Genomic DNA, 112,951 nt, shown 5'->3' on the forward strand with positions numbered 1-112,951 from the left:
ACTGACGTATTTGCGCGACGTATTTGTCATTTGAACAGCGAAATTGTCATTAGTCCTTTTCACATAGTGACGTATTTTATTTAATATTGTTTTTTTTGCAGAATAAGTTATGCTCTGATAGTAATAAGTGAATTATATTGAAAATATAGTATATTCGCGTTACTGCTAACCTGGTTTTAATCGCCAAATAATGTTTTAATCAAGATTATGAAGCAACTGAAAATCTCTAAATTTTCAAGTTCAATTTTCTCGAAATGCGTATTTTGCAAATACGTCAGTATGTGATGCGGCCGACGAATTATCACCATTAACAAAATTGGTATGCTGCCTTCTTGAGCTATTTAAGCGTTGATCCCTTGTTTGGTAATTCAAAAATAATTCATGTGTAACATGAATTTACCAAAAGCTGAACATGGATTTGGCTGTCTGCCAAACTCATGACAATATGATGCTTTGAATATACTCAGATTGTTGATAAAGTATAATTTCATTGAAACTCACTGCCATTTTGTTATCAAGATATCATTTTGTGTGTTCTTAAGTGACCATATATTATAGTGTATTCTTCTTTATGGTGAATCAGAAACAATTATTTCTTCACACTTATCCCACAACACATATATCAATCATTATAACACAAATCCTGCAGCATTGAGTTTTAAAACATTTTTAGTAAAGCCATCAAATCATTGAAAAGGTCAGTGTAATTGTTAGTCTCCTCACCAGTCCCCAAACCCAATGGTACTTGTTTTTCTTCTCCCAGTTCCCCAACCCAATGGTACTTGTTAGTCTCCTCCCCACCCCCAAACCCAATGGTATTTGTTACTCTCCTCCCCAGTTCCCAACCCAATGGTACTTGTTAGTCTCCTCCCCAGTCCCCAAACCCAATGGTACTCCCAGTCATACTGTTCCCTTCCATTACACACATTAGGGAGGCTAACATTCAGCTATCACTCAAAGGCTTGAAAAAACTAGTACTGTGCGATAAACTCAACAGCTTCCTCTTCCTGTTGGCTATTCCTTGATTTGCAACTCCTCCCACCGTTGACGACTTGGCTTTTTGCAACAGTGGATTTTTAGCTACGTGTTTCTGTGGCATATCTTTTTTTGTGGCTACAGTGGTACTTAAACCCTTCTTTTTAAACCTTGGTCTTTCTTGGTTGACTTCAATCAAGGCTTTCCTCTTTGGCGGTGATATGGGCGATTTAAATAAGACTGGAGTGCCAATGGGTGATGAGTCTGAATGTTCTATAGTGACTGTTGTGTTAAGTAAGTTGCTGGTAGTACTATCAATGGACCTGGAAGACGTGTCCTGGTAAGAGAGAGAAACAATGGTTGAAACACTCATTAATCAACTTATCTTGCCTTGTGGCAAATCTACTTGTCTCAATAAATGCAGAATATGAATTGAAAAAAAAATGCTTAGATTTTAGCACCAAAGAGGTTAGACCTATAAGTCTTTATGCACAAAACAAGTTCAGACCTGGTCTAAAGTTTGTTCAGCTTATATAAGGTGGAAATTATTCGGCTTTTGATAATATGAGCGTCAATCAAGTCCTAACTCACGCTTGTGTAAATTCACACAAGCGTGCACCAGTCACGCATTACGCAACGCACAACTAGCGTAAGCTTTGGGCCCAGCTGCGTGCATGCCATTCTATATCAATACACAGTGTTATGAGTCTTCTATTTTCCGCCTTATATAAATCGAACAAACTTCAGCTATTGAGATTAGTCCTGTGAGAAAGAACTTTTTGTTATTTACATACTTTATTACATATTTTTGTAGATCCTGTTAAGGCCAGAGTAATGGAAGACACATTCGTTCACGCCCGAATTTGAGATTTCTTGATATTTATCAACACTAAGATGTATTCTTTCACTTGAAACTGATAAAATACAACTTGCTAATATTTACTTGTATTTTTGCTTGATTTGTTTCACTCTTTTCAACTCTAAAAAGTCACATGGCTCAAGACAGCTTAGTAAATTGGCGGAAATAATGAGTCAGAAATGCTTGAATCTGAAATATTTTGATTACGCTGCGATTCGCTTAGCGTGACGCCATGGCGCAACTCTCTGCGTATGTCCAACGCAGTCCAGGCGCATTCGGTTTGTTGTTCACGCCAGCAAATGTGGTGTAAACAAAACAAAATTTGCAGTCAAAATGCCACTTAGATTTTTTAATTATTTTGAATTTTGGCGCACTGAAAGCAGACATTATAGATTTATTGGTGCAAAAAGATGCATATTTAGACCATGCACCAGATACAGCTTTTACAAGCGAGAAAGTCTTACCGTTTTAAAATATAAGGACGTTTTGTGCATAATTTTGACATTTTTTACTAAAACGTCGATTTCTCCGAGTTCGCTTTTGACAATATTGCACGATTTTTGTGACAAGATAACTCGAAAAATATGCAAGCAAAAGGTAAACTTTTTGCACTATCGTTTAGAGTACATCAAAGCCTAGGGAAGGTTTTCTCATTTTTTCAAAATATTTGTTTTAAACAAAAATATACACCATTCTGTGCAATTTTTAGCTTAATAGAGTGACAAAATTGCTTTTTTCACATGTTTTTTTCAATATTTCGAAAAAAGAGACGAATTTCAAAAAAATAAAAAAACCTTCCCTAAGTTCATGTCTCTTCTTTATGAAAAGCTAACTGAATTTTTTTTACTCCGAACGGATTTTTTTCTAAGTTGTCACAAAAAAATTGGGGTAAAAAAGTGAATTTTTGTGATTTTTTCAAAAACTCGAGATTTTTGAACAAATCTGACGTCACCATGGGATTCCTTGACTCATTTCCTTTCCAAAAATGTATAGTTTTATATACTTTTGACATACAATTCAGAAATAATGATGCTCGAAAAGGTCCATGTTCTCTCCCATTACACTGGCCTTAAGGGCAAATACCATGTAGCTCAATAATGATGGCTGCAGTTTATTTTTTGGATTTTGAGTAAAGGAGGAAAAGAAAAGAATAAAGGGATCCCTCCTCAAGTCTAGCCTCCATAGACCAGTTCTAAATTTAGATTAACTTGTTTTGTTCATACGGACCAAAAAGTAGACTCAGAATTGCCCCACACTTAACGTAATGGTAAATCCACCTGCCATTTTGGTTTGTCACACATGGAAACCAAAACAGCATACCTCCAGCATATTTCAGCCAAAGTCTGAAATCAAGTTTCAGAATAAAAAGGTTGCTTGTCTAGCACTTAGCATGCATTTGCGGCACAACGTATTACTCGCAATGCAAACAAAGTTTACTATGCGCACAAGAAACTCATTATATCATTTTACTATAGCCAAAATAATAAATTCTCGATCATGAGAGGATGTATCTTCTGCATCAGCGTACTTTTCATAGAATAACACGATCGCGCGACCTGCATGACCGAACCTTGACCCTCGCCTAGCAACGACCGTGTGATTGGTCAATTCTCGACAAAAGTTGGCTTTCATGATCGAGAATTAAATATTTTGGCTATACATGTAACAATGCTGACTTTGTGGTCCTTAAATATTGTTCTCATAAATCACAACTGCAACTATTAAGTATTGGTTAATATTATCACCCACCACTAATTACAACAGAATCCATTTCACATGCGCCCATCTCCCAAAGGCTCACACAAAAACATATAACATGTCCTGAAAATCCAAGCAGGGGAACAGTGCTTAATTTGCATAAATCCAAAATTTCGAAGTTGGTCAAATCTTGTTAAAAAAACCATATCAATGTATTCCTCTCATCATAAGGATTTAGAAAGAGTATAGTGTGGCCTATCTCTGATGTACAGTTCTTGAGATTCTGAATCCTTGATGAGAGCAATATATTGATATGTTTTTTTAACAAGATTTGACCAACTTCTAAATTCAATCCCCTGCATAAGCAGCCATTTTGGATTGATGGAAATTAGGCACTGTTTCACTACTTGGATTTTCAGGGACTTTTGATGTGTTTGTTTTCTGAAAAGAATGGTGATTAAATGAATTCTGTTGCAATTAGTGGTGGCTTAACCCTTATTTTTCTTAATTTAGTATTATGCTTATGTGAAATTAAGACAGACTTACCTCAATAGTGCTGGTGTCCCCTCTTGACCCACACAGCTCTGGGTCACATTTGCAGTTGTCTGTGCAGGTTTTCTTATTTTTACGACATCCGCACATGCCCTTACATTTACTTTTGCATCCGCAACCCTAATAATAGTAGTAATAGATCAAAGAAAACCAATGTTTGAAATATAATGTTAACAAATTATTATATTTGTAACAATTTTTAATAGTAACAACTAAATTGCCAACAGTTTAATTTGACAAATATTTAGAGGCTTCACAGTAATGATTTTTTTTATTGTTTTTCACAGCAAAATTCTGTAATTTCTGACATTTTAATGTTGCCACTAAATTACAATACATTTGTAAGAGGCTTCACAGTAAGGACTCTTTTTTATTGTTTTTCACAGCAAAAATCTGCAATTTCAGACATTTTAATGTTGCCACTAAATATCAGACATTTTAGTTTGAATGTGAATTTTCAAAAAATACCCCAGTAATAATATCAGGACCGGAACTAAAAATTAATTGCAAGCTTTATTTCAATAATCTATTCTACCATGGACCGTGCATGAAGGCACTGGAACACCTTTCACTCATTGTATAATGCGAGTTGCTGGTTTACTAATTATCCTCAGTTGAGCAAGCACACATAATACATTCCTTGGGTCAAAGGCTGTGGCTTAGCTTGTTAGCGCTGAATTGCTTGTGGAAGATGCTTGTTGAGGTGCGAGTGTATAGTGCGCTGTAGAGCGTGATGCAACTTATAGAAATGTTACACAATTTGACCCAACTTTTGAAAATATATAATATTTTGTTGATTCTTCAGTATTTTGAAGAGCAACATGAGTAAATAATAAGAAATCAAACTTTGCATGTAATCAAAAGTCGTAAAAGGTAATCCCATAACAATAGCCATCAGTGAGCCGTTTCCAGTCCCTCCATACATGGTCCCTGATTCCACTCAACAAAAGAACTTGTTTGACCCATCTTTATAATACCATGAAATCTTACCTTCGGTGCTTTCCTCACAATTAAACGTCTTTCACGACGTTGACGCTTCTGTACGGGGGTCATTTGCCAGTCAGAATCGTCCCCCTCCTCTATATCCGATTCCTCGCTAAAAAACTCATCCAGTGTATACCTTTCATCTGTTATCGCTACTGACTTTTTCTGCACAAAGAAAAGTTGGACTTCAATTGTAACTATTTTTCAAAAACTGTTGGCATAAATTGGGCTATTCCAGCTAAAATCCATACACCCCATATGGAAGACATGACCTTAATTTCCCACATAGGGAGTGAGAATTTAAAATGGTGTTACCTGAATGGATGACTCCATTTGTAATCTACTCCCCCTGTGTAAGAGATTAAGGACATGTCTTCCACAGAGGGTGTATGGATTTCAACTGGAATAGCCTTTTTAAACAGACTAGATGGCGATGTTTGGGAATTGGTTACCATGGTTACAACCCACCCTCTGTGAATCGCGTAAGGCACTTCAAGGGTTATAGGTACTATACAGTTTATAGTAAAACAATGTTTAATATCTGTATACGGAACACATGACCATATGAATGTAAATTGTACCCTATATATAATATTTCAATTGTAACTTGCACCCATTTTCCCAGCCCCGTACGCATGGAGGGGGTCGCACACCCCAAATTTGCTAAAGTGTACAAAAAGTCCCAAATTCTCATAATTTTGGAAAGTCCACTTTTCACAAAATCGCCTCCCCCTAAAAAAGTCAACTTTTTCAAAATCACCCCCCCCCCCCAAAAAAAAAATTCTGCGTACGGGCCTGCATTTTCCCATTGGGAAGATGAGTACTGATAACATTTGATGCCATTCATTGGAGTTCATTGAAATGCTGAAATTACCGTACTGACGCGAGTATAGTCCCACCTTCGAGTAAAGTCCCACCCCCAAATTTTCGAAATTAAATTTTTTTTTTTTAAGTTATTTATTTTTTCGGCTTTGGAGTGTTCCAGGACCTAGACCTAAATGTTAGGATCATTCATGGTAGAACAAAAAAAAAAAAAACAATTTCAAGATGTTTTGTATTTTTAATATGAAAATTGATAACTTGTATTCATGTCATACTCTATTAATGATTTCAAAATGCATTCAAATTCAATGCATTTTGAAATCATTAATAGAGTATGACATGAATACAAGTTATCAATTTTCATATTAAAAATACAAAACATCTTGAAATTTTTTTATTTTTTTAGGTCAACCATGAATGATCCTAACATTTAGGTCTAGGTCCAGGGACACTAAAAACGAATTCGAGTATAGTCCCACCCCCAATTTTGAAAAATGTTCACCCAAAAGCGGGGTGGGACTATACTCAGCATCAGTCTGGTACATCCAGTGTGTGTTCCTCTTTGATCATCTCTACTCTAATTTATGAGTTGGGACTTTATTGACAAGCGCAGATCGAAACAAAAAAGAAAATTATTTTTCACCACCTATAAACCGAACAAACTTTATACATCTCTCTCTCTGTTATCCAGCTGTGTGATCTCCAGGAAACACATTTTTAATGATTTGACACATTAATGCAATGCTCTCTATTATTTAGAAGGACATAATGTTGCATACAGAACTCAAATACCATCCTTCAGTGTTATTATCCTATATTTAGTCATCTTTTATGTTGTCCCAAATGTAGCACTTTGTGACATTCAATGCAGAATTGTACACAAATCACTTATCCGGATTACGAGGTTGGACTGTATCCACATCAAATGGCTATGTTTAATTATGATGTTTACTTGTGGCTTTAGTATAGCAGTCTTCCACATCATTATGATAATCACATTGGACTACAACCTATTAATTACCTTTGTGACAGGTTTCTTCTTTGGTTTGGAGTAGTCTGGTGATGTCTCTGGTGACACTATCCTGGGGAGGAGAGCCATTTTCTTCCCCGTTGAATAGGAGCCTGAAGAGTAGCTGGCTAATGTCAGTTGCTGTGTGTGGATAGGTAGGTAAACATAACATTATTACATTAGATAGGGCAGGATTGAAGCCTGAAATACTCCAGTGATCTGACAGCAATACATACATGTATTCATCATTTGGTTTTGAGGTGGTAAAGTGGATTGATCATATTCCTAACAATTATATGAATTGAATATGACAGTCCACCACAAATCCGTTGTAATGTCAGCTTATTCACTCTTTGAGATTTGGACAGGTAATCTTTCTTCAAAATAAGCTTTACAATGATACAATACATGCCCATGTTGTTTGTTTGCAAGGCAGTAAAAATCAGTAAACTGGTTGGGAAATCCTTTGTTTTTTAGGTTCAATGAACCACATCTCGTAACAAGTTCTGCCTACATTACAGCCCATTTGTGGTGGATGGTCACATATGAACTTGATATGTAGAAACGTGGCCACCAAATTGAACAGCCTAATAACTAATCCAGATATCTAAGCCTGTGTGAAATTGCACCAAATTTAGTCCCCATTATGCTTTGCTGCACCATAGCATGTATGCATCAGAACTAATCCAGATCACTAAGTCTGTGTGAAACTGCACCAAATTTAGTCCCCATTATGCTTTCCTGCACCAGCAATCAGTACTGGCTTCACCTGGTGATGATTTGCGAGTCTGGTGTCTTACAAAGTGTCACAAAATGTGGACCATTGTAACATTCATGAGTTGCGACCAGTAAAAATTGACAAGGGCTTATTGAGGCTATAGTTTACAAATCTAAGCTTGAAGATTTTGACTTATTTTGAACAGTGCTCATAGTTCTACCCACCTTCTTCAAGTCTTCATTTTCAGTAACTGTTTCCTGGAGCTGCTCATGCACATTCTTGAGATCACTGATCACTTGTTCCTGAAAACAACATCAAATATTTGCAGTGAGGGTAAGAAATCTTGGAAAAACCCAAAAAATTGTCAAATTTATGTACAAAATTTATGTCCTTATATTTTAAAACATTAAGACTTTCACGCTTGCGAAAACTGTATTTCGTGCATGGACTTAAGATGCATCTTTTTGCACCAACGAATCCAAAATTTATGCTTTTAGTTTACCAAAATCCAAAATAATTAAAAAATCTGGATGGCACTTTGCCTGCAAATGTTTTGTTTAAACATGTTTACTGCGTTAACGACATACTGAATGCACCTAACTGCGTTGGACATATACACAGGTTTGCGCCGTGTCATATATATTGTGATTATTATAACAATATTTCGCATTCGCGCATTCCCAACTCATATTTCCCATCAATTTACTTCAGCTGTCTTGAGCCATGTGACTTTTTAGAGTTGGAAAGAGTGAAATATTGATTTATAAATCAAGAAGAAATGGGAGGAAATATTACAAAGTTGTATTTTATCAGTAATTTCAAGTGAAAGAATACAGCTTGGTGTTAATAAGTATCAAGAAATCTCAAATTCCGACGTGGACGAATGTGTCTCCCCTTATTCTATCCTTATAACAAATTTCCTTCAAATTGTTGAACTATTAAAATTGTACTTTTATTTGCCTGTTAGAACTAACTTAAGAATTAGAATATAGCTGTATTTCATTTGGCAAAATAGGATAATATTTTTGTAATCCAAAAAAAATGGAATCGGGAGTAAATATTCCCAAATCATTCAGAGCCCAGCTTAAGCACATATAAGTTAACATAAAAGTGTGCCAGTCACGCATTATGCAAACTGCAACTAGCGTAGGTGCTGTGTGCACATGAATTCTATATCAATCTACATTGTTACGATTCTTACCATTTACAAGTGAACACAAGAAAAACATCAAGAAATATTTATTTCTTTGAGAAGCCCTAATATGGTTGATCAGATTTACATCTACTGAACCAAAACAAAATAAAACTGCTTTGTAGATAAAACAAACTTACTTGGAAGTGTAACCTAGTGGACAAATCTTGGGTATTTGGAGTACTGGATTTAGCGTCCTTGGCTGCTGCTTTTGGCAATTGAGACAATAAATACAGAATCTGCAACAAAGAAAACACAGAGGAGAATAAAGAATGGAAAACACCTTGTTTACGTACAATGTTAAATATCGTCACTTTTATGCATCCATGTTAAAAAACAAAACAAAAAAAACATGTTCAAAGTAAATGTGATTAATTAGTATGATTAGCCAGTTAATTATGTCATTACGTATGCATTGGAATGCGGTTTCAAGAGCGGAAACAAGCGGAAACTTACGCCATGCTTAATCATTTTTCAACTGTCAGTATTTTGTGCAGGTCTAATGGTTGGAAATCTCATCGAAATCAAACCAACAGTTCCTTAGATACAAATGTGGGTTTTTTTGTACACAACGATAAAATTGGCAAAGATAATAATCGACCAATTGTTTTGGCTATATCTCAAAATACATTTTAGGTGCAAAGAACATAATTTACTTGATGCTATTTGATTCTTTCTCAGCCTGCTTACCTTATCTTCATATGTTCTCTGCATAGATGTCACTTTCTCCTCACACTCCTTCTCAACCTCCATCCTTTCCTCTTTGACTTCATCTATTTCCTTCAAGGCATCACCTAGGCCTGTCTGCACCTCTTGCAGTTCACCTCGGCATGTACTGGTCTCTAACTTGGCGCTCACAGTCTGGGGGAAGACAATTAAGGAGGGTAATGAATATTACCTCTAAAATAATCATGCAGAAGAACATAATACAAACAGGCACACACAAAAAAGAAAAATAGTAACCAATTTGAGTGCTGTGCCTTTATATTGGTCACTTCAAAATGCATTTGGACATGAAATTATTATAACAATTGTGATACGCATGTATATTTTAATGGAATATTTCCAATAGAAAATAACATTCTGATGTCTGTTTTACCCGCCAGTTTGAACATTTTTCAGGGAAGAAGCATCATGTACTCCCAGCATTTATGGTGTATAGGCAAGCATAGCAAACTATTTATATGGCGGTTAATAGCATCCCATTCTGCAAGTTGAAAACAATTGGGGCACTTACTGGGCATGGGCACTGAATGGAACAAATACAGTAGTTCTTACAAAATAATTATAGCTTAATTTTTATTCAAATTCTGCCACTCCTGTTACAAAAGAAAGTGGAACAATTTGTTTGCAATATTCTGGAATTGAGAGTAAAAATTACTCATCATTTGACAGGTTACCTGCTCTAGTAAAAACTGCAGTCCACATTTGGCTTCCATCATTGTTGTCAGTTTGCTCCATCTGCTCTTGTGTTTATCCTCTGAAAAGTCAAAAGAAATCAACATGTCAGTTGCTATTTCATCTTGACTACAAAATTCTTATTTAGTTCTACTATGAAATTGCTGACAATAATACCCTTAGGCATCAAAAATAAAACATGTTCTATGAGCCTGACCAACCCAGATTTTGCATCTTATGGATTATGAGCAATTCATGCCACTTTATTGGTCAATCGCAAATGATACACTCTATTTCACAGTGAGATAATTTCCCCTATCTAAATGACAACCTCATCCTCACAGCCAAAGTCGGTGATTACAAATACTACATGGTTTATATCGGGCAAATAGGGCAACTATTTTCCCCGAAATACTGGCCAAGGGCCTAAACACCCATCACCCTCCAGGTTTGGGGTGATAGGCCAGTACCTTGGGGAAAGTAGTTTGCCCTATTTCCCCTCTAACCATGTAGTATTTGTATACTACTACAATCATCTATAAGGGTAGCAGCCTTAACAAAAAACCTACCTTGATCAGCATCAACTATTTCTTGTTGTAGATCTGCTATCTGCACATTACGTAATTCAAGCTCTTGCTTTAACTCATAGATTCTCTTGTTCATCTTGTGGTCTCCTATGTGAATACTTCTCTCGGGAGTAGCCATTTTCTGTCAAAAGAATACACACTTATTGATTTCAGATTAGAAGTTCAACATAAATGACTAAGGTGGCATGTGGTCATACAAACAACCTTCCAAAAGTATTTGTGTTTTTAAAAGATTTTGATGTATTTTGTTTGACCCCTGGGCACCCCTGAAAAACTTGAAGCCATATTGTAACATATGCTGAGGAGGATGTCTTCAAGTTTCATCAAAATTCTAATTTTTACATGATTGTAATGTACATTAAGAACATACCATGCAAATATCATGCCTTTACAGTTTGTCCACTCTGAAGTACAAACGTGTATCAGCGTGGCCCAAATGAAACATATTCCACACATGAAATTTCACTGGGGTATATTAAAGAAAAACATGAGCTTTCACCTGATACCAATTTTGATGGGGTAAAGTAGCGGATATGAAGCTGTCAATAAATAATGCACATTATAGAACACTTGTTTTTGAGTTGATATTGAGTGCTTGACTTTTAAGCTTACCTTAGAAGGTGGTTCTTCCTTCTGTTTCTGTTCCAAGTTAACTAACTCCTGTGAGATAACCTTCCTGTCAGTTAGTAGTGATGCTAAGTGGTGCTTAGCTTCCCTTATGCTAAACACAATCTCTATTTCGTGGTCTAACCAACTCTGTCAAATAAACAAGATATACATACATGAAGTTAGTGACCTGCCTTGATATACATACACAAATATAGAGCCCATTTCTTGCAATGCAATGTGATTATTTGAAATCTGTTTCACTTTCAGTTAGGCTTGCATTATCCCATATAATTTCTCTTATATGTCCCAGCTCCTTGAATACAGTCATATAAGGTAAACCAGTCTCATTCACTGGGTTATTCACATGTTAAACAAACTAAGTAACTGAGTTTTGGTAAACTTCCTCGGTGTGTACAATCTGAACAGTCTGCTTATTTTCAGCACGGCAAGTGACAAATTGAGTGAGATTCTTACCCGTATCCTCTTGCCAATACCATTAGTCTGGCTCTGTTCCTCCTTCTTACCGGATACTGATTTCTGTTTCAGCAATGCTTCCTTTAGTCTTTTGTTAGCTGCCGAGGCCTGAGATTGAAACAAATATACATGGTTTATATAACTAAGATATCTAATCATTGAAAACAAATTATTGCCATTATCTGCATATGTGATGCGATCAAGCAAAATCAGTCGGAACTCGGAAATTGTGAATTTTCAGCTTTGTAAAACCATTTACAAAGCTGGATTTTGCAGAAAACCCCATTGAAATTGAACACCCAGTTCCAAAGAGCAATTGAAGCATTTCCAAAACAATAGGAAACATTGCCTTTGTTTGGCTCTATCTCCAAATCAATATTTCTGAGTTCCGACTGATTTTGCTTGATCGCATCACATATATTGAAATACAAGTAAACTTTGATATTCTAGGTTAAATACTACATTCCTTGTTGGACAAGATCATGACTTGTGGACTGATAATCAATCAATCCACTTCAGGAGAGCCTTCAACAGCCTTGAGGGCGAGGTGGCCTAGTGGTCTAAGGCGCTGGACCATTAGGGACAGTTGAGTGAGGGGTCTGTGGTTCGAAACCCCATCCTGTTTGATCCTTGTTGCTCACTCTAAATAGTTGCAATAGGTCGGAAATATCATAATCATAAGCTCTTTCAGTCTAGTAGAATATAATTGTGATATTTCTCCTCGCTCCCATCCACCGTATAGAATGTGCAGGTATTCACGGTGGGTGCCCGGCGTCTTGTGGTTCGAATGGTCACGTAAAATGGCGGTTCTGTGTGTCAGATGCCTCATACCTGAGCACGTAAATAGTTGCAGGCCTTATCGAAAAGAGTAGGGGGATCATCCCCGGGCTTGTTTCCTGCACCCTCCCCTAGGTCCCAGGGCAGTAGTAGTTGTGTCTGCAGTGATGGTAGTAGATTGTGTTAGTGTAATGTTGTGAAATGGTGATACAGATATGTACAAAAAAGTACACTGCAAAAAAGTACACTGCTGAGCAGCGGTGCGCCTGAAAATAGGCGGGAATTCCCAAAAAATCCAAAAATCCATAGCAGGCAAGAATCAAAGCCATCATAGGTAATAAGTATAGAGGACTCACTTCTTCCATTTTCCTCTTCATGACCATCTGTTGTTTCTGGTGTTGTCTCTCCATCTTGCTCACCTCACATTGTCTTTTACGCTCCTAGTATTTGTGGAAAAAATAGAACACATTAAATCCCAATAACGATGCGAAAAAATAATGATTCTAGTTTGCAACAAAATCTTTCAGCCAAAGGTGCCTACAAACGTGATAAGCATGTGGATTGTAAGAATTGATAACAACAATTATGTACATTTAACATTTGAAAAGCATGTTCATAAAACTAATACTATATTATAGTCTGTATACCTTCCTCGAGTCAGTAATTTAGATACTGTTTTTTATTGTATCTCTAAATGTAATGATGAGAAGTATATAACAGTACATATTTTCAGAAAAAAAATGATGCAAGGAATCCAACTAGCATAACAGATTTCTACAGTTTTTGAGAAAAACACAAAATTTGATTTGACTTTCTCGAGGAAGGTATACGTACTATAGTGTACCAAGTCTCAAATTTTAAGTCACGCCATGTTTTACAGCATATTCAAATTGTACTAACCTAATCCAAAAGGGCATACACACATGTAGAAGGGTCCTAAATAACAAAAGAAGGCGATTTTCAGAGTTCTAGACTCCCAACAATTTAAAAAATGCCACCTATATTCCCCCAAACAGTTGTCTTACTTTTGCCTTCAGCTGCATAACCTCCTTGTTCTTTTGGGTCTTCCATTGTTGCCATTTGGATGCATCCTCTTTCATCTGCTTCATAAGCCGAACACGGGTTTGCTTCATTGCCTGTCAAAATATCATAGCAAAATAGTGATTTCTTAACCTTTATACAGGAATATAAGCAGTTGAGCAGCACTAATTTCTCTACAGCCATGTAACACTTTCCCTCAAGCAATGAATGAAAGTCAACTATAGACTTGACTATAGTATAGTCATTGTTGCAAATATAAGAGGCAGTCTTGACTCTCAATATGATCAGATGGAGCATTATACTCAGAAATTTTTTGTAATGAACACAATGTGCTATTTTAGATGTGCACATAATTTGAAATCAATCCATGGCATCTATATAGCACCAACACCAAACAATTTCAGTTTGCTCAAGATGATTTGAAGACAACTAAAAATGAGAACGATAAAATATTACTGACAGTATGCTTGCTGAAACATGTGGACTTTGATGTGAGATGGTAATCAATTCCACTGCTTGGATTCGAACCATCAAAAGGATCCGTCTGCAAAACTTGAGCTGAGTTCTGTCAAGCCTGTTGAGGTGATGATGATAAAGATGATCTACGTATCTGTTGAATCCCACAAGCACACCTGTGAGCCCATTGTCATGGTTGAGTGGCAATTACTTACTTTAATATCACTGTTGAGTGTGTTGACTCTCTGATCACTTTTCTCTTTTAGTTTCAGCATCTTGCCCTGTTCATTCATCTTCTTTTTCAGCTGGATAATCTGCTCCTCCAATTCCTTGAGACGCTTTCTACGCTGCTCACTTACTCTGCAAAATGGCAAGAAAATGGAATATAATGTTTTGCAGTAAATCTTTGACCCTAGCGTATTTTATGTGTACATCGCGTATTTACTGCGTTGAAACGCACTTGTCTCTGATTGGCTGCTGAGGCGATCTGCTGTTGCCGAGTGGAAATTTATGAATGAACTTTGCGCCGTACGTGTTGTTAGCTCTGACTTCACAACATCACAGTAGTAAACACTCATCAAAGGTTTACTGCAAAAAATTGTAGTTTAAGTATATGTCTGTATTTAAGCTTACTCTTGCAGCAATGCCCTAATTCAAGATGGATTGACCCGACTTATGTGATAACTAGATGATGTCCTGCTAATTTTTTTCAATCAATATGTTATGGGATATGTTGGAACTTCGGGCATGTTGAATACTGTTGAAGTACATGTTAATTCTGCTGCTTCAGTAAATTGATTTTTTTTTTGTGTGGAACATTAAATGGCGTTCCTTAAACGATAGAAAATAAAAGAAACTGCACACCGTATTCTCTCAGCATTTTCCAAAAAGTGGCGTGTTAATTAGAGGTCTTTAATCAAAGACCGAATTAAAAGACTAGTTTGCGTCTGACGTCAGGTCAAAGGCACAGCGTGATTGGTTGCTGACCTGCACAGTACGGCATTGTTGGTCTGGTTGACAGGACATCATACTCAAACTAAATCTTTTTAACTCGGTCTTGAATTCTATGTACTGTCTGACAGTGCCGCGGTGCCCCACAAATGATACGAAATTTCTACAAATACTGTAACAATGACGTAGAAAAACATAGATCGCTGAGCTCGAACTGGTACATTGCCATTTCATTGACAATCACACACCAAATAAGCCAGTATGAAATGAAGGGACCTAACTAAATCAGCATCAAATGCAACTAAAATGGGAACTGAATTTACTCTAGCATGTATGAATTAATCAAATTAAATAAATTACTTGTTTTAGCATATTCAACTTTACTGTGTATCATTTTTTATCAAAAAATTGCTGAATAACATAGGCAAGCACGCTCCTAAATCTAGTTCATTCGCCCGTTGCCATGCAGCGCTACAGGAACGGCGACTGAAGGCGAAATTTCGAAAAGTGGTAGAGTTGTTTAGTGCGGCAACACTGGTGATATACCAGATTCAGGCGTGCTTGCCTTTATAATTCAGCAATTTTTTGATAAAAACAATGGTATACTGGGAAATTTAATGCATTTTAATACATGATTTGTTCAACTTTGTGTATTTATACAGCACCCAAACCGGGACCCAAACCTGCTTCACAGATTCGGCGAGTAGGGCACTCTATCCTTTCTACCTCATTGTACTGTAAACACTGTTGACAACAATGGCTGCAAATATGGATGTCATGAAATCGACAATCACATCTTTGAAAATGCGGGAACTGTATGATATTTTGGCAGCATTTATGGAACGGTTTGGTTGAAAAAAAAAAAGGTCTTTAGTATAGGATGGCTTTAATTAGAGAAAATACAGTACATAAAGATGGTGGATACTTACTTGTTGCCACTAGTGTTGGTTTTTGCTGCATTGAGTGCACCCATAAGATCCTCCTTTTCCTTCTGTAATGTGTTGATGTCACTCTGCAGTTGATTCACATTGCTCTAAAATATACAAAAAAATATACCGAAGATGTTAGTACCTGGAATTTGGGAATCTGCCATGTTTTTACAGGCCTCTTAAAATACTAGGGTCCAGGGGTAACATACCCATTATCCCCTCCCTTGTCGGCGCCACTGGACATATACTATGCACTTTGTAATTACCATGCTTTAAGATACCATATTTCTTGATCAATTTATCACTTTTTATCACTTTGTTCTGATATTCTAGCAAAAACTGAATGAAATTGGAATGCAGCAATTTGCAATTCCAAGACAATACCGCCTGTCAGTAGAGGGCACCCCAAAAACTGAATGGAATTGGAATCTTACCTCATACTGTATCTTAATGACAGCCATCTGGTCATCGTTATTACTCATCTTCTCCGCCAGCTCTTGCTTCAATGCCAAGGCCTTGTTGAGTTCTTGTAACTCCCTGCCTAGCTGGGCTTGTCGCAGTGTGTGGCTACTCATGGCTGATGGAGAGTCAGCTGATGGGGTGGGGGTGGTGCCTTCTTGGTTTTCAGAGACCATCTGGGGGTAAACAAGGTAAGTTTGTAATATGATAAAGAAGTAATTAATCTATAATAAATTACCGAGTTGCAAAACTTTTCCTGATAAAAACTCGAACGGTGGTGATGCAACTGCAAATTTTACTTTTGCAAACCTGATCATTCACTGAGTTACGCTGCATATTCACCTCATTTTTTTCAATCTTAGTGATTAAAGTCTCAAAATGAGCAAAAATACCATTAAAAAATATCCAGGGACCTAAAAACAGTGAGAATCAGTTACTATATCCGCCTAACAACTACATCGCATCAAACAAGAAAATCTTGTGTCTTCGCGTATCAACACGCCGCGTCAAACAAGAAAACGTGTATCATTTAAATCGCGTCATCTCGCGACATCTCGTATCAACACGCTGCCTCTGAAGCAAGTGGGAATGATAAACACGGGGAAAATCAAAATGAGTGAGGAGAGTGCATGGGTGCCATGGGTTGGCGATATTGGATAAGAGGGAGAAGAGGGATTTGAGCTGAAGGGGGAACAGTGGAAAGAACGGGAGGATAGGGGAAAACACAGGGGGGTAACAAAGAAGTTGATTAAAATTAATTCAATCAAACGACTGATCAATCTGTAATAAATTAGGGAGTTGGTAAATTCGCAATAAAAACTTGGCTGGTGGTGATGCATCTGTAAAATTGCATTTATTTACGAACCGCGAAAGACGGGTGACCGCTAGTGAATTAATATTTCACTGTGATAAGAAGATAAGTATATGTGTCTTTATACTTAATGGTCCAAAAGTAATGTCTATAAGAAGGGTTGTATCTTGTACCTGTTTTTGGCACTTCATCAGTTGGGCAGATAACCAATAAAAGATTACTAGCCAGAGTTGTTTGATACACATATTTAATAACTAAATTAAATTGCTACTACACTAACACCACATAAGTGCAACTCTGGTATACTTTCACCAGTCCGACAGTACCAGGATTTATTGATTTATGAAGTATTTTGTGGTAACTGAAATTTATGTACCGTACAAACATAGTACTACATGTATGTGATAATAATAAATTGCTTGCATTTACACACAAACTGATATCACAGGGCTTCAAAAATGCAGGAAAACATGTTCTTGCATGTTGTGTACACAAAAAAGAACATGTATGAATAATCTGTATGATGGAACTTCTTGCCACCCAAGCCTAGCATACGGACCTTGTTAATTGGTGATTGCACATTCATCTCTCCATATAACTCCTCTTGCTTCATCCCTTTCTTCTCCTCTGCCTGCATATCAATGATCTTCTGCTGAAGGTTCTTCAGGATATTTAACTTGTCAGGGACCTGCTCACCATTCTGCTGTGTGTTGTCTAAACTAACATTGAGGGCGCTTATGCTTAGGTCTGCGTGTGAGCGAAGTTCTTCTAATTTTTGTTTGAGTTTATCACGAGACATCTCAGCCTGCAGAGGGGAAAACAATGAGTGTTATGGTGTATGTGAAATGAACTGGATCAATTGGTCATTTCAAGGACTTAACATTCAACATTTTTGCCATTTTCTCATATAGAAAATGTAAAAAAACATGGATCTTTTCAATCCCCTCCCTCCCTTCAGATACATACACATATGGTGACGCTTTAATTGCATCATGTATGATTGTCAGTTAGATTCCTGGGGGAGTGGGTACACAAACAGGGTAATCTGTTTCAGTGATGTACTAAAATTCTGAACTCTCTATAAAATATGAATGTTGCAAATATGAAACATATTCTTCAGAAAGATGTGGGTCATCATGGTGATACATTTTTATAAACTATGTGTTTTTCAAACCCCTAGTCTTGTCTGCTTTTGTGTTAATGACATCACTATATCAGGCGGTAGACAGCTCATTATGAAAGTAATACAAGTATGGAAGCCGCCATTACCCTGCCATCGCGTAGGCCTGGAACACTACCGCGATTTCTACCGGCTGCATCGCGCCCGTGCTCGCGTTCAAGTCATGAAAAATCGCGGCTTGCTGCATCCACGTTAGACTTTTTCAAGCCTGCTACAGTGCATTTTTTTTCAAATGTTGAACAGCTTTTTTCATACTTTTAATTATATTTTTTAGCGCATCCATGAACTTAATTTATCAAATGCATTAAATCAACCAACAATCCCGCTATCCGGGCCAAGATTTATACAAGAAAAATTCTGTTTCAACCACGAAAATTAACCTAAATTTCACAAGCATACCCGTAAGACTTGGCGATAGCCTATTCAGATATCGTTGTCAAGCTCGAGGTGATTGACCTCCAATGAGTGACAGTTGGGAACGCGTACTGTACGCGATGCTGAACGCGTAGTCATGGAAGCTGGGTGCTAAAGTGGGTGCTAAAACCTCAAATGGCGACTTCCATGCGTGTACAGGGGGTGCTAAAGTAGAACCAAAACAACAGCGGGAACCGTGTGTTAAATCGACATAGAAAAGTACAGGAGGGATCAGCGAAATTTACTGTCAGCCCTCTGACTATATCCCCAGCCTTATTCTCTTCTTCTATTAGATTAAATAAGTGCAAATGTGTTACCCTCCCACTACACCCCTACCCTACTCCACCACCACACATTACCCACAATCCCACTCCTTACCTCACACAAAACCTCCCCCCAGACAAAAAAAAAAATCCCATATTATGATGACTTTGACTTACCAGAATGGCTTTCTCACACATATGCGTAGTCTGACCCAGAGCTGTGTTTAATTCTACGTTCAGTTTCTGGTTTTCTGATTCCAGCCTTTGGTTTCTATCAAGGAGTGTTTTCAGGTCTGCACTACCTTGTAATGTCCTGGAGAATAAGAGTACCAAGTACCATTAAACATCATGTTTTATTATTATAACTGTTTAGTCTACGATATTTGGGCTATTCCAGCTGAAATACATACACCTCCTATGGAAGACATGACCTTAACATCCCAGGCCACACCGGGGGGTGTAGATTTCAAACAAAGTCGTCCATTTAGGTAATCTTATTTAAAATTCACACTCCCTGTATGGAAGATTAAGGCCATGTCTTCCATAGGACAAAATGTAGGAGGTATATGGATTTCAACTGGACTGGCTCATTCCTACCCCATCTTAACCAGTTTCCCTTGTTACGATGTACAAATGTAGCTGCCGGAAATTGTGCTGAAAATTGTGCTTAATTCATACATCAGATGAAAAGTTGTGTAGACCTACTACTATAGCCGTATTTAATTCTTGGACATGACATGTACAATTTGAAGGGGTGCATCCACAGGCATCATTCACACATATAATGCTGTAAACTATGCACGGGATGGAAAAAATAAACCAATCATGCTACGCAAAGTTGTTATTAGGCAGTCGATCACTAAGGCCCGAAGGGGTGCATCCACAGGCATCATTCACTCATATAATGCTGTAAACTATGCACGGGATGGAAAAAATAAACCAATCATGCTACGCAAAGTTGTTACTAGGCAGTCGATCACTAAGGTCTGAGCTTCTGTGAAGTACGAACACGCATTTGACACAACGCTCAGCACGTACACTTTGTCTGAGAATTAACAACAGTAGTACAAGTTTCTTAATCCCATATATTTGATCATCTTTATTTTCAACACCAATGCTGTATGCATTATAGCCCCATAATTCTAGCCTTACCCAATATCACACACTGAGCTACCTCCATTAATAGCCTGATTCTGTAGCAACTGTATTTGCAACTGCTGCACCTGCTGTTTCAACTTGGCCAACTCAGCAGCCTGAGGATCCCGATTGACAACCGGCTTATTCTTGATCCTTCTAGCCCTATCCGCATATCTCAAGGTGTTAAGAGTCTCTTCCATGTTGGAGTCGGCCGGACTCACGCAGGCAATCATCAGTGTCTGGCTGTTACCTCCCAAGGAATCCTGCAACAGTCTTGTTAATTTCGCATCTCTGTAGGGAATGTGTCCCTTCCTGCCATTCTCATCCCCTAGAGCACTGATTACATTGCCCAGAGCCAGCAGACCTCGGTTGATATTAACACCTGTAAGAAAGCATGCAAATGATCAATTGCTTTTCTTATTTACCACACTGCTATGCTTAAAGAAAGAATAAAGGTTTTGTTTTCAGCCGCTGTGGGGCATCTATCGTCTCATAACACGGGCGACATAATATTTCAAGTAACACAACAAGGTGAAGCCGAGTTGTCGATGTTATATGAGACGATAGATGTACGACAGCGGTTACAAACAATACCTTTATTCTTGTTCTTAAACACTTGAATTAAATAAATATACCAAATTTTAATCAAATGAAATCATACATTTTACATCATACATTTTTAGCATTTTTTGGAAAATTAAGGTGCATATTTTGGCCTCTAAAATTATGTATTCCTAAGAGGCCTAACATACCTTCTTTGAACCTGTCTCCCTGAGCTTTTGTCTTCTTGGCCCTCTCAGAACCAGCCAGATCCACAAGATGAAACTTTGCGTGGCAAGAACTGTTGCTAAAATAAACAAAGTAAAAACTGGAGTTATTAATCAAAATATGGTTGGGAAAGCAAAGTTAATGGAATTACAAATAAAAAATAGGGGTACTTTGAAGCAAGACCAAACTATATTGAACTAGAAATAACAATGTGCATGCAGTGTTGGCACAAGAAGGCAATGTGAAAAATGTTTGCCCCAAATACAGAAATTTTTTGTGATTGTTTGGTTCTGACTGGGGGAAAAGCCCAAGTTTTGGGGAAATGCCTTGAGTATACTTGTGTGTATAATCCATGGTTGTAGTGTTTCACACACAGCTATTAGTGCACAAGATTATTGATGAAAATGATAAACCACATATCCATTCATGATACAACCATCAGTTCTACTTGAGCGAGAGGGCTGTTCAGGTGTTTGTGTGTATCCATCATTGTAGTGTGTTTCACTCATGGTTACTGTTGTGTTCATGACTACTGATGTAAATGACAAACCACTCATTAGGTATGGTCCAGTTCCACTTTGGAGGGGAGGGCTGTTCAGGTTTTCATTGATACCTGATCATATCTCTCATTCAACAGGTGCATATAGCAAGTATACTAGATAATAATGCTAGGACCTAAATGTCTTCTTAATATTTGCTTCATTTTAAAGGAGTATTTTGTGATCCTAGCATCCTCTTTTTATGACCATTTTTCAGAAGATATCCATGCAAAAAGCTTATTCCCAAGATTTCAGTTGATTCCGTTTGTGAGTTATACATGATTATGTGTATTAGACTGCTCCATAGACAATGTGTTGTAATTTCGTTCTGGTATTTAACAGAACAAAATTCAAATTCAAATATCTTTGCTAATCAAATTAATCTGCAAGAAATATTTTGTACATAAACATTATGTAGCCAGAGGTTTCCAGTAATATAAAAATCTCAACCTTTTTTGAGAAAAGTGGGGGGATAATGCTGTGGATCACAAAATGCCCTTTTAAGGGAATTCAAACCTCAAATACAAGACCTACCGGTACTTAAAAGGCATAAAAACCCAGACGACAGGTGTACCGGGCCATCAAGCCATGGGGGGGGGCAAAATTTCCCCAATCGTCCTGCTAACCTGATACTAAAATGGGCTAAAATGAGGTAAAACCAGGCCATAAGGCGGTGTACATTTTGGTCAATTTTGTCCCCTGTATTTTGAGCCAGCCCCCTGGTTGGTACGCCTCTGCATAGAACTAACCTGTCATCTTTTTTAACCATATCTATATGTATGGTGAAAATGGCATGCGATCTACTAGATGTTGCATTCATTGCAGTGGATGCAGTAGTCCTTCCAACGGCACCTCTCTCTAAGCATCTCATTGTCTCTTCTGAACTCTGCACCTGGACCTCTGAGAGCCCAGACACCTGTCAAAGGAAAACAACAAGCAAATCCCAAGTTATTAAATGTTAATTACAGAGAGACAGGTGGCCTATCTGCTGTGTCCTAACCGCACATCAGTCAATGTGAGATATTAAAATATAAAAATGTTGCGAGGCTCACAGAGGATACATGCCTGAGAAAATATATAAATAAGAAGTGTTCGCTCAGGCAAAATGTCAGTTACAGAATATGTGCATGGTGCTTTCTGTACACAGGACTTTCAGTTATGTTGCCGATATGAAGTTATTTTATTTACTTTCTCCAAGAAAGTAACCTTTTTTACTACATTATGATATAGTTAAATACAAACAAACCCTAAACAGGGATACCAGTGGCCTCCTGAAGTTGGGAAGGAAAAAAATATTTCATAAAATACTAAATGCGAAAGCCCCTGTTGGGGGTCGAGGGGGCAAAGCCCCCCGAAGCCAGAGGGTAAAAAGAACATTTCAAAGCTCCTGGCTTGTTCTACACTTTTAATAAAAAGTGCTTCCTTCTTCCAGAAAACATGCTTTAAAGTTTTGAGTTTCCTATACTTTTATGCACAAGAGACACTCTTAAAAAATGTTTTTTGGCTTTATTACATGACCAATATGGCTGATGTTGATATGTGAAGAAGAAAAATAAAACAATAATTAACAATTTGTGCTTGGCATCCACTGCCTCCCCCACCCCACCCCACCCACCCCCACCTTTTGGTTAAAATTTCAGGACGACAAACATTTTAGCAGATTTAGCACCCCAAAAGAGACCATTTTTGATTAAAAAAACCTGTGTTAGACTTTTTTTGAAAAAAATGCTTCCTTCATCCTAAAAAAGTGGTTTTAAATGTTCTGTTTCCTATACTTTTGTACATGGGAGACATTCTTCAAAGTGTTTTTTGGCCTAATAACAGGGCACAGTGTCGACTTCCTATTCGATAAATATAAATTTAATACTCCGTTGGTGAGCGACGGGCGACTGGTATTTCACCGAACGCAAGAAAAGGAGTTCTATCTGATTGGCTAGCAATCGATCGCTTAGGTCGCTTAGTAGTCAACTACAAACTCAAAACTGAGCATCGTATTCAATTCGATTGAAATCGATATTCTATTATTGCCGTAGATAAAGAGAGTGATAGTGTGTCAATAATGTACATTGTATTGCAGCTGGATTTTACATGCACTCTTTTATATAAATTTTTTCTCAAAGAGTTGAATATGATCAAAATTTTTACTCAGGATTTCAAATTTTTACCCGCAAATTGCAGTTAAACATATCCACAGCAAAATACCGGTCCTCACTAATTAGTGTATTTAATTTCCAGTTAGTGTATTTAAGATAAAACCTGACAACAAATAAAATTTTCTTGCAATAGAAATATCATATGGGATACTGATATGGTAGGCCGCAACCGCCACAACGTGGAGCTGCTACGCGTAGCTGACTTTTTGCTCCGTGGAGCCAAATTGACCAATCATGATCATGTTAGAGTTTTTCATTACTCGGAGGTAAAACTGACTATAATTAAATCGACTTACTCATTACGTGAAGCGAATTTATTCATTAAGAATTTGCCAGACGAAGCGTCACGTGGTTGCAAGATATCCTCGGTCACGAAAGTTATGATTCAAAAAGTAGTTTATGAAAAGTACGAACTGACTTATTATTAAGATGGACATGCACTCATAAGAAACTCATACAGTATTGTACATAACTATATAGCTAGGCAGAGTGGTGGTAAACTATGCACACAGTTCTGCGATCTGCAGTGTATCGGGAGCTAATTTGTATAACTTATGCGGTGTCCCTGCGAATTCGACCTTCAGCAAACTGCAAACCAGTTCGGATTTACTTTATATACTAGTAGTAGGCCATACATACTGTAGTTACTGTCCGTTTTCCTTTTCACAATACTCAGTGCGCTCACCATTGACGCGTGACCTCTACAAATAGTGTATGTTAGAAGTATAGGCCATTGCCTAGTTGACGCACTACTGTGTAAAAAATAACCGGCCAATATTTAAAGTATTCTCTGAAATTCTAGAAAATATAGTTTTGTAACATGTCCTAAATTTTTAGCTAATTTAGGTGTTTGGAAATATTGGTACTTTTGTACCAAAAAATATGAAGAAATTATTTCTAAACCGTGTTAAGTCATTAAGCTTCTCATTTTCAAGAACGCTGGTTAACAATAAGCAGACTATTGTCTCATTTCGTAAACAAAAGCCCACAGTATTGTTACCTTGCGTTAAGCTTTATAATCGTTCACCCAACTGAAACTATAATACCAGCTCATTGCTCATTGCACAGGTAAAACAGACACAAGTGCAGTGTGTATTTAACCAGAGAAGATCTGATGTAACATAGTTGAGCCGTTTTCATTGAGTGTTATCTTGGTTTAATAGCTTTTAATAGGGTTTAAGTCCTTCAAAGGTCGTGGTGAGTTCTACTGTAGACATGACTGCATCATGATTATTTTTAAGTCAACAACATTCAACAATATGATCACCGTGATAGTATGAGAGTATCAGTACCGTGGGTGTCAGTGATCCTGGCCTGACACAGTAGACAAACAAACAAACAAACACGCCACACACATTACACATGCATGCAAGGTAACATTGACTAAACACTAATCAAACAATGGTATTGATCCTGTACAACTGGTCGTGGTTTATTTACAATCGATTCATTTAAAATCCCCATAGTAAACATTAATTTTGGCAAGAGTTTTCTCTCTGGGAACGAGGATGCATCCACTGGCTCCGCGTAATGAAAAGATCTAACATGATTGGTCAATTTAGCTCCATGAAGCGAAAAGTAAGCTTACGCCGTAGCAGCTCCACGTTAGGCGATTACGCCAGCCATATATTGATCATGCGAAAATCGTAAAACATAGAATAGAAACAGTGTGGCAGGCGCTCAAAATCTCAAATTGTATGCTTAGCCTGAGTTGCACGGCCTATCTCGAATAAAATCACCATGCGTACTTGCGTAGTTGTTGAAAAACGTGAGGATTCATCGTACTATCACAGCAATTTTTAACACAAAGATATAGGGATGATGACGGTGTGCAGGGCCTACATGATTGAAATTGATATATGTAATGCGCAATATAAAAACAATGATTCATCAAAAAAATTTACCCCCCCCCCCTTCGGGTATGTGGAAGGGGGCCCACATGGGGGGGGTACTTATGATTGTGCATGAAGAATACATTGTACCCGGACATTGTATGATAAGAGTAATTTGTAAAATTCGGTATGTTAAACATACGGAGACAGAGTGATGTCACTACAAATTGGGACTAAAATAGTAGGCCTAAAAAGGAAATACATAGGCCTACACACACTCAACCACCCCCACCCAACCTCCCCCCACCCCCATGCTCACAACGACGGCTACACAAAGCCAAAGGATACAGCTAAAAGGTTCATATCAAACCTTTGACCGAAGTTCATTTCCATTTAGACTTAAACATGACTTGATATTAGAGAATACCGCTCATTCTACAAAATCCGGTGCCAATAGCCTTTTTTCCATTCTTTGGTCCACAAAAACTTTGTCGAGCATTTAGGGCATCAAATATGTTGTTTTTCTGGTAGAACTCAACGAGATCTACACGGACATATATAGTTTTCCATACTTTAAATGCTTTCTTCAGCCTGATTAACCCTTCCAAAGGCTCAAAAATCGCTAAAAATGCGTTTCCACAGCTCAAGTGTCACATCTAACCCTGAATATTTTCTTTGAATAAATGCGATTTCTTTACATATTTGTTGTTTTTTAATTAGATAACGCACCATCATATTGTTTATCAACATTATTTTTTTGTTATTAAAATGTCTTTGTGTAATTCTAAAATAAATTGCACTTTCCACCAAAACGCTGTGAGCTACGTTACCCCTTTTTAACACACGTTATTGGAAAGAAGTAAAACAGAGGTATCAATGTTAGTTGGAGTGTTTGAAAGGAAACACTCATAGGTTTTTGAAAATCACAGTAAAAATCGTGATGCTGTAGCATTTTTGGCATAGAAATGTTGTAAACATTGAAATTTCGACCGACCATGTTAAGATTGGTGAGCTACGTTACCAGGATTCTATAGTATGCACTTGTATTACATGTACTTCCTAATAATATGTGAAAGCTACCAGTGGTCGAACCCCATTTATATTAGAATTAACCGACATAACGTTCTAACGTTCGCAAAATCACATTAAAACATTAAAACCAGTGAACTACGTTACTGTGAGCTACGTTACACACTCATTTAAGCATCTTCAAAACTTCTATGAAATGGTGAAATCTGTTTTACATTTCACTCAAGTGATCTTTAATTTGCTTTTTATGACCTTGGATTGAGTAAAACCAGCCCATTTTATAGTCGGTAACGTAGCTCACATTACACTGAGTTTTAGTGTTAAAAAACATCATGACTTCCTGAAAGAAAAATATGCAAGTGGTGTTGGCAATTTTTTACATCTGAAAGTAGTGATACATTTACTTTTAAAAAACACAAAAAGCAGGTCTTTTTAAACAACTTTTATTTTTTCTATTTTTTTAGTGGATTGGCACCGGATTTTGTAGAATGAGCGATACATAGGCCTACGGCATCAGCATCATCAGTCCAGCATCATCTCAAACGTCATCGTTCATTAATACACATTACATGTACATACTTCTTACTTGGGTAATACTTGTTGAGGAAAAAGAGATGAGTTTTTGAACGCAAAAGCCGACACACTCAGTATATTATGCTGGTCCGATAATGGACTAAAATTCATCAATTTTGGGCATGAAAAGGTGTTCTCAATAATATAAAAATTTGACCACATGCATGTTAAGGGCGTACTACACCCATATTTTGGTTTGATTGGTCTAAATAAATATTTTTTCATTTATAGCTAGGCGATATATGCACGGATCATGTGAAATAAAAAAAAATAAGAAAAAAAGAAGAAGAAAAGTGCTTTTAAACAATTGTAGTAAGTCATTTTAGCCCTATATATATTTTGTTTACTGTATCCTAGTTACTCAGATGCGTGTTTCATAACAAACCATGATTTATTCTATTCAGCATGTTCAAGTAGGGTACATGAATAGAATACATTAAATCCTTTGTTATACTCTCTATAGAAAATCTAGTGGTGCATGCAAAATATATAAACACTTACACAATGGATGTATAGTCATTAGTCAATAATATTATAATGTGTTGTTAGGAGAAGAAAAGGCTATTAGGTCACCGTATGTCAGGTTATAGGTCAATTGGTTCAGGTCAAATTTAAGCATCAATTTTGAATACACATGTGAGAGTTTGTGATATCATAATGAGGAATAATTTTGATATTCTGCCTTTAACTGGATATATATCGAGAAGTGCAAGGTAGATATACTAATATACCTTGGGATGTAAATGGTGAGTACAATTTAGAATGCCTAGTTGCGATGGATTTCACAAATAAATATAAAATAGTTACCAAAATCACAAACGTTAAGCTTACGGAAAACTACCCAATATGGCAGACAGGGTCTAATTCTGCATAAAACCGGGCAACGTTATTTCTATAGATCTGCTGCGCATTCAAATTGCATTGTATTGCATCGTAATTTCATTTGTGTCTATGCTAATTATGTTTACACAACATGAACTCACGTGTTTTCAAGCAAATTCGCCGATAATAGGTGATCAAAAGCGATCGGAATGTTACAAAAGTACATATCGCATTCAGCTTGCTTTATATGAGATGATCTTTGGAAAAATACGGCATAATTTGTCTTGGTGTTTGCGGAATGCCATGCAGTAAAATATTAATATGTTGCGGCAATTCATGATTGACAACTAACAATCGGCGTGTCCTTCATATCCTCCACTGTCAATTTCTTATCCACTCACTAATCCTCACAAAAGCTTTGTGTTGATTACGTAATGTGTGGAGGCAAATTGCAATAAGTACAATGAAATAATGAGTAGGGCGGGCTCCGAGGCGGGTTTCTTCTTCATCTTACGTAACAGTATTGTTCTCCAAAAAAAACCGGAAGCTTGTCGTTTGGAGCTCTAGCTGAAATACAGCAAGATAATGTAAGATAGTAAATGTAAACCTGTATTTTAGCTAGAGTATCTCGAGCTACAATATGGTGGTATAGGTGACAAGAAATACAATTTTTTTCAACATTGCTGTAGTATGGTTGTGGTAACCTGTTACCTGTGGCTTAATTAAGTTTCAGTGAAATAATGTCGCAAGTTAAAAATACAAAATATAGCTCAACATTGAAACATAAAGGCGCTGGAACTGACAATAGCGATATTAACACAGAATAGCAACACTGACTGCTAATATGCAATTATCAATGTGAGGCTTTGAAATTAGCGCAATTATGATAAGAATTTGCAATTATCAACCATCTTTTGAAATTAGCGCAATTATGAATTAAACGTTGCAATTATGAAACTTTCAAAATGCTCCATGAAAATAGCGCAATTATGATAACTTTTCCAAATTAGCGCAATTATCAACCCCATTTTGAAATTAGCGCAATTTTGAACTAAACATTGCAATTATGAATCTTTCACAATGCTCAATGAAAATAGCGCAATTATGACAATAACTTCAGCGCAATTTTGCGCTAAATTGCGCAATTTTCAGATTTTCACTTTACCTCTTCATTGAAGTGATAATTGCGCTATTCCGCTATTTTCAAAAAAATTATGCAATTTTGCGCTAAATTGCGCAAATTTTCAAATTTCAACATTTTCACTTTACCTCTTCATTCAAGTGATAATTGCGCTATTCCGCTATTTTCAAAAAATTATGCAATTTCGCTAAATTGCGCAATTTTCAGATTTTCACTTTACCTCTTCATTGAAGTGATAATTGCGCTATTCCGCTATTTTCAACAAAATTATGCAATTTTGCGCTAATTTGCTAATTTTCAAATTTCCAGATTTTCACTTTACCTCTTCATTCAAGTGATAATTGCGCTATTCCGCTATTTTCAAAAAATTGCGCAATTTTAGCGCTTAAATTGCGCAATTTTCAGATTTTCACTTTACCTCTTCATTGAAGTGATAATTGCGCTATTCCACTATTTCAAAAAATTGCGCAATTTTGCGCTAAATTGCGCAATTTTCAAATTTTCACTTTACCTCTTTATTGAAGTGATAATTGCGCTATTCCGCTATTTTCAAAAAAATTGCGCAATTTTGCGCTAAATGACGAACTGTTATTGAGAAATTTTGAGAATTTAACTTTACCTCTTCATTCTACTGTTCAACGTTTACGCATACACGCAGCAGCCCAAACGTTTCGAGAACATACTCCCAGTGGGACCAGAACGGAAGAGCCCCGCAGGGTAAGAAAGAAACTGAACTGCTCATTTCTTTAATAACATACACGCAGCAGCGGAAACGTTTGAGAACGTGCTCCAAGTGGGACCAAACGGAAGAGCCCGCAGGGCAAGTAAGAAAGTGTGAACTCTTAGGTCTGACGTGTTAGGTCTGATGGTTACGCATTTCCTTCACATCTGGGGATTTACGGCCAAAATGTGTTTCTATTTGCTCCAAGTGGGACCAGAACGGAAGGGCCCCGCAGAGCAAGAAATAAACTGTGAACTGCTAATTTTTTTCATAACATACGCAGCAGCCCAAACGTTTCGAGAACATGCTCCAAGTGGGACCAGAACGGAAGAACCCGCAGGGCAAGAAAGAAACTGTGAACTGCTAATTTTTTAATAACATGCACGCAGCAGCCCAAACGTTTGAGAACATGCTCCCAGTGGGACCACAACGGAAGAGCCCGCAGGGCAAGTAAGGAAGTGTGAACTGTTAGGTCTGATGTGTTAGGTCTTTCTTAAGAAATTGATGTTTATGCAGTTTAAGTGCGAACTGTTATTGAGAAATTTTGAGAATTTCACTTTACCTCTTCATTCTACTGTTCAACGTTTACGCATACACGCAGCAGCCCAAACGTTTCGAGAACATACTCCCAGTGGGACCAGAACGGAAGAGCCCGCAGGGTAAGAAAGAAACTGAACTGCTCATTTCTTTAATAACATACACGCAGCAGCGGAAGCGTTTGAGAACGTGCTCCAAGTGGGACCAAACGGAAGAGCCCGCAGGGCAAGTAAGAAAGTGTGAACTCTTAGGTCTGACGTGTTAGGTCTGATGGTTACGCATTTCCTTCACATCTGGGGATTTACGGCCAAAATGTGTTTCTATTTTTCTTAATTTCATACATGCAGCAGCCGAACGGGTTTTTCATCTATTGCATTTACCCACTTGTCACGGTTCTGAAAGGGGACATTGCAAAATCCCTAATGCTTTGTACAGGGCCTTTCAGTTGAAAGTCAATTTTTCAAAACAAAAATACCACTCATTTGCCTTGTCTTTGGTAATTATTCCGTTTAATCCATGACTTGGAGCATGTTCGTTTCGGTCCCACTTGCAGCATGTTCTCGAAATTTTTGGGCTGCTGCGTGTATGTTATTGCAAAATTAGTTCACTGGGAAATCAAGTCAATTTCCTGGTCATAAATACAACTTTTGCATGTTTTGTATCCAAATACCTTTCTTTTATGTCATGTTTTGTGATTTCTCCCATTGAGTGCAATAACAATGGTAAGTGTCCTCTTCGTGTGCGAGGTCGCAAGATGGAACAGCCGAATATCGGCAGCATTTTCGATGATGTACGTCTATAAGTATCATAATAATCATCATCATGGACAGGTAACAAGCGGCACTGTGCAGTACCGCTCTGCTATTCAAATGCGTGGTGCATCGGTTACGTGTATTTTAAATGTCAACCTGCGAAAATAATCATCGTATAGATCGATCCCTGTACTAAAGTCTAAGACAGAGTCGCACCCACCTTAATATTAACATTTGCGACACTCGATATTCCACTCTCTTTATCCTAATTATATTGAAATAACACACACTTGCGATATCGTTTACCAGTCTACCTTCAGACAGATCATCACACTTTTCATGCAAATGGATGCGACTATACAAATCGCGACATGTTTGTCTTCTATGGAAGGGGCCATTAATTCTTATTCCTTTTTAATTAGGAGCACCATCTGATTAACGCCAATGCAGCAGTGGTCGGACGCGATAATCTACCATTTACTTGTTCGCGAAATTGGGTTGACGGGTATTGGCGCCTACTTTCTTAACGTTTTGCTTACAGTATATCTTTATTTATAGCCTAGGGGTGTTTCATTAAATCATGATATCGGAAGTAGGTCAACCAGGGGGGTCTGAAATTTTTGGCAAGACAAATAGGGGGATCATAAATCTTGTATGACCCAAACGTTCCTATTTTGATGTTAAGTCTTTTGGAAAGGGGGGCCACCAGGGGGGCCCTCATATTGTGGGAAGAATAATAGGGGGGCATAAAATTGTGATTGACACACAAAATAAACACACTACCTGTGGTAATCCTTCAATTTTTATATTTTGGTCATCCACAATTTTATGCCAACCCCCCCATTGTCTGCCCAACGTTTTGTTTGTTTGTTTGTTTGTTTTTTGGGGGGGGTGGTCACATGGTATTGGCGTGATTCTCAACCTCCACCCCCCCCCCCGCCCCTTTAACAAAAGAAGGCGAAGGTGTATTCTAGAATTACGACAGCGCCCACTGTCCGTAACTCCTGGAATTCTGACAGTTCCAAGTTTTTGACAAGCTGCGTCAGAAACATGGAACTGTCAGAATTCTTGCATTTCGACAAAGAGCGCTGTCAAAATCTTAATAAAATGGTAAGAAATTACCTCCGTGCTGTTTGTGTAAATAGTGCCCGGTAGAGATGCTGAAGTTCATGATGAATGAACTTTATGACCTCTACACTGAACCCAACGTTAGCGGCTGTGCAATAATTTTGAGCCCCTTCTCCGGGCCCCCCAAAAATCGCTTGCCCCCCTCTCGGACCGCCAAAAATTCTTTGCCCCCCCCCCCTTAAACATGTCAAATTTTTGGGATCCCAATTTGCAAACCTTAAATGGTCTAGATGTATGTTGCGAAAGCGAGCTTGAGCAGGACAATTTGCATATTTAAAAGTTTCCGTTACAGTTTTCCTAAGCCTTTTTAGAGCGTTTTATTAAAAGGCACTTCATGAATGTGTGCCAAAAATCGCTTGCCCCGCCCCTCTCGGCTTGCCAAAATTGCTTGCCCCCTTTTGGGTCGCCAAAATTTCTTGCCCCCCCAATTTTACCCTCCCCAGGGCTCATAGATATTGCACAGCCCCTTACAAATTTATTCCAAATTTTTGAAACCCGTCCAAATTATAGAATTTCCACATTCGAGAGATCCACACACCAAGATTAAACAGTAGGCCTACAGAAACACTGAATAAGGTCTATGCACATTTTCACCCCCCCTTTGCAATATAAATCAAGATCAAGACTATTTGGGCCTCCACTGCTACAATTTGCGAACACTTTATGCATGTGCCGGAGGGGAGGGGGAATTAGAAACACGGTAGAAAACCAAATGACGACACTAAGATAGACTTCTTTACATGCCTTTGGCAACTCCCCCGGAGAGGAACCCTGTCACAATTATTACACAGCCCCTTCAACACTGAAACCAAACCAAAAGGCAATATAGTTTATTTCCATTGCATATAAATTGTACACACACACATTGAAAAAATTTGTACATGACAAAAATAGGCCTACACACCAAGTAACCGCGTAAGTATTCATCAACGACTTTGCAATGGAACAAAATGGAAGGGGCCAAACATAGGGGCAACTATTTTTGAAACGCCATTTACCAATTTTAGCCCTCCCACCACGCCGACTGCCTCATCATTATTGCAGACCACGACGACGGCTTATCCGAAAAAAAGACTACAACATAAACTATAAAACACGACAAAACACACATGTCATGTCCAGCATCGTCTGTTATTATTAAATAAACATAGCGCCCCCACTCTACAAAATGGTGACAGTCCCGTTTAATCACATGATTCATCACATGATCGTAAACAAACAATCATGATAATCGGGACTTGTTCGCGAAATTGGGTTGACGGGTATTGGCGCCTACTTTCTTAACGTTTTGCTTACAGTATATCTTTATTTATAGCCTAGGGGTGTTTCATTAAATCATGATATCGGAAGTAGGTCAACCAGGGGGGTCTGAAATTTTTGGCAAGACAAATAGGGGATCATAAATCTTGTATGACCCAAACGTTCCTATTTTGATGTTAAGTCTTTTGGAAAGGGGGCCACCAGGGGGCCTCATATTGTGGGAAGAATAATAGGGGGGCATAAAATTGTGATTGACACACAAAATAAACACACTACCTGTGGTAATCCTTCAATTTTTATATTTTGGTCATCCACAATTTTATGCCAACCCCCCCCCCCATTGTCTGCCCAACGTTTTGTTTGTTTGTTTTTGGGGGTGGTCACATGGTATTGGCGTGATTCTCAACCTCCACCCCCGCCCCTTTAACAAAAGAAGGCGAAAGGTGTATTCTAGAATTACGACAGCGCCCACTGTCCGTAACTCCTGGAATTCTGACAGTTCCAAGTTTTTGACAAGCTGCGTCAGAAACATGGAACTGTCAGAATTCTTGCATTTCGACAAAGAGCGCTGTCAAAATCTTAATAAAATGGTAAGAAATTACCTCCGTGCTGTTTGTGTAAATAGTGCCCGGTAGAGATGCTGAAGTTCATGATGAATGAACTTTATGACCTCTACACTGAACCCAACGTTAGCGGCTGTGCAATAATTTTGAGCCCCTTCTCCGGGCCCCCCAAAAATCGCTTGCCCCCCTCTCGGACCGCCAAAAATTCTTTGCCCCCCCCCTAAACATGTCAAATTTTTGGGATCCCAATTTGCAAACCTTAAATGGTCTAGATGTATGTTTCGAGCGCAGCGAGCAGGACAATTTGCATATTTAAAAGTTTCCGTACAGTTTTCCTAAGCCTTTTTAGAGCGTTTTTATTAAAAGGCACTTCATGAATGTGTGCCAAAATCGCTTGCCCCGCCTCTCGGCTTGCCAAAAATTGCTTGCCCCCCTTTTGGGGTCGCCAAAAATTTCTTGCCCCCCCCAATTTTACCCTCCCCAGGGCTCATAGATATTGCACAGCCCCTTACAAATTTATTCCAAATTTTTGAAACCCGTCCAAATTATTTAGAATTTCCACATTCGAGAGATCCACACACCAAGATTAAACAGTAGGCCTACAGAAACACCGAATAAGGTCTATGCACATTTTCACCCCCCCCCCCCTTTGCAATATAAATCAAGATCAAGACTATTTGGGCCTCCACTGCTACAATTTGCGAACCCTTTATGCATGTGCCGGAGGGGAGGGGGAATTAGAAACACGGTAGAAAACCAAATGACGACACTAAGATAGACTTCTTTACATGCCTTTGGCAACTCCCCCGGGAGAGGAACCCTGTCACAATTATTACACAGCCCCTTCAACACTGAAACCAAACCAAAAGGCAATATAGTTTATTTCCATTGCATATAAATTGTACACACACACATTGAAAAAAATTTGTACATGACAAAAATAGGCCTACACACCAAGTAACCGCAAAATATTCATCAACGACTTTGCAATGGAACAAAATGGAAGGGGCCAAACATAGGGGCAACTATTTTTGAAACGCCATTTACCAATTTTAGCCCTCCCACCACGCCGACTGCCTCATCATTATTGCAGACCACGACGAAAAAAAAAAAAAAAAAAAGACTACAACATAAACTATAAAACACGACAAAACACACATGTCATGTCCAGCATCGCCTGTTATTATTAAATAAACATAGCGCCCCACTCTACAAAATGGTGACAGTCCCGCTTAATCACATGATTCATCACATGATCGTAAACAAACAATCATGATAATCGGAACCTTTCACATGCAGCTCCACGATGAGTAAACAAACAAAAACATACAAGAATGTAACGGAAGCCTAATGTATTCAAAGCAGGTAACTTCGCTTTGTTTTCATTGACATTGCAGTTAATAACACACATTCCTTACTGTTACCCTTACAAGTGTCTATCACGCTAATCAAAAGATAGCCTGTCTTATTATAATGCACTTTCAGTTTCCCACACGCTCGAATGGGAATTGCATTGCGAACTTTCCCAATGTTTGGTAACCGTATTTCCTGCAATAATGTGACAACTTAACGTGGAAAGTTCTATTCTATATTGTTTGGCAATATTGTATTTTGTCAATACAATAGTATGTTTAAACTTGTAACTTTGTGTTTTTGATCGGAAAGATCGGATATTTTTATTGCCGATTCGAAATTCTGGACCATCGCAAGGGTGCAGAACTGTTACGTCTAATGTATAAGAATTTCGGTTCCGCTACGTGTTAGGTCAGACAGATAGAAAATAGCGGAATAGCGCTATTATCACTTGAGTGGTGCGGTAATGTGAAAAATTCAAAATTGCGCAATTTTGTCTAAAGGCCATTTTTGAAAATAGCGAAATAGCGCTATTATCACTTGAGTGGTGGGGTAAAGTGAAAATTGCATAATTGCGCAATTTTGTCTAAAGGCCATTTTGAAAATAGCGAAATAGCGCTATTATCACTTGAGTGGTGGGGTAAAGTGAAAATTGCAAAATTATAATTTTGTCTAAAGGCCATTTTTGAAAATAGCGCAATAGCGCTATTATCACTTGAGTGGTGGGGTAAAGTGAAAATTGCAAAATTGCGCAATTTTGTCTAAAGGCCATTTTTGAAAATAGCGAAATAGCGCTATTATCACTTGAGTGGTGATGCAAAGTGAAAATTGCAAAATTGCTAATTTTGTCTAAAGGCCATTTTGAAAATAGCTAAATAGCGCTATTATCACTTTAGTGGTGGGGGTAAAGTGAAAATTGCAAAATTGGCGCAATTTTTTGTCTAAAGGCCATTTTTGAAAATAGCGAAATAGCGCTATTATCACTTGAGTGGTGGGGTAAAGTGAAAATTGCAAAATTGCGCAATTTTGTCTAAAGGCCATTTTTGAAAATAGCGAAATAGCGCTATTATCACTTGAGTGGTGGGGTAAAGTGAAAATTGCATAATTGCGCAATTTTGTATTAAAATAGCGAAATAGCGCTATTATCACTCGAGTGGTGGGGTAAAGTGAAAATTGCATAATTGCGCAATTTTGTCTAAAGGCCATTTGATAGAAAATAGCGAAATAGCGCTATTATCAATTGAGTGGTGGGGTAAAGTGAAAATTGCAAAATTGCGCAATTTTGTCTAAAGGCCATTTTTGAAAATAGCGAAATAGCGCTATTATCACTTGAGTGGTGGGGTAAAGTGAAAATTGCATAATTGCGTAATTTTGTCTAAAGGCCATTTTTGAAAATAGCGAAGTAGCGCTACTATCACTTGAGTGGTGGGGTAAAGTGAAAATTGCAAAATAGCGGATTTTGTCTAAAGGCCATTTTTGAAAATAGCGAAATAGCGCTATTATCACTTGAGTGGTGGGGTAAAGTGAAAATTGCAAAATTGCGCAATTTTGTCTAAAGGCCATTTTTGAAAATAGCGAAATAGCGCTATTATCACTTGAGTGGTGGGGTAAAGTGAAAATTGCAAAATTGCGCAAATTTTGTCTAAAGGCCATTTTTGAAAATAGCGAAATAGCTATTATCACTTGAGTGGTGGGGTAAAGTGAAAATTGCAAAATTGCGCAATTTTGTCTAAAGGCCATTTTTGAAAATAGCGAAATAGCGCTATTATCACTTGAGTGGTGGGGTAAAGTAAAAATTGCATAATTGCGCAATTTTGTCTAAGAGCCATTTTCACCAAACTTATTTTCATCTAATTCTAAAAAATACACTGATAATAGCGAAATTAGCACTTTTTGATAATAGCATTGCTATTATCGCAATTATGTGTAGAAACGAATGACAAAATAGCGCAATTGCGTCTAGTATAAAAAAGAGCGCTAATATCGCTATTATCAGTTATAGCGCCTTTCTCCATTGAAAATAGAAGCATTTTAACCAGTTCCTTTTTTGATAGTTGTGGAGCACCAAGTTCATGAAGTCATAAAAGAAATCAGGAACCACTTATTCCCATTTTACATATCAACTTTATTTCCCTAACGTGTTAGCAACACATATCCAAAATTTTAACGAAATCTGTTGATAGTAAGCTTTCCAAAATGAAGTGAATTTAAATCATCAGTGATGTACCACCTTTTGGCTTCTACTTGTAAAAGCATGTAAGCTACGTTGATACCGATGCCACCAATAAAACGAGAAGATTTGCCCCTTCATTTTGCATACCACTTTGACCATTTTTTTTTGTAATTTCTTCACAAAAAAAAAAAAGCAAAAAAAAATCAATGGGTGTAGTACCCCCTTAAATGAGTACCATTATCTAGTTGACTCATCCAGTCAGGGTTCTAAGGAATTTTCATTTTAAAATTGGAGATTTCCTCAGATTTTTTTCCTTCCAACGGGAGATTTTTTTATGCGAATCGGCCGACCGAATTTTTTTTTTTTTTAAACGTGCGGTCCGGATTTCGGAAATATCCGGAAAACTGGCATCCATGCCCTAAACTTAATTGATTTGAATTAATTCAAAAAGGATGGTCTGATTTCATGACATGCCATTTATTCTTTGGTTTATTATTATTATTAATGACCTTTTCCCACTATTAACGACCTCCCCCCAGCGTTCGAAATAGGACCGGTCAGCCGGCCATTGGCTTTTATCTCTTTATGGCCTGGCCGGTAACTTTTCTGACTGGCATCTAGTTGCCGGCCCGGCTGGCCGGTAACTTTTTAAGGTCAAGCCCGGCTGGCATGTAACTTTTTGAGGCATATTTCAACACTGCCTCCCCCCCGATTCCTACCCTTCAAGATCTTTGGAGACAATTTAAAAAGGCACTCCTTTTCTACATCAGTTTTCTAAAATTTGCAACCCATGTAGCTAAACTAGAGCCTGAAGTTCTCCATTTTACGGAAAACAGAGCTATTTCACAGAATTTCAAGTAGAAAACGGAAAATGGACTTTTGCAACAAAATGCAAAATTTAAGCTTATTTCGGTCTAATTTCCCATGTACATTCAACAGAATGCACAAATCGATTAAATATTTCACTGAAATTTATGTCAAATTTATCATTACTTGCCTTAAGGAGGCTTGTACTCTCAGACATGCATGTAGTAAAAGTACAATAACTTTGTAATTATTCGCGCAAGGCATACCGTAAACGTTCGCCTAATGGCGCACATGAGCTCCTTTGCCTTGGAGTAAATTTCAGGTACAAATAGAGACCTCCCTCCTCTGAAAATCCCAACAAGAATTAAGGGCATGTGCCCTCATTTGCTGGTGGGATTTTTATGGGAGGGCACTTTTAGATTGTGCCTAAAATTCCAGTAATGTCAAGGCAGCCCATAGCGCCATTAGGCGAAGGTTTACGGTATAAAAGTATACATTTTTATGAAGGCATTACATCAATAAATCTTAATACAAATACAGATTTGGGGTAAAAACAACAATTATGAAGAAAATCACAAAAAGTGAGTTTTTGGCAATATTTGTTAGGTACATCATAACAAAAAACACTCTTTCCAAAATATTTTATTTTGTTTTAGCTCAATCTTGAGGCTCCATTCCAAAAACGTTTTTTTAAATTTTTTGATATTGGCCTTATTTTTTGAGATATTGACCATATAAGGCATCAAATTGAACTTTTTAAAATTCACAAACGCCTATTTGCACAAAATGATGCCTAAAATCGGAAATAGACCAAAATATAATAGAATGCGGCAGTTTTTAATTTTCTACCTTACATTACATAAACATCGGGTAAATCCACGGCCCCTTGAGAAGTTTGAGCGAAATCCATTCATAACTTGATATTTAAATCGGGGAAAGAACTTGAAAAACCCACATTTTATCAGCTAAAACGGAGCCATTTGACCACTAGGTTTTTGTGCTTCCGTGGTGTTTCCATAAGATGCGCCGCACATGCAGATAAGCGTCGCGTGCGTAGCGTATTTGTGCGTTAACAAATTGCGCGATACGTTAACGCGATACGCAACGCGATGCATTGTTGCGCGCGTGTACCCTGCTGGTACAACAAAGATTTTCTTTCCTTTTTAATTTCAAACACGAGTGGAATAGTGAAATAAAATCGTTAAAATATTGCAGTTGGAGTTTACAAATCTGGATTTTCATTCCTTGTATTTATAAAAAACATAACAAAGTACATGTACAAACATATCAAAAAAACTCAATTTTGCGAAACAAACAATGTCTAGAGTACACAGCTGCCTTAAGGGGTCATACATTGTCATTTTCATTACTTTTTTTTGGCTATGCATCGCTGAGAAACATATTTTCTTCAGTGTTTTTTTAATATGAAAAAAATTGGATTTCCCTAGAGTGGGTGCATTGTTATGGTTATCTTTAGAAAACATTAAAAAAAAACATGGAACTTTACATTTGCAAAACAGAGAATTTCGGACTCTAAGCTAAACCAAAGAGCCTGAAAATGTTACCCAAACCTGCTGCACATCAATATCCCTGTACCCATCTTCCCACTATTAGAGTCCCCTCCCTCCATGCAATACCTTCAGGTAAAACACTTACTACAGGATGATAAAGGGCCATTCTTCGGTCACGTGTGTGACATAACTAGGGCTATTTCACACTAATGCTCTTGTGCCTGCTTTATAAATAAAACAGCTAACACCATATCTTTCGCATGATAGTTGCACCAATGTCTATACTTTTCAGAAATATTTTGATATTTTTTTTATGTTGTGTTATTTTCGTGTCAGGGGTCAACAAAGGGTCGGTCACGTGTGTGACATCAGACAAATGCAAGTTTTTGGATTTTAAAATTCATTTCTAAATTTCTGTGAATGTTAAAGGACCTACATATTCATACCAAATGTAGTAAAGCATTGATATCTTGCAATTACAATGACACCAACATTGACAAGAAACATTCATGCCTAGCTGTGGTAATTGAGGGTTTGATACTAAATGTTTGGTAACGTGTGTGACATTTGGTTTTGTTCGTCTGAATGTCACACACGTTACCAAACTTTTGGGTGAACAATTAAAGTATTTTATAAAAGCAAATTTGTTTCCAAATTTATTTATTATATGCCCTATAACCAACTGAATGCATGTTTAGGGGAAAACAGTGGTGTGATGTCAACAATCACTTCATACAAACCTTCCATTAAAACTGAAATATCCGGATGGTGACACAGAAATCCATATTCTTAGGGGTAGGGGTAAAACATGGGTCAGTTTTTGCTCTTTTAAGAATATTTCATGTGATGTTGAGCTAAAACTTTGTGTTTAGGTTCATTTTGTGATTTACTTTTATATGGCAACTACAAATCAGGTAAAAATTTCATGTTCAGATTTTTTTCTTCCATAAAGTCCATTTTTAGCCTATTTGTGTGTACAATCAAGGTTTTATCACATTTGTGACGACACAACCACAAAATGATACCATAGCAGCAAGGTATCAAGAATGTTGGTACTTATTTTGGTGTCAGTGGATAGAGGAGACCCATAGCTATACATTGATACCAAAATTCAACATCATAAGGTGTTCTTAATGGAATTCCATGTCGGAGTTTGTACGTCACACACGTTACCAAACTTGTCACACACGTGACCCGCCACGTGTGTGACTTGTTAATTATCATGAATTACATCAAAACTAAGAATAATAATTTCCATTTAGGAAGCTGGAATGGAGGGTATAATCAGTCTACCTTTTGACATAAAATATGAAGTTCAGTTAATAAAATCTTTTCTGATGGTAAAAACAATTGCATGTTTTTGGTCACGTGTGTGACATACAAAACCAATTAATTTGTTTCGTTAATTACGGGATAGTCGTGGTTTGAAAATTTTTTTAACAGTTCTGATTTGTTTTATTGGCGTCATAACAGAATATTTTTAAGGAAATTAAAAAAACACAATTATAAAAAGTTAAAACTGCAGTAAGTGTTAAAATGGCCCAAAAACCATACTTTTAGACCCAAAACTAACAATTATGTTAATTTATGCAAATTAGGGTGTTCGGCGATTAATTTTTCATAAAAATTATAGTTCTTAAAACTTTGAACTGTACTTGTCACAAAAAAGTTAAAAAATAAATGATACCTACAATTTGATTTTTTTTCAAATTAGTTTCATTTTCTGAAGAATGGCCCTAAAGCATTGCATAGTTTTTAGCGCTAGATCATGGTTGTACTACATGTGACTTACTCTTATTCCTCCATCCAACTGCTCACGTATAGCTAGTGAATCTCCCTTGCTGGCGGCTGACCCAAGTAAGTCATTGATCTCTTCATTGTAAATCTGCAAATAGTAACATGAAGAATGTTAGCAGGAAATATATCTTATTGTAACCTTTTAAAATTCATTCCAAATACAAAATTTCTAGTATATTTTTGATGTGTACTTGCTTATTACTTCATGGTTGCACATGTGATAATCAGGGTATGACTGCAGTGTGGTCTTTGCGAGAGAGGGGTTTGAACCCCTCTTTGAGTTGGTTTAAAAATTGGTCTGATAAACGCAAAATTTCACCACAATTTTGGTCTTAAATGTACAATTGAAAAAAAAAATTCCTGGCTCGTGCACAATTATCACAGGGCCATCATCATCATCATCATCAGTCGGCTGCGGAGCAGGCGACTACAAGCTTTCTCCAACTAATGCGATCTTGGGCAAGCGAAACAATTTTGTTTGGCTGCAGCATCCCTTCAGTATCTCCCAGGAGGTGCTGGACATACTGTAAGTACAGTGTCGCGGGCCGTCCCGGTTTCCTCTTCCCATGTGGTGGAATATAAAGCGCATATTCTTTCACAGGCTCGCCATCTTCAAGACGCAGTATATGGCGAGAAATTTGAGTTGATGAATCTTGACTCTGGCAACCAGTGGAGTGGTGTTGGTCAGGTTGTAGATGGTTTCGTTTGGAATCCGATCCACACGCTTGATGTTTAACATGACTCTGTAGCAAGATGTTGCAAATGCATTGATCTTGTTTTCCATGTCCTTGGTAATTACCCATGACTACCCGTACAGAAAAGACACAGGGCCAAAATGGGAATATTTAAAAAAAATAGTCTTTCCCCATAGAAAACTTACCATGATACACCACTGAACATGTAAAAAAACCTGGACCCCCAAAAGGATTTTTACAAAGACCACACTGGGCACTAGGCAAGTGTGAAAGAATTACTGCAGGAGTGTAAATATACCGCCAGTGTGCATTTGCCAAAACACCACCATAGCACATGTACAAAACTGTACAGATGGAAACAAACAAATTTCAGTAATGATGCAGATATCATGAACATCTGTAGATTTATCATTAATTTGGTTTTAAACTACATGGATATTTGGACTAGAGACATGCATGTTATTTCTAAAAACTATCCAACATATGAATGTGCTGTCACTGTGGTGCGCAAAGAGAAAATGTTTGCATGCATTCCACCAAATTTCATACATCTTGCATAAGTTTGCACAAAAATGTGAAAAGCACTAAACTTTTATTAGGTTTACATGTAGATAGAAACCTGAAATGAAATATTTGAATAAAATTGTTATGAAAGAAATGAAAATGACCATATTTTATTATAAAATATAAATAGAATTTTCTGTTTTTACCTCAAGATATGAGACTTTAACCAGGAATTCTGTGTCAGTTCTGTCTTGTATGCCATTGAAAAGTCTCTCTATGACTCTGGGGATGATCCCTTTCACTTCAGCATCATTCAAATTGTAAATGTTCCCCATAGAGAATGTCTTCCCTGAGCCAGTCTGTCCGTAGGCCAACACGGTGGCATTCAAACCTGTAAATGGAAGTTCATATAAGTGTAAATTGTATTATTATAATTGATAAATAAATCACTCCTTTATAGGATGGTTACATGCTACTACCATTGTTACAGTATCAAACCATAGTTCAGAGGTCTATGATCAAACTAGAAAAAATGACAATATTCCACAGTAAAGTCTCATTTTGATCTGGTGAATTAAAAAAAAATTAATGCTTCAATTTTCTAATTTGGTGAGCTGTATAGTGAATGCATGCTAATTTAAGAAACAGTTTGTACTATGCAGTCAGTTAACTTTGTTACAATATTTTTGCTAAATATATTAATATGCAAGAATTCTTTTTTAAAACATGTACATGTAGCTAGAGATTCCCTGTGGTATAAAAATCTCAACTTTTTTTGAGAAAAGTGGTGGATGAGGCTGTTGATCACGAAATGCCCCTTTAATTTGTCTCATTATCATTTGTTCTTGCGCAAAGACTGGTGAGTAAATATGTTTAAATGCATGCTTATTTTGTCTGATGTTCTCAAAATTACAAAAAAAAATTACTCTGGAGTCAAACAATGACCAACAATACTATATACTAAATTTTATTTCTTACATTGACTAAATTTTGAATGTCAAGGAACGCCACATTATTAATATTGTTTTGCAATTTGCATGCAATAAAAAAATTCATTAGACTTTACAAATATGTCCACTCTACAGCTCTACGCTCTACTAAACCTTGTGTTTTGTGATTGGAGACTGAGCAAACAGGTAGAGCTGATATGATAATGGCACCATTTAGGAAGGTTCCCTCCTCCACTTACCTTTGAAAATACCATCCACTAGACATTGCACTGCTTTGCTATACACCACCTCCTGTCTTGTGTTAGCGTCAAACACATAGTCATAGGTAAATGCTTTATCCTTGCCCAAGATCACCTGTGGTTCAGTGGGGTTGAAGCTGAAACACTGTTGACATCCTTCAGCTATCTCTTTGGTGATGAGTGGTCTGCAGCGGAGTGCCACACGCACTGGTATGTCTTTACCATCTTCTTCAGGCATCTGTTGATGGAAGATTGGGAAAAATCCATATGTTATTAAAATCAATGTTTTTAGGAGATATGTTTTTAAAATTTGGTTTGAAGTGCAGGGCCGTTCCTAGGGATTTTGCCGCCCTAGGCAAAGCCTTCCCTGCCGCACCACCAAAGCATACCAAAAAGGTGTTAAGGGGAGGGGGCTCGACCGCTTTTCCTGTAAAGTGGCGTAGATTTCTTTTTGATATTGGGGGATGGGGTTGGAGAAAATTTCTTGAAGTATAGTGAATTCAGCACCTTTTGTAGACATAATAAATTTATGGTATAAATGCACTCGAAGCGCGCGAAAATTGTTGCCATTTTGAAGCTAAACTGTTGAAATATAATGTGCAGAAATGGAATAAATCCGTGCGAAGCGCGAAAAAAATTGCACTTTTGGGACTCAAATGGCCAAATATGAGGTAAATTTGTCAGAAATTCACATATAGGCGTCAACATGGGGGGGGGTGATTGTATGGACCATCCCCATCCTCCAGAGATGTAGACTTGAGTCGTGTGACTTGGACTCGAGTCTGACTCAAGTCACTATTTTTGGGACTTGTGACTTGACTTGCAACTTTTGCAAAATGACTTGACTTACTTGTGACTTAGATACAATGACTTGGACTTGGACTTTGACTTGGAAAAAATTGACTTGTTACCAACGCAAGTCTGAGGTTACTTTCCTGTAAATTGAAATTTATGAATAGAATTGATGAATATTAATAGGCCTACAATGACATTAATGAATTATCCGCTGGCGGGCCGCATGTCCGGCATAACCTGAACTGGAAATAAATAAATACATAAATAAATAGTGCCCTCAATCATTGACACGGGCTCGGCGTGGTGTAAAAGTATGTCGGGATGAAAACTCGGAGTCCTGTCCCAGCAAACACAAAACTGGTGAATAGACTATAGGCCTAGTGACTTGTGATAAGTTGTGACTTACTTGCGACTTGACTTGTGATTTGATGACTTGTGACTTTACTTGACTTGCAACTTTTTCAAAATGACTTGACTTACTTGTGACTTGGACAAAAGGACTTGTGACTTGGACTTGACTTGCAAAAAATGACTTGTTGACATCTCTGCCATCCTCCGGGATCTCGCCTATGATGCCAATTCTATGTGATTGCCGATCACCAGCGCGAACCCGGACCACGGAAGTACCCACAAATTTTATGCTTTAGCAACCTGGTTCTTAAGAGAGTTAAACCTATGCCTGCCACTTCCACATACTTGTGCATAATACGGAAGGTCGAGTTGTGCCCATTGAATGTTTAGGCCTATGTTAAACTGTATGTTATACAAATTGTACAGCTATCATTTCTACCCTATGACGAACCGACATACCTGTAAATCAAATAGCCCACAAAAAACTGGTCATCGCTGGTATTTTTCATGAAGAAAAAGCGACACTTTTTATGCCGGAACATGTCCAAAACACGTCAGCTGACGTACAAGCCTCCCCACGCATGTACATAAACAAGCCGTGTTCATTGTTTAATTGTCACCTGCAGCTGTTCGCAAGAAAACTTTCTGCATAAAATTACCTGGGGTCGTTATCAGGCCTGAGACACACTGGCGCTAGTTTGAGGACAGTCACTATGAGTTACTAATGTCGGCACATGCAGAAAATGTGTGATGGGTCGCCAATTTGTGACTCGTGCAAGCTAACACAAACAAATTATTGGACTTAATAATCTTTTCAAGTTTTAATAAAACGTGCATCTATCATGATAATATTACATTTTATTATTTTATTATTTGAATTACATAAGCTATGTCAATTTTGTGTCCATGTTAATTTTTATATGGATTTACCTGTGTTGATTTTAAACTGTTGTGAACATGGAGCTACGCAAACTGGCAGGCGATTACCCACCATGCAATGCGAATACACGGAAACGATCCAGTTTAGGATGCATCGCAGTTCCTATTGTGTAAACCAGGCGTAAACCGCCCATCCAACCTGATCGTGTGCACAGGATTTGTGCTGGAGGCTAGTTAATGCGCACAACCAATGCGCAGAAGAAGACCTTGATACTAGGCGGAGCTTACGTTTCACAAGAATGATTGACAGCTGTGAGTAGGTGAAATTCTGTTCTGTGATTGGTACAAAAATATGGTTCTCGTATTTTTATGAATATATTATCCATGGCTTCAAAATTAGGAACTGTTTCTTCCACAGAGCCCTATATAGGGCTCTATGGTCTCTACTCATCATACACGACCGTAGAAGATCTGGCCAGCGACGCCGCTGCCAATCAGGCTAGCTATTTGTACGGCGTGGCCTCTCATCCTTTATTATCTCTGGTCTTGTCACGCTGGTAGATTCGCCCATCTGTGATTACTGACCTGGATCTGACAGAAGATTGTGGAATTTACTGAAGGATCGGTAATAATTAAAATATTTTTCATGGTGTCGGTAGTGCAAGTTGAAGTTAGTGAATTTGTGGTTTTGTATGTTATGTGCAAGAGTGTTTTCAGGAAGCGTAAATAGCACAATCAAACTTGCACCATTGGCACTGTACAAATAATTAAGAGAACACACCAGGTACCACCACCATGATGATCAATTGCACAGTTGGGAAACCACCAAACAACAGTACACACAGAGCTGCTCACATTACAACCACATGCACTGAACTGACCAATCAGGTGCATGGATTTTCAAGAAAATTTGTTCTGGACTATGAAAAATGCTCATGCATATTACGTTTGTCCATCAACATTTGACTGTCTCCACTTGTACTTCTTACACAAGTAGCTTGAATAAACCTTAAACTTCCGTAGAAAAACTTTGAAAATCTCTGAAAAACTTGTAATTTTTTACAAAAAGGCCTTGAAATTTGAGTAATGTTGGTTCCACTTACATCAGTAACATGTATTTCAATGGGATGTAATTTGAGCTGGTGATGTCATTGGGTTATAATGAGCTGTGGTTGATTCATTTGCAAAAGTTGAATTTGTACAGAAGTTTGCTTGTGAATAGGCAGGCCGTTATGCTAAACTCTCCATCTTATATGAAAGTTCGGCGAAGAACTGGACACATCACACGGTAGTGTGATGTGTCCAGCCTGGATAAGTTAAACCCTTGTGTATACACGCACAACGTCAAGCATGTTACATTACGTTTTTCGAGAAATTCGCCATCTTGAATAAATGCAGAATTGCGTGGCGCAGTAAAACGATGTCAAACATGCAAACGTGCTTGAAAATGCATGATACGCTAGCGTAAATTGCCATCAAAACGAGCGTACATCAAGCGCTTTTGTTACCAGCTCTTTTAGTTTTATGTCAAAAATACTAGCTGTAAAAACATGAATGTTGGAACAAAATAAAGCTTGTTTGATGGAATAAAAGGTATGTTTGTACAGTTGAAAACATGTTTAACCTTGTTGCGAAAGTTTAATATGATAAATTTGCAATTTGTACCCTATATTATCTCGGTGGTCTAAAAGTCAGGATCGCCAATTACATTAAACCTTAAGTTACATCAAAGTGTTTGGTAACTGTTCAATCTTGATTCAAAAGTAAGTCTTGATCCAAAAGTAATAATTTAGTCCATATATGTATACATGTACATGTACAGCGAGGGTGTTCTAAAGGAAAAGATCGCCCGGCGTTACGGTATGAGACTGGCAAGCGAGTCGACGATGGGCATCTTCTTCTCTTCTTCTTCAGGATACTTTTCAACGTCCCGTGAATGGAACCAGGCGAAAAGGGTGTGAGTGCGCAAGTAGGCGCCTTAGTCTCTGGTTAGATTGTCTTCTTCGTTGAAGAAGACTGTAATGTTTTCTTTAAAGTGCTTGTTGTCTTCGATGGTCTGGATGGTGGATGGCAGGTTATTCCAATCCTTTATCGTGCGGGGCACAAATGAGTTTTTGAAAGCTTCTGTTCGAGCTGATATTTGAATATATGAGCTGCTGGACGATCTCCTAGTCTGGCGAATAGCTGGGCGCAGGTAGTCTGACACCGGAAGGGCCAGGTGACCCCCCAAGGCTTTGTGAAGTGTATTGACCCGCGAAATCTTTCTTCTGGTCGATAGCATTTCCCAGTTGAGTTCCCGTATGAGTCCTGAAGCACTAGTAGTTCTGTCATAATCACCCGTCACCATGCGAGCAGCCCTTCTATGTATTTTGCCTATCTCATGTATGTGTTCTTTGGTGTATGGGTCCCATACGCTTGAGCAATACTCAACCGTCGGTCTGACCAATGTGAGATAAGCGGCTGCTTTTGTATTTTTGGTGCATGAGTGAAGATTTCTCTTGATGAAACCAATGATTTTATTTGCGGATGAGGTGATTTTAGCTATGTGTAAGTTCCATTTAAGGTCGTTTGAGATTTCAACGCCGAGGTACGAATGAGATGATGTTTCTTGCAGGATTGTACCCCCTAGACTATAACTGGAGACAATGGGTGTTTTTGAATTAGAAACTCTGAGGACAAAGCATTTCTGCGGGTTGAATCGCATTTGCCATTTCCTTTCCCATTCAGATAATTTGTTTAAGTCGTCCTGTAGTCTGGTGGCGTCCTTGGTCGATGTTATGTTGGAGTATAAAACACAGTCGTCCGCAAATAAACGCACAGTCGAAATGATATTGTCTGGTAGGTCGTTGATGTAAACTAAAAATAAAAGTGGTCCGAGCACTGTACCCTGTGGAACTCCTGATTGAACCTTAACCCATTGTGAATGTTCTCCCCCCACTACGACTCGTTGCTGTCTGTTCTGAAGAAAAGTTGAGATCCATCTATTTGTGTTACCGGTTATACCATGATGCTGTAATTTAAGTAGAAGACGATGGTGGGGTACAGTGTCGAACGCCTTCGCAAAGTCCATTATTATCATGTCCGTCTGTATGCGTTTGTCGAAAGAAAAGAAAAGGTCATGCATAGTTTGTATAAGTTGTGAGTCACAGGAATGGCCTCGTCTGAATCCATGTTGAAATTTATTGAGTATGTTGTAAGTGTCCAAGTGTTTCATTATCTGTGAGTGAAGTACATGTTCTAAAACTTTACAGCACACTGATGTGAGGGAGACTGGTCTATAGTTCTCCGCTTTCGGGTTCTATCACCCTTTTATAAATCGGGAGATGTTGGCATTACGCCAATCTAAAGGAAGTTCACCTGTATCTAGTGATGCTTGGAAAATCTTAGAGAGTATTGGCGCCAGTTCATGAGCTGCTTCTTTAAGAATTCTGGGGGATATGCCATCAACCCCTGCGGCTTTGTTTTGATTTAAGTCTTTCAGAAGCTTCTCAATCCCTGGCGTGTGGATAGTGATGTTTTCAATAGGTGGTGTTGTATTTTGAGCAATATTAGGTGTAGAATGAATGTCCTCCTGTGTGAATACTGAGCAAAATTGGTTATTCAGGATGTCAGCCTTCTGTTTGTTGTCTGACACTAGAGCACCATGGTCTTTTAGTGCTGAAATACCAGTGGAGTCCTTAGAGATGTTTTTAATAAAGGACCAGAATTGCTTTTTGGAATCCAGACAAACATCTCTCACATATTTTCTATATGAGAATTTGGTCACTTTGTGTGTGTCCTTCCTTATTGATGTGAAATTGTCCCAGTCAGAGCTATTACCACTTTTACGGGCCTTGTTATAGGCTCTTTGTTTACGCCTTTGCATACGTTTTATTGTGGGACTTATCCAAGGAGTTTTATTTTGCTTGCTCATGATCTTGGATGGTATGTATTTATCCATTGTGGTATTCAGATGTGATTTGAATTCTGACCACATCTCTTCTACAGAGACATTACCACTAATTGTGTGAGACTTATTGCAAAACTCATTGCTAAACCTGTTGAGCTCGTTTTTAATACCAGGCATATCGGCTTTATTATATAAATAGGCTTTATGCGGTTTCTGTTTGTTACGTTTGGGGGAGGTATTGATGATCAACATTGCAATCCCATCGTGATCACTCATTCCGGGAATCACAATGGACTTCTCAACGAGCGTAGCGTTGGTGGTGAAGAACAGATCCAAAATGTTGTTTTTACGGGTGGGTTCCGTCACCATTTGTTCAAGATTGAAGTCATTAGCAAGATCTATCATCTGCATCTGGTGACAGATATTTTTGACTGGGGAACCTTGACGCACAGATTGAGAATTCCACTGTATATCACCCAAGTTGAAGTCCCCCCTAACCAAATATGATCATTTTTTGATCTTTTGATTTTGGCCAGGGAATCATACAACAAATTTAGATAATTGAGATCCTTTTTATCAGTGAGTAACTTAGTTTTTTCGGCGATCTTTTCCTTTAGACCACCCTCGCTATATAGGGACTAAAATATTACTTTTGTATCAAGGTTTTCTTTTGCATCAAGGTTAAACAGTTGCCAAACACTTTGAAGTCAAGGTTTAATGTTTTTGAAGGAGGGCAGGGCTTCGATAAATGAGGGAAATTATGGGGTAAAAACAAGGTCAAAACAACTTTTTAAAACAAGCAAAAACGGCTATTCTGCTGTGAAGTTTTTGTCTCAAAAAACATTTAAAAAATAATCGGAAATGCAAAAACATACCTTCATAAAATCAGCATCACTTCCGTCACATGAAAAGATGATCAGATGAGTGGAGAGTGGCAAAGAATTCGCGAAATGACAGAATTTTCTTAGAAAAATACAGCACGTTTTTCGAGAAATTCGCCATCTTGAATAAACATGATAAATGCAAAATTGCGTCACGCAGTAAAAAAACTGCCAAATGCGCTTGAAAATGCACGATACGCTAGCGTAAATTACCGTCAAAACAAGCGTTCATCAAGCGCTTGTGCTACGCGAACGTTTCGGAGCTGGCATCACTGGTTTTGCATCTGGCTCTTTTTATGTCAAAAATAGCGATAAAAACATCGATTTTGGAACAAAATAAAGCTTGTTTGATGAAATAAAAGGTATGTTTGTATAGCTAAAAACATTTTTAACCTTGATGCGAAAGTTTAATTTGATAAATAAGTAATTTTGACCTATTATAGCTCGGGTGGTCTAAAAGAAAAGATCGCCGTTTTTTCTTAGGTAAGCTTAAAAATTAAAAACGATGTAATTGATAATCGTAAACTACCATTGATCATAAAGCTATCAATGCATATTTACAGCATGTAATTGCAAAATACAGTTATCATTACTTACCATATATTTGCTGTCAAAACTATAATTTTATAACTCAAATCTGACCAATTTACGCTTTGCAATCATACCTCTTCGTTGTTGTTTTGAGTAAAGTTGGTACCCAATAGTGTAGAGATCTTTGTACAAGTGAAAAAAGATACGCAAAAGATAATCACGGGAACCAGCGTACGCCACAGCTGGCTCCTGTCGCATTTGAAAACACCGCACATGCACGGTCATGGGAAATTGGACCAATCAAATTCGCTGAGGCGGACTGTAGCTCGATGCTGATTGGCCAGAAGATCTTTAAAGGTATAAAATCATTGTTGCATTATGCAGATCACTAAAATGTACATGTGGTGTGTCTGGTGTGTTCAAAGTGGAAGTAAGGGGTGGTGCAATAATTATGTGTACCCCCGGCAAAGATTTTTTTGGCAGGCCAAAAGGGGGGCAAGCATTTTTGGCAGGTCGGGTCAAGCGATTTTTGGCAGGTCGAAAGGGGGGGCAAGCAATTTAAGCAATTTTTGGCACAGATATTTTGGGTAGGCCTACCATTTTATATTACGCCGCCTAAAAAGGCGTAGGAAAACGTTAGGAACACGTTCAAATATGCAAAATTTACTGCTCGCTGCGCTCGCATTTATAAGACAATATAAGGTTTTAAATTCGGGTTCAGCCCCAAAATCTTGCATGTCAAAAGGGGGCGGGGGCAAAGGTTTTTTGGCACGTCGAAAGGGGGGGTAAGCGTTTTTTGGCACGGCCAAAGGGGGGGGCAAGCGATTTTTGGCAGACCATTTTGAGAATTCACCACCCAGGGGTACACATAATTATTGCACCACCCTAAGATATAAATTATATATAGGGCCTAGATATATTTATTTATCAAATAAATATTATTATTATTTATAGGGCCTATTATTAGGCCTATTATTATTAAGATACAGGTCTCTAATTCTGTGGAGTAAGGGACCATTCACAAACACTTGTTGGGGGGCCTGATGCAAAAAAGGGGCCCTGAAAAATTGTGACCCTCCTAAGGGGGGGGGGGCCTGAAATAAAAATCCTGGGAAAATTGAGTTTATATGCATTTTTATGGGGTTGACCCATAATTTTCATGTCGAAAGGGGGGGGGGGCTGAAATGTTTGAGGTCTCTAAAGGGGGTGGATTTTTATGATGAAATTTTTTGCATCAGGCCCCCCTTACAAGTGTTTGTGAATGGTCCCTAAGAGCAGAGCTGAGGAGAGGGGGAGAGCCCGGGGAGGAATTAATGAATTATTTCCTATTGATTTATTTTTTTTTATTTTTTTAATTTATTTATTTATTTATTTATTTATTTATTTATTTATTTATTTATTTATTTATTTATTTATTTATTTATTTATTTATTTATTTATTTATTTATTTATTTATTTATTTATTTATTTATTTATTTATTTATTTATTTATTTATTTATTTATTTATTTATTTATTTATTTTATTTATTGTGCCCCCTCTAAATCCGCCCCTCGTGATATCATACAATCTATCATGATCGACCAATTAAGGTTAAATACAATTGATTTTCAAGGCTTGATTCCAGAGGGGCGTAAGTTAATAATGGAAACAGCCATGCAGAAAAGAATGAACTCACGCGTACAATAGTGTATCAATCTGAAATAGGGCCACGGACAAACCGCGGTCGTGAGTCATCCTATATGTTGCAGGGATAGGGAAGGGGCGACCATGATAGGACCATATGGGCTGATGGGGGGGGGGGGTGTGATTGTGGGCAGCCGTTTTGGCAATTTTCCTTTGGATTTTCTAAATTTTCAATTTTTAAAATTATCCGGGATGATATCTGTCGTGAAATAAATCAATGCTTCTATAGGCTATAATAGGCCTAGTATGCCTATTTATACCCTGATTATGCAATATATAGGCCTACAACAATAACTACAACAACAGTAACAAAACCAACAACCAATATTTTGTTAATCTAATTTGTAAAAATATATTCATAGGCCGCTCCTATTAGACTAGTATAGCCTTAAAATTCCTGAATTATATAATGAAAAAAAAAGCGGGCAAAAACAATCAATCGCTGCAGTCAGAAAGAGAAAGCGAACAAGAAAAAAGAAAAAGTGAGAGAAAAATAAAATAAAATAGATGGAACGGACCACCTAGGGACTCGAACACGTACCAAAGTTTTCCAGCTCAAAACTATAGTATTATATAGTCGAACGTGAGTCCAGCGCGCTAACCGATTGAGCTACTGAGTGATCTGTGAAATCGATTGATCTCAAACTGACTATTATGGAATAGTGCATACCAGGCTCTTATGATAAACAATCTCATCACCGCTGTAAATGTCGGAGGTATCGATGGCGAAAAACCTCGATTTTTGCAAAAGTAGCTTAAATTTGGAGTGAAATTCAAATGGTAAAGGAATCGACATACTTTTGAGAAATAATGTAGGCAGTTAGAAATCAAAATTAATGTTCCACAATCCAGATATCGATAGTGTAACATAACAGTGTTTTGTGGTACAAGATTCTCGAAAATTGTTCCCAAAAAACGGGCTAATAAAATTTAATCGGTACTGTTTTTGGTTCTTCCCCATGGCAACATTATTTCTTTGGTCGATTTGTTGTACAATACAAAAAAGGAGAAAACAATCACTCGGCGTAGTTTTATACGGAGCGAATATTTGAAAAAAAACTGCATGGAGCGTGTTTTTGATCTTGTGAACATGGTGCGTAAAAATGATTTAAACGAAGGATTTTCAAACGGATTCTAAAAATTTGTATAAACACACAAAAATAATGTTAAGATACATCCATGCACCAACATTTAACTCACTGCGATATTTGATTGCTGAGAAAACGCGGTTTTAGAGAACAACTTTATACGTCTTTTATACGCTTTTTATACGTTTCTTCGTGTAACCTTAATGCTGATCAATAAATAGATCAATCAATTAAATATTTGTTCGTTTATTTTGACCTATTTATTTTGTTTATTTAGTTTGTTAGTTTTAAACTAAAACTTAACTTAGTTTAATAGAGTTAGTCAGTTCAGTCCACCTCGTCTTGAGTTCAATCATGGGCGTCAGTCAATCCAGGGGGGCAGAAGGCTGTGCCCCCTGTCCCAAAATGGGCCATTTCTGCAAAATGGCCCATATTTTTTGTTCTATTCAGCTACTCTTTAACAATTCAGGCCGATAAACCCGGCGGCACCCAACATTTCAAGCTGGATTGGCGCTAAATATACCTATTCCAATCTGAATGCCACATAAGGCTAATGAAATGAAATGATTAGTTTCCGGTCGGGGGTCATAATCAGGCTATATTCATTATTTTGGGAAATTTCATTACTTACATCTCAAAATAGGTATCAATGCTTAGATCATCATTACAGATTTGCAACAGATTGAGAAAAGATTTGAATTTGTTTTTATCAAAATGAAAAGAAATTTGCAATTTTTGTAATCATTGCACTGGAAACATGAGGTAATCCCTAAATTTCCATTATTTACTACATCCTCTACCCCAGGGCCGTAGCAAGGTTGAAAAATGTGGGGCGGCCATCACAAATGTGGGGCGGCCAAATTACAAATATATGCCCAAATTAATAAAAACATAACAAATTTCTCAAAAAGAGGGGCGGCCGGGGATGGCCGCCCCTCTTTTGCTCATTGACTCATTTTCACTCCTCACTGACTCAATGACATGCTCATTTGCTCGTTTCACTGCTCATTTGCTCATTTCATTGCTCATTACCCTGCTCATTCCAATGCTCATTTGCTCATTTCACCGCTCATTTGCTCATTTCCATGCTCATTTGCTCATTTCAATACTCATCTGCTCATTTCCATGCTCATTTGCTCATTTCACCGCTCATTTGCTCGTTTCACCGCTCATTTACTCATTTCACCGCTCATTGACTCATTTCATCGCTCATTTGCTCATTTCATCGCTCATTTGCTCATTTCTCCGCTCATTTGCTCATTTCACCGCTCATTTGCTCATGTCACCGCTCATTTGCTCATTTCACCGCTCATTTACTCGTTTACACGCTCATTTACTCATTTCACCGAAATTGACGCGTTTGATGCAATTGGCGCACTTGAGGAGAGGTCATGTAGGGGTCAAAGATCGTCACTCAGGGTCGACCGTCACTTCCGGGTCAAAGGTCACTTGTGCTTTGCATGGTCACACCTCTAAGTTTTACTTCGATACGGAGTATAAAACGAAAAATACGATATTTCCCTAGACAAAATTATATTTTAAGCGCATCGACCTTTTGACCTCTCGACCCCCGCGGGTAGTTTGTAATTCAACCCTCACCCTGTATACAGATTTTGACGCCGCTACGTACCGTACAACAACCGATACGACGTTTCAAATAAGGAGGGCGCACCACCAAAGCACTCCACGATCTATGTACCAGTGAAATTCGGTTAAAATAGTCCACCGCTTATTTCAGCTTGTTGCGGCTTTATTTTCTATAGATATTGTCAAAATTCGCTCGCTTTCAGCTCATTTGCTTCCGACAAGTGTCTGCATGAAAGAATCGGAGAAAAAATCCCAATATTTTATTTCAGAGGTGAAGTTTTGGCGCGAATTTGAACAACGTCCGGTTTCAAAAATTGAGTGATTTTTTAGGGTTAAATTTGCACCTTTTTTTTTTTGCGGCCAAAAAAAAAAAAAAAGTAGATGGTCACCAATATATTCTGTTAAAAGAATAATATTCTACACGTGATAAGCTTTAATTTGATACCAAACTTTTGATCTATATTACGTTTTGCAGTGACAAACGGCATCCAAACGTCGCGTATTTTCCTGTGTTATCCAATGGCGCATAATCATTGGTGGTGCGCTCTCTTAGGAAAAAAAATTATTTTAAAAATTTGGTGTTTCTAGAACAAAAATACCCTCTGTGAGGATCATTTTGGGCCAAAGTTCACTTCGGGTCAAAGTTCACTTTTGAAAAAAAAAAAGGTAAATTTTTTTTGAAATGTCATTTTTTTTAAATTTTTGTTTTTTAATTTTGTTTTTGTTTTTTTTGAAAATTTTCAAAAAATTTTTTTCAAAATTTTATTTTCAAAATTTTTTGGAATTTTTTTTTTTCGAAAATTTGATTTTGAAATTTTTCAAAATGCCGGTATTTCGGGTTGACCTTTCAAAATGGCGGCACTTCCGGTTGACCTTTTCAAAATGGCGGTACTTCCGGTTGACCTTTGACCACTTCCGGTTGACCTCATGACCCATGACCCGGAAGTGACCTTTGACCTCGTGACCCGGAAGATGTCCTGGAAAGCTATATTACTACTTGCAGGATGTGCAATAATTATCTGTACCCCAGGGTGCAAAATGGCCTGACACAAATGCTTGCCCCCCCTGCATGCCAAATATTGCATGGCCCCCTCTCCAACTGTCAAAAACCTTGCCCCCTAAACCTGCCCGAATTGGCCACCCTGCTTGCCAAGAATCTCTTTACCCTCCTTTTGACCTGCCAAAAATTGATTGTTCCTCTTTTTGCTCCCCCAGGAGAGATAATTATTGCACAGCCCTGGAGGCAGGGCTCAGATTATGGGTTAAGTGTAATTTTCTAGGTCCCCAAAAAGTACCTGTATTTAGTATTATCAAAAAAGGACATGAGGGCAGCTTTTACCTTTATTTGAACTATAATAAACAAACATCACACAATATGTCTATAGCAATTCACAATTTATTTTTGTAATTTACCAATTTAGAACACTGCCCCCCTGGCCCCCAACAATATTTTATTAACATTCACCAAACAAAGTGGGTATAATAGCACACAAAGCAGAAGCACAAAAACAAGGGCCAGATATGAGCTCAGCATTGCCTAGCTGAAACTGAAACACTGACAACTAAACTAAGCAATTTTATAGATAGCAAAATACAAAGAATATTGGGAATATTCATAAGGACTCAGAAACCAAGACTGAATCGTGACAAAGGTCTGGAAATAGACCCCATCTGGGATAACTTGCTGATGCCCAGGGCCGGGGCCCAGGGGGAGGGGGGCGGCGCTACATCGTAACATCCTATGACGTCATCCTGTCAATCATATGACGTCATTAGTGAGAGATATCCCGATTGTAGACAAGATATCATCAAAGCATCACCATCTGCTGAAGACGCTAGTCGAACTAGTGAAAACGTTCCGGGTGAGCGAAAAAATAGTGTAGTGTTGAAGTTAAACTCTTTAATCACAAAGAATATTGGTTAAAAGGGCATTTCGTGATCAACAGCCTCATCCCCCACTTTTCTTTTTTTTTTTTTTTTTACATAATGGTTATGTACAAACATTTCTTGCAGATGAATTCATTTAGCAAAAATATTGTCAAATTACGTTCTGTGGCCTACGGAGCAGTCTGTTATATAAATACACACAATCATGCATAACTCACAAACCCAAAATCAACTGAAATTTTGGGAATAGAAAAATGTTATTAAACGCTGGATGCTAGGATCACGAAATACTTCTTTACTGAAATGTCACATGCACAATCAACAAATACAGGCTGGACCCCGGGGCTGGACATATGAAATGCGATCAAGCAAAATCAGTTAGAACTCGGAAATATTAAATTTTCAGTTTCTTAAAGGATAGTAAAAAGAATTTGCAAAGCTGCATTTTGCATGCAGAAAACCTCATTGAAATTGAACAACCAGTTCCAAAGATATGAGCAATTAAAGAGTTTCCAAAACAACAGGAAACAAAAGGAAATCTTAACTTTATTTGGCTATATCTCAAAATCAATATTACCGAGTTCCAACTGATTTTGCTTGATTGCGTCACATATAATAACCTTACAAATAGAGCACAGTAAGCATAGTAAAGGTGGAAGACAATCTACCTACAAGTTCTTTCAGGTTTTGAAGAAACTTAATACAAAGCAGTAGCACACATAAAGCTGAGACTATTATATCAGGTATAATAGTCTCAGCATAAAGCATAGTAGGAAGTGGAAGACAATCTACCTGCAAGTTCCTTCAGGTTTTGAAGAAACCCAACACAAAGCAAACATAAACATGGTAGAAAGTTGAAAATGATCTATCACTGAAAAATTACCTAATCAGTTGACCCATTTTTATGAGTCTTTGGTTTGTCCATGAGATGACACACTTTGACATTTTATTGAGTCAACTGGAGTCATTTGACTCAGAAATTAGTTGAATGAGTCACTTTATGCACTTTAAATGAGTCAATTGACTCATTACTGACTCATTTGAAGTTAGGCAAGTGATTCGTTTAACCATATCTGAGTCATATTGCTGATGGCTCACAAAAGAAAGCTCAAAATGAGTCAATTGACTTCAAAATTTATTTCTTTGTACCTATAAGTTTCCTCAGGTTTAGAAGAAACTAAATATGAAATATGAATACAGAGCCAATTCAAGATCACTCGGCCTGATGATGCGTCATGGATATGACCGTAATACCGTAGCCATCATAAATAGTAAGTCCAGTTGAATAGAATTATAATTTAGTCAACTATTTGATGTACCTGGATGATTGATAATATTCATAAATAAATATGAAGCAAACATAAAAGCATAGTAGAAAGTAGGAAACAACTTGATCTACCAATTAAGTCTCTTCCTGTTTTCAGGGGACTCCATATACATTAATGAATTATTTTATCATCAATTTTTTGGGTCGGGTAACGAGAAACTGGGAACTGCCTTTCATTAGCCTCAGATTTGACAATGTTAACCACCAACCTCTACCCCTGACATTATACATATAGCACCCCGGTATAGCACCAAGTGCAAGTTGTATCAGTCAACTTATTATTACATTTAACAGTAAACAAAACAGATGCATACATATTTATGGTACTCACACATTTCTTACAAGTTTACAAATAAGGCCTAAAAAACAAATGTTTGATTGGCATAACCCAACCTACCCTAAATGTAGGCCTGACCCTGACTTTTTTTTTTTTTTTTAAAATAAACAAAAAAACCCAAAATTAAAAAACAAAAAATTAGTAAATTTAAAAAAAAGAAGAAAAAAGTTCCAAGGCCTTTTTCAAATACAATTTACAGCTTTAAAAAATCCCTACCTACCTACCTACTTAATTTTTTTATGTTACGCCAATCAAACAATTTTTTACGCCAAATCATGTATTGTTTAGAATTATTAAATGTAAAGAAAATCAATTTACAGAATGTAAAATCTTTTCTATAAAATCTCCCCTTGTAACATTGGGCTATTCCAGTTGAAATCCATACACCCCCTACGGAAGACATGACCTTAATCTCTCACACAGGGAATCTGAATATCAAATGGGGTTATCTGAATGGGTGATTCCACTTGTAATCTATAACGCCTGTTATCTCTTCCATAAAGGGTGTGTGGCATTCAAATAGAACAGCCCATTGAGGGAATGACATCCGATAACCCTCACACATCGTTTCTTTGGCTTACACCTTAAAGGCCACAATATTTTAATAGGTTTCATCTCAAGATCCAAAAAATGTTTGCAATTGAAACCAATGCCATCAATACAAATGCACATCTTTAATACTAGTTCATGTTCCATAGCAAGGATAGTTCTATTGTAGCGCATATTACTCAAGATGCATGATGCAGTTTTGAGAAAGGCATTTAACATGCACATCCTAGTTGATGACATAGTTTCATTATCATTTGCGAAGGATTTCATTTCTTGAAATACCGAAATGGTCTTTCTATATTTTCAAGGTTTTAGCATTATAATCCATACACATGGAGTTGAAGTTGTGTCAAAACTCACACACATCAGTGAGCTCTCAAACAAGCAGTACTGTCACATTCACTTGACCTACACCCTACTAGTCATCCCTTCCTATCTTATGGGTTGCCTGTGGTCTGTCCACCCTATATATTTTCTCAGCTGGTACATAATATCCCAAATAGGAAACTTCATCCGGAGTTACATCATAATGATAATGGCCGCCATCTCCATGGTGACTGAAGCAGTGGGAGTGCTCCACTCTTAAGTCTAATCCCTGAAGAGAAAAGTAAACATACAAGAAAAAAATTACTTAGTGTGAGTGTGTTGCAGTTTTGTGCATTCATAGCTACTAGCCTATTTGTTCTGACATAATTATGTTCTGAAACTGCACTTTTACAATAAGACAAGTTTACTAACTTTTCTATCTAACATACTGGTATGCTAGCTCTGATCAGTTTATTATGAGTGTGTTACAGTTTTGTGCATACACATGCAGCTACTAGCCTATATGTTGATTTATAGTATGCTACGCACAGGCACAACGCCTTGACTTCGATCCACAAGCCTCAGCACACTTTACAGGTTGTTGCTGACCACTACGGCCCCACATCATTCCATAAACCATTTAACAACAAGTCAGGGACTTTGCTGCTACAAGAGCGCACACCCATGCTCCCCGAGTTTCGTACGGGTTACAATGAGACAATTAGCGGTAAGTTCCTTGTCCAGGGGAATTTCAAGCTAACTCAATTTTTCCACGAGAGCATACTAGGCACTGACAGGGTTCAAACCCGCAACCTCTCACACCATAGTCGAACGCCTTATCGTTTGAGCTAACTTGACTGCATAGCCAGTCATCATGTTGCCCAGGTGCACTAAGCTTGTGCTTGTTGTAATGCAGCTTGAAATTTTTTGTCCTATTCATGCTGCTTAATAAATTATAGAGTACACAATAAAGACATATATTTATGGCCATCCTGATATCATACTTTCAAAATGTCCTGCCCCCTGCACCCTCTGGCAGCAAACAAATAGTTCATAATACTTACAGGATCATTGGATACAAAGACACTGAGGGCGATGAGTGGCGCCTTCATTTCATAAAACTTTAACCAATTGTTCACATCTTCATTTGATGTTATAGGTGTCTTGGAGAATTCAGGCTGAAATGAGTAATACATATTGATGTATGCATTAAAGGACTATTCATTTTATAATGAAGAAGGAGGGGCTTCTCGTATGCTTCACCATAGCTGGGCATAAGACAATAAGAGACACAAATTAATATATGCGAGGATTGAAAATAAATGATGGAAACCCGAGAAATTATGATTTAAAATGATGATTTTTGGGCTCAAGCAAACTGGCATATGAAAATTTTGAGACCGAAAGAATCAGGACTCAGCAGGGATTGAACCCGGTTGCTGGATTACCAGTCCAGAGTTTTAACACTGCACTACCCGAGTTCACAGTTGGTACTCTGGCAATCTCATTGTGTTTATAAAGCAGCCAATAGTAAATAATCAATGAAGAAGGAGGCGGTACCAAATGTGAATTGCAGTGGTTAAGACTCTGGACAGGTTGAGCCTGTTTATGTCAGAAACATACATTGGGTTATTCCATTTAAAACCCACATTACCCCTGTGGAAGATTTAGCTACAGTCTTCCACAGAGGGAGTATGAGTTTCGAATAGAATATACAATTGGGTATATTCGAAATACTCACTCCAGGTGTGGAAGATATAGATGAAGCTAAATACAGGAGGAGTATGAGTTTCAAAATGATTAACCCTGACCAATTACATTTGAAAAACATACTCCCCTATGGAACATATTTCCAAAATCTTCCACAGGGGGAATGTGGATTTCAACTGGAATAGCCCATTAGGACTACATAATAATTGTGTGCATAAAATACCTTGCAAATTTGGTTATTTGACAAAGATATTGTGCAATATTTATTTTCCTGCTGTTGAACACAGTGGCCTTTGGGGTGCTGTGATACATGTAATCACCCACTATTGAACACAGTGGCCTTTGGGCACGGTTGTTTGATGTATATAGAACTGGCTTCATTATTAAGAAAATGCAAACTATAGATGGCGCTATTTATCATAAATCATATTTCTTCATTTGCAAGGGGTAGGTAATCAATACTGCCATTTAAACAGGTGGAATAGGTGAAACAAGCAACAAAAAGAAATTTTATAAGCATATTTCATCACAAAATAAAAGGAATTATTTTTATTAAAAGCCTGAAAGAGTAATTTCCAGTATCTAAATAGCGCCACCTATCTTGTCATAAATAGATACATTTTATATCCGAAAAAGCTTTAAAAATGCTGTGAAAGTGAATAATGTTGTAAATAAGGGGAAATTAAAGTTGAAAATGACTCAAAAGCATCTGTATACATTAGTATGATACAGCTTTAAGCTGTTTAAGCCTAAAATTGGGTTGTACATGAAGTTTTGTTTGTAAAACTAATAAATGATCACATCAAACAGCTGTGTGGGGTGCTGTGATACATGTAATCACACACTGTTGAACACAGTGGCCTTTGGGGTGCTGTGATACATGTAATCACACACTGTTGAACACAGTGGCCTTTGGGGTGCTGTGATACATGTAATCACACACTATTGAACACAGTGGCCTTTGGGGTGCTGTCATACATGTAATCACACACTGTTGAACACAGTGGCCTTTGGGGTGCTGTGATAAATGGAATCACACACTGTTGAACACAGTGGCCTTTGGGGTGCTGTGATACATGTAATCACACACTATTGAACACAGTGGCCTTTGGGGTGCTGTGATACATGTAATCACACACTGTTGAACACAGTGGCCTTTGGGGTGCTGTGATACATGTAATCACACACTGTTGAACACAGTGGCCTTTGGGGTGCTGTGATACATGTAATCACACACTGTTGAACACAGTGGCCTTTGGGGTGCTGTGATACATGTAATCACACACTATTGAACACAGTGGCCTTTGGGGTGCTGTGATACATGTAATCACACACTATTGAACACAGTGGCCTTTGGGGTGCTGTGATACATGTAATCACACACTGTTGAACACAGTGGCCTTTGGGGTGCTGTGATACATGTAATCACACACTATTGAACACAGTGGCCTTTGGGGTGCTGTGATACATGTAATCACACACTGTTGAACACAGTGGCCTTTGGGGTGCTGTGATACATGTAATCACACACTGTTGAACACAGTGGCCTTTGGGGTGCTGTGATACATGTAATCACACACTGTTGAACACAGTGGCCTTTGGGGTGCTGTGATACATGTAATCACACACTGTTGAACACAGTGGCCTTTGGGGTGCTGTGATACATGTAATCACCCACTGTTGAACACAGTGGCCTTTGGGGTGCTGTGATACATGTAATCACACACTGTTGAACACAGTGGCCTTTGGGGTGCTGTGATACATGTAATCACACACTATTGAACACAGTGGCCTTTGGGGTGCTGTGATACATGTAATCACACACTGTTGAACACAGTGGCCTTTGGGGTGCTGTGATACATGTAATCACACACTGTTGAACACAGTGGCCTTTGGGGTGCTGTGATACATGTAATCACACACTGTTGAACACAGTGGCCTTTGGGGTGCTGTGATACATGTAATCACACACTGTTGAACACAGTGGCCTTTGGGGTGCTGTGATACATGTAATCACACACTGTTGAACACAGTGGCCTTTGGGGTGCTGTGATACATGTAATCACACACTGTTGAACACAGTGGCCTTTGGGGTGCTGTGATACATGGAATCACACACTGTTGAACACAGTGGCCTTTGGGGTGCTGTGATACATGTAATCACACACTGTTGAACACAGTGGCCTTTGGGGTGCTGTGATACATGTAATCACACACTGTTGAACACAGTGGCCTTTGGGGTGCTGTGATACATGTAATCACACACTGTTGAACACAGTGGCCTTTGGGGTGCTGTGATACATGTAATCACACACTGTTGAACACAGTGGCCTTTGGGGTGCTGTGATACATGTAATCACACACTGTTGAACACAGTGGCCTTTGGGGTGCTGTGATACATGTAATCACACACTGTTGAACACAGTGGCCTTTGGGGTGCTGTGATACATGTAATCACACACTGTTGAACACAGTGGCCTTTGGGGTGCTGTGATACATGTAATCACACACTATTGAACACAGTGGCCTTTGGGGTGCTGTGATACATGGAATCACACACTGTTGAACACAGTGGCCTTTGGGGTGCTGTGATACATGTAATCACACACTGTTGAACACAGTGGCCTTTGGGGTGCTGTGATACATGTAATCACACACTATTGAACACAGTGGCCTTTGGGGTGCTGTGATACATGTAATCACACACTGTTGAACACAGTGGCCTTTGGGGTGCTGTGATACATGTAATCACACACTGTTGAACACAGTGGCCTTTGGGGTGCTGTGATACATGTAATCACACACTGTTGAACACAGTGGCCTTTGGGGTGCTGTGATACATGTAATCACACACTATTGAACACAGTGGCCTTTGGGGTGCTGTGATACATGTAATCACACACTGTTGAACACAGTGGCCTTTGGGGTGCTGTGATACATGTAATCACACACTGTTGAACACAGTGGCCTTTGGGGTGCTGTGATACATGTAATCACACACTGTTGAACACAGTGGCCTTTGGGGTGCTGTGATACATGTAATCACACACTGTTGAACACAGTGGCCTTTGGGGTGCTGTGATACATGTAATCACACACTATTGAACACAGTGGCCTTTGGGGTGCTGTGATACATGTAATCACACACTATTGAACACAGTGGCCTTTGGGGTGCTGTGATACATGTAATCACACACTGTTGAACACAGTGGCCTTTGGGGTGCTGTGATACATGTAATCACACACTGTTGAACACAGTGGCCTTTGGGGTGCTGTGATACATGTAATCACACACTGTTGAACACAGTGGCCTTTGGGGTGCTGTGATACATGTAATCACACACTGTTGAACACAGTGGCCTTTGGGGTGCTGTGATACATGTAATCACACACTGTTGAACACAGTGGCCTTTGGGGTGCTGTGATACATGTAATCACACACTGTTGAACACAGTGGCCTTTGGGGTGCTGTGATACATGTAATCACACACTGTTGAACACAGTGGCCTTTGGGGTGCTGTGATACATGTAATCACACACTATTGAACACAGTGGCCTTTGGGGTGCTGTGATACATGTAATCACACACTGTTGAACACAGTGGCCTTTGGGGTGCTGTGATACATGTAATCACACACTGTTGAACACAGTGGCCTTTGGGGTGCTGTGATACATGTAATCACACACTATTGAACACAGTGGCCTTTGGGGTGCTGTGATACATGTAATCACACACTATTGAACACAGTGGCCTTTGGGGTGCTGTGATACATGTAATCACACACTGTTGAACACAGTGGCCTTTGGGGTGCTGTGATACATGTAATCACACACTTTGGGGTTGAACACAGTGGCCTTTGGGGTGCTGTGATACATGTAATCACACACTGTTGAACACAGTGGCCTTTGGGGTGCTGTGATACATGTAATCACACACTGTTGAACACAGTGGCCTTTGGGGTGCTGTGATACATGTACATCACACAGTGGCCTGTGCTGAACACAGTGGCCTTTGGGGTGCTGTGATACATGTAATCACACACTGTTGAACACAGTGGCCTTTGGGGTGCTGTGATACATGTAATCACACACTGTTGAACACAGTGGCCTTTGGGGTGCTGTGATACATGTAATCACACACTGTTGAACACAGTGGCCTTTGGGGTGCTGTGATACATGTAATCACACACTGTTGAACACAGTGGCCTTTGGGGTGCTGTGATACATGTAATCACACACTGTTGAACACAGTGGCCTTTGGGGTGCTGTGATACATGTAATCACACACTGTTGAACACAGTGGCCTTTGGGGTGCTGTGATACATGTAATCACACACTGTTGAACACAGTGGCCTTTGGGGTGCTGTGATACATGTAATCACACACTGTTGAACACAGTGGCCTTTGGGGTGCTGTGATACATGTAATCACACACTGTTGAACACAGTGGCCTTTGGGGTGCTGTGATACATGTAATCACACACTGTTGAACACAGTGGCCTTTGGGGTGCTGTGATACATGTAATCACACACTGTTGAACACAGTGGCCTTTGGGGTGCTGTGATACATGTAATCACACACTGTTGAACACAGTGGCCTTTGGGGTGCTGTGATACATGTAATCACACACTGTTGAACACAGTGGCCTTTGGGGTGCTGTGATACATGTAATCACACACTGTTGAACACAGTGGCCTTTGGGGTGCTGTGATACATGTAATCACACACTGTTGAACACAGTGGCCTTTGGGGTGCTGTGATACATGTAATCACACACTGTTGAACACAGTGGCCTTTGGGGTGCTGTGATACATGTAATCACACACTGTTGAACACAGTGGCCTTTGGGGTGCTGTGATACATGTAATCACACACTGTTGAACACAGTGGCCTTTGGGGTGCTGTGATACATGTAATCACACACTGTTGAACACAGTGGCCTTTGGGGTGCTGTGATACATGTAATCACACACTGTTGAACACAGTGGCCTTTGGGGTGCTGTGATACATGTAATCACACACTGTTGAACACAGTGGCCTTTGGGGTGCTGTGATACATGTAATCACACACTGTTGAACACAGTGGCCTTTGGGGTGCTGTGATACATGTAATCACACACTGTTGAACACAGTGGCCTTTGGGGTGCTGTGATACATGTAATCACACACTATTGAACACAGTGGCCTTTGGGGTGCTGTGATACATGTAATCACACACTGTTGAACACAGTGGCCTTTGGGGTGCTGTGATACATGTAATCACACACTGTTGAACACAGTGGCCTTTGGGGTTCTGTGATACATGTTATCACACACTATTGAACACAGTGGCCTTTGGGGTGCTGTGATACATGTAATCACACACTGTTGAACACAGTGGCCTTTGGGGTGCTGTGATACATGTAATCACACACTGTTGAACACAGTGGCCTTTGGGGTGCTGTGATACATGTAATCACACACTATTGAACACAGTGGCCTTTGGGGTGCTGTGATACATGTAATCACACACTGTTGAACACAGTGGCCTTTGGGGTGCTGTGATACATGTAATCACACACTGTTGAACACAGTGGCCTTTGGGGTGCTGTGATACATGTAATCACACACTATTGAACACAGTGGCCTTTGGGGTGCTGTGATACATGTAATCACACACTGTTGAACACAGTGGCCTTTGGGGTGCTGTGATACATGTAATCACACACTGTTGAACACAGTGGCCTTTGGGGTGCTGTGATACATGTAATCACACACTGTTGAACACAGTGGCCTTTGGGGTGCTGTGATACATGTAATCACACACTGTTGAACACAGTGGCCTTTGGGGTGCTGTGATACATGTAATCACACACTATTGAACACAGTGGCCTTTGGGGTGCTGTGATACATGTAATCACACACTGTTGAACACAGTGACCTTTGGGGTGCTGTGATACATGGAATCACACACTGTTGAACACAGTGGCCTTTGGGGTGCTGTGATACATGTAATCACACACTATTGAACACAGTGGCCTTTGGGGTGCTGTGATACATGTAATCACACACTATTGAACACAGTGGCCTTTGGGGTGCTGTGATACATGTAATCACACACTGTTGAACACAGTGGCCTTTGGGGTGCTGTGATACATGGAATCACACACTGTTGAACACAGTGGCCTTTGGGGTGCTGTGATACATGTAATCACACACTGTTGAACACAGTGGCCTTTGGGGTGCTGTGATACATGTAATCACACACTGTTGAACACAGTGGCCTTTGGGGTGCTGTGATACATGTAATCACACACTGTTGAACACAGTGGCCTTTGGGGTGCTGTGATACATGTAATCACACACTGTTGAACACAGTGGCCTTTGGGGTGCTGTGATAAATGGAATCACACACTGTTGAACACAGTGGCCTTTGGGGTGCTGTGATACATGTAATCACACACTATTGAACACAGTGGCCTTTGGGGTGCTGTGATACATGTAATCATGCACAACTTGCAAATTCAGTGTCTGAAATCAACTGAAATGTTAGAATTTTTTTCTTTCATACGTATCTATTGCACCATATCCTACCATGCTACAATCATGAAATGCCCCTTATTATTAACTTGACTGTTAAACTTTGTTCGGCTTGTGAAAGGCTGAAATTATTTGGATTTTGTTACTGCACACATCAATAAAGTCCCTGGGGTGCTGTGATACATGTAATCACACACTGTTGAACACAGTGGCCTTTGGGGTGCTGTGATACATGTAATCACACACTGTTGAACACAGTGGCCTTTGGGGTGCTGTGATACATGTAATCACACACTGTTGAACACAGTGGCCTTTGGGGTGCTGTGATACATGTAATCACACACTGTTGAACACAGTGGCCTTTGGGGTGCTGTGATACATGTAATCACACACTGTTGAACACAGTGGCCTTTGGGGTGCTGTGATACATGTAATCACACACTATTGAACACAGTGGCCTTTGGGGTGCTGTGATAAATGGAATCACACACTGTTGAACACAGTGGCCTTTGGGGTGCTGTGATACATGTAATCACACACTATTGAACACAGTGGCCTTTGGGGTGCTGTGATAAATGGAATCACACACTGTTGAACACAGTGGCCTTTGGGGTGCTGTGATAAATGGAATCACACACTGTTGAACACAGTGGCCTTTGGGGTGCTGTGATACATGTAATCACACACTGTTGAACACAGTGGCCTTTGGGGTGCTGTGATACATGTAATCACACACTATTGAACACAGTGGCCTTTGGGGTGCTGTCATACATGTAATCACACACTGTTGAACACAGTGGCCTTTGGGGTGCTGTGATACATGTAATCACACACTGTTGAACACAGTGGCCTTTGGGGTGCTGTGATACATGTAATCACACACTATTGAACACAGTGGCCTTTGGGGTGCTGTGATACATGTAATCACACACTGTTGAACACAGTGGCCTTTGGGGTGCTGTGATACATGGAATCACACACTGTTGAACACAGTGGCCTTTGGGGTGCTGTGATACATGTAATCACACACTGTTGAACACAGTGGTCTTTGGGGTGCTGTGATACATGTAATCACACACTGTTGAACACAGTGGCCTTTGGGGTGCTGTGATACATGTAATCACACACTGTTGAACACAGTGGCCTTTGGGGTGCTGTGATACATGTAATCACACACTGTTGAACACAGTGGCCTTTGGGGTGCTGTGATAAATGGAATCACACACTGTTGAACACAGTGGCCTTTGGGGTGCTGTGATACATGTAATCACACACTGTTGAACACAGTGGCCTTTGGGGTGCTGTGATACATGTAATCACACACTGTTGAACACAGTGGCCTTTGGGGTGCTGTGATACATGTAATCACACACTATTGAACACAGTGGCCTTTGGGGTGCTGTGATACATGTAATCACACACTGTTGAACACAGTGGCCTTTGGGGTGCTGTGATACATGTAATCACACACTATTGAACACAGTGGCCTTTGGGGTGCTGTGATACATGTAATCACACACTGTTGAACACAGTGGCCTTTGGGGTGCTGTGCTACATGTAATCACACACTGTTGAACACAGTGGCCTTTGGGGTGCTGTGATACATGTAATCACACACTGTTGAACACAGTGGCCTTTGGGGTGCTGTGATACATGTAATCACACACTGTTGAACACAGTGGCCTTTGGGGTGCTGTGATACATGTAATCACACACTGTTGAACACAGTGGCCTTTGGGGTGCTGTGATACATGTAATCACACACTGTTGAACACAGTGGCCTTTGGGGTGCTGTGATACATGTAATCACACACTGTTGAACACAGTGGCCTTTGGGGTGCTGTGATACATGTAATCACACACTATTGAACACAGTGGCCTTTGGGGTGCTGTGATACATGGAATCACACACTGTTGAACACAGTGGCCTTTGGGGTGCTGTGATACATGTAATCACACACTGTTGAACACAGTGGCCTTTGGGGTGCTGTGATACATGTAATCACACACTGTTGAACACAGTGGCCTTTGGGGTGCTGTGATACATGTAATCACACACTGTTGAACACAGTGGCCTTTGGGGTGCTGTGATACATGTAATCACACACTGTTGAACACAGTGGCCTTTGGGGTGCTGTGATACATGTAATCACACACTATTGAACACAGTGGCCTTTGGGGTGCTGTGATACATGGAATCACACACTGTTGAACACAGTGGCCTTTGGGGTGCTGTGATACATGTAATCACACACTGTTGAACACAGTGGCCTTTGGGGTGCTGTGATACATGGAATCACACACTGTTGAACACAGTGGCCTTTGGGGTGCTGTGATACATGTAATCACACACTGTTGAACACAGTGGCCTTTGGGGTGCTGTGATACATGTAATCACACACTGTTGAACACAGTGGCCTTTGGGGTGCTGTGATACATGTAATCATGCACTGTTGAACACAGTGGCCTTTGGGGTGCTGTGATACATGTAATCACACACTATTGAACACAGTGGCCTTTGGGGTGCTGTGATACATGTAATCACACACTGTTGAACACAGTGGCCTTTGGGGTGCTGTGATACATGTAATCACACACTATTGAACACAGTGGCCTTTGGGGTGCTGTGATACATGTAATCACACACTATTGAACACAGTGGCCTTTGGGGTGCTGTGATACATGTAATCACACACTGTTGAACACAGTGGCCTTTGGGGTGCTGTGATACATGTAATCACACACTGTTGAACACAGTGGCCTTTGGGGTGCTGTGATACATGTAATCACACACTGTTGAACACAGTGGCCTTTGGGGTGCTGTGATACATGTAATCACACACTGTTGAACACAGTGGCCTTTGGGGTGCTGTGATACATGTAATCACACACTATTGAACACAGTGGCCTTTGGGGTGCTGTGATACATGTAATCACACACTGTTGAACACAGTGGCCTTTGGGGTGCTGTGATACATGTAATCACCCACTATTGAACACAGTGGCCTTTGGGGTGCTGTGATACATGTAATCACCCACTATTGAACACAGTGGCCTTTGGGGTGCTGTGATACATGTAATCACACACTGTTGAACACAGTGGCCTTTGGGGTGCTGTGATACATGTAATCACCCACTATTGAACACAGTGGCCTTTGGGGTGCTGTGATACATGTAATCACACACTGTTGAACACAGTGGCCTTTGGGGTGCTGTGATACATGTAATCATGCACAACTTGCAAATTCAGTGTCTGAAATCAACTGAAATGTTAGAATTTTTTCTTTCATACATTATCTATTGCACCATATCCTACCATGCTACAATCATGAAATGCCCCTTATTATTAACTTGACTGTTAAACTTTGTTCGGCTTGTGAAAGGCTGAAATTATTTGGATTTTGTTACTGCACACATCAATAAAGTCCCAACTTCATGCTCGCGTAAGCATAAATTCACATAAGCGTGCGCCAGTCACGCATTCCGCAACGCACAACTAGCGTAAGCATTGCGCCCAACAGCTTGCATGTCATTGTATATCAATACACGGTGTTATGAGTCTTATTTTTTCTGCCTTATATAAGCCAAACAAACTTTATGTTCAGGCATAAAAACTGGTCTTGAAAAAACAAACTGAAAACCATTGAAAAACCGTTTTTTTACCATTTTCTGTGAATTTGATTCAGAAATAGGCTGAAAAACACTGAAAACAATAACAAATACAAAAGCACCGAAGTCAGCTAAAACGGTGAACATTTTCATACCTGTTGGACTCTCCTCCAGTCAGTCTGTGTTTATCTATTCTGCCTCCTCTCTCTTTAATTCTCTCCCAATCTCACTACTCTAGTCAACAGCCTTCCTCTCCTCTCCTCTCTCTCTCCCCTTCTTGTGACTTCTGAGATCAGCATTAATTGGTTCAGATATTTTACTCTGAAAGTGTGTTTCATTAAATATTATGAAGCACAATGCATCCATTGTGACAAAATTATTTTCATACCATGATATGTATTTTAGCTTTTCCTTTCTCCATCACGAATGTACCGCCCATTCCAACAGGTTTATCCCCATATTTAGTCTGCAATGTCTTTCGCATACAGGTCACAAAATTCTCTGGTCCTTTTCTTTTGCTTGCTTTTATTTCCAGTACCTTGGAAGAAAAAAAATCAAGAATATTTTAAACATTAAGTGATAATAGTATAATATCCTCACTGCTGATTAGGTAATATTCCAGGATGGTCCTGGGAAAAATGTGCTTTTTAAAATCAACCGTAACCTATGTTTTTGTTCACACAAATGCTTATAACTTTTATACATGAGTGTGAATGACTGATTAATTTCTGATCCTAGTGGTCTGCATGTTGGCCATAGGACTTCAACATAAAAAGTCCCACGTTTTGGAATATTTTCCTAAAATATCAAGAGCTATCTCACGAACCACTAAACCAATACTGGGCTTGTTTTCTACTTATTTTAATGCATTTTCATGCTGATTCCAAAAATGGTCATGCATTTGTACAATTCTGAACTTTTTGAGTTTTTCAAGAAAATTTGAAACTTGTCGTCTGCAGGTGCTACCCGTGTTGGGAGCATGGAGGGTTAACATGCTTCAGACCTGAAACTGACCTATAGAGAAAAAAAGAAAATACAAGATAATTTGTAAATTTGAACAACAAAAAGAGCTAAAACCGCTAAAAAGCTGAAAAGTTGCAAGTCTGATGCTTACCTTTCCAGGTTTTCCTTCACTTAGGAAGAGATTCACCATCAGGGAGCAGTTAGTAGACTGGTATTTCTCCACTTTGTAGCTGTCATCTTCTGGTATTACTTTAGACATATGAGTTAAATTCTTTTCATGAGTACATTCTGAGCCAAGTTGTACATTAGGCATCAACTGTATTGTGAAAAAAAAAGATCGTAATTATTTGGCTGTTGAAGGTTTGAAGAAAACCATTTGCATTTTTCAGTTGAAATCCATACACCCCCTATGGAAGATATGATCTTAATCTAAAGCCATAAAAGTTTTTGTTATACGGGAAATAAAATTGAAGTAATTGAAAAAAGTAAATAAAATAAAAAAAGACAAAAATGTGTGTCTGTTGTAATAAATCTTTATTAAACTTGTAAAGTGGACAAAACATGGTAAAATGAACAAAACACAGAATGCCACAAGAAAACTAAAATAACATGGAAAGTGACATATTGACAAAACAGAATTTCAAAAATAGAACATGAAAAACTTATGGATTACCTCACAGAATTAAAGAAGGAGAACCGGGACTCATAATACAATTACCGTATTGGTCCGAGTATAGTCCCACCCGTTTTTTATGTGAAAATTTTTCACAATTGGGGGGTGGGATTATACTCGAATTTCAAAAAAAAAAAGTTTATTTTTTTTCCGGTTTTGGAGTGTCCCTGGACCTAGACCTAGATGCTAGGATCATTCATGGTTGACCTAAAAAAAAAAAAAAAAAAAAAAAAAAATTCAATGCATTTTGAAATCATTAATAGAGTATGACATGAATACAAATTATCAATTTTCATATTAAAAATACAAAATATCTTGATTTTTTTTTTTTATTTTTTTTTTAGGTCAACCATGAATGATCCTAGCATCTAGGTCTAGGTCCAGGGACACTCAAAACCGGAAAAAAATAAACTTAAAAATTTTTTTTTTTTTTTTTTTTACAATTTCTGAAATTTTTCGAAAAATGGGGGGTGGGATTATACTCGAACATGGGACTATACTCGGACCAATACGGTATGCTGTCAAGTATGAGGGGAAAATTGGGGTATCCGGGTTCTTACCGATGGTGCACGGAATTAAGAATTAAGTATATACAGTGTATTGCAAATAATGAAAATGTAAACCAAACAGCTTGTTGGACTACCAATGTTCACATTATTGTGTAATGTGCCTTTTTTCTGCCATAATTAAATATCAATATATAATATATAGACTTTGAAAGTGAACAAATTTTTGTTGTAATTTTTTGAAACTAGCTTCAACTCAATGAAAGTACACACCTGGTTCATTAATGTAAAGTTAACGATATTATGTTTTATAAAATGTTAATCAGAAAAGAAATTGGTTAGAGTTATTTCGAAGGGTAGCTTTTCATTTAAATATGTAAATCAATTTAATTGACTTGTGTAATTATTTTTACTGCAGCTCGAAAGTACAAATTTGGTTAACGGTATCATGTTTGAAAATGTCATCTGCCTTTGCATGTTATGTTTCCATTTTCGTATCATGTTTGCACTATTGTTATTTCACTCCAGAAAATTGATTTCAATTCTATTCAAATTCAATTCTTTCTACACCTGGAGTCTTGCTATTCAATTCCAATTCAATCCATCTTGCTTTAGAATTAATTCAATTCGATTCCAGTTCAATTTTTCAATTTCAAAATCATTTCATTTCAATTCCAATCCAATGCAGTGAAATGAACAGCTAATCAATTTCAATTCAATTCTGAGCATTCATTTCAATTCCAATTCAATTCCAATTCCAATACAGTTGCAGTTTGTATTAATTGACCAAAGGCACACTGCAAAAACTGTGTCTGGAGATTGAACATTTCGTCGACGGGTCCTTAAAGAACTTTAGCAAAATTACCCTCGATTAGAGAAAAGCGAGGGTAATAAATTTTGTTTCACTGGTTTCATTTTCTGATATTGGATTTCATAATTTGATCTTATATACCTCGACACCTGCTGATGTTAGACCTTTTGCATGTCAACACATTACTGGTGCTCTGGAGGTCAGCTGGGCAGGGGAGTGAGTTTCAGGGCTGTAATTGCCAGAGGGCATATAGTATGGTGACCCAAGTGAAGTCCAGCTGGTTAGGATGACAGATTGACCACTGTGTTTTTAAGACTAACTTTCATGCTCATGGCAATTGCCATTGCACCTGGCTGTCAAAGCTGAAAACATTTGAAGAAAGCATGGATTCAAAAGTTTTAAGGATATGTACATGAAATGACACTTTTTTGTCCTCGAATTGTAAACACATGTAAAATCTAAACACAAATGTCAAACTTCAAAACATCAAGTGTTTAATATCTAAACACAAGGCATCAAATTACTAAACATTTTTAGCATTTAGACATGTTTACAAATCGAGGACAAAGATGGTGTCTGGAATGGTGTTTAATATCTAGACACTGTTTTTGCAGTGCATGTTTTAAAGTTTACTACATGTACCTATTTTATAACACTTGAGTCAGCAACACAAAGTCAAAATCAAGTACACTACTTGTCACAAAAGCATTTCAACAGTCCCAGAAGAAGCTAGAAGATACTTTATTGTTATGTTAATTAACTCTCTTTTCACATTCAAACAATCACGACAATGCGAGTGATCCTTGACCTCTGGGTCCTATTTTATGAAACTGGAATTTCTTAGGTGACTGACTTCCTAATATTTGTCTTGACTTCTTGTCCACCGTGCACATACATTATTTTCTAAACTTAAGGTGTGTGGTACGATTGATAATGGGACCCTGTCCCCACACTGACCTCAAAGATGTCAAAAGATGTTTTGATACTATTAGATAGCCCCTACTTGTCTCCTGTTCCTCCTAAGATTTTTCACCCAAATTCCTTGTACTTTTGAAAAAGTGTGAAAAAAGCTGTCAAAGATATCAGCATTTTCTTTAATGGTTTTCTCACAATTTGTTCAAATGTACAATGACTTTTGAGCATAAAAATTAGGAGCTTGAGAAAAATAGGAGCTTTATGATTAGTGCCAAAAGTTTGAGATCTTTGGGGGGGGGGTTTCCATACTCACATTATCAATCGTATCAAGCAATTTAAAACATTGGAAATGCAAAGAATCAATTTGCATCACATGATACTAGAAGATATTAATTAGTGTCTTTATGAACATAGAACCTATAATTTTTCCACATGACAAGAGAGAGACAGTAGATACATGTATTCTTCTAAAGAAAGATAAAGAAGAAAAAAAAGTCTCAAAAAAGTAACTATATCTGTGTATGAGAAATGATACCATACTTATAATTTTCTTCAATATATGTGTATTTTATGCTATCATTTTTAAATGAAAGCTTTCCAGAATACTTTATAGTTGCAATGTTTTGTAACACTTTATGTTTAGTACCAGTTTATGGTGACTACTGTTTCTCTTTATTTATCATGTTTAGGATACAGGTGTAATGATCTGGAACCACAGACATCTGCTTGTCAATTGAAATGCTGAATTGAAATCAAAGCTGAATTTCATTTCAATTCCACTTCATTCTTAATCACCCAGCATGATTTCAATTCCAATCCAATTCAATTCTTCATTGCTCACGATGATTTCAATTCCAATCCAATTCAATTCATGCCCAAGCCCACTCATTTTGATTCCAATTCAATTCCAATGCATTGAAATGAATATCGCCCAAAATTCATTTCAATTTGATTTCAATGCATTGAATTAACATTAGTTTGCACTTGTGTGCGATGCATGGTTCTTCTCTCCCCTGCATACACTCAGAGCGCTAGTCATTAGGCACTGCGCCGATCAAATTTGGTGTTAAAATGAGCAAAATTGTGAGCTACACCTTTTTACTTTCAGTAAATATCTGAGTGCACCGTTATAATATATGGCAATGAACCCACACTTCTGGGACTGCCTTTTGAGGAGAGCAAGAGCAATCACTCTCTACTGCTCTCCTTAAATCTGATATAGGAGAGTGATTTTAAGATCTCCTTAGTTGGTCATTCTCTCTTTACATTCTATTGTAAGTGCTCTAAACAGCTCTCCTTGAATGCTCCAGAAGAGCTATTTAATGCTCTCCTGCAAATTCCAAAAGACAGTCCATGATTAATATTTTTAACATTTAAATTCAGTTTTGAATTGCACTGGTACTTTATTGACAATTTTAACATGGATCATTATTAATACGTCTGTAGACATTTGTTTATAAACAGTATGTTTTACAATAAAAACCTCAAATACACCAAAATAGAGGACAAAAAGGGAGCGTGGCTACCCGGCCCCATATAACGGACATCACAGATTTGCAAGACATATTGTTTCGTTATAATTTTATGATTCAGGGCCTAGATTTTGACAAGAATCGCAGAATCAATTCTCGTAACGATTCTCGTAAGATTGGGTTGCAAGAACCAACTTCTCTCATTGTATCATACAGTAAGTGCAGTGACTATGATGGATTTTGATTCTCCCAAACCAAAACGAAATCTAGGACCTGAGGTTCACTAGATAACCAAAGAAGCCATGTGGTAAACCAACCTTATTAACTCAACTCTTGACATGCCATCATAAATACATTTTTGCTCCATTATTTCCTGTCAGTCTTACCTCAGCAACAGTGCCCACATATTGGTAGTGGCCGGCACCTGCACCCAATGCAAAAGCTCCTGGCATTCCAACCTCATTAGCTATCTTATCAATACTGTATGTCTGAAAGAGAAACAAAATCTTCATGATATGCTTATTAAGTTATAAGTACAATCTTCAGGTTTTAGCCATATATAGTTGTTAATATCAGATGACAGATGAATGGTCAATTAGAGCTCCTTACTGTGTTTTCAATGGCAAACAAGTTATAGTGATGTTTACAATGAAGCTCATGTAATATACAAAGTCATGTGTTGTTTTCTCTGTGTTGTGAGTTTTATTTAGCCACATTAGTGCCAATCTGGCTTGAAATGTGTGTGTGTGTGGGGGGAGGGGGAACAATCAGCCTGAATTGTCAAAAGTGGCTGAAAAGAACAAATAATGGGTCATTTTGCCAAAAGGTGGGGGGACATGTCCCCCCTGTCCCCAGGATTGACACCCATATTTAGCCATAACAAAAATTATGACATATCAATATATCATGTGACATTAATGTTAGCATCACAGACTACTACAGACTATTTTATCAACAGTCAATGTCCCTGTGCATTGTATGCTATGAATTTCGCATATTCATGAGGGCCGATTGTTCCATCGTGTGTGTCTTACAATCACATCAGCATTGCGTGCCTTTGCATGTGATAGAGCTTTGTGTGTCATCGCGTTTACGCAAAAGACCGTAAAACAATGCGGTACGTGGTAGCAGTTTCACCTGTCACATTTCATGGAACAATCGGCTCTCATTATCGGGTGTGACTTGGAAATTGTCTGTTATCTCTTTCGTCCATGGTTAGCATAGTTGTGAAAACTTTGTTAGAATGTTACTGTAAATTATATGATGTAAAAGAAACTTCCATACACAAGTATGATACAACCAAAAATCAAATCAAAGACACAAATAGAAATTTAGTTCATGTATGATGTCAATCAAACTCCTTTCAGTCAGTGACTGGTTACCAAAATAGTGTACATTTTTTTGTACCTTCGTCGTTTTTTGGCAAGAGCAAGAGAACAATAACTTATGTTTAAGCTTGAGTGTTATAAAAGATTAAATTGCGCAGTCATCTCTTGGCGTGAATTTCTGACACAGCAAGATATATGCAGAACGCAGACAACTACACACTTAGAATCAAAATTTGCCAGCCACATAGCAAATTATTTGGACACTACTTGCCCTCCAAGAGCGACACACAAACAGGGCGGAGTTGGTACTCTTTGGTTCTGCCTTAATCGATAAAATACACACCTTGTTAATTTGTGGAGTAGGAATTAGATACGGTGGACCACCAGCATCGGCTAGACAAGACTTGCCACAGATACCTATACAACATCAATAAGCATATAGGCATACATGTCAGTATCATATTGGTCATTCAGGAACTGACTATTAGAGTCACACAATATTATATTTGGAAATATGTTTAATAAATTGGTTCTGAAGTATTCATTTTAAAGATACTTCCGCGGGGCGCGGGTCCCCAAGGAGCTTGATGCAACCACCTCTTGGCTCCTGCACCGTTGAGCTGTTGCCTCACTTTAGTCCTGCCAGCAAGACTTCAGTCTTTATCATAAACATAATGACATCTACGGATCTAGGTACGACGAGTTACAGTTACTGGAACTAGCCTCACTTTGCTTGGTTAAAAGCTGAGCACCCCCAATTTTTATATTTCCTGTTTTGCCAAATGAAAAATAGCTAAATCCTAATCCTTTAGTTTGTTCTAACTGGCAATGAAAGTCAAATTTGAATATTAGGGCAAAAAAACAACAACACATATTTTTAGGGTGTTTTTCGTATGTTGTGACAATCCAAGTCCAAAGACTAATTTCAAGTTATGCATTCTAATTTTTGGAAAGCAAAAAATAAAATAAATTTAACATTACAAATATGAGCTAAATAATGCCTATGATCAAAAATTATATTATTTATATTAGACTTGTATCAAATGTTAGAATTTTGTGACTATAATTGTTAGAAAACATGTAAAATGGCCTCTCTTTGACTTATTTTGACTTAAATTGCCAAATAGAAGGGTTAGGATTATGCTTCATTTGGCAAAACAAGAAATGTGTTTTTTAATTCTAAAAATTGAGTGCTGTATTTTTCTGGAATCAAGCTTTTATATGATACATAACATATGTAATTGTTGATGGCTTACCTGATGCTGCCAGTGTAAATGGTTCCTGGGTGAGGTCTGGACAATCCACAACATTCACAGATACAGACTCAAAGTTTTCACCTAGTCCATCTTGTAACACTGAAAATATCAATTTGATTATATTGAATACATTGTAGCTTGGATGGAAAATGTTGAGTTACAAAACCATGCATGTGTGCTCAGAGTCTTAGCCAGAAATCAGAAACCACCCGTCCAAGCAGACACCAAAATTTGACCCTCAAATATAAAACAACTTGTCTATACCCATGGAAGGGTCACTAGGGTCAAATATGTCCTGATTTGGCCTTTACATGTCACTCTGAATTAGTCTCAAGTTCATATAACCTTAAAATCATCTGTTTTATAGCTATCACATCTGTAAAATCCATTAAATCCACCCGTCTAATATTAGATTAGGCCGTCTTAGAGACGGGTGGACGCATGGCTGGCTAAGACCTTGTGTGTGCTCCAGTAGCTTCCAGTTTAATGTGTACGGGTACACAGTGACATTCACGGCACCAACATTCCAACTGTTTAATATCAAGTTATTGCCTCAAATAAGAAATGTCACAAATACAGTTTTTTTCCACAAACAGTCAAAGACTGGGCTTACCATACTCAATATAGAAGATAAGCAATTGAAAGCAGCCGTCACAAACCACCTCAACCAACAAGGATATACCTCAAACTCATACGCACACCTAATCCTACATGTATAAACTCCACCAGGACTCAGGAGTGTTTATATGCAGTATCATATATTCATATTAGGTTCAGATTACCACCATGATCATTGAGTTCATAAAATCACAGTACCGTCTGACAGTATGAGTAACTTCAGCTTCAGTAAGCTTAAAAATTAATTTTTGCCTGGCTTACCCCTAGCAAGTTCCTGTAATTCTGGTATATGCAAATCGGCCTGTTCCACAGGATATTTGTCTGCCATTCTGCTGTCAAGTCTACACGTCAACAAATCCTAGAATTTACCAAGAAATTACTGGATGCACAGATGTTATCAGCTGCAATAACCTTGTGTCAACAAAACAACAAAACACCCACTTTCTGTACGACGGGCTGCCTCTAAATTCTAAATTTAACCTAAATTTAACCTTCAACCCCCATCTTCAACCCCCCATTCCCCCCCCATCCCCCCCATCTACCATGGCAACATGGGTGCGTCTACAATAGACGGATCTACGTGAAGAATTGAATTGAATCAACCTGCCGCGGGAAATTCCTTTCCAAAATGACGGATGATTTCATTTATCAACATGATATACAGCTTTTAACACACAGCAAGCACATCCCACAGAGTGCTGATTTCATGGGGAATCCGTGATGACTTTGCTCCGTGTTGGTTTGTGTCCTGCACTGTCAACAGATGTTCTGGAATCGTTGAATAAAGCAAGCATTAAAACAGGTGACTGGATATAAGCAAATAATGAATGATAAGCTTAAAATAAATTTCTAGTACTAGTACAGTTCCAATAATTGAAACTCCCCGCTCCGACGGGGAGTTCCAACAGGTGCTGTGTATGAGTTTGTATGTGTTTAATGTGCATTCACATACACACTTAGCCGTCAGTACGAAGAAATCGTTGCTCCAAAAATGATTGCAAATTACACATTTGTAATCATTTTTCACCACAAAATATGATATGAAAACACAGGTGAGCAATGTATGAATATATGGAGAGGTGAAACAGGTTGTTAATTATTGTCAATATGAATATTTTGCGACATTTATAATGGAAATAATTAACACTGTAGACACCCTGGCACCTACAACTTGAGAACAAGTCCTCAAACATTCGAAATTTGTAGTTACTACATGTACAACTGGTACTAGTACAACTTTGTCAAAGATTGACTTTCATCAAAAATATTCAGCCAACATTTAATGAACCTTCTGAACCTTCTGAATGTTTAGTCAGCAGGGCGGTTTTCCGCAAGTCGCTAACTTGTGTGGGTTGCGCGCATTTAAATTGCAGGTGTGCCATCGTTTTGTTGTAAGTCAGCGTCAGTGTCATCATTCTGTTTTAAGTCTATTGTGTCTTTTTGCTTGAAGTCTACAGTGTCTTTGTGTTTGAAGTCTAAAGTGTCTTTCTGCTTGAAGTCCACGGTGTCTTTCTGTTTGAAGTCAGTGTCTTTCTGCTTGAAATCTGCAGTTGCTTTCTGCTTGAAGTCCACGGTGTCTTTCTGCTTGAAATCCACGGTGTCTTTCTGCTTGAAATCTGCAGTTGCTTTCTGCTTGAAGTCCACGGTGTCTTTCTGCTTGAAATCCACGGTGTCTTTCTGCTTGAAATCTGCAGTTGCTTTCTGCTTGAAGTCCACGGTGTCTTTCTGCTTGAAATCCACGGTGTCTTTCTGCTTGAAATCCACGGTGTCTTTCTGCTTGAAATCCACGGTGTCTTTCTGCTTGAGATCCACAGTGTCTTTCTGCTTGAAAACCACAGTGTCTTTCTGCTTGAAAACCACAGTGTCTTTCTGCTTGAAGTCTCACGGTGTCTTTCTGCTTGAAGCCCACGGTGTCTTTCTGCTTGAAATCTACAGTGTCTTTCTGCTTGAAAACCACAGTGTCTTTCTGCTTGAAGTCTACAGTGTCTTTCTGCTTGAAGTCCACAGTGTCTTTCTGCTTGAAGTCTACAGTGTCCTTCTGCTTGAAGTCCACAGTGTCTTTCTGCTTGAAGTCTACAGTGTCTTTCTGCTTGAAGTCTACAGTGTCCCCATTTTGCTGGAAGTTTACAGTGTCATCATTTTGCTTAAAATTTACAGTGTCATCATTCTGCTTTAAGTTTACAGTGTTCTTGGAAAAAATGAATATTTAAAAACATCTTTTCTTGCAAACGGCACTTCTGCTTTCTGCTTCCTAGTCCTAGTGGCAGTTATTTGCATGAAGGCTTAATATACGCTCCTTGTTTATACCAACCAAGTTGTCTTGAATTTTGTGTAACATATTTAGTCGAGCACTTTCCCTCCGCTGCTCGAGTGTTTCCCAACCAAGCTCAGCTATCATCTTGGTGACGCTTGCTTCCCTCTTGTAGTTCCTCATGCAGAAGCGAGCTGCTTTTCTCTGAACCCCTTCTATTTTCTTGATTTGTCCCGCTTTGTAGGGATCCCATGCACAGCTTGCATATTCAAGTTTGGGTCGAACTAAGGTGATATAAGCAGTTGTTTTTACCTCCTTTGGGCAGAACCACAGATTTCTTCTAATCATGCCCATAGTACGATTTGCCTTTTTCACTGTGTTGTCTACTTGTTCAGCCCAATTTAGCTTGTCATCAAGCTGTACTCCTAAGTATGGATGAGAGTTAGGAACCTGGAGTTTTTGGCCACAGAAGATGTAGTCTCTGTGTGGAGGTTGCTTTTATGCGATATCTCCATAATGGAACACTTGGTGGGATTGAAACTCATCTTCCATGTTGACTGCCATTTCTCAAGCTGTTTAAGGTCATCTTGCAAGGAATCCATGTCTTCCTCTGAGGAGATATTTGAGTACACCAAACAGTCGTCAGCGAAGAGACGGACATTATTTTGTATATTATCTGGAAGATCATTTATGAACAGAAGAAAGAGCAGCGGACCCAAAACTGTCCCCTGCGGTACCCCTGACAGGACTGGTTTCGAGTTGACAAATTTCCCTCACATGCTACTCTCTGGAGTGCGCGTGGTAAGAAAATTCTTCATCCAGTCCAGCAAATTTCCTCTTATGCCATAATGATTGAGTTTGCCCAGTAGTCGCTCATGCGCACCTTGTCAAACGCCTTGGAGAAATCTAAGATAGCCATGTGGATAGTCTCACCTTTCTCCAAGGTTCTGGCAATGTCATCCACTGTCAATATCAGCTGAGTTTCAGTAGATCGTTTGCTTCTAAAACCATGTTGTGAATCCACAAGTATGTTGAATTCTTCCAAATGCTTCATGACATGGGAATGGATGATGTGTTCCATTATTTTACAAACAACACTGGTTAGGGAGACAGGACGGTAGTTTTCAGGAGCAGCTTTGTCCCCTTTCTTAAATACACCGCAGATATTCGCTTCTCTCCACTGCCTTGGTAATACTCCCTGGTTTACAGATGTTTGGAATAGGTCTGTGAGAATGGGTGCTAGTTCTGCTGCAAACATCTTAAGAAACCACGGTGGTATTTCATCGGGGCCTGGCGCTTTGTTTGGTAAAAGGTCTTGCAGTTGTTTAAGCACGCCCTTTTCAAAGATGACAAGCTCGGGTACATCAGGGATGTTTTCCCCGCTCAGAGTTGGAATATCTGTGTCGTCCTCCGATGTGAACACACTCGAAAATTGGTTGTTTAATGCTTCAGCTTTCCCCTCTCCATCGCTGATAATTTTATTATCGACTTTCAGGTCTGAAACCCCTGTTTCATTGTTACCAAGTCTCTTTATATATGACCAGAATTGTTTAACATTTTCTTTCATGGCAGTAGTGAGATTGTTTGACACAAACTCCCGTTCGGTTGAAAAATAAAAGAGCATGTGCGATTCTCTCATCACAAAAATAAATCATATATTTGGGTCAAGTGAAGTATAGACAACCTTAAGTTTACATATGGGTTTCCTTGACAAATCCTTTATTTTAAATATAAATATAAATATGTAGTCCGAATAATTAGTCCCAGAACAAATTATTAATTTCTGACATGATTGTGTTCTGGGTCTGAACTGTTTCCGTATGAAATCTTGATGGCAAATTGGACAAAAGAAGCACATGGTTCTACTTGACAGCCTTAATCCCTATTCATCATTCATTCATTCATTTCATTCGACTGCGAAGCAGGCGACTACAAAGTTTCTCCATGTACTACGATCTGAAGCCAAAGTGGCAAAGGCATCTGGCAGTAGAAAGTTGTCGAAATCCCCCAACAGTTTTTGCACATATATAGACAAGTAGGATGTTCTTTGCCTTCCAGGTCTTCTTTTACCATGTAATGGGGTGTAGAGAGCATATCTTCTGCATGGTTCATCTTCCTGCATCCTCAGGATATGTCCCAGGAATCGTAGTTGTTGTGATCTGACAGAGTTGATAAGAGGCACAGTGTTGGTGATGGTATAGACCCTTTCATTACTAACATGGTCAGTGCGTTTGCTATTCATGTTACGTGAATCATGCTATTGTGGACCATCCTTTTGATACTTATTATGTATTTAGGTGGGACTTACCAGAATGGTATAGAGTCCAGTGATTATCAAAAGGTCGAAGGCAACGTCCTGGGCGATATCAGGTCCGTATTATGATAAGTAGGGATGGGCGTATTCCAATATACTACACTCCTCCTTTCTTAGCTAGTCCCGTGGTAATTCGTTGTATGTAGCAAAGTTCATAAATTCTTATAACTTGTAACGTAACACAAACAGTTTATAACTTCAACTCCAACTTGTAGAACAATGTTCTTGAAACGCAGCGTAACTTGGCTAACTCAACTTTTAAAACGTAACGATAATACATAGTTCTTCTGTGACCTTGTTACAGCTCCTCAATTAGTCTCCTTGAGGTCGTGGTATTCCTCTGCGAACGACGTGGCACTGATGATGGACTTTGACGTGCATTTCTTTGAGCTGCTGCTTCCGGAACCGTTCCGCGAGGTACTATCGCTGGACTTGGAACATCTACCGGTGTCTTGTCACTAGTGCTTTCACTTGAGTCGGAAGATTTGGACTCGCTTCTCTTGGAGTCCATTCCCTTGGAGTTGATCTTTGAAACGGCGTTAGTGGCAAATTACTCTCTGTAGCTGGTAGCAAATTGCTTTGAGTAGCTTGTCGCGATGACATCACCTCTCCTCTCCGTAAGTGATCTACATGTCGCTTCCATACTCTTCCATCCGTAAGCGTCCACAATGTACGACTTAGGCGCTGACCGCTCTGCAATGGTACCAGGCCACCATGTTTGCTCCTTTCTACAATCTTTCACTAGCACTGTCTCACCAGGAAAGAATTCTCTGTATTTGCTGTGCATGTCATAATGGTCTTTCTGCATTGCTTGTTTACTGATGACTCGTTCTTGCAGATTTGGACGAACTAGCGATAGGCGTGTTCGGATTTCTCGTCCAATAAACAGCTTCGCTGGACTGCATCCTGTTGTCGCGTGTTTGGTAGATCTGTATGTCATTAAGAAGTTGTCCAATCTTTGTTGTATATTCCCTGTAGCCGCGCTGATACCTTTCTTGAATGATTGTAACCATTCGTTCAGCTGCTCCGTTGCTAGAGGGTTGATATGGTGATACTCTTATACTTTTTACTCCTTGTTTCTTCAGGAAGTTTTGATATTCTTCGCTCCTGAATTGCGGACCGTTGTCGCTTACGATTTGAAGTGGTAACCCCCATATCTCGTGAATAATTCTCGTAGCACGTTAACTGTCGCTTGTGCTGTCGTACTCTTCATTAGTATAACTTCTGGCCATTTTGAGTATGCATCTGTAATGACTAGGAAATTTTGTCCATCTTTCTCAGCGAAATCTATATGGACTCGTTGCCATGGTGCTCCAGGCCACATCCAGGGCATCAAAGGTGCTGTTGCTGGCTTGTTTTTCACTTGTTGACAACTGGAACACAGTTTGACCGTCTCTTCAATTTCGTTGTCCATGTTTGGCCACCAAACCCAACTGCGTGCAATCTCCTTCATTCAACCATACCTGGAATGCGCTGTGTGTAACTCTTGCAGTATATCTTGTTGATACCTTGCTGGAACAATCACTCTTAGGCCCCATAATATGCATTATTATGTTTTGATGGATCCAAGTTGTGATAATATTGGATCCAAAACATAATAATGATAAAATTGATGCTTTTACGCCCAATATTTATTGGTCTCGCTATGAGTTTTAAAATATTGGACTCGACTCGTCCAATATTTTAAAACTCATAGCTCGACCAATAAATATGGGCTCAACCGATCCAATTTTATATCAGTCTTGTTCTACTGAGAGCTCATATTTGCGATTGAAATAGGGTTTCAAACGTAAATCGTCTACTTCCTGTGGCCATCCAGTTCTAGTAAACTCTAGTACTCTTGACAATACTGGATCACGTTGTGTCGCGTTCTGGATCTCCTTGCTCGTTATTGGTAAATTCAAAGGCCATTATATGACCTCTGATAAGAGCTATTTGGCGCCCTAGTGGTTGCCACATCTTGCTAACTGCTCCTACTGTTTGTGATGATTTTACCTGTTTGTAGACCTTGTATCTGTCTATAATTTTAACTGTGAGCTGATTTTACAGTGCTGCTAACACTGGATGTACTGTGAACTATGTATTTGTCTTCACTTTGGACAATTTTGAGGTAAAATTTCTTGGATTTGTTGTATTCTAAAACTGTATATACTGCTAGTGTGTGTGTGGACAGCTACTCTACCTGCTCAGTCAACCTAACCTAATCTCCTGTACCAACTATATAGGTGAACCAAGAACTTGTGGAGCAAAATCAATGAATTATTGATTATGTTATCATCTTTGCAATGGGAATTATAGTAACTGATTTCAAGTATCTCTGGTTGCTTGTTTTGTTTACATGTTTGCAAGCTGATCAGAGGTTTACAACAGAGACACAACTTCAGTATAGCTATAGACCTAATGTGACTGGAAAAACTTTTAGTCACAAAAAGTTCCTAACTTCCCGTGTTCAACTGTATCCAAACACCACAGCTTCATTCCAACTTGATCTGCTTATCTGTGGCGATATAGAACTGAACCCTGGTCCTTCATCATCATCTGATGAAAACAGTAAATATAGCAGATCTGAATTATTTCACATAGGCTCAAAATGTTCCAAATTGCCTGTGTCCTCTACCATCTGGGCTACAATCAAAGGACTTGGTATTCAGGGTAAGCAGTCTACTCATCGGGGGTTCCGTGGTGGTATTAGACAAGATCAAAGTTTTTCAAATAGAACTATTAACCATCGGCGGAATGACATTCCTGAATTGGGGACCACGGATCCAGAACAGCTTGCAAGCCCTGAAGTATCAAATGATGGAAGGCACTCACCAAATTATGATGCAGATGAAGACAAGTTTGACTGTTTTAAATCAAGGGGTCTACATTTTATTCATATAAATACTCAATCACTGCTACCTAAACTTTCTGAATTGAAAATTATTGTAAACAAAACTAGAGCTTCAATAATTGCAATATCCGAAACATGGATTGATGATTCTGTTACAGACTCTGAAATTGAAATAGAAGGCTTTAATGTTCTTCGTAATGACAGAAATAGACATGGAGGGGGAGTGTGTTTGTACATTAAAGATAGCATTGCCTTTAATGCAAGATTAGATCTTTGCAATGATCAGATCGAATCGATTTGGGCTGAATTATTGTTCCCCAAAACAAAACCAATTGTTGTAGGGGCTTGCTACCGCCCTCAAACTAACTCTCACTTCTTTGACATATTTGAAGAGACTTTGTCTAGAATTCAATCTGATTTGGAACTCATTATACTTGGTGATTTTAATGTCGATTATGCCTTAAAACAAGTTAAAAATGAAACATGTGTTGCAAATGTTTGATTGTAAACAAGTTATTGATTCCCCAACTAGAGTGTGTAAAACAAGATCTTCTATTCTGGACCATGTCATCTGCAATAACCTTGACAACATCACCCAATCAGGTACAGTCGGTGTAGGCATTAGCGATCATCAGTTTCTTATTTATTGCACTAGAAAGACAAAGAAGGTGAAGTTCAATAAACACAACGTGGTCAACGTATGTTCTCTTAAGAATTACAGCAAAGATGATCTGCTGGTTGCACTGACTGATACTGACTGGTCACATGTTTATTGCAGTGATGTGGATTCTGCTTGGAATGTATTTAAAATGAACTTGTTGAGTGTCATTGACAAAATAGCTCCTGTCAAAGAGGTTCGAATAAAAAATAAAACCGAACCATGGATGAATAATGACATCTTGGATAACATCCGTACAAGAGATAAGCTTTTGCACAATTTTAAACATGATAACAATCCTGAGGTTTACACAAAGTTCTGTAAAATCAGAAATCAAATTCAACGGGATATCAAAAAGGCAAAAGCTTCATATTTTTCTAACAAAATTGAAGAAAACAAAAACAATCCTAAAGGTCTTTGGAAACAATTTAAATCTCTTGGCTACAGCTCCAAAGGTAAAGATCATTCTCAAATTGTTTTAACTGTGAATGGTGAGAAGTGTTTTAATTCTAAAAAAGTCGCCAATTGTTTTAATGATTTTTACACTACTGTTGCTGGCAACCTAGTGAAAGATCTCCCACCATCGAAAGGTCTTTTTTCGACTGAGTCTGAAGTTTTTAAAAAATTTTATAAAGAAAAGGATGTGAAACCAAACAGTTTTAGACTCTCATCCATCACTTCTGATTTTGTTTTTAAAGAACTCTGTTCATTAAACACATCTAAAAGTACTGGGCTCGATGGTATCCCAGCAAGATTTCTTAGGGATGGAGCCTTGGTCATCAAAGATCATTTAACGCACATTATCAATTTATCTATCAGTTCAAGTTCAGTTCCAACCGAATTTAAAATGGCTCGTGTTAAACCACTTTTTAAGAAAAATGTAAGAACAGAAGTTGGTAACTATCGTCCTGTGAGCATTCTTAGTGTTACTTCCAAGATCCTTGAGAGGGCCGTCTATGTCCAGCTTGAGAACTACTTAACAAAGAATAACATCCTTTACAGCTCCCAGTCTGGATTTAGGGGGCTTTTCTCAACGGACACATGTTTGACTCACCTTACTGACTATATTCATAGTCAGACCGCTTCTGGCAATTTTACTGGTATGGTTTTGATTGATCTGCAAAAGGCTTTCGACACTGTTGACCATGTCATTCTTTTGAAAAAATTAGAGGCCTTGGGAGTGTCCTCGGTTGAGTGGTTTAAATCTTATTTAACTGGTAGGAGGCAAATCGTCAATGTCAACCAGGTTGATTCTGCCCCACTTGATATTTCCTGTGGAGTTCCAAGGCAGTATCCTTGGTCCACTCCTCTTTCTCTGCTATGTGAATGACATGCCCACCAGTGTCGACTGCAAATCACTTTTATACGCTGATGACAGTGTCTTGCTTGTTTCTGATAAAGATCCCCAAAAGATTGCTGATAAACTGAGTCTCGAATTAGACTCTTGCAGGCAATGGATGATAGATAATAAGCTCTCCCTTCATCTTGGTAAAACTGAGGCCATCTTATTTGGTACCAAAAGGAAGCTAAATTCAGTTGATAGTTTTACTGTTGCTTGCAATGGGGAGCTAATTAATACCTCTCTGTCTGTGAAATATTTAGGGGTCACCCTCAATAACACTCTTTCCGGTGAATCAATTGCTTCTAATATTATCAAAAAAGCAAACGGGAGACTCAAATTCTTGTACAGACATGCAGACTTTTTATGCATGAAAACACGCAAGACACTGTGTTCAGCTTTAATTCTTTGTCATTTCGATTATGCTTGTTCTTCATGGTATACAGGGTTATCTAAAAACTACAAAAACAAATTACAAATTATGCAAAACAAGATCGTTCGTTTTATTTTGGATGTGGGGCCACGTACTCATATTGGGCAGAAAGAATTGGATTTGGTGGGTATGCTATCAAGTCAAGACAGAGTAGTTCAATTAAAACTTAGTCATGTTTTTAAAATTTTCCATAACTGTTGTCCTGAATATATGAAAATGCATTTTACTAGAGTATCATCTCTTCATAATTACAGTACCAGGGGTAGTCCATTCAACTTTAAGGTTCCTCACTCCAAGGGCCAAAATAGCCTCACTTTCTTTAATAGTGCAATTCATCATTGGAACTCACTGCCAAATGAAATCAAGAACATCAATGATTTTAAATTGTACAAACAATCTGTCAAACAGTTTTTAGCTGATCAAGGGCCCATTTGATTTTGAGGGTTTGAGCTGGTCTCACATTTCTGCTTTTTGCGTCCTTTGTGCACATTGTCTCTGTTCTTGTTTTTGTATGGCAGTTTGTTCCTATCTTTCTCTTGCTTGTAAAGGACCCCAATGGAAATAAGCTTTTCCCAAGGCTTTTTGGGCTATCCTTGGTACTTGTGTTGATTTGTAATTTCGTTATACAATTTTGATGTGCAATATATTTTATTTTGTTATAATAATACTGTATATGTAGTGTAATTTGTATGTTATTCTTATAGTACCAAATAAAATCAATCAATCAATTCTCCAACATCTTGTCTTCTACTCTGAAGATTGCGTCTTCTTCTTTCTCTATCACTGGTAATATGGTAGACGTGACAAGGCGTCTGCTAGCGTGTTCTGCTTTGCTGGGATGTACTTGATGTCATATGTGAATGCTGAAAGCGTAATAGCCCATCTTTGCAGACGTTGTGCAGCTAATGTTGGTATACCGGTCTTTGGTCCTAGTATTCGCTCCAAAGGCTTGTGGTCAGTCAGAATTGTGAACTTTCTTCCGTAAAGGTACATTCTGAACTTCTTGAGTCCAAACATAATTGCCAAGGCTTCTTTGTCGAGTTGAGCGTAACCCTTCTCATGCTTGTCCAGACTTCGTGATGCATATGCGATAGGTCGTCGTGATCCGTCTTCGTAAACATGCATGATCACCGCTCCAACACCGTGATGGCGAAGCGTCCGCTGCCAACTCTAACGGCAATTGTGAGTCGAGTGTGTCAGTATCTTTTCAGATGTCAATATGTTCTTGACTGTCTCAAAAGCTGTCGTGCAAGCGTCTGTCCAGTTCCATGGTTTATCACATAACAGTTCATTCAGTGGATGTATCACCGTGAGACAGATGAGGTGCTGAATTGAGCTTGAAAATTCACCATGCCTAGAAATGATCGCACTTCCGTAACATTCTGCGGTTGTGGTGCGTCCTTGATAGCTTTGATCTTGTGATCCGTAGGCTGAATTCCTTGAGCTGAGATTCTTCTACCCATGTACTCCACTTGCTGTTCCATGAACTTGCATTTCTCTGGTTTTACTCGTAGTCCATACTTCTGCAGTCGTTGAAGTACGTTTTCCAGATTGTGAAGATGTTCTTCGTCGTTTCTTCCGCTTACTAAAATGTCGTCCATAATGGCACATGTGTAATCCAATCCTGCCAAAGCTTGATCCATGAATCGTTGCCAAATGGCTGGACTCGAGGAAATTCCAAAGGGTAAACGTGTATAGCGGAATAATCCCTTCCATGTGGATATTATCACCAATTCTTGAGATTTGTCATCTAACAACATCTGTTGATAAGCGCATTTCAAGTCAATTTTGGTAAATTTCTCACCTCCCGCCATCTTGCTGAATACTTCTTCTGGCGTCGGCATTGGAAATTCATCTGTATGTATAGCTTGGTTGACGCTTAACTTTATAATCTCCACATAATCTCACCGTTCCGTCTTGCTTTGGTATGCAAACCAGGGTGTCGCCCATTCACTAAAATCTACAGGAACGATAATACCTTCGTCTTGCATTCTCTGTAATTCTCTATCTACCGCTGGACGTAGGGCGTGCAGTGCAGGTCGTGCTTTGTGAAATACTGGAACTGCGTTTTCCTTCACATGAAGTGTTGCTTTCATACCCTTCACTGTACCCAATCCTGGTTGAAATACTTCACTATACTTCTACTTCAATTCAGGCACCGTGCATGAACTCTTGACACTGTATTGACCTTGTTGTGGAAACAAATTATGCCAGTCTAAGATTATCTCCGCTAGCCAATCTCTACCAAATAATGGTGGTGCATAGCTGTCTGCATCTACAACAACTAATCGTAGTAATCCTGCGTGTTGATCTTGGTACTTTACATCAACATTGATCTCTCCTGCCAAGTTCAAAGGTGTACCGGCATAAGCATGTAGTGGACGAGACACTGGTTTCAATGGAAACTTACTGAAATGCTTCAGGTAATCCTTGATATTAACCATCGACGGTCCTGCTCCCGTGTCCAACTCCATCTGTAATTTCACTCCTTCAATTTCCACTGGTAGGAAGACTGGTTTTGACGATGTGTAATTTACACTGTCTTGCTTGCGTTATCTTGTTTGTCGTCATCATGCGTGTCGTCTCGCTTTGTCGTCACTATCGCCTGTAGTCGTAATGGTGAAAGTAGCTTCACGAAAATCTTCAAATTGTTCATCGCCTTCTGTTACGTGAGCGTACTGTGTTTTGTTTTGCATGGTAGTTTGACGTTGCATGCCCACATTCTGATTTCAAATGTCCTACTCGATTACATTTGTAACATGTAAAGTTCTTGTACTTGCATTCATTTGGGGAATGATTAGTTAAGCCACACCTGTAACACTTGCGTTTCCCATTGTCGTTAGGTCTGCCGTCCGTGTTGTTGGTTGACTTCCGTTGACCAAATTTGGGTCTAAATTTCCCCCGTCCACTTCCAGAACTTCTGTTGTTACCACGTCCATGTCCTATTTTGTTTACCGTTGATGGCGTTTTACCGCTGATATCCTTAACATTCTTCGTTGCAATTGTCATCCTCTCCGAATAGGAAAGTCAGCGTAATAGTATATGGCACTAATAAATATGTATTGTGCATGGGCCCCAGTATAGGCCAATTTGGCTGACTAGCAAATGTGCAACTGAGGTTTGCTTTTCATACCTACATCGATCATGCCATGTACTGACATCTTATTATCAGTGCAACAGGGAGGCATGACATAAAAGGGGGACAGCGTCACAGAGTACCCCTATACCCCATACCCCCTGGGGTCTGCCCATGCAAGCAGCCATGTCAGTCGAGTTAATTACCATATAAACTAAAAACCATAATATTTTTGTTTGCCATCTCTGGTTTTCAGTGTTAGATTTTGTGTGTTCCGATCTGGAAAAGCTGTCACAAGTATGCTCAGTATCTTACAAGGTAAGTGTAACAGTAAACATGAACCATTATTTTTTTTTACTTTTCTTTAAGTTTTTGACATAAACCTAAGGGATAGGCCTAACCTACAGACCCAGAGGTGTGGTGTGGTGGAACTCAAAATGTACCCTAGTTTTTTAGTGTGGTTTTTAAAACAAATATTTTATCACCCACATTATCACATACCGGGTAGAAGCTTTGCAAATACTGTTTTGAAGCATTCAGTGACGTAGCTAGGGGCGCCCAGGCAAGGATACAGAATGGTGCTCCAAACATGTCAAAATATTTTTTGCCGACAGAAATTGTTAATTGTTGACCCCAATTTTTTTGCCCAGGTCGCACGAGACACTAAAAAGGGGGGGTAGGGATCAAAAAAAAATGTTCAACACATATTTGCAGCAATTCAATATGGCCAAGAAGAAATCAAAATATCGGCAACATCAGTAAACACAAATTTTTTAATTGATGACCCAACATTTTTTTTTAACCAGCGGCCACTCGACACCCCACTAATGCAGCTCCCAGGGCATGTGTCCCCCTTGCCCCCTTGCTACGCCACTGAGGGCATTTGCAGAGTATGAGAGAAATAATCGTCTGTGGGAGACCAAGTTGAATCTTGGGATTTTGACAGCAAAGGTTGTTGATATTAAGGGTCCACCTCTATCTGGGAGCATCTTTGAGAATGGTGCTTTGCCATAAAACATGTGGCGATTGCAGTTGAAGGCAATTATTGTCTGAAATCAAGTTGTTGTTTTTCATATGAGTAAATTCACAACAAGATGTGTGTGTTACCTTGCCAAGAGGCTAGTGTCCATGAGTTCTCAGGTTGTATCACAATTAAAATCTTGAGTATAAGATCTGGAACTGTAAGTAGCCTTGTATTGAATGTTCAGTTACTTTATGTTGTTCCAACAACTTTGATTAAATCACATTTTAGGACACTAGATTATTGCGTGGTGTGATGTCCACAAAATTTTATTCAGTATTTGAATCATTGCAGGTGTTGGTGTCCATCAGACGTCTTCTACTAGCCCAGTACTCATCATACCCAGTCAATGGTACAGACCTGTACAATGATGTCATGTCAGTGGTTGCCATCTTGCCTACAGGATGTTCTAGGTATGGTACTAACTCACTGTACCCCCCACCCACCCCCCCCCACACACACACACCCCCGACCTATACAATGATGTGATGTCAGTAGTTGCCATCTTGCCTACAGGATGTTCTGTACCAACTTACTGTACCCCCCCCCCCCCACACACACACACATCATACCCAGTCAATGGTACAGACCTATACAATGATGTCATGTCAGTAGTTGCCATCTTGGCTACAGGATGTTCTAGGTATGGTACCAACTCACTGTACCCCCCCCCCCACATCCACCCACCCACACACACACCCCCCCACACATCATAACCAGTCAATGGTACAGACCTATACAATGATGTGATGTCAGTGGTTGCCATCTTGCCTACGGGGTATTCTAGGTAAGGTACCAACTCACTGTACCCCCCCCCCCCATCCACCCACACACACACACGCACCCCCACACATCATACCCAGTCAATGGTACAGAACTATACAATGATGTGATGTCAGTGGTTGCCATCTTGCACAGGGTATTCTAGGTAAGGTACCAACTCACTGTACCCCCCCAGAGGATGTTTAAAGACATTCCCACAACCCAATGGGGTTTCTGACCTTGTTATGTCTGGCTTTTGTACACACATGGTACAGTTGATCATGCCTTGCATTGGGATTGTGTGCAAATATCTGGTGTTTTCATCCTATTATTTAACATTCAAAACATCGAGACTTAGGAATAAAATTAATACAGTGGGACAATATGAATGTTTCCTGTAAGAAAATAAAATATCAGTCCTAAGTCTCAACTATTAGCTCGTTGGCTGCAGTTTTAAAATTACCATTTTGTGTGTGTGGCAATGGGGACTTTGCCTTTAAAATTAGATTATATTGATCAAATTTCCCAATCATAGTGCATTGTAGGAATGCCTTTAGGCCTCCTCTGCCCCCCCAAAAAAAAACACCCACACATCATACCCAGTCAATGATACAAACCTATGATGTGATATCAGTAGTTGCCATCTTGCCTACGGGATGTCCTAGGTATATGGTACCAACTTACTGTGTACAGTGTTTATCACAAATCAAAGCCAACATAATTACCAAGTCGCCCATTTGAACCTATATGTAAAGGGTATGGTTATTATTTTGTTATGAAAATAATCAATGGATATGGATTCCAAATTGGTATTTCACTGTGATTTCCTTTCATATTTACCAATAATTCTAAAATTGCATGTTTATTAAATTTTTAGCCCAAAATTGATTACACACATACCTTGTTGCACCTGAGGTTTGGTAGTCAAATTTCCTTTATGTGGTGAAAAAAGGTATAGTTATAGGTACTACAAATAAACAGTATAGGATAAAAAATCCTTCAGTATGATGTGTTTCAAATATTGCCCAGTAGAATGAGGGACTTTTTAGGGATAATGATGTATCAATAAATGTGTTCATGGCAGAACGATTGTGCTAATGAATTGAAAGCTCTTACAAAATTCTCCTCCCCCCCAATAAAAAAATTAAAAAAGAAAGAAAGATAAATTGCTAGCTGAATTTACTTATATTTCCATTATTCATTCTGTAATTGTTTTACTTATTTTCAGTTTGGATGAATTGTTAGATGGTGGTTTATACACATCTGAGGTACTAGAAATAGCAGGTGGATCTGGTGTGGGCAAAACTCAGGTAAGAAATTAACATTGCAAATGATGATGGTCAGAAATACTGACAAACTAAGGGGCAAATGTTTGTGCAGGCATTCAGTGGCATAACGTCATAGGGGCACGGGGGGCATGTGCTCCCCCAATTGATCTGAAATTTTAAGAAATCCCATAGGAAAATTTCCGAAAACGGCTTGGGCCCCCCAATCAAATCCGGTGCCCCCAATCAGGGTCGGGGCCCCCCCCCCCCCCAATGTGATGACCCACGCTACACCACTGCAGGCATTTCAACATTTGAAAGGCTGTTTCTAGTGGAAAAGACCAAAAGTCAACCTGATTATAACCAAATTAGTGGCTATTTTGTATCCTTTCCTCTGGGCACCACAATCCTTAGCTATACCACTGAACAGCACCTCAGTGGTGTAGCCAAGGGCCAAGGGGTGTATGTTGCTGTAGATTCTTATTAACTTCTTCCCCCAGTTGAAATTTGTTGCTTTTTGCTGCTCTCCTAGCTCTCCTCTACTCTCCCCAGTTGAATTTGGCTGCTTTTACTAAAATGTACACCAAATGATTGTTATTTATTTATACTTTCTTTAAGCCGGGTAATCCCATCAATGAAAACACTGATCTTCCTGGGGGCCCTGCAAGAGCCGTACATTTACAAATTAAAATACAACTTAAATAATATTTAGAGTAGTACATGAGGAAAAATATACATAGTTGAATATGAAATAATTATGAGTACATTATGAATTAAATTATCTTGGTTGAGGTGCACAATGTAGCATTCTTAAGCATGGAGAGACTCATTGTATTATAGTTACTACGAATGTTAGATGGAAGATCATTCCATATTTTAACTGCTCTAACATTAAAAGTACGTTTACCAGAGTTAGAGTTCCATTTTGGTAGATAAAGCATATTAGAAATTTGGCCTCTGGTTGCAACATTATGTACAGAATGTGTAAATGTAAGGTTAGATGATAAGTAGGAAGGTGCTTGATCTTTAATACATTTTAAAACAATAACTAACAAATGATTGTACCACCTTTTGTCAAGCTTAATCCAATTTAACTTATCCATCGTTTCATCTGTTGGTGTTCTAATATCAGGTGACAAAATAATTCTTGCAAGTCTGTTCTGGAGGATTTGGAGAGAGTTTGCAAGTTCTCCAGAACAATTTGACCATACAGGGCTGCAATAATCAAAATGGGGTAGTGCGAGAGCATTTGCCAGCATGGTCAGAGTTGACTCTGGAAGATAATACTTAATACGATTTATGACACCACATCTTTTAGAAATATTTTTAGAAACATAGTTGATATGGTTAGACCATGTTAAGTTTGAATCAAATATAACAGCAAGGCATTTAAACTGGTCAACTTTTTCAATGGTTTGATCACAATAACTTAACTTAATATCATCAAATTTAGATAGAACATGCCATGTACCAAATATCATAAATTTAGTCTTTTTGATATTCAAAGTTAAGTGGGTTTTTTGAAACCAGTCTGCAATATTATTCAAATTATTTTCAAGATCAGTTTGAAGTTGGGATGCAGTTTCTGAAGAACAAAGGAGGGTAGTATCATCAGCATACATCACAGATTTACATGATACACTTTGTGGTAAAGTATTTACAAAAATTATGAAGAGAAGTGGTCCTAAGATAGACCCTTGAGGTATACCTATGTTTACAGGTTTAAAGTCAGAAAGAACCGAGTTAATATTTACACACTGATTTCTATTACTCAAATAAGATTTGAACCATTCAAGTTCATATCCATTAACACCATACATACAAAGTCTATTTAAAAGTAGATTATGATTTACAGTGTCAAAGGCTTTCTTCAAGTCAAGAAAAATAGCACCTACAGCACGACGATTATTCATATTTTTCAAAATATAATCTTGAACATCAAGTAAAGTAGTGGCACAAGAATGATTAGGACGAAAACCAGATTGACTTGGGGAAAGAATGCCTTTGACACTGAGATAGTCATAAAGTTGATTATGAATTGCACGTTCAATAATTTTTGAAATGATAGGTAGAACTGATATAGGGCGATAGTTACCAACATCACCTTTATCGCCATCTTTGTATATCGGTGTTACCTTGGCTCTCTTCCAATCAGTTGGAAATGTTGATGAATAAAGTGAGAGGTTACAAATGTAAGCAATAGATTCACAAATAATAGGAGAGGCTAACTTGAGAAGTTTGATATGAAAACCATCAAGACCTGTTGCTTTATCATTTGAAAACTTACAAATTTGTTCATGAACAAAGTCGGAGGTAATTGTACTGAAATTGAAATTAACCTCAGAAGACGAGCATGATTCACCTATGTCTTCATTAATGTCATCAAAATTACTTGCAAGAGTAGTGCCAACTGATGTGAAATAAGTGTTAAATTCATTAGCAGTATCTGTAGCATTTAAACTTGTCCCATTCTTTTGTATATTAGCGACATTTACTTTGACTTTACTTGGAACAACTTTCTTAATTGCTTGCCATAACTTTTTGGGATCATTTATATTATCATTAATGGCATCAGTACAGTGTTTCTTTTTAAGATATCTGTTACGAATATTACATTTATTATGAAGTGCTTTTGCCATTTCCCAGTCACTAGGGTCATTAGTTTTGTGAGCTTTCTTAAAATAATAATCTCTATCCTTACTTAATTTTATAAAATCATCAGTTATCCAATCAGGCTTATGACTCTTAATTTTTTTGTCTTGAATTGGTGCATGAGTATTACAAACTTGATCAAATAGAGATTTCCAAACATCCCATGCAACATCAACATTTTCATAATTTTCAATAACATTCCAGTTTATATTTTTGACATCAGAAATAAATTTGTTTTCATCAAAGTTCCTAAAAGACCTAGCTTTAATTATTTTTGGAGCATGCTTGATCTTTTTCTGTTTTCTTAAGTAAGTAAATAAGATTATGATCACTGATGCCAAGACTATGCACACCAGAAGAAATGATTTTATCAGATTGTGAAACAAATGCTAGATCAATAATAGTCTTACTTTTGTCAGTTATTCTTGTATGCTCCTTAATCAATTGCTTAAGTTGAGAATGGTTGGCAAGTTTAGTTATTTTCTTAGATTCGCTTGGCTTTGAGATATCAATATTGAAATCACCTACAATAATGACTTCATCATACATTGAAACACATTTTTGGAAAACCTGATCTAGTTTGTCAATGTATTCAGCCTTAGCATCAGGCTTTCGATACACAGTTCCAAGAATGATTGGTTTAGTGTGTGGTAAATTGAGTTCAATCCAAAGTGCTTCAATATCATTATCATTGAGAATATCATTGTTTTTAAAGTTAATACATTCTTTTACATAACATACAATCCCACCATGTCCCATAAAAGTTCTATCAATACGACTTAAATTGTAACCAGAAATATTGATTTCATTGTCATCATTGTCATCAATGTCACTCGTTAACCATGTCTCAGTGAGACACAAAATATCAATATTATTTGAATTAAGTAATACGTTGATGTGATCAACTTTGTATCTCAGACTTCGCACATTGAGATGAGCTATTTTTAATCCATTCTTAATTTTTAAACCATTCTTAAGAGCACACTCAAAATCAATACAAAAATCACTAAATGGAAGTTCAGTAAAACAGACCCTTGTGAAGCATGAGTCACACCACCAATTTTCCAGTCTACTACATGGCATCACATTGGCACAATTTGAATGGAATTTCAATTCACATTTCGAACAAGTTACACTTACACATGCATGAGATAAAGATGGCTTAATTTTGCATAAACAAGTACCACACATCTCATAATGTTTCTTATTACGGTTTTTCTTAAATGTACCCTTGCCATTACTTGTACAAATAGTATTTTCTGCATTTTGTATATCAAACTTTTCTTCACAAGAATTCGGATTATTTGTTGTTGCTTGTTTATCACATGAAATGTTTACATTATTATTTACAATATTGTCACTTTTCAAGATTACTGAATCTTCACTAACAATATCAATATTTATATTGTTATCAACAGAAACTACCTTGCTCTCATAAAGTTTCTGTACATAAGAAAATCCATATGTGGAAAGTACAAGTTATTTTTTAAGAAGTTGATGAAGTTTAGCGCAAGAAGTGAGGTACCGCGTCCATTTAGATGTAGTCGATACTTATCAGTGTCTGAGATGTGTTCATCTCTAATATTGTCATTGTTAATATAGGACAACGAATAATGTTTACACAAATCGCGAACTCTTGCATTGTATTCCTTTATCCATATCTGTCGTGCAACATATTTCTGCGTGGTAAGAGATGAAACTGCGATGTGAACATTTGGTGACGTTATGCGAATGGTAGTAATCAAATTAGTTAACAAAGAAATACATTCATGTGTCATACATTTAGATAAATTGTTTGTCCCACAGTGAATGATGATGGACACAGGCTGTTCCTCCTTAATCATTTCTGGTATAATTTTGGTCCAAAGTTGGAGTTTACTGCCAGGTATACATTTGTTTATCACTCTGTACTTCCTGGACATGCGCCTACCTATCACACCCTTAGGTATAGAGTCCCCAATTATTAAAACAGTTCTCCGCTGTTCAGGTTGTGAGTTTGATGAAACTGACTTCTTAGGAGTTGTAGATGCAGTGGTATCTGGCTTATTTGGAGCAGCTCGGGATGTAGCCCTGGAGCATGTAGATTTGGTTGACTTCTGGGATGAAGGTTTAGAGTTAGCTGAATTGCAGGATGTTGGCAAGTGCTGGAAAGATGATGGAGCAGGAGTATGCTTTATGCCTGTAGATGCAGATGATGGAGCAGGAGTATGCTTTGTAGATGCAGTTTTCCATGGCAAGGGGATAGGGGGGAAATCATCCAAGTCATCTGGGGTTTCATCTGGGGTTTCATCCACTTCTAAAACACTGAAGGGATTGCTGGTGGGGATGGTAGGAACATGGACAGTACATGTATCAGGAAGAGGGACTGTAGGTTCAGATTCATGTTGCATAGTGGTAGGCCTACTGTTCACAATCACATTTGGTGATTTCGTTGGGCTTGACACAGAAGTGTCCGTAGAGGGGTGTTGTTCTGAGGCTGAGCTGGTTTGTGAGTCACTATTTTGATCAATATCCTCTGTTTGGGTTTCACATGTTACCATGGTGATAGTCTGACATGAACATGTTGACACTGTTTTGCTTGGTAGAGTGTCAGTCTGAGTTGCGATTTCTTTGGTTAGTGCAGGTGCTTGAGGCAATGGTAGATGGGGAAAGTCTTCATCATAGTTAAGGGAAAAGTTCACTGTTGATGATATAGATTTAGAGGGGGTCTTTGCATGTTCAGGAGTTGAAGTGACACATTCCATAGAAGAAATATCATTATCATTATAAAGTTGCTTGGCTATATCTGGGAGAATAGTGTCTATCCAAGTGGAGTGAAGTTACGCATGGCGTTACGCATGACGGCCTGCTATACAGTCAGACAAGGCTTTTTGAGTATGCGTACTTCCAATTGAGTTTCATCCCGCTGGTGTCATGTTGAGAGGCTGATGGAGGAATACCAAACATTCATTGTTTTTTGGCTTCAGAAATGAAGTACAATTGGTAGTAATCATCTTAAACTACATATTAAATAACAGCCACATTAAAAAAAATAACTTTGTTGTACTTTATTGCAGCTGTGTACATCTATAGCAGCCTCTATAGCTGTGTCTTCAGAACAAAATGTAAATGTTCTTTACATAGATACCAGTGGTGGGTTTAGTTGCCAGAGACTACAGGACATGATGGTGGCACGAAATATACCAGAAAAGGTTTGTGACCCGGGGGAGGGGCACTCAAGTTTGGTTTGGGTAGGGATATGTGTTTCTGAGAATATGAAGGTGCACCCATATTTATGCCAGAATTTTCAGGACAATTGGATCCATATTTATACCCAATTCCAAGATAATACACAATTTTGCAAAAAATTGTTGTTTTTTCAAAAAATTCAACATATTGCCTAATTTATTACCGCAGTTTCAAAAAAGGGGGACATTGTCGCACCAGAGGCCCAAAACTGAGACTCATATTTACAACATATTTTGATCTGTGAGGTCATAAATACTTGGGAGACTTGTAGCAGAAGCATAGACAGTGTATTTTTAGTAGACAAATGTGTGAATGTTCTTAGTCATCCAGTAATTTCAAACAGAGTTTTGGAATTAAATCAAACACTGGAGTTTTGCGATGTTGTGTCTGGGACCACCAGACTTCATCTCACGCCCGAAGAACATTCACTCATTTGTCAAAAACAATTTCGGGCCTGAGTGCCTACAAGATGAAGTCTGGTGGTTCCAGTCGCAAAAAGTTGCAAAAAGCAAGTTCCAGTATTAGATTTAATTCCAAAACTCTACTTTTTGTAGACTTGAACAGTTTTTTATCAATTAAATGAGGACTAAACCTTTTGATAAGCCTAATCCATATTTTACCCATTATTGAATCGGGGATGTAAGTTTCAGGACATTTTTTTTTCAGAAAATGAAACTTTTGGAAAACAATTATAGAAACACTGACTTGGGATAATTTTCAGGATTTCAGTTGTCATGGCACTTAAACGGCTGCTGAATGTTTGTTTACTTGTTTTATTTTTAGGCTATGATAGCTGCATTTCAAAGAATTCAATGCACAAAAGTATTTGATCTGTTTGAGGTCATCCAGCTTCTGGAGAATACCAAACACTCAATTGACAGTGGAAGTGATACATTTTACAGCGCCCTCAAGGTGGTGGTGTTAGATTCAGTGACAGCAATTGTAGCACCTGTGATTGGTGGTCAACAAACAGAGGGTAAGTTGTAACCATGGTAACCAATATATATAATATTAATTATACACAATATGCTAATGCTCTACCATGTCATTAACGATGACGATGATGGGGATAACAAATTATGGTGTTAATGCCTAAAAAAAATTGTTTGATTGGCGTAACATACAAAAAATTAGGGTAGGTAGGTTGGGATCTTTTTTTTTACACACAATGCTTTTTGAGCTGTAAATTGCGTAAGATATTGATAAAGGCCTTGGAACTTTTTTTCTATTTGTAATTTTTAATTTCTTTTTGCATAAAAATAAGAAAAAAAGTCTAGGATCAGGTCTATTTTTAGGGTCGCTTGGGTTACGCCAATCAAACAATTTTTTTAGGCCTAATGATAGTCATGGTTACCAAGTACCTGTCCAATAGAAATATGTTGGAAAAAACACCCACATTGTAGAGACAATTGTTGAATTGGGCTACCAAATTGCATGTTTGGTAAGACTGGTGGTGATTAAGAGGATGACAAACATATGACCATAGATCCTGGTCCACGTAATCCATATATCCGCAGGTAGGAATGCTGGGGGGAAATTCTGATAAATATGGTCAGATTTCTTTTATTTTCTGCTGCTATAATCAATGCTCCAGTCAATGCAGCTTTTTATCTTCTCTTTTTTTTTATCAGAGCTGGTCTCCACTATATTGAGAGCAGGTCTCTTATTTTATCCCTTGAGAAAGAAAAGTTTTGTCCTTTCGAAACGTCAGGTTTTTAACTTTGTTTATATGTCTTGTGTTACTCCCCCATTGGATGTTGTGTCATATTTTCCCTGTTTTTAATAGTAGTCTGTAGACTATTAATCCTTTTGTTCCTTTTCCATCGTAGGCCATGCCATGATGATGCATCTCGGCAGAGCTTTGAAAGGTTTAGCGGCAGAATATTCTATTGCTGTGTTGGTAAGTTAACTGTGTTTTATCTATGAATGTCAACTTTACTACACCTCTTGAAATAAAGTAAACCCGTAACTTCACCTCCATTGGCTGTTTGAGTGAAATGGCTAATGACCCCAACATCGGAAGCCTAAACCTCATAACCATAAGCCAGTGGTGGCAATGATAGTTATCTAGAACCCAAAATTCACTGCTGAAAGTCAAGAAGTTTGTTTCATTGAAAGTTATTATACTTTGTTTCATTCCTTCTCATTTCAGCTAACCAATAATCTTGTCCAAGGAAGTGGCGGTGAAAAGAAGCCAGCTCTTGGCCGTACATGGCTACACGTACCTCATACACGCATATTGGTATCATGCAATAAAGGAGATGGCGATCCAAGTCTTGTAGTTGCTACGGAGCAACGCCATGTAAAACTCATCAAATCTTCAAGACAGGTAGGGTTGCTTACTGCTAAATAAAATGCATCAAAATTTATTTGAACCTGCATCCCCAATATGATCCTTGCTTAGATGTATTGAGGATCTACATTTATTCATATTTGAGTAGCAAAGTCCAAAAGTTAAACTGCAGTCATCTAATATTAAGCTACATATATATATATTTGCTTAGAACAAGGTAAGTAAATACCAAAGAGTTCCTTCTCCGTAGGACTAATCTCCATAGCGTGACCAGGTCTAAACTTGTCTTGATAAGGTGGGTTTTTTTTTTATCAAATGGGATTTGAAACTGGGCTACCTTAATCTCCAAAGCAGGGGTGTGAATTTCAAATGGGATTACCTGAATGGGTGACTCCATTTGAAATTCACACCTTCTGTGGGAGATTATAAGGTCATGACTAAGGTCATATCTTCCATAGGGGGTGTATATGGATTTCAATTCCTGCCCAGCAACACCATGTATTTCTCACATGAGGTTAGTGCAAGCAGGCCATGTGCAATAGCTGCCAGGTGTCATATTTAGATGTTTAATGTAGAATACAACAATTGTCAATGTCTATAGAGCAGCTATTACTGATAGGGCTTTCTTGCACTCAATTAATTCTATGACTATTAATATATCATTCTATTTTTCCTTGTACTTTCAGCCACTTAATATAGTTAGAATGTTCAAAATTGGAGACCAAGGGGCATACAGCTAGCAGTGGGGCAATCGTGATGCAGCAGCTCATACAGTGTGTCCTGTTGATCTTATTCTGGCTGAGAAGTGAACTGCAAAATATTTTCTACTGCGATAAAATACTGTGGCAATATAACTGCAGACTTCATTTGTACGTAATTACAGGAGAAAGGTGCATGTGTAAAAACTTCTTGTTGTCACCATTTTCTTCTTGCCTAATTAGCGTAGAAATAAATGGCAGAGAAACATTGAAAGAATTGGCATAATGGAACTATCACAGGGATAGTACTTTTATATGCCTCTCAATGACTGGTGTGTTTTTTTTTCCGACGAAAGAGACAAAAGGCAGACACCCTCCGCTAAAACATACAGTTTGAGTAACTAATATATTTCTTATACAGGCGCCCCTGCTGTACATGTATAATTGTAATGTTTTTGTGGATGTTGTCTGCCTTTTGTCTCTTTCATAAAAAAATACTAGTTTAGAGGCATGTATGCTTGTAGGTGGAATTATACAGTTTTACATAATTTTGGTCACTGCAGATAACTATATACCTGTCCGTTTGTATTATGACTATAGAGGGTGAGAGCTGCAACATCAACTTTTGTGCAGTAAAGCTGTTTTTACTTTTATGGCTACTTGTACTCTGAGAATCCTGGATGGGTACTTAACAGGTTATGAGGGTTTATACAGTAGAAATGCTGAAATCGGGATAGTTTTGATACAAATGTTGCCCCATTTTTGTATCAATACGGGTAAATTTCTCACTTCTTTTACATGTACATGTTCTGCAATCTTAAAACAACCATGTTTTTCTGGATTTGACTCACCAGAAGAGAGAGAAATGAGAATTGACAAATGAAACATATGAACTAAAAAACAAAGAGGAGACATATCAAAGTCTGTTGAGTACGGTATCTGGTTTATTGCATAATATGCTGAACATACCAAGTCTTGTCATAGATAGAACCTTCATTTATATTATCATTAGGCTATTCCTGTTCCAATCTGTATACCCTCTATGGAAGACATGACCTTAATCTTCCACACAGGGAGTGTGAATTTCAATGGAGCTACCTAAATGGGCAACTCCATTTGAAATTTACACTTCCTATGTGGAAGATTAGGAATGTCTTCGATAGGGGGTGTATGGATTTCAACAGTAATAGCCCAGTCACAGAATGCAATATATGTCAGGCAAGCAATGGTTTTTCACATAATATTCCGGTTCACTTTTCTGTGGTTATGATAACCTGAACTGTTGGTTGTACCTGTGATATGAATATTGGGCTATACTAGAGTCTGAAGTTTACCGTTTTCTAAAATCCATTTTCCGTGTTTTTCAATATCACGATCAATATGCTCCGATTGGAATATTCTCACAATAATAGGCCGACTATTACGATGCTTGGAGGGATATCATGATATTGGGGGTTCATGCCTTGGTAATATACCTTTTCGGTATTATTAAACAGTATTTTTATCATAAAAATTGACATACACGACTCATGATTGTTTTTAACATTATTTCTCTTATCTTTTAACAATTTTTGTCTCATCATCATTTTCTGTGTTGTACCTCCGATTCCGTGATTTTTCTCTGTTTTCTGTAAAACGGAAAACTTCAGACTCTAGGCTATACCAGTTGAAATCCATACTATGAAAGACATGACCTTAATCTTCCACACGGAGTGTGAAAAACAAATGGGTTTACCTGCAATCTACACTCTTTTGTGGGAGATTTAAGGTCATATGTCTTCCATAGGAGGTATATAACCAAAGGGATTCTACACAAAGTGCATAAAATTAATCCGCCATATTGGTATGTCATGCATGGATAGCAAAAAAATTAATCCGCCATATTGGTTTTTTTCACGCATATGGAGAGCAAAATAGCATACATCCGGCATTTATCAGCCGCGCAATGATCTTTATAAGCTTGAGCATTCTATATTGGCAGGCAATTCAAATCAAAGTTTACAAGGCGCATAGCCAAATAATCCAGAGGTATGCTATGTTGCCATCCATGAGCAGCACACAAACTTGGCGGAGTCTCTTTTCTTTGGGTCTAATCACTTTGGATATAAAACTTCTTTAATTTTACTGTTCCATGACAAACAAATTGCATGATTTGCATCACACTTGTCCTTGTGACTAATTCTTAGTATGACAGTGTGATGTTACTTCAGTTGCTTATATGCTGTAGAAGTAGTGATGTAACAGGATTGATTACCATAGTGATCGATCAAAACTATATTTTAATGTATTGCCCTCCACTATAAGCAGTCTGCACTCATCACCTGTCACACCTGTGTATCTGTGCAGTCATAGATGAATACAATACCGCTCTTTTCAAAGACACTAATAGTACAAGTACAAGAGAAACATACATGGCCTCAGTATAATGTGGAATTAGGGATTCAATCATGTTTCACCGTTGTTCATCACCGATTAACAACGATGCGTCCGCGTCGTCTGCGTAAAGCTGCCCGAGCGAAGTAAACCACGCAGACGCGCCGGACACGAGTTGTTAATCGGTGATGAATAACGGTGAAACATGATTGAATCCCTCTCAACAACAAAAAGAAGCTAAATATCGTATTATTCACGATTATTTTATGAGGAATGTCAGTTAATCATTGCCACTCAGCCTAACAAAAACGATGATTTCTCTGTTGATCTCAGCAATAAAACTACTATAAAACGGCAATGTTTAGTAGCCGCTACCTGAAAAATACTGAATTCAACTTGTAAGTTTGCATACGCACAAAGGTTCCAGGCATGACGAATTTTACGCGCTCTCGCGTAACGCATAGTCTCACTCGCGTTCGCGTATACGCTACAGTAAAAGTGTGGATTCATCATGGATTAACGACGGTTGGCTCCTGTACAAAGGTATAGGTAGAGTTGTTGAATTTCTATAGAATTATGATCCAGGTCTTTATGCCTATTCTTTATTAATTTATGGTGCCACGCAGAGGAATGACTAGTGCAGGGCAATACATTCAAAACTAGTTTTGACTGGTCGCTGTGGTAATTAATCCTGTAACATTACTACTTATATGGCAAATTGGGAAAGTAATACGTGGATTTAGAGTTTCTCTACTGAAAGTCAATTTGTTCCAAAATTCTTTCCCACAATGAAAAATATGCATATTATTGCATAATAATAAAAGGAGATTGATTAACTTCCAAACTATATCTACTGTTAGGCAAAATGCCTATTGCATTGTATTAGCACACATTGACTTCTGGTAGAGAAATCCTAAATCTGTGTCGTAAATATCTGAAGTCACTAACATGTCCTAGCTTCAAATAGCAAGCAGTTGACTTCAGAACAACTTTGATGCAGGGACGGATTTAAGCAGTGGCCCGGTGGCCCTGCGCCAGTTGATCTTGCCTCAGGCCAGTAAACTTCCAACAATGCTGGCCCGGTGGGCCACTAGATTTTTGAGCCATGATAACTCATGAGACAAGATAATCAGTGATTGGATACAGTTTCTGCTCCACCTTTGTGTATAATATATATTTTTATTTAATGATTTTTCGTTTATCCTTATCTTTGCATTGCAATTAAATTCGAAATATATGACCACTTTTAACGGTGATACTGATAGGCCTATTATATGAACTACTTCCAAGCTCTTTCGTGCTCAATTGGATGATGGTATAGCGATACGACAAATACCGCATACTTGAACTGTTGTGAACAAAAGATAAAGGAAGGACTACTGACTGAACTTATGTTAGTGACTACACTGAGTACACTCTCAACATTGAGTACACTTGGTACTAAACCATTAAAATGCTAAGATTTGCTCAACTTAAATTGGCACAGAATGCTAAGATTTGCTCAACTTAAATTGGCACAGAATAAATGTAGGCCTAACAAGTAACACATGTACAATATTTTGGGCTCAATATTTTGAACAGGTTTTGTAAAAAGTAACCCTCATAGTATATTTTAAGGGCAGTGAGTATTTTGTGAAATGGTTTGAATGGAATAGGCCTAAGCCGCCTCATTTTCTGAGCCTTACCACTTCACCAACCCAACATACAAGTGTTGTATTGCATTCTGGAAGTGATTGCTACAAAAAAAGCTTCATCTCAATTTACCATGCTATATGTACAACAATAATTCAACACACATTTTGGCTATATTTGGGTAATGATTTGGGTACAGGTTACTTAGTAATAATTTAGGAGACTTGCATATTATATTTGATGCATGGAGACAAATGGCTATAGGCTTATTACACAGTATACCATCTTACTTCTAAAATAAGTACAAAACAATAAATAACCCAGCATATCGGGGCCTGAGATTGGAATTCCAGTTTCCTTTCTCACGAAGTAAGGGCTAAGAGTAAAATTGTACAATTGTGTTTGGGAGTGGCCTTCTCTCTTTTTCCTAGCTATTTTCTTCCATTTCTTGCTTTGTTTATCAAAGCTATCTAGGCCAGCATGCATATATTAGCCTACACTGGCTATCCAGGCTTGTGCATTTGTATGAGCTTGGAACGGTCCATGGTTTTCCATGGATTAGCATGTGTTCCTCACGAACCAACCTGGGTAAACAAACAAACAAACAATATGTGACCAGTTCCCACAAAATGAACATAAAGTGAATAAAGAGAATTATTGCTGTTCTTTGTTTGAAGACACCTATAGTGTGTCCTTTGTGAATGGGGACAGAATATGCTGTGCTGTGTCTTCAAACAAATAACATAACTCAACAGTTGAAATGTCTTCACTCTTGAAACTTAACGGTCATTTCATAAAGAGCAGGTCACAAATTAATAACAAAATGGATTATTCCAGCTGAAACCCATACACCCCTATTGAAGACAAGACCTTAATCTCCTACACAGGGGGTGTAGATTTCAACTGCAATCACCCATTCAGGTAACCCCATTTGAAATTTAAATTTACACTCCATGTGGAAGGTTAGGTCATGTCTTTCATAGGGATGTATGGATTTCAACTGGAATAGCCTGATGGTCAGTTGCTCACTGCTTTTTGTAAAAGCGTTTATTTTGTTGTTTTTTTATAGGATCACAAGTTTTGCCATCACAGTATACCTATGTGATTATATGTGTGAAGATGTTACATGATTTGTAATAAAAGTTTGTATCAAGTTTTCTACACTCAATTTATGTTCATAGATTATTTGCTTGGGTTTTCTATATGCAATGAATTATTTAGGAAAAAAAAATGTCACAGTAGCACAGGACCAAAATGATATCTACCAGGAATTATTTTGTCTTTGTCTTGTTTGCTGAAAGAAATGTTGGGCAACAATATGCAACATTGCACTAACAAACAAACTGTTTAAATCCTTCATGTCATTGAGCATACAGAAAACATCAAAAATTCATTTAAATTTACTCAATAATGTAAAATGGTAGTCTGGGTAAATTTCACAGAATTTGATTTAATTTTGTCATTGGGCAGGAAAAACCTTGTATGTGCTTTTGGCCCCTGAACATGTTCAAAACAAAAATAAAACAGGTTACCTACATGTAAGAGGTTAAACATGTTCAGGGGCCAATGACACATAGGTTTTTCCTGTCCAACAACAAATTTTGTTGGATATTTCAATGATAATTTACAGAATAATGAATGACAATACTGTTTTTAGAATGCATGTTAAATACTTGGATGCCCCTTCCCCACCCCCCAGGATCTTTAAAAAGACCACAGTGATCCCTGTCATTCCCACAGTTAAGTTCCTGCCCTTCCTGATTTCGTAACATCGTTGGGCAGGAAAACATGCTATGTACTTGTGGCCCTTGAACATGTAGTTAAAGACAAAACTGCAAAGTTTTGCTTTAAATATGTTCAGGGGCCAATAGCATAGGTTTTTCCTGCCCAACGACAATAACTTGAAAGACACCCATACCTTAAAGCTAATATTCTGAGTACACTTCAGTATGAGTGCATTAATATACAAAGGTAATAAAAAATAGCAGTAAGTTGAAGCATTGTTTCTACACAATATTTATGCTGAAAATAGTTCTTTGGTTAAAAAATTGACCACATATATACAAAACATCAAAGCATGATGTATTCAAGAAAGAGTACATGTAGACATAATTTAACTGTTATAAGAATAATTACACTTAAAAATTCAAGTACATAGTATAGTTCCTATACTTTGGTCCCAGACTTTGGTTCAACTCAAATTTGGTAGTGACATCAATATTTCTTTGTGATTGCACCAGAAGTGTAACGACAAAGCGCCCTTGTACGCATACACTTTGCACGATTAACTTTACATGCGTGACTGGATACTGTGGCCAGCAAAGTATGCACCAAAGTCACAACCAAAGTTCAGATCAACCAAAAAATAACAAGGTAGATAAGATTTCATTATAAAAAAACATAGTTATTACTATAAAAGAGTATCAGATTACACTATATTTAGGCACAGACGACATAATTATAAGTGTTTTACAAGGCAAGTGATTCTGATAACGAATTCATCAGGATCATTCATTAGAAAATTACTAGAAAAGGTTCTTTTTTAGATCCAAGTAATAAATCTGGTACTCATTCAGAAATATTTCAATTTCTATCAAGCATCTGTTTTTAAAAGTTTAAACTGACTTGCAGCACAACAAATTTAATTAACCATGAATTTATAATATCTTCATCAGAAGTCCTATGAATTGTGTTGGACTTGCCCTTTTGTTGACTGTTAGTGATTTTTGGTTGAATGAGGATGTTGTATATAAGGAATCTTGATCACTCTGTTGTGGTGTTTCTAATTGTTTGATGAAGCGGCAACACTGTCTGGTATGATGATGTTTCCAAACTTCCTGGTTGCCGTTTATTGACAAGTTGACTGTAGATCTTGTCTAGTTTTGTAACCCCTCATGTTTCATCAAACATCTAGAAACGCCACAACAGAGTAATGAAGATTCCTGATTGGAATTGAAATATTTCTGAGTGAGTACCAGATACTTGGATCTGAAAAAGAACCTTTTCTACTTAAAAGGCAAGTGATTGCATGGTCAAGGTGGGTCATTTCTAGCTATGTCTCAAGTCACAGATATTTTGTTGAAAATTTGCAAGATTTTCATAGAGAACATTGGGCTATTCCATTTACTACCCTTGTGGAAGATTTAGTTTAAAGTCTTCCACAGAGGGAGTATGAGTTTTGAATAGAATAGACAATTGGGTAACTCCTCACTCCTGTTGTGGTATATACAGGTAAAGCCATATAACAGGGGGAGTAGAAGTTTCAAAATGATTAACCCTGCCAATTACATTTGAAATTCACACTCCTCCTGTGGAAGATATTTCCAAAATCTTCCACAGGGGTAGTGTGGATTTCAACTGGAATAGCCCTTGCACCTTCCATATACCCACATACTCAACCCACATGAAGCTGATTTCATTTGCAAATTATGTCAAATAAGTTGTCAGTCGTAGAAGATAATCAAAGCGTACAGTTAAAAAAGGAGTACCATATGTTTACAATTTCTTT

At 38.3% G+C, this 112,951-nt stretch overlaps 4 protein-coding genes across 4 annotated transcripts; 1 reads left to right on the plus strand and 3 right to left on the minus strand.

Annotated features, from left to right (window-relative positions):
• Positions 1-302: 302 nt before the first annotated feature.
• LOC140160248 (chromosome-associated kinesin KIF4-like) lies at positions 303-51,734 on the minus strand. The gene is made up of 25 exons (XM_072183524.1): positions 51,535-51,734; positions 44,143-44,380; positions 43,160-43,344; positions 41,750-41,842; positions 22,352-22,518; positions 21,048-21,142; positions 20,311-20,677; positions 19,336-19,471; positions 17,861-18,106; positions 16,466-16,666; positions 16,032-16,135; positions 14,367-14,511; positions 13,680-13,790; positions 13,011-13,094; positions 11,878-11,985; positions 11,407-11,550; positions 10,777-10,915; positions 10,210-10,289; positions 9,500-9,670; positions 8,950-9,048; positions 7,842-7,919; positions 6,912-7,040; positions 5,075-5,233; positions 4,079-4,204; positions 303-1,312 (listed from the first exon to the last, which is right to left on the minus strand). Exons 1-25 carry the CDS (start codon positions 51,535-51,537, stop codon positions 944-946), a joined length of 3,777 nt encoding a protein of 1,258 aa, XP_072039625.1. The 5' UTR covers positions 51,538-51,734; the 3' UTR covers positions 303-943.
• Positions 49,469-50,467, minus strand: LOC140160250 (uncharacterized). Its single transcript, XM_072183525.1, has one exon. The coding sequence runs from the start codon at positions 50,465-50,467 to the stop codon at positions 49,469-49,471; it is 999 nt and encodes a 332-aa protein (XP_072039626.1).
• An 8,252-nt stretch (positions 51,735-59,986) lies between the features above and the next one.
• Positions 59,987-81,091, minus strand: LOC140161386 (ester hydrolase C11orf54-like). Its single transcript, XM_072184896.1, has 8 exons — positions 80,877-81,091; positions 79,998-80,096; positions 79,085-79,158; positions 77,800-77,901; positions 73,188-73,352; positions 72,462-72,611; positions 61,299-61,412; positions 59,987-60,523 (listed from the first exon to the last, which is right to left on the minus strand). The coding sequence occupies exons 1-8, from the start codon at positions 80,941-80,943 to the stop codon at positions 60,347-60,349; spliced, it is 948 nt and encodes a 315-aa protein (XP_072040997.1). The 5' UTR covers positions 80,944-81,091; the 3' UTR covers positions 59,987-60,346.
• A 128-nt stretch (positions 81,092-81,219) lies between these two features.
• Positions 81,220-109,766, plus strand: LOC140161387 (DNA repair protein RAD51 homolog 4-like). Its single transcript, XM_072184897.1, has 9 exons — positions 81,220-81,417; positions 93,776-93,837; positions 94,835-94,953; positions 96,531-96,612; positions 102,276-102,410; positions 103,231-103,423; positions 104,277-104,347; positions 104,600-104,776; positions 105,427-109,766. Exons 1-9 carry the CDS (start codon positions 81,336-81,338, stop codon positions 105,478-105,480), a joined length of 975 nt encoding a protein of 324 aa, XP_072040998.1. The 5' UTR covers positions 81,220-81,335; the 3' UTR covers positions 105,481-109,766.
• The last annotated feature ends 3,185 nt before the right edge of the window (positions 109,767-112,951 follow it).

This window comes from Amphiura filiformis, chromosome 9, assembly GCF_039555335.1.
Source record: "Amphiura filiformis chromosome 9, Afil_fr2py, whole genome shotgun sequence".
Lineage (NCBI taxonomy): Eukaryota > Metazoa > Echinodermata > Ophiuroidea > Amphilepidida > Amphiuridae > Amphiura > Amphiura filiformis.

Bases quoted from the DNA above. Each gene is read 5' to 3' on its own strand.
- LOC140160250 (XM_072183525.1), bottom strand. From the start codon at position 50,467: ATGCAGATGATAGATCTTGCTAATGACTTCAATCTTGAACAAATGGTG.
- LOC140160248 (XM_072183524.1), bottom strand. The intron at 18,107-19,335 runs GTAAGTCAAAGT...TCCCCTCTGCAG, and splicing joins TGTGTGAGAAAGCCATTCTG to GCTGAGATGTCTCGTGATAA. The intron at 14,512-16,031 runs GTAAGTATCCAC...GCCATTTTGCAG, and splicing joins ACCAACACTAGTGGCAACAA to AGTAAGTGAGCAGCGTAGAA.
- LOC140161386 (XM_072184896.1), bottom strand. From the start codon at position 80,943: ATGGCAGACAAATATCCTGTGGAACAGGCCGATTTGCATATACCAGAA. The intron at 77,902-79,084 runs GTGTGTATTTTA...TTTCTCTTTCAG, and splicing joins CTACTCCACAAATTAACAAG to ACATACAGTATTGATAAGAT. The intron at 72,612-73,187 runs GTAAGCATCAGA...TTTTCTTCCAAG, and splicing joins GTGAAGGAAAACCTGGAAAG to GTACTGGAAATAAAAGCAAG.
- LOC140161387 (XM_072184897.1), top strand. From the start codon at position 81,336: ATGACTTTGCTCCGTGTTGGTTTGTGTCCTGCACTGTCAACAGATGTT. The intron at 81,418-93,775 runs GTGACTGGATAT...TCTGGTTTTCAG, and splicing joins TAAAGCAAGCATTAAAACAG to TGTTAGATTTTGTGTGTTCC. The intron at 104,348-104,599 runs GTAAGTTAACTG...TTCTCATTTCAG, and splicing joins AATATTCTATTGCTGTGTTG to CTAACCAATAATCTTGTCCA.